This window comes from Haemaphysalis longicornis, unplaced genomic scaffold (genome assembly GCF_048455015.1).
Source record: "Haemaphysalis longicornis isolate Haplotype H1 unplaced genomic scaffold, Haemaphysalis longicornis Haplotype H1 scaffold_12, whole genome shotgun sequence".
In the NCBI taxonomy this organism is placed as follows: Eukaryota; Metazoa; Arthropoda; class Arachnida; order Ixodida; family Ixodidae; genus Haemaphysalis; species Haemaphysalis longicornis.
The window spans coordinates 82,477,242-82,620,178 of record NW_027526225.1 but is presented as its reverse complement, the minus strand read 5'-3'; the positions used below and the strand labels follow the sequence as shown (position 1 = coordinate 82,620,178).

Sequence of the window (142,937 nt, the reverse complement as noted above, 5' to 3'; positions counted from 1 at the left end):
TTGTCCTGAAGTATGGTGCGACTTCAGGACAACGCAATTTGTAATCCTAAGGCACCTGAGTATAGCTTCGGATTGGATGGAAATTGGCTTTAACAAACTTTGATCTTGGAGGCCATAATTTTGCACGTAGTCTTCAGCGGAAGTAATCTTGAAAGCCGAAACGGGTCATACGTGGCCAGTATTTTTTTATACACCACTTTTCTTTTAGGCACCAGGTGACGCTGACTTGTAAGCAACATCATCATCAGGCTTGTCCTGAACCGTTCGCGACTTTTACAGTCCTATTTGAATGAAACAAAGTTCGTTTTTGTCACTCGCGGATTTTTTTGGCTGCTGTTTTATTGGGACTATTTTTCGTTCCCCTCCAGGTCCGAAAATCGGTCGGCTACGCTACTACTATCGTAGCATCTGTCTACCGTTCACCGTCTGCGTGTCCCACTGATTTCGGCAAAGAACTCGAACAAGTCTTATTAAGCAAACTGAACTTTGACAGCGAAACCATCATTATTGTAGGCGACATCAACATCAATGTCGCTGACGCAACAGACGCATCATGTTCAGTGTAATCTAACTGCTTTTTTTCTCATGGATTAGAACCTTTACTACAATCACCCCTCGGTGCGTGCCACATAGCCTCCGCACGCTCATTGTTCACATCTTATCTAACTTCGTACCGCCTCAAGTTTCTGGCATTGTAGACTTTAGTATTACCGGCCAACACACTATTTTTACTTTTTTTTAACATTGTCGCCTAAATAAACCGTAGCCCTAAAGAAGACACTCGTCCTGACTGCAATAAGTTGGCCGCAACCATAGCACGTGTTGACTGGAAGCATATTAGAGTAACACGGCCCGGAAACGGCAATCAACCCATTTTTTTACTAAAATAGTGGACGCAACTTATTTGTGCACGTCAATAAATATCGTCCATAAACGATATCCCGCCCCCAGGAAACCTTTGACACAGAATAGCCTACTTCACAGCATTTGTAACAGAGACCTCCTTCACAAAAAAGACAAAGCTTGCTCATTTAATATTGCTCTTAAAATTCGCTATAAAAAAAACACACGCGAACCCCTCGACGCAACGTTGAAACACACTAAAAAATTACTACCAAAATGAAACTCTTCAAAATGAAACACCCACAAAAACTTGCAACTAATTAAAGAATTTCTTAAACTAAACGTGCAGCCATCCTCGACAACTGATATAATCGGTGGTACGCAAATTGTAAGGAGTCCTATAGCAACTGAGAACTCATTCAATACTCTCTTTTCCAAAGTTAATATATTACAGGATGGTAACGTTTTAGGCCTAGATTGCCCCATGCGTCTTACCTTACTTGATGAGGCTCATAATGTCCTTGTCAATTTAAAAAAAAAAAAAAACACTGGCCCTGGCTGAGACTTAATTCACCCGTTCAAAATAAAGGTTGTTGTTTCCCGTGAGCTGTCTGTTGTCCTTGCTTACAATATATTATTAACAGCTTTACAACCATCTTTAATAACATCTTTACTGTTTTTCAGTCTGGACTTAAACGTGGCAAACTTGTCCCGGTGTTCAAAAAGGGAGAGCGTAATCTTTTAAATAATTATCGCCCTCTAACGATCCTTCCGTTTTTAGTAAAATAATTGAGAAGCTCATCTCGTATCGTCTAATGACGTATTTTGCTTAATTTAACCTTCTAACCAAATGCCAGCTCTGTTTTCGCTTTAACCTTACGGGCGCACATCGATAGCGGCACTTGTCCATAAGAGCAACCTGCCCACAGTATCTGAAAGGAATCGAATCCTACGTCTTAAATTTTTCTATCAAATAGTTACTGGACAATGTGCTGCTGATACCTCCAATACCTCTCACTTTTCAACTGGTTACGATACAAGACGCCGACAGGCACTATCAGTCGCACCACTCAATCCACGCAACAACTGCTTCAAATACTCGTACTTCACAAGGACCATTGTCGATTGGAATTTGGAACAACCACTCTAACAAGGCGGTAACCGAAAAATCAATATCTGCTTTCGAGTCGCACCTGCTCGCACGATGCATCTCTTTCTGTTTTCTGTATATTTTGTGCATGTTTGTGTGTGTGTTTTGCCGCGGACGGCACTCATGAAAATTGCGTTTCTCCAACCCCGCTAAGATCTTGAGCAAAGATCGCCATATTAATTAATAAATAAAAAAAACCTTTTTGGGAGAATTTGCCCTCATATCATTTACCGATTCGGGTAAACGACGAATTGACAAAGGCCACTGGGCTGGAGCTGTATTAATTGATTTTACTAAAGCTTCCGATACCATTAATCTTGCTTTCAAAGCTAGAATCACTTGGAACTGTTGGACATCTTGTCACACTTCTCCGGAGCTAACTATAGCAGACCGGACCCCAGTTGTAGACGTTTCAGATTTAACTTCCCAACCATAACCCATAAATCAAGGCGTTTCACCAGGGCCAATTTTAGGTGCACTTCTCTTGTTATTATACTTAAATGACTTGCCATCATGCCTAAGTAATACCCGTTGTATTTTTTATGAAGATTGCACCACAATATCAAAAGATGAAACTAATCTGGACGTGCTAACTTCAAAGCTGAACCAGGACCTCGACAACATTGCAGCACCGTATCGCAAAAATGCACTACAAATGAACCCCGCCATAACAAAGTATGTAATATTTAACACCACTAACAAGCAGCAGCAACAGCTCAAACAATACATTTCTTTCTCTCGCACTTCCTGTTTTTTCACATTAACACCATCTATTTACAGACAAAGGATCCCGGGCCTTCAAAAATGAAAAAGAGGGCAGCAAGTACTTCGGTGTGCTAAAAAAAAAACTCTTGTTTATGCTTGTCAACTCGCATCGAGCCCGGGGGTTCAATGGGCTAGTGACGGGTAAGCGAAATTGTGCAATTTCATTGTTATTGCAAATGATAGCAATACAAACTTTACGTCATGGTCTTCAATTGAACCGCAAATCCTGCTGATCAAGGTAGCTTTCTTGTTCAAATGATATACGGGCAGCCAGTTCGCAGTGTTTCCCAGTGCCCAGTGTGTCCTAGTGTCCGTCCTAATGAACCAAATATTTTGTGACTGTATACTTGTGATGTCGGAAGTCTTTTTAAATCATAAAAATGTTTTCACAACCTTAAGCTAAAAACTAAAGTTTTGGGCATCAAAGGATGGTTACAACGTTGGTCCCCTCTTAAATTAAGAGGAGGGACAAGTGCTCCCTTTTACGTGCACATATGCACACACTTCCCGTATGTGAACTGCGTCTGCATGCAATGGCACTGAGTAATCCAGACATCCCTGCTTCCAAGCTCCTTCTTGTGCGGAGCTCCTTGGAGTTTTGCCTGCAGTGGAGAGATTTTGGCCTCCTTACCTGGGGGAGGAGTGGGACTGTGGTTCCCACTCCTCAGTTCCCCAAGTGCCCCAAAGCGCGCGAGGTTCTCCCAAAGTACGCACGTGAAGGCAGATTTTTTCTAAAGCCACGCAGATAATACACTCTGCGGTAGAAGGAAAAAATTTCACCATCTTCCCGTAGGGGAACCCTGAGTAGTATGCGAAGCAGCCTTGGGGTCGATTCAAGTTCCCATTAATTTTCAGTTCGATCGCGGCGTTGCGGGAGGAGAATGAGGGGAGCGGAGCGCGCGCGCGTGTCATTTATACCGCGGAGCTACAGTGGCGCCCCCAGCCGAGTATGCAGCGGCTACCGTTGCGCCTCTAACCCTAAGCTGCTTGGCACTATCGTGAGCGGAGCCGCAGGTGTTGCCATTCGTTGCGCAATCCCGGATAGGGGTGGAGCTTTGAAAGAGGAGAGGAGGAATGATGGAGAGGAGAGGAGCGTGGGAGATGAGAGGAGGAATGCCGGAGAGGAGAGGAGATGAGACAAGCAGAGGAGAGTATGGGGAGGAGGATGCGCATGCGCGGTGGGGGTGCGGACACAACGGCGGAGGGAACAGGCGCGACCATAAGCTGCTCCGCATCTAAAACGTGGGAGACCCTTCTGTGGATGCAGCGGGTATTTGTTTAGGCTAGTGGGATGGAACGTAAAGCGGGAGTCCGAAAATTGCGTGAGTGCATGGCATGATTGATTGTGGGGGGTGACATGTAACGAAGGAAGGCAGCATTCCCCCGCAAAATTGTGCACGCGCAAGTACGTCGCAAAATGAGTCCAACGACAGCTCATCTGACCCGTCCCGGGGTGCGCGCACTTATAAGGGTCAAAGCGCTGCGCCACAACGCGCGCAAGTGTGCGGGTTAGACTCCTGGCCGCAAAGGAAATGAAATACAAACTTCCCGCATCTGTGCTCTTTAAGGACGCTCTGTTTGCCTGAGTGTATGCCGCCTCTGCTTGGAAATGAGAAAATAAGCAGGACTTTTTTTTTTTTTTTCTCGGATAGAGTCAGCGCAGTATTTCGTCGATTTTGTTGTCTGTGTAGCGCCAGTTTTCCCGGCTCACCCGCAAAACAAGGGAATCGTGAGCCAACCAGCCCAGATTCGGCCGATTCTTCATGTGGGGTTGTGTAGGTGAACAGGTAGTAGCTATTGTACAACTCCAGCACAAAAGGCTGACGCATGGGTAGTTCGAAAATGCGTTTGGCAATATGTTCTTTTTTCTTCAAGGAGAACTTGGCCTACTGGCTTGCACAATTTGCCAAGTCTAAAATTGCAGCGTGGCGAGTATGGCGACACACGTTTATCTTAGCCATTTAAATCTTATCGAATATCGTTGTTGCTGTTGTTGTTTAATGTATCCGTTTCTTGAATACGCGAATTAATTTATTAACATACAGCACCGTTCTTCTTCCACTCAATGTCATGTATTAGTCGGTATTTTTTTTTATTTACGCCACCATTAGGTCTCCAGCCGTTGTAATCACAAATCGAAATCACAGCAGCGCGTCAAGCTTAACACCTTAACGACACACACAGCCGCGGAAGTATATTAGGGGAAAAGCCCCTTAGGGGCTGGGGCTGTTGGCGTCTCCTGTCGTTGTAGTCGTAATCGTCGTCTTACTTAGTCACAGTACTAAAACACCGGCAAACTCGTTTACGCCTCGCGCGAGAGAGTTTCGTGCTTCGAATACAAGATACTTTTGCAGCAAAGCTGTATACTTGTACCCCCCAACGGTTTCACATCCGTTGGCAAAAACGCCAAGGCGCCAAGGCTACACTTATGCACTGCATGCTTCACCCCTTTTCAGGCTTCACGTTAGTGGAGATGGCCGGGGATTTTTCGATTACTCGGTCCCCTTTGCTTTTACATCTGCGAAATTTTGTTCCTAAGTCCGACGAATTTATGGTTTGCTTTATCCGGCAGAAGCGAGTCTTCCTCCTCAAGTCAGCCTTAAATTAACAACCGCCTGTCATTCGTTGCGCGCACACACCCTTCCTTAATAGCGCCACCTGCCGCGAAGGACGCGGCTACCTATTTCCGCGAGCTAGTGATCGTTTGCGTCAAGGCCGGCGCTACAGCACAGCCACGCCTTTGTTTCGTATCAACACCGGCTTGATAGCAAGGCCCCAAAGTTCCTCAGGCGGCTGGGATACGATCGGCAGCATCACCCAAGCGGTGCTTCCCGGCGGCACTTGATCAGGATTGTGAGAAGCAGAGCAACATTGCGATGCTGTCGCAACGCTTGGTGCAGTAGAAGGCCTTAAGCACACGAGTCAAAGATGATGGCGGCGGCGTTCTCATCATCGGAGATGAGCCGCCAAGGAAAGAGAGAGAGCGAGTCAAGCCGCGGCATCCGTTGCTTGCATTGCGTCATCTGGACGCCCGTGCAAACCCGTGGGTGTGGGCGTGCGAGACGTCGCTTTCCTTGACCTCTCGCCTGACCCCCGGGCATGCTCGTCGGTCCCCTCGGTTCGGCTTCCCCGCAGAATTAGGCGATGGGCCTTGACCAGCGATGCGGGCAGTCATCGCTGCTGGAGGAAACGCGCCACACATTGCTCCGGCCGCCACCTGGGAGCGTCAAGGGCGAGGCCGTCACAAGGATGAAGCCAGGCGGCTGCTCCGGCGTTCACGCCAAAATTCCGGCCTATTCACGGCAGCCGGGTCGTCTTAACCGCCGAGATGTTGGAGCTTGAGCTCTGTCCGCGCAGATCGTTAGCAGAGAATTCCACTCGGCGAAGTGGAGAGGGGAAAAATGACATGCCAAGAAGTGTGAGGGAAGGTGGCGAGGCGGCAAGGAGCCCACAAGCAGGCGTTGGGAGTGCACGCTTTAAGAAAAAAAAAAAAAAACGCTTCGTGTGGTTGGATTCGAAGTTTGGTTCCTCGCGTTACGAAACCGGCGTCTATCCGATTGCGCTATCATTTTCTTTTCTTTATTGCACGGGGGAATACACTCAAACATGACAGTACGAGGGCACTACATAGTCAAGCAAACAAACGAATGCACCAATGTTACGAAAAGCAGAAATACTTCAAAATTCAGGCAAACACACACAAGCGTTCAAAAGAGGGAACCAGTCACGTAGTTGATCGAAAGAATTAGAAGCCCTTTGTACAAGCGCCAGTTTTTCGGAGATATGACTTGGTTGATCTTGGTGGCTCAGCATGCCTATCACATAAGCGACATCGCCACAGACTGTACAAACCAATCAAAACAAACATGTCATAGGGTGGCTCACCAGAATAGCCTAGTGGCGAAAAATGGCATTGAGAAAGGCATGATATACATGTCTTTTCTCAGTGTTCACTGCAAAATGTACCAGAAAAAGACAACATATCTGAATCTTCAAAACAGTGATCAATTGTCTTTGGTCGAGAACGGCGCCGATAATCTGTCGACGAAGCTATAAACAGACCCTGGTCTTTCGTGCGAGTTTTAAAAGGGTGCGTACCAATGTGTAACTTAAAGAAAAAATGTTTTAACACCTAGCCGAACACACATTGTACGCACTCTGTTGAGGACGTCCTGATGATGATGATGGTTCGGTTTTATTGGCGCAAGGACGACTATGGGCAAAGAGCGCCAAAAAAGAAGTTACTGAATTTTGATGAGAACCTAAACACTAAAACATGTGACTAAAAGTAAAGGCGATGCAAAACAAAAGACAGTGGAGATGGATGGTGTATAGGGCCAGGATGATTACACGTGATATGACAAGGGCTGCAGAAAGTTTACCTCAGCTAAAAACTTAAAAACACGTTGACTAGAGAACATTGGTTCGTCGGATAAAAAGTATGATAGGTGCAAAGGAATGTATCGTCTGTATAATTCAGGGAAATGTTTGTGTCGTGTTGTGTCAAGTGCCTTGCATGTGATTAGTATGTGGACTACGTCTTGGTATGGACACTGGAGGCATGGAACACGATAAAAAAGGCATGAGAAAAAGCCCAGAAACCAGGGCATCGGGAATAGACTCGCGCGAAGCATTAAATATGTACTCAATTCTTTGTAAACTTGCACGATTGCACAGGAGTTATCAAATTAGGAGAGAATGTAACAAATCTTGCTTCTCGAACAGTACACCAGACGGGTCAGTGCGTAAAAGGAAAAGATTAAGCCACGGTGTGGTTTCCGCCTGCGAGAAAGAGCGCAGCACGTCACGAACGGCAAACAGAAATCTCGCCAGAAGCTCATTACTGCGTGACCTGAGCCACGAGGAATCATTACTCACATGCATACCTCGGGTGCACCTTTAGCGAGATTGCTATGTTGACTCTTCGCTTGCGTCTTCTGTCGGTACACAGCAAACGGGCGAACGCAGCAGGTCGAAACATTCCGGAATCTTGATTAATGACGCATCCATGTAGCCTCTGGTGAGAAAACAAGCTCTTGTTTTTTTTTTCTATTTTCTTTTCTTTTTTGACGAGTAACTCGCATGTGCGAGCCCTCCTTCCGACTTTGCCATTTCCGCTGCCATCTCCTCGCGTGCGCGACACGAATCGCAGGTGCCAGCTTTAGACACGCACGCCTCGATTCAGAAAGCCTGTCGCGGTGCGAAAATGTACGCCCTATATATGGCCGTACATCATCGCACAGCACGTTGTGTTCGCACGCGCCTATAAGTCCACTATGCGGGCACCGACAGCGTCATTGGTGACAAGCCGGTTGTACGGACAACGTTACAATAAATACTACAACCTGCATGACTGGAAACAGAAGTTTGTGTTTTCATGGCGAAGCTGTTTAGCAAATCGTAATTTTTAATGTCCGCAGTCAAAAAATTCCCCGCATTTCCCCGAGGGGAAGAATGTGAAAGTGCGAATGCACGAGTTGAATTTGCGCGGTTCGGTAATGTTCGCGAAAGAGAGATCACACACACACACACACAACTACAAAGAAAGAAAGATGCATTTATTCACAGACACCTATTTGTGTTGTCGTTGTACTTGATTGCTAGAGCGGATCTCAGCTTTGAAATTTCGTGTCAGTACTCCTTTAAGCGGGTGCATTAGCCCTTCTCACGCCCGATTCCTGGCCAATCCCCCACGTGGGTATGTGCCATGTCAGCGGCCAGGCAGCGCGCGCCCATCTCCCCCCGTTGCCAAGGAAGACGAGGAGATTCCTGGCCAATCCCCCACGTGGGTATGTGATGCGGACATCGCCGGTGGACGCAGGTTCAGGGTCGCTTAAGAAGTGCATCGCACTTAAAATACCGAGAAATTGCCGAGCACGCACACGTGAGCGCTGGCCTCGCAGGGACCACCCGGCAGTTAACAAAGCGAAAAAAAAAATGCCTAGCGCTCGTGTGTGCGTGCCTCGAGACGAACGACTGCAGGTTTGTCAAGCCAAGCGTACCCACTAAGGGACATTGGGCAAGATGAAAATGCCGAGCGCTCGTGTGTGCGTGCCTCGCGGCGACCGCCCGGCATCTCCAGTGCACGTTTGTCAAGAAAAGCATATCCACTTACGGAGATTGGCAAAGATAAAAAAACAATAAAAAAAACTCCCGCGTTCGCCGTAATTGTGGCGACATTTGCTCGGAACGAGAAGTACTCCCGCGTTCGCCGTAATCGTGGCGACATTTGCTCGGAACGAGAAATACTCCCGCGTTCGCCGTAATTGTGGCGACATTTGCTCAGAGCGAGAAATACTCCCGCGTTCGCCGTAATCGTGGCGACATTTGCTCGGAACGAGAAATACTCCCGCGTTCGCCATAATCGCGGCGACATTTGCTCGGAACGAGAAATACTCCCGCGTTCGCCGTAATCGTGGCGACATTTGCTGGGAACGAGAAATACTCCCGCGTTCGCCGTAATCGTGGCGGCATTTGCTCGGAACGAGAAAGACCGTCATAGCGTGTGCTCCTCCAAGTTGATGTCCAATAATTATCACTTCCAAAAAATTAAAGAAGAAGCTCACAGCATGAAAAGGACGAAAAAAAAAAGGGGGGGGGGGTCATGAATTATTCGCCTTATAAACGGAAGCCGCAAGTGAGGCGACACAGCGACCTCCCAGGTCCACTAACGGAGGAGGAAAAGCATTTTCAAGAGGTGGCAAGCGGGCCAAAACTGTTAGGGGCTGCAGGTGACGCTGTTGGCGTCACCTGCAGTCGTCGTTGCCATCGTAATCGTCGTGGTAATCGTCGTTTCATGTAGTCACGGTACTAAAACACCGCGAAACTCGTTTACTCTTCGCGCAAAAACGTAACGCGTACTAAAAAAACACCGGGGCACTCATTTACGCCCCGCGCTGGAGCGCTTCGTCACTCGTAATAAGGAAAGACCGGGGCAGCCGTTTACGCCTCGAGCAAGAGAGCTTCGTGCTTCAAAGACACGATACTTTTATGGCAAAGCTGTATACCTCTACCTCCCAACGGTTTCACCTCCGTTGGGAAAAACGCCAAGGCACCAAGAAAATACTTATACACTACATGTTTCGCCCCTACCCAGGTTTTACGTTAGTGGCGATGGCCCGGGATTTTTTTGTTAAAAGAATCTCTCTAGCAATACATCTCTGCACAATGGCGAAGCTTACTTTACGGGGCTTGCTGTATACGGCACAACGGTGCATGCATTCGCTGAGTTGCTAAATTTTCCAGAATTTTTACAACCGTGACAGCTAGGCAGCAGTGGTCTGCAGCACACACATAGAAGCACCTTTCCCGAGCTAAAAAAAAAAAGGTGTGGATCTGAGCACCCTACAACTACGGGTGGACTTATTTTGTTGATACTGAGGTGCCCTGTACCTTTTTCTTGACCACGGCGGGGGCCCGCGGGATCGGAAAGAATGGTCATATTCACCACATGCTGCAGATTCCCCGAAGCCATGGCCTTGCAGTTTTAGAAAAGCCGTGCGGACAAAGTAGATGTACGTTTGAACACCAAACAGCAGCTACCGATCAAAATATTTCCCAGGAGCAAGCACAGGCATAGCTAATCATGAGACGGACCAGGTACGCCTAGAATTCGTCCGGAGTGAAAACCAGTTTCTTAGGGGAGAATTTGCACAGTAAAGGTTTCAAGGGGTTTCTGGCTTACATCGTCCTTGGTGGTGTCTGCTTGCGCTTCCTAATGAAAGGCTAAAAGAAACGACCACCACGCTCCTTTTTTTTTTTTTTTTTGTCTTTGGTGCTTCACTGAACCTTCTGGAAAGTTTCTCATCTCCAATGTTAGCGGGAGAATGAACAAACTCGAATGGAGCAATGGGACTGAGGAAGAGCAAGGAACGAAGTGGGAGCGGGGGGGAGCAAGTGTCCCTTTTTAGCCCTCCTGCCGACGCCCATGGCATCACAAAACTCTGTTCAGTCCTGTGCTCCGCAGAAACACCGGAAGCGCTTTCACTGCCCGTGCATCCCGACTTTATAGGTCCCGACTAGCGTCACTAAATAAACGCTTTTAGAGTATCGGCACTCTTTTCTGTCATTGTTATGCACCGCCAGAATTTTCATTGGTCGGTCCGCACCACGTTATATTTGTTTACGTATGGGCGCAGCCATTTTTTTCTGAGCGCCTCTCCTCTCGCTCTCTCTGCTGCGCGGCCGCTAGAGCGGCCGGTCACACTCTGCTCGTCACAACCAGCGGTGGTTTCATTGGGAGAGATGGCAACACTGCAAGCCAGAAACAAAATGGTCCCCAGACGCTTCCGGGTGCACCAAGTGGCGGTACTCTTAAGCGTAGCTTATTTAGTGACGCTAGTCCCGACCAAAGACCGAAAACAGCCCTCGGCCCAAGTGCTGCATCAAGCGGCCTGCGCAGATGACCAGTGTCAGTCTGGGCACCATGCACCACTCTGCGCGCACACACATGACATGCACAATGCCTTCTCTTGAGCCAAAAACTTCTCCACTGCTGATTCGTGAGTGAGTCTCGTTCGTCGTTTTCCTTTTCTAGTCTTCACTGTTTACGAGACCGCAGGGCATTTGGAACTCCGTATTGAGAGGCTACGAATGTTTATGGTGCCTCCATGGAACTAGTATGGAACACAAACGCCACGTAGAAGTAAAGTATAGCCAGAGGAAGCCATCATGATTTCAGGTTCAAAGCAAGTAAGCAGACGTAAGTTCCCAGAGGAATTTGTTTCTCATCTTGGCACTTTTTCGTTCAGATTTAAAGCACCTCCAGAGTCGCCGTATGCGTGCAGTCGACGTATAGTAGATGGATAAATTACCTTCCTGTCGCCGCCCGTAACTGAGCTTGATTAACACCCCTACGACCCCCCCCCTCCCCCTTCCCCCATTTTTTTGCTGTTAAATGATGGTGCGCGAGCTCTTAGTTTTGGGTCTTATCCGCTGCTAACATAGGGTGATTTCTTTCGCCTAATTGTTCTCGCCAGGGATTTAAACACAAACCCACAACACTCCGCCAGAAGGATTTCGACACCTCTAAAGATTGCACAACCACGAGCACGCCCCCCCCCCCCCCCCCCCCCACTCCAAAGATTTATACACCCCCAACATCCAACACCCTCCCTCTACCCCCACCAGGAGAATTTGGACATCCCCCCAAAATCGCGATTCTGGATACACCCGGCCCTGGTTCGCGCGACGCTTTCGCAGCCAAAAGGAAACCACGGTCGCACGAAGTCAGCTAAATGCATGCCTTTCAGGTTACTCCACGGTCCACAGCGCGACTGCACCTTCCACGCCCTACGGTCCATCCGCACCGAACGCGCTCCCCACGGCTGCGAGGAGTGTGGGCAGATCTAGAGCCAAGCGTTGCTTATTTAGTGGCTCTAGGCAGATCATAGCGCGCGATCGGTGAGCTGCCCATGTCTAGCATCCCTGCACGCATGTACAGCGGGACGAGTTGACGAAAGGGCACGGGGCCCCGCTCAGCCCCGCCAATCTTCGTTTTCCTCAAACAGGGAGAGGAGCAGCTCCTCCGCTTCTATAAATAACTCGGCGTCGTAATGCGGGCGGCATTCTCCAGAAAACGCAATTACGTATGCGGCAACGACGGGCACGAGAGCACGCAAACTTGGGCACGCGCGCGCGCCGCAAGGAATGCGGCCGGTTCCAGCTCACCCCACAGTTTGTACACCAGCTTTTTACCCGGTGATTTAACGGGATAAATGCGTGTGGTTGAAAAAAGGTGCCTGTTGGGTGATTTCGAACGGGGCGAGCGCACGCGTCGAGATGCAATCAGCTGATGAGGCCGACCCGTGTGCTTTGCTCTAGGCAGTGACACGCGACTGGGAAGGAAGGGTCTAGACGGTCGTGAAGCTCCTTTCGCGCTCTTCAGCACGCCCGAAAGAGGGCCTGTGAAACGGGCTCCGCTGTGTCCGCGTAAACAAATACGGGCCCGGCGCGTATTTGTTTTGGGCTCAATTTTACCTCAGGACGACGAAAGCAGGTCTTGGACAACGAGGAGAGAGCATCGGTGAGCCGACTCACCTCGGGTACCAGAAAAAAAAGATAAGAAAAGAAAGACTGGGGGGGGGGGGGGGGGGGGGGGTGTTACGCGCGGCATCAAAGGGGGCATTAAAACAGAATTCAGGTTTTGTTCATTATAAAAACCATGAAAACAACATACAGGTGTGGTTGATTATAAAGAGACCGCAACAACAAAATAAGGCGTTGGTTCATAATAAAGGGAGAATGAAAACAAAATGCAGGTTTGGATCATTATAAATGAACCATGAAAGCAAAATACAGGTTTAGTTTATTATAAAGGGACCATCAAAACAAAATACAAAGGCACCATAAACACAAAATACAGGTTTGGTTCATTACAAAGGAACCATGAAACATAACACAGGTTTGATTATTAAGAACACTGCTTTGCTCAACTTTTTTTTTTCAACTTTATTAATAGCTTTGTTTCTTGCATTTCGTCGTGTGTCACTTTTTATTCAACTTTTGTTTTCTCTATATTTGTTGGCACGGTGCACGATTCGCCAAAAGCAATGCGCTACAGCGCAGCTTGAGAAGGTATGTGCTGTGGATTCCGGTTGACCGCAGTTGGGACAGGACGTGTTCTCTGATAAACCCCAGAGAAATAATCTGTCTTTTGTAGGAAGAATTCACCAAAGTTTTTGTTGCCACTGGATGCTTTTGCCGTTCTCGGGCAGCCTGCCTGATGTCAGACGTAACCAGGGAAAAACTGCTGGATCCACACGCCTGCCCGACCTCGCAGTAACTATTTTTTCCCACAGCCTCGCCGGTTGTTCATTAAGAAAATCGAGATCAGCATCCAGTGCACGAATTTCCTTAGCTAAAGTAATGACGGCCTTGAAGAGTTTCGACTGGATAGCCTGTCGAAACCTGTCTGGAAGGGACGAGAAAGTAGAGGATAAAAGGCATGCCCTAAGCTTCTACGTCACTGAGAAGTGAAGAAACGACTCTAAGGGCCAATAACTGGCTCATGAGGTCGATTCAAGGAAGACCATAACCCCCAGAGCGGCGTGTGAGGCGCAGGGCATCTCTCGCTAAACGCTCAATGCTTCCGTCCCCAAAAAAAGAAAAAAAGAAAACAATGTCACGGGACACTTTGTGCGCAACAGGATTGGGAGGCAGCATAATCCCGCAGACAAAGAAAAATTGGCTCCAGTCTACACTGTGAAGATGGTTGGAAAGCAAAGTTTTAAACGACACCCACAACAATTGATCAAGCGACGCCACTTGAATTCACACACGTGGCTCTACAAAGAGTGAAACCAGAGATTCTGCCAGCCGTTACCTGGATTTCGCGGGGGCGGCATCCCGAACGCAGCAGCAGCGTCGGCCACGGCCGGGCTAGAGCGGCGGACGCCGCCGCTCTAGCTCGGCCACGCGTCGGCAGAAAGAAAACAGAGAAGAGCGTCTTTCGAAGGGTGAGACAGCGTAACCTAGCCATCCTGATGTGCTAGCTTGGGGCTACACCACCGCGCGACGCAAGCGCAGCCACCGAAACCATTCGGCATGTGAGCTTGGAGATTCCCATTTATACCGATTTAAACTAGTTAGTTTAGTAAGTTTGAGAATGGCGAAAAAGCTGGGGGAACTTTTATAATCGCTATTTAGCAGATCAAGTTGCTTCTTTCGCATTTTGTAATACCTCTTAAAACACAACCAAATTGGTATTCACTTAATTTAGAAAACGGACTCCCATTCGTGGCAAGCCGTGCGCAAAAGGTAGCGTTTCTCTAGCGGCCAGATGCCTGTAAGTGGTCTCTACATTTTGTTTTCCCGCCCCGCAAACCAATCCTTAACGTTTGTTTGCCGTACTACCGCACTTCATTCCGTCGGGTCCAGGTTACCCAGGAAGTGCTGTCGAAAAAGTTAATAAAGACGTACGAAGAAAGCGCGCAATGGACGCGAAGCAGCGCCAAAACAAGCCCAAAACAACTGTCGCTAAAGCAGACGACAAAGCTGTCCCGCCAACGATCCCGCCGGTGCGAGCAGTCGCCTGCGTGCGGGGAACGCTGGGTAATAGCGCCCTATCGCCGCGCTATCCACACTGTACTCCGTGAGGGAAGAGCGCCCTACCCGTCTCCAGCCGTGTTGGGAGTTTTTTGTCCCGCACACCACAAAAGAACCGTTGGCCGGTAAAGGTAGAAAGCTTTGCTTTAAAAGAATTTAGCAAGAAAAACACATTTAATCAGACACGGCTTCTCCGAAAAAGAGAAGTTGAACGACCTTGCCCGAGCAACCTTCTTTTGAATATCATCAACTAGCTCGGGCCACACGTCTTGTGGAACACCATCTTCGTAGAATTTGACGCCGAGAATATTCATGTCCCGAACTATTTTTAATGATTTGGGGCGAGCGTTGCGTTTCCCAGAGGGAGGACAGCACTTTTTTGTGACATTTAACTCGGCACCTGAAAAGCGGGCATAAGACTCGAAATCACCTATAACACAGCCGTGAGGCTATCTGTGTCCCGGATAAAAATAGTGACGTCATCTGCGTACACAGCCACTTCAGCAGAGCCTTGTCCGGGAAAGGGGAAACCTATAATTTTGGGGTTGTCGACGAGTTTTCTGATGAAGGGGTCTAGACATAAGACAAAAACAAGCGGCTACAAGGGGCATCCTTATCGGACGCCTCCATGAATTGCAGTTGCACCCTGTACCACACCATTAATGACCAGCTCACTGGATGAATTATCATACAACTCCCTCGATCCTGCCATCCGGCCAAAAGTTCACGGATTTCTTGAAGGAGACGTGTATATAGGCAAATCAGATCCAACTACTAAATCTGGTACCCCACCTCATACTGGTCAGCACTGTTGGGAAAAAAGAAAATATGCATATTTGAGGCAGAATATCAATACATTAACGGCACTGGGCAGTGTTCTTTTAATTGAAAACAGATATGGGATTTATATTTGCGATGGTAAATAAAAAGTTTACGTTGAAAGCCATAGTTTGACCCCAAAAAACAAAAAAATCTCCCTCCGGAGCTTAGCTTTCGTTACGGCATTCCTACTTCAGTAGCGGAAAGTTCCAATAGATGGCACGCCATCAGCGCGAACGCGGGAAAATTGAATTGAACTGAGCAATCCTCCACCGTGTTTATGGGGGGAGGAGCGAGACAGTAGGGGAACAGGGCGTGAGGAGGCATTTACGGGGCGGCGATCGTCTTTCGACGACATTTACAGCAAAGTGAGCAGATACACGGGCATTTTTTTTTTTTCGATTGTATGGACCGCGAATCCAAGGTTATTACGGCCTAGATTTTGATTTTCTCTGTGCGTTGGAGACACTTGGTTATTTCTTCGGAGCAGGCCTTCTACAAACGTAAATGCGCGATGATTTTGTTCTGACCTACATCGAATCGGATGCACGTGTCTCCCGTTTTGTCGTCGGCTGGTCGCCCACTCGTAGTACGAAAAGCCATCAAAATCAATGGAAGCCTGAGGCCATTCCGCATGACCTGCAACCCACTACGGTTGATTGGGCATATCGAAAAGGGCCAAAAATGGCGTGCTGCTTGCTCAAAGCGCAGCGTTTATTTCCCAAATCGTCTGTGGGGTAATGGTATACCTCTGCTTCCAAAGAAACTTGTATCAGGCCGCCGGCGGTCGCTTTAAACGTATGCAACAGCCATTTAGGCTGACGGTAAATAAAAAGACCCCCCGACATACACACATACAGAGGGAAAGAAAGAAAAGATGAAAAGGCGAGGAACGTAGACTAAAGTGTCCCTCGTCAGCGGAGACGTGATGAGGAACCCTGCCAGAGATTCATCGTAGGGCCGAAACAAGCAGACGGCGAAATATCAATTTCGGCCCTTTCTGATACCGCAATGAAGGCCTCCTTTTGTCCGAGGCTCACGATCTTCATCGTTATCCTGTTTCGGCGGGCGGGACAAGCAATTGAGATGGGGAGCCTTAGGGTCGCCGCTATTGGCAGAGTCGAATCGACGTCTAATACACAATCGGCATCGACGAACTACCCCCCAGAAGCAGCGGCAGCCGAGCGGCTCGGCTTCCAGAATTCCTTCCTCACTCGGTCGTGCCGTTCCTCACCGAGCCTCCGGTCAGCCGAGCGCGCACCTCGAAGAGATGCGCCCATTGGAAAATGCTTCTCGGATCCCGCTGGGAATGCGCGAAGAACGCCGCAGCGACCGAGAGAGGTTAAAGGGTGCGCAGGGCAGTGCTGCCTTCGAGAGGGAAGAAGCATCGAACGGTACGACGAGGCCGGTCACAGAGATGTCTGCGCCGCCGCCGCCGCGCATACGCCGACCTCCGACCCTGAGGTGGTTGGTCATTAAGCGCGCTCCTATGACGGCTGCGTAAGGGCCGCTTCTTCTTGCACGTCTTCTTCTCGTGCGTTCGGGGCCCGCAGGAAGAACGGCGCGCAGCAGCCCCTCAGCACAAATATACCTGCCGAAAAACTGAGGCTCGGCCGCTTCGGGAGGACGTGTACGGGGCCGTGCATCAAGCACGCGAAGAAGGGCATTGTGCGAGCACGAGCAGTGCCCCTTCAAATTACGGCTCTTCAAAGCGCGGCTTCGCCCCCTTCAAGAGTCGGCCTTGCGTCGTGCGCGATGGCCAATAATAACCCCGATAGCGGACGCCGCGTGCCAGCGCGGCTCAGCGCGGGCAGGCAGTTCTTCATCGCGGAGGATAGATGTCAAGAGAACCCGTGACACAGATAGGAGCGCCGACTGGCTCGAGCATCGCTGCGGAGCTCGCCCGTTCGGTGTCGGCATTCCACAAGGTGCATACCTCTCTCCGCCCATTTCATCGGCGAGGACGGCCGGGGTAGCGTCCGTACCCGCGAGCTTAGTACGGTGAGCGTTCGAGCGTTCGAGCCACGGACTTATGGACTAAGGGGTCACCCCACTGGTCTGCCTCCACACATGGAGTCGGATTGGGCTTCAATAAAGTTTATTCTCTCTCTCTCTCCCTCCCTCAAGCGCAATGGCTGTGAGTGTGGGCCCCGCGACTGCGGATTGGGCGGTTAAGTTCGAAACGACGTCACAATAAACTGTGAGACGGAGAATGCTTGTGCTGTGTGGGCAAAGCTCGCCCAGAAATATCTGTCGCAGAAGCGCGGAATTTTGTTGCTGGTACCTAACTGTTCAGCTAGGATACATCTCAGCTGCGGAATCCGTCAATCCACATCCGTTTGCCGCGCATTTTGTGGTTTTTTCAACGGTTTCCTAACGCTTCCCGATGCGGTCACAGATGTGCAGAATGACAGCAATCGGAAAAGCGGCCGCCAACGTGGTGTCGAATCTTCGTGTGTACCTTGTCTGCCGAGTAATGAAGTTGTCCGGTTATCCCACGTGATACATTTTCAGAGCGAATTTGGTAAATTCGTTCTCGCGTAGATTCTCTTCGCTTCTTTTTTTTCGAATAAAAACAAAATGTGCTCTCGTTATCTCCTTGTTCTTCGTTTCACTTAACGTCCACGTAATCTCCGAACACTTCGGAAGTGCGGTGTCGCCCGAACGACGCCGGCGTATACGGTCCTCATCAGAAACTTTCCTGCAGGGAAATCGCAGCGCAGTATCGAACCCTCGAACTCAGGTTTTGCAGCGTACCGCTTCAGTGAGTAAGTCTTCCGTGTTCGAGGGTAGGCTGAAGTTACTTCACCGGTGTACTTGAGAAAAACATAGCCGTACACGCACGAGTGCTTGGCGGTTGCCTGTGATGGATACCCTCCAGAATTAGGGGGTCGTTAGTGAAAAATGAAGCCCCCGTTAGGGCGGCCCTAATCAGGCGATCACGTGATAATGGAAGCGTGACCCGATTGTCTCGCGCGCGCGCGCCAGATAAAAATGGCGCAGGGGCTGCTGCCAGGGTGCTTCGGTAGCCCATCGTGACTTGTTACAGGCCCTCTTCGGCCTGCTTTGATGATCGATAGCGATTGCTTTCGCTCATTCTCTGCGGGCTCCCTGGCGAAGACGAAGGTATCGAGGCGTGCTCCGTCTCTCCTGCGCGCGCGCGCGCGTTCGTCGCTCCGCGAGCACAACCGAAGAAACGGAAAGTGGGCGCTCACTGGCGCCGCGCCATCCATAACGCACCAAACCCACTCTTCCCCGTAGCGCGATCGAGGTGTGCCGATCTAATGCCGCTACAAGTTGGACGTGTCGGCGGCGGCGGCTTCGTTAATCCTGTAATCGCGGCTCCCGTTCGTGTCTGCCGCTAACCGAAACGCCGCCGCTCTGGCGTCGGTGATTTCAAGTGGCGCGCAGGGAGGCAATCATCTATAGGGACGCGTCAATGCGCGGCAACCAAGTATGTATCGGTGCAATTGAAGTGCAGCTTAGCGCGTTGGTCAATCCCGGTGGGGCGTGAATGCAGTTTGTAGAACACAGCTGCTCCCGTTTCACGCCCAGGTGCGCGGGGAGCCATTTGTGGACCCGGAAACGCCTCGTGGAAAGCTGCTGCAGTCGAACATCGTTATAACGTTGTAGTATCGGGACAGTAATTTAGTTCGTTGTATCCGATATTCGTTGTAACGGTATAGCTAAAAACCTGCTTAAGCCAATCGGTAATCTGGCTCCCGCAAAGATCCGACACAAGAACGCATTATCTTAATATTAAACTTCGAACCTACTACGAACAAGCTAACCCTTGTCGTTCTCCTTGTGGCATTTCAAGCTCAGTGAACCAGAACATGGAACGGAAAATTACAACAGAACAAAGTTTTTCATTTGACAAAACAGGCCAGCGTTCTTATTTTTTTTTTTTTTTTTGAGGAAGGATGTCATCTTTGTCTGGTGGCTATTCACAGCACTGAGCGGGATGGAGTTTTCCAGTGTCCACGAACAAAGGGGCTTTTTCTACTTGTGCAGTTTCGGACGACGGGAGTTTTTCTAAGTAGCTTCTCAGCCTACTGCTCACATATTTCTTCGTTATATCCGATAGTGCGCGCGGCTCTCGGAGTGTACCTTTCATTATAAAGGAGTAAGTGTCAATGAAATGAAGCGTGACCAACCAAAGTTCGTGTTTAGTTCACTGTAGCCGGTAATTCGCTATATCAATGTTAGTTATAACAGGGTTCAAAGGAGCTTTGAACAGGGGTTTGAGCGCCTGATGAATATACGTTACGGCAAGAATTCGAAAGAGCGTGCTCTACCACAACCCCACGTGCAACGTGGAATGAAAGAGAACGGCAACGAAAAAGCGCACCGTCCGTGGCTCCATCTGAGAAGAAAATTGGCTATAGGAAAGTTGGGTGGCTCCCACCACAGACAATTCCCCGTGCTGCCTCTTTTGACGTGCATATTTCATAATGCTTTGCTCCTTTTAGGGCCGAGGCCTTTGGTGGCCGTCTCTGGGCTGAGCCGCGTTGTCGGCGTAGCCGAGTGAACGATGGCAAGACCGACGAGTAAAAGAAAAAGCGAACGATATAAGAAAGCAAAGGAGGAGAGCGTCGCGAAATTGGGAGGGGAGGGCGGTTCGCCGTGGCGGCGCGAGCCAGCGCTCTCCGAAAGTGTGCGGTGGGGGAGGGGAGGGGCAGTATGCTGTGCCCGCACGAGTTGCTCGACGGCGCGACCCTTGCCGAAAACGGGAGGGGGGCTTGCGTGTGACTATGATGTGCGTTCGCTTAAGACGCACTCCGCGGTCCCTTCCTGAGACGCACTTCGCGCCGCCGACGGAGAGGCTAATCATCGCTGCCGTCGAGAGAACCCACGAGTGAGGGCCGCCTCATCGCACTGTTGCTGCGCCCAGATTTCCGATTAGGGAGTATCGTAATCGTCGGCTAATTTTTTTCTTTTATTTGTTGTATATGATAACGCCCCCCGCGTGTTTAAAGTCGTCCCTTTGTCAATAAAGCTCAGTTGGAAGTTAGCGCTTATGTCCGTACGTCTTTATGTGCCCGTCCTTTTTTTTTTTTTTGCGCAACTTAAAGACATGGACCAATAGTTACAGCCCTTTTTTCTAACCATACTCTTCGCTTGCATGACCATGTATTGGCAACAGATGGTAATTTGTAACGCTTACAACATCGCGGTGAACTAACTACTAATGAGAAGCATATGTAACTCGTAATTATAACAAAGGAGCAGTCGTCTTAAGGGCCGATTGTCGTAGAATTTTTGATGGGAAAGTTCTGAAAAAGCGAGAGTTACAGCCGCTTTCCGCCAAGAATTCACGGTAAAGTTGCCTCTGCTCCAAGGCGCTCCTGCGGCCTTAGATTTATTGAGCACGAAAAAGCCACGAATCTTTAGCCACAAACATCTTCGCTGCAAAACAGGCAAAATATGATAATCGATTCCACAGTGTAAATGCGTATGACAAGCGAAGCTACACTTGAACCTCGTTATAACGAACACTGATATAGCGAATTAGCGGCTATAGCGAACTAAATACAAATTTGGTTGTTCACGCTCCATTTCAGTGACACTTATTTTTTTTATGACGAAAATGAAACTGCGAGAGCCGCGTGCACTATCGGTCATAACGAAGAAATATTTGACCAGTAGGCTGAGAAACTACTTGGAAAAACTCCCGGCATCCGAGACTGCAGAAGTAGAAAAGACCCCTTTGTTCGTAGACACTGTGAAAAACATCCTGCTCAGTGCTGTGAATAACCACCAGACAAAGATCACATCCTTACTTGAAAAATAACAGCGCAGGCCTGTTTTGTCACATGAAAAACTTTGTTCTGTTGGAATTTCCCGTTTCATGTTCTGGAATTCATTGAGCTTGAAGTGCCACAAGGAGAAAGATAAGGGTTACCTTGTTTATAGTGGGTTCGAAGATTAAAACAATGCATCAAGGATTCTCGCGGGAGCCAGATTACCGATTAGTCTGAATGGATTTTTAGCTCCGCTGTTGCAACGAATATCGGATATAACGAACTAAATTACTGCCCTGAAACTACTCCGTTGTAACAAGGTTCGACTGTATTATCTAGTGTACTCGCGATACGTATATCCAAGGGATAAAACGTACAAGCTTGAAAGCCAAATCATGTTTAGAACGTGTGGGCCTGTGGTGATAACTCCCCCGCCGTCGTCCCCCTTAAGTTCAATAAGTGTTCGTTACTACTACAAGTACGCAATTAACCTATGCATCTTAAAGTGTTTCCGTGCATCATTACTACCAGGCCGCCATATCCCTAGCAAATTGGACATCTTACGCGGCACCGGGTCAGTGATATACACGCTTAGTACATAACCCTCTCCATTGCTTGTACTAGAGTTTTTTAGACATTTAATGAAACTCCTGCGATCTGGCTCTGACTGACGCCATGCGGGGTTTCTTAGTTTTCACGAGATTTTTTTTCTTTTGAGATTGAGTCTTAGCTTGCATCTAACCGTCCTACGATATAGCTGCTCCTAACCTTACTTAGCACCACGACGTCTTGCAGGATACTTGGGTTGTGACTTAAAATGAACTCAATTTTGTTTTTTTGTTGTACCATCGGGTCTTTTCTATGTCCATTTACCATTATTTCGTTTGTAAAAGAATGTGTTCATCAACCTCAAGTTATTTCTATAACTACCTCGGACAGATGGTTCGCGCTGGCCCCAACGACGAGGGAGAAATCCGGCGAGTAATAGGTATGGGTTGTGCAGCAATCAGCAAGCACTCCCAAATAATCAAAAGTAAGCTACCTCTGTCCCTCAAAAGAAAAAAATCTGCAACAAATTCCGGTTCCTGTCCGCGTTCCCTTCTCCCAAAACGAAACAAGAAAAAAGTGGGGAACACCCGCACCAGCAATTAACCATGCCAGGTTTACAGCCAATTAGATATGAAGGAAGAAGGGCAAATGCCCAAAATGTAAATTTAAGAAGAAAAAAACAATTTGCCCGTGATGACATGCGGAGCTGAAACTTTGTGCCTTACTAAGCAACTTGAAAGCAAACTTAGGTCGGCTCAATGGGCCATGGAACGAATCATGTTAGGAATAACACTCGGGGACAAGAAACGAGCTACCTTGATCAGGGATCAAAACTAGAGTAGTAGATATCATAGTTCAAATAAACAAAAAGAAATGGACATGGGCTGGGCATGTAGTGAGACGAACCGACAGCCGGTGAACAATTTGGGTAACAGAGTGGATACCAAGAGATGGGTCTAGAAGAAGGTGGAGGCCATTAACCCGATGGAGGGATGAAGTACGGAGTTTCAGGGGTAAACTGTGAACCCGAGTAGCGCAGGACAGGAGCGGGTGGAGATCAATGGGAGAGGCCTTCGGCCTGCAGTGGACCTAGTAAGCCGTTAATGATGATGCTGATGAATCAAACTCCACGTTTCAGTGTTCGCCTGCTCATCACCTATAGTATGGTCGACATTGTTCGCAAATTAAAACTCAGTGGCGCAGTTAGTACTTTCAGGAAAGTGGGCGAACAATAAACGCTCTTCGAGTAACGTCTGTAGCGAGGACGCGAGTAGGCTGATGTTTTTTTTCTGAAATGCCTGATTAAGGCCCACGTGGTATACATGAACAGCCATGAACAGGAGGTAGCCTTTATTGTGGCAGGAAGACTGTACGTCAAGTGGGGGAAGTGGGAATAGAAGGTGGGCTGTTTGCAGATTGGGCCACCTTAAATGCGGACAGTTAGACCCAAAACAGCTGGGCTGCTTGAGAAGGCTGGAGAGGCCGCGTGGGTTGAGGACAGGCTCACGACTTTAAACTGCTCGCGCTAGACTGCTTTTTAGAGAAAAATGCGCAATTAAAGCCAGCATGGAGGGTTCCAGTGTACGAGGGTCGATGTAAAGAGAGGTCGTATTTGGAGGAGGCTTGAATGTTCTGTAGCGCGCGAACTTCGGACAGTGTGAAATTAGGTGCTGGAGATTGGCGCGCGTGGGGGACGCGCAGAAGGGACATCGAGGCGTATGAAAGACGGGGTGTGACATTGACGGAAGGTCTCTGGGGTAATGCTAGCATTGGCAAAAAATTTGTTTATGAAAATTTCGGCTGACCTTGGGAGCGGGGGCACAGCGGATAAAAAGCCGGTTAGAGTGAGGGCCTTGAGGCGGTCTTTTTTTTTAATACCGTAGAATCTGTATGGCTCGCGGTAATGACTCCGGAGGGGGAGGAGCCAAGTCGGGTAGCAGCGGAGGACTGCAGGTTACGCACTCCCGTGCAGCCCAGTGGGCTGCCTGGTTCCCCGGTGATGACTCCTGGTGTCCAGGTGACCAGTCTATGCGGAAATGAATGCCGCTAGAGTTTAGGATGGAGATCTGATGAAGGATTTTGTTGGCGAGGATATTGGTCGACGTGGAACAATTGTTAAAGAGGCCATGAAGACAAAATATGAGCCATGGTTCATTAAAAGACTGCTTTGTCACGACAACATTGATACCAATTTTATCCCACACCTCGAACAAATAATGGAGATATTAAAGAAAGCGTATGAAGAAATGGAGGCTTCCTGGTCACTTTCCGGCGATTTCTCTATGACGTCACGGAATATTGTTTGCGCGATTGGCTGCCACCGGCCTTACCCACCTCCAAGAAACAAGAGTGGGCAAATGTAGTGGGGCCTATAGCTCCTTTTGATCGTACCACTAGGATGATAACGTACAGTTAACACACTGGTCACTGTGTTTTTAGTGCTGGCCCTTATGACGTCACTCCTGCCAATATTACGTCACCATGGTGCGAAATTTAAAAGTTTATCAATATTAATGGCCTTTTTTTATCGCAAAAGCGTCTTTCGTGGCTGGAACAGAGATGAGTGAGTTGCCAAAGCGTAGTTTTCAAATTAAAAACGTTGTATTTTACCTTCATGGCCGGTCCCCTTAAGCGTTCCCTAAACACAAACCCTGAAACGCCCCACATTACCTCTCAAATTTAAACTTTAGGCACATCATTCTGTTTTCACAGAGCGCCATGCACATACAATTCGTTGGAGCACTCGAATTAGAATTTTCTCGAAGACCAGTCATTAACTCACGCACTTGGCGTTTTTTTCGACATGTCGCTCTTAACATGCCGAACATTCTTCGCAAATTCAAATTGTGTGCCGCGCCCATTTCTCTCAGTGCAGCGGGAAAACATTGTTCGCCCTTCATATGACGCCTCGAAACAAGCGGAAAACGAAGAACTCCTCGCTATTCACGCTCCATGGTTGGCTTTGTGGCTAGGGCGTTATGGGTTGCTGAGCGAAAAACGGGTGGAAGCGAAAAACGAAAATGCAGGTCTGTCGAGATTTCGGGGCACGTTAAATATCCTTGTGTGGTCAGAAATATTCCGTATACGGCGAGCCTAGGCTAGCTCCTACCCCAACCCGTACGTTTTAACAATATTTACCACTAGCTATACAGTAAAACCTGGTTATTTCAGATCTAAAGGGGGTGAAAAAATGTCCGAATTATACGAATGTCGAATTACCGAATGAATAACAAAAAAGCACATTTTCAATATTTTATTACATACCTTTACTTTGACAAGAAATCCGCGATGCTTGTTTTTTTTTTTTTTTTTTTTTTTTTTTTTGCGGACAGCTTAGCGGAAAGGACTAGTTTGCGGGCATGCAACAGTCCCTCTAGCGCAAGCGTATTGCCTGGAATATCGTAGCAAAACTCACCTAGAACAGCGAGAGCGTCCGCGGCTTCTTTTGCGATACGACGCACCGGGCGTAGCACATCGCACGGGTCTTCTTCGTCAGACGCCTCCTCCGCAACACCTAGGGCGGTGCTGATGATACCCGCCGCGGTGGCTCAGTGGCTAAGGCGTTGTACGGCTGAGCACAAGGTCGCGGATTCGATTCCCGGCCGTGGCGGCCGCTTTTCTGATGGAGGCGAAAAGCAAAAACAACCGTGTGTACGAGATTTAGGCGCACGTTAAAGATCCCCAGGTGGTCAAAATCAATCCGGGGCCCTCCACTCCGGCGCGCCTCATCACCTGCGCTGCGTCAGCGCGTTATGCCCATCAATCAATCAATCAATCAATCAATCAATCAATCAATCAATCAATCAATCAATCAATCAATCAATCAATCAATCAATCAATCAATCAATCAATCAATCAATCAATAAAGCAATCAATCAAGCGTTGATGATCTCGTCATCGGTCAACTGGCCGGCAACAACATCGCCGTCATTAGCGAGTTTTAGCTGACCGTTTTTGACGGTCCGCTCTGCTCCGACAGCAGGTGGGAGCACCATTGCGCATGCGTGGCGCGCTTGGCCGCGAACGGCATCATGTGGCTCCGGTTTGCCTGACCGGGCCGCTGATACCGGAGCGGATCGTCGCATATACTGTCAGCTAAAACTATCTATTGGCTCCGGTTGCGCTGAGCGAGCCGCCGGTACGGGAGCGGACCGTCGAAAATGGTCAGCTAAAACTCTCTGTTCATTGCAACGTGGTCGGCCAGCTGAACTTCGGAGGGAAACAGGGGCCAAAAGATGTCAAATTGTCGTCCTCCCCTTCTGGCACTGCGGACTCCGGCCTGCGTTCCGAGCTTTCAGAAGCCTCGGACCGCACTTGCCTTCTGTCCGAATTAACTGTTCTGCGTGCGATTTTGCGTTGAATTAGCGAATGTTTGTTGCATAGGGCAATGTACATTTTTGGAGGGAGGGTGTGGACTTGACGAATTATCCGAATTTTCAATTAACAGGGGACTAATTAATTGAGATTCTACTGCACTTACCTACATGTTTTTTTTTATATTTAAGGAAAGAGCCACATGTGCGTTGGTGCACCAACACTGATCTTGTGGCGTAGCACGCAGGCACCACCAACAAGCGCTTCATTAATTAAAGGTGATCTGGAATGGGAGGCCGCGCTCCGAAAGGCCGTCAGGAGAACGCCCAGCTTGCCTTGGTCAAGCTGCCAGGAGACGCCGCCCAACTGCGCGGATTAAACAGGAACCCCGCAAAGACAGCGACAACAGCACTGCACCGCTATTCCAATTTCGCCTCGGGCGTTTTCGGGGATTCCCAGATATCTGGCCGTCGTTTAGGTAAAGCGGGGGACCGCAATTTCCAACTAAACTGGGCAAATAAAGTTTATTCACTCACTCATAGCCCAGGTGTAGTTCGGCGCTTAATACGACCCCCACCCCCGCCTTCTTCCCGCTTATGACCATTAGCTCCAACGAGTAATTAGATTCAACGAGTCAAGACATCCACTAGGTCCCGTGATGCCCGAGTCAGAAGATCCAACGAGACAAGAGACCCATACGAGTCACTAGATCCTACGCGTCAATAAATCCTACGAGCCCAGAGATTCACCCGAGTCACTCGATACGAGTTATTAGGTGCGAAGAGTCGGGACATTCACTAGGTCACATGGTTGCCGAGTCAGAAGATTCAACGCGTCAAGAGATCCATCCTAGTCACTAGGGGCATTTTTTTACGTGAACTGGTGCAGATTAGTGCAGTGTCGTGCAAACCTAGCTGTGCAGAATGCTACTGGGGATATCTTTTAGTAAAAAAAAATGAACATATGCTGCACTGCTTGCACCAGTGCAGCCAGTTCAGGTAAAAAAAAATGCCCCTACAAGATCCTACGCGTCAATAGATCCAGCGAGTCAAAATATTCATCCTACTCACTAGATCCAACGAACTTATGGTCACTAGATCCAACGAGTCAATCGATCCAACAAGTCAGGACATCCCCTAGGTCACGTGATGCCCGAGTCAGAAGATCCAACGAGTCAAGAGATCCTCCTACCCCCAACGCTGTGTAATATTTGCCAAAGGAAAACTCTCGAACTCTCACCGCACATCCCCCTGACATGCCCTGCATTCCCCCCAAAATCAGGCTGAGTGCACGGGTGCGACAGGTCTGCCGGTCGACGCGGCCCTGTCGAGGGGGAGTGCTGCCGTACACACCGAGACGGGAGTGGAACTTCACGCGGCAGTTTCCAAACGCGCGCATCGCTCGCCCAGACTCGGTCGTGTCGATCTGGAATGGAGATAGCACTCCAAGCTCGATGAAGAGTAGCGGGGAGATGACCGCGCCCTGGGGGCTCCCGTGTCCGCACGGCGGCTGCCTTGGTCCCCTCCTAAAGGACTCGCCGCAGAGGTGTGGTCCCGCCAAGTGACCCACATCGGCTCTTCTTCTTTTCGCGAGCCAGAATGAATGGGGGAATCGAGACCACGAGATGATGCCGCTTGCTGCGCTGGTCATCCCAGGATCGCGCGTTCATATGTGTGGGCAGCACGACGAGCTGTTGTCGCAAAATAGTTTGTTTTTGTTCCTCGTATACGGGGTATACTGACATGCTGTTTACATGCTGTTTACAAGTAAACAGTATCAAAACGTTAATACTGCTAACTTGCTTGCCTTCTGGAAAGTCCATTCAATTGGAGGCCCAAGTTTTAGTCTCACTAGCACGGTGCATCTGCATAATGAGGCTAATATCCATAAACGGGATAATTATTAGCTTACCGGTTTTTTTTTTTTTAAATCATCTATCAACGTATTGGCTTTAATTTAAACTCTACTTTTTGGGTGATTACCCCTGTTTATTTATTTTTGTGGGTGCCCTAACAGCACCACGTGTCGTTGATTGAATGCTCTATATATTTACATATACAGGGTGTTTTACCTTACTTTAACCAGAGTTTAAAAATACGCCGATGCACTCTAAAACGACGCGACCCACTGCATGTTGCTCAGTTTTCTATGCAGTGTCCCCCGCCATTTTTTGTATTTTAATTAATTAGATAATTAGCATTTTAATTAGCTAACTTCCGAACCAACGAAACTAGTGACAAAATCCCGTTCGTCACATGGCGTTTTGTCATGGGCCGATTTGTATTAGGGTATTTGGTCACACATGATCATTCTCATAGCACACTTCGTCATAGGGGCGCGAAAACAAATTTGGTTTTTATTTCCTGTTTATTTTGTTTTTTTTAGTTTTCAGAGACTAGAATATACAATGTGACGTCGTTCATGCTGGTTTGCACTGTACTGGCATGTACTATTGCGGCGGAAAATACTTTGTATTAATAACTGCTGCTGTGGTTTTGTTAATTTTTATGAATACCTTTCATAATTGAAGACGTAATGGCTAAGAATTGCGCTTCAAAAAGTATTCAATAATCAAAATTTTAACTTTCGTCCTGCGAACTTCCCTTTGCCAGCAAGCTCAATGCAGCGTCTGTTCGTTAACCTTGATACGAATGTGGGAATAACGGTTGTGCAGAAGTATAGGACTATCTCTGTTGGTGGTTATTAAATCAAAGTCAAAATCAAGAGCAAAATTAAGCACTACGAAATGAGGGAATTAAGCTCACACTAACGCGTAAGACTCTAAGGTAGCGAAGCTGTACGCATCCTTCACGACCATCACGAAGGTCCACGATTGCAGCCGATTTGCTTCTTCTTCCCTCCGTCTTTGTAGCTACAAGTGTTAGCGTCCTTCATTTTTTTGGAAGTAATAATCATTGGAAATCACCTTGGAGGGGCGTACGCTACGACGTGTCTTTCCAGTTCCGAGCAAACGTTGCCACAATTACGGCGAACGCTGGAGTTTTTTTTTTTTTTTTTTTTTGGACAATCTTGGCCAATCATAAGTGGGTATGCTTGACTTGACAAATGTGCGCATGCGACGCTGGGTGGTCGTCGCCAGGCACGCACAAATGAGCGCTAGGCATTTTCTTTAACTGCAGGGTGGTCGCCGCGAAGTCCGCGCCCACGGGCACGCGCTCGGCAATTTCTTGGTAGTTTTAACTGCGGACACGAAAAATTACGATTTGCTAAACAGCTTCGCTGTTAAAATGACATCTGTTTTATACAACGCTGCCCTTTGCCTTGCAAAGTCAGAATTCTATGAAATGAACATGTAAATCAGCCGGCCCAAACAGAAGGGCAGGGGGATTAATTCTTACCGCTATTTCAGCAGTTCACTCTTCGATACCAGCACCTGCAACATCACCAGCCCCGTTTCCCACGTAGCTCTCGTGCTGGATCTTACTTCAGCCCCCCCCCCCCCACCCCCCCCACCCCTTCACACCCATAAAGTTCCACCCATACTAATACATACTAATATATACACCCATACTAATATATACAAAAGGGAAATCTGGCGCCACTACCTAAACGAGCCGCGCTTCAGCGAGCGTTTGGTCATGTATACCGGGCAGGCACGTTCAACTTGTCCTTGGCATGGCTCATGAACATGCTGAAAAGTTGGCTCTGGCTGCAGAAAAGGTACAATATTACTGTAGACGATTATTTACATTTGTTTTATTATTATAAAGTTGAAGTTCCGAAAAGATTTACTCGTCAAAGATTATTTAGAAGCTTAAAAAGAAAAAAAATGTTACCTTTATTTGGTTAATTTTGGCTTCGAGACAAAAAAGAAGCCATGTGGCTATCCAATCCAAGCTAGCGAGGTACGTCGCTAGCTGCAATGGCGGCGCCCACGACGGCCCGAGTTTGCAGCGCCAGATTTCCCTCCAGTATATATTAGTATGAAACTATGTTCGCACCAACCAGACATGTACACATTACCCCGAAAAAGTAAGTAAATACCGTTACTCGCTCAAAAAGTAACTTAATACGTTACTCGTTACCGATTCTCAAAAGAAACGCGTAAGTTACTCGAAAGTAACCAGTTTCTTTTCACGTTCCTTTGAAGACCAACCGCAGAACTGTTTTGTTTCATGGTTCATTGTTTTATTTTTAGTAGCCGTTGCACTTAAGCAGTGGCTGCCTCTCGGAGTTTTCATCGGTTATGTTTTCCCGTTTTATCGGCCGTTACCCACGGCCCATGATGAATGTATCGGTTCCTTCCTGCCTTTTGTATTATCAGTAATTTGACTGGTCGGCTTCAATATCAACGACTAACGTCTTCTCAACTGCGCAACCTAAACTATTCGTCTGTCTCTGCCTTTGTTATCATGACGTTACCCACATGCCTTCTTTGGGTTGGTGCCCGTGCTCGACTCGTGATAGCCCCGGCTGTTGTATCTCGGGAAGTGCGCCGACACTTGCGTAAAGTGAATGCTACAAGAGGCCCTGATGAGCGAGCGAGAGAGAGAGAAATAAACGTTTAATGAAAACGAGCAAGTTTGGAGCTAGGTGGCAGGGGCACCAGCCCTGTGGGGGGCGACCTTAGTCCGGGATTCCCTGGTCCTGACTGGCTGCCCGGGCTCTAGCGACGACTTCTTGTTGCGCCGCAAGGTCCGAGCTGGTCAGCCGGTCCACCCACTGCTGATGAGCGAGGCATCCTTCACTATAGAAATGACGCCCCGAACCACCAGAATGTAGACAACGGCACTGCTGCGTTCAAGGCAAACATCAGCGCAATGTGCCTATAGAAGAATGCACAAGTTAGAATAAAAACAAGGTCGTTTAAGCGGTGGTGTACACGCTACTCCTCAGAAGTAACAAGATATCTTTACTCTTTACTTGGCCTTAAAAGGAACTAAATATTTTACCCGTTCCTTCTTAAAATAACTAACTAAATAAGTTACTAGTTACTGAAAATAGTAACTAGGTAGAAGTAACTCGTTCCATGTAACGCATTACGTACATGTCCGACACCAACAGGCCTATGCCAAAACGTCACGTTAGGACCGGGCCGCCTCCCGGCTAGGGCGGCTTGCAAGAAATAATAATAATAATAATAAAAATAATAACAAAGGATAAATAGAAGGGAACATGCCTATGTGGGCGAACTCATTAACCGCGATAATTTGCCCCAAAATGCCTTGCACGCTTCAAGCTGCCTTGGGGCCATTTTGTCGCGGTTTCCACTTGGGACCATATTGTCTTAGAGGATATTGTCCGGATCCCATTTTCCACCGAAGAAAAGCTTTTTTAGCACTCAGTAAACACCCGGTGCATGAACGTGGCTCTCACTTGTGCCGTCAGCTGACGAGCACGCTCTGGACGGGGTCAGCTGCTACTCCTCATGGACGCTTTAAAAGCAAAACAACCATGGAAAGGGGCGTGAACCAAGAAGACAGGGGCTGTCCGGAGATGCCAGTCGTGATCTTGCTCTCGCGTCTGCTTCCCACCGCGGAGAGTCTTGGCGTGCAATGTTGGCCGGCCCTGTGTACTCGGCAGTTCCCGCGTGGTCCTTGCATCGACATTCAGGTCAAGGTGAAGGAGTCGTCAAGGTCAACGGGGGAGTGATACAGCGCGGACAGGGCGAGAGTACCGTTGCAGACGTGCTTCTTCAAACGTACTTGATTGGGGTAGTGCAGGGTTGCTTCGAAGGTTCAGAGGCGTAGTGCCTATGGTCGGGTGCAACATAGAGTTTCATAGCACCATATACTAGAGGAAAATCTGGCGCCACTGTCTAGGGGAGCCGCGCTTTAGCGAGCGTTCCGTCATGTACCGGCCAGGCAAGTTCCACTTGTCCTTGGCATGACTAATAGAAATGACGTCCCGAACCACCAGAATGTAGACAACGGCACTGCTGCTTTCAAGGCAAATATCAGCGCAATGTGCCTATAGAAGAATAGGTTGTTAATGTAAACGTGCAGAGTACCAAATGTCAGCCGAAGGCCAGAAACGCTCTTCTCTTCCTTTGTCTTTTCCCCAAAGGCGAAGCAATTAACGGCACCTACAGGGCGCTGCACTGTAGTAATGTCCCTACAATTGTTCAGTTGCAGTAAAGTCGCCCTGGTTGGGGATTCGAACCCGCGAACACCACCTGTCAAGAGACTTGCGTACCAACTGAGCTAACTAGGTGGCTAACGCTCTCTGGCGAATCAGTCCTGAACTGGAAACGAGTGACAAGTGTTAGGCAACTAGCTTCAGGGGAAGCCTCGCAGGCGGAGTAGATTTTTGAAAATTGAAAGTTTGGCATCTTACCCGGAGAGAGAGAGAGAGAGAGAGAGAGAGAGAGAGAGAGAGAGAGAGAGAGAGAGAGAGAGAGAGAGAGAGAGAGAGAGAGAGAGAGAGAGAGAGAGAGAGAACAATCTTTAATGAAGTCTGGCGATGTTAGCAGGGCTAAAATGCCTAACTTGCTACGCCAGTTGATTGCGTGATGAAGATGATGGCGATGATGTTGAAGAACTTGAGAACTTGAAGCGCACAGAAACGTTGAGTTATTTAAAGAGACTGATCTGGACCTGTGTGTGGCAGGTACTCTATCAGAGCTTTCGTAGCCCGTAAAGCACGTTTGGGACATGCCCACGGTTCTAAAACGCCCTTTACGATATATGCAGCCACCTGGCTGCATAGGAAAGTAACGCAGGCTTTTCAGAAAGCTCTTAACCTTTCCTGTGTAGCCGCATGGCTGCGTTTCAAGAGGACGTCAAATTTTCCCTTCGAAACATTCCGTTAGATAGTTCGTGTAAACGTGCAGAGTACCAAATGTCAGCCGTAGGCGAGAAACTCTCTTCTCTTCCTCTGTCTTTTCCCCAAAGGCGACGCAATTAACGGCACCTACTGAACCCAATCGAGCGCGCTTTTTTTATTCCCCCGAAAAGCTTTGTCCGGCCTTTTTCCTTCAGCCCGCGGCCGCTATCGCCCGCCGGTGCAGGGGTGTCAAGCGTCTACTATATACGTCTCCATTCCACGGGCGGGTACGAAACACTCACTCTCCCGGCGTCTCCTGTTCAACTCCGCCCAGCACTCGATCGAAGACAGATTGTCGCAGGCTGTGTGCTAGTTTCACTTATAAAGACCCGCGGAACGCGGAGGACACGGCGACGTCCACGCCTTTATTTTTCCCTGCCGTAATCATTTTCCCCTTCTGCTTTCGATTCAATCACTCGCTGCGCGCCGGCTGCCGATCCGGCAATCTCAACGTCTAAACTCGGTGACACTTCCATCATGCGCACAATTAACGCTTCGGACTAGCGATAAGGCGAGAGAGCTAGAGTCTCTTTTCCTGCTTATAAAGGGACAAAAATTGCCGCTAGGGTGGGGCTGGAAAATGCTATACTTTAGCATGTATTGTACATACGCATGAGATACGAGCAAGTCGAATTCAGTTATGACCCTTAAAATACATGTCTTGACAATACAACTCGATCCGACGAAAGCCCTTAGTATCTCCACCTCCACCACATCTTACTGGAACGAGATTCGAGCTGGTACAGATAGCGCGTCCTCACGAACAGGCCCTCGTCAGAGGAAGAACACAGACAGAGCGGTTTGCACGAAGGCCAACGGTCCTAGTTATTTGAGGAACTGGACCCGGTATAATGGCTCTCTGCTCCTTTGATTTGATCTCTTCCTTCTCTAAAGTTCGCAATGTCGTGGACGCGACGTCTACAGAGCTCTCAGAGAACCAATCAGCCGTTATACTTGTTAATTTTAACTGCTCTCTAACCTCAGTGTCTAGACTAGACCCTCTGGCGCTTCCTTGATGCCGATAGCTTCTGGGCGCCACATGTGCGACGGATCCACCGCGTCTTCGAGACCATGTGGCGAGGGTTCTGGGAGAGTGAGGAACGTTCAGCAGGTGTGGCTACCATGATCAATATCGGTACCCTGGACGATCCAGCCGAAGATTGTTTCGGCTGCAGTTAAGCGCGATACTCCTCCGACTACACCTTCCAGTAAAAGGTAAAGCCAATAAGGAAGCCGACTCGTTTCTTCACATGCCGGTCGGCAACCCGAACGTCAGCACCAACCGATCACGTCCTGTCATATCACTCAGAACGTTGGCGTTACAAGAGGACGTGTCACTACGCAATTTTCAGGGGGACCTCCAAAGCCTTGGTAGCAATGCGCCTCTCCCCACATTGACTGCTTAAGGTGATTGAGACGCGATGGCATCGCACCGACGATTTGGGAAAGGTCACCCCGAAAGTGATGAGGGACAAGCCCGCGACACCTCGAACTGGACAACGCAGACTCAGAGACAAGACCCGCTGAATAAACATGCGCTGACGGGCAGAATCCATGATTGGGTAGACTTCCAGATTGTGGCTGGCTCCAATCGTCCACGCTCGACCTGTCCGCAAGGAGATACGCGCGGACCCACTGTCCCCTTCAGTTGATCGGACCTGACAACACGCGTTGCCTCGACGTAATTCGACGTGGTTCGTCGGGTTGACACGACACCTTCTGGCAGTTAAAAACCACTTCCTCTGCTCGAACGTGCCTCCAGCAGATGTACTACGTCGGGAAGAACTGTGAGGTGTCCCCAGGAGCAAACACATATGAGAGCGTATGTTCTTAGTTGAGTGTTTGTCGTACTTTATTTTTCCTCGAACATGCGCGTATTTTTGCTCTCAAGTTACGTCTGTCGGACACGACGCTATTTAGAATAGCCGACTTCGAGTAGTGCGTAGAAGGAACCAGCGTGTATCGAGAATTCACGCTCGTACTTTTATTTATGCCTGCACGACCGTTCGCCGTACACACACACCAAGAAGGAGAGACAGGACCCCCAGCGGCGCACGTGTGAGGAACTAGAAAGCGGTTGCGTGTATCCCTGGCGAAGAAGGGACGGACAACAGCGGCCACGCAACGCGAAGAAGAAGAAAACGGCGACATCCATAATAAGACAAAGGAGGTCGCTGTTGCACGAGACGCCGTTATACGCGGCGCGGGTCGCGCTGTCCCCGATAGAGTCCGTGTGGACGTAATTACCTCGCCGGCCGCTCTCCGGAATGAGGGTAACGAAGTCTCCCAGTGAGGGGCTTGGCTTGGCTCGTCTCGGCTTGGCTGCTGGACACGGCCCCGCCACGCGGCTACTCTCTTTTCGCAACCCCTCGCTCGGCCGCCCGGGATTTCGGCCGTTCCTCCGCTTACTCTTTCCCCATTATTTATGACGGCCCCCCTCGCACCCCTTTCCTCGCTTTCTAGCTTTCCAGGAAAAGAACGGCCGCCCAGAAAATAGCCCTCCCCGTCCGCGAGATCGCGGCATCAGGCGGCGGCGATAACATCGCGCGAGGACACATGATTGCGACGCCCGAGTAATGAGCCCGGCTACAGCGCCGAAGAATGCGTAACGTAAGCGACTCTAATAACACGAGCGGAGGGGTGTTACGGTTTAGCGCAACAGCTGGGCATTATACGGCGCTGGCCTAATTTACACCCTTCAGCGCACACGGATGTTTGGTTTCGGCGTCCTTGCGTGAATCTCGCGAGGTCTTTGCGATTTCTCCTTCGAGTTGAATTAAATTCCAGGTGAGCTGCATCCCTGAGGTGTTCGAACTCGCATGCGTACGCTTTATGTACAGGCATGAGCAAAAGTTTACGGACCAGGAAAGTGACAATTTTAGGTTATTTCTCTTCCAGTAGCAGCCCGACAAACTGCCGTGTTCATCTGAGATGTCGTATAGTTACTGAAGTAATGAAAAAATACAGCCCACAGTATCCCAGGCGTCCAGGCGGCAGAGAAATAACCCAAAATTGCTGCTTTCGTGGTCCGTAAACTTTTATTCTAGGGTGTACTTTCGATATCGCAACAACTACAAGGCTGTACACACGGCCTTTCTTACCGCATATATCAGACACCCACCGCGGTGGCTCAGTGGCTAAGGCGTTGTGCTGCTGCGCCCAAGGACCAAAAGGCAGGTTAGACCCGGCCGCGATGGCTTCTTTTCAAACGGAGGAGAAAAGCGCAAACGCCCGTGTGCGAGATTCTGGACCATAGTAAGATTCCAAGCTTAGGCACGTTCTCACATCCTCATCTAAACAGGGCATGAATTGAAGAAAGTATTTTTTGAATTCATCAACTTTCGGTACAGCGTACTTAAACAGCTGCTGGTAATGTTCCACAAATGCTTTTTCGATTCGCTCTTTATCCCGAGTAAGCTCCCCCCGCCACAGTATTTTCTCGGGTGCGTTTTCGATTCGCTCTTTATCCCGAGTAAGCTCCCCCCGCCACAGTATTTTCTCGGTTGCGTTGCTTTTTGCATAGCTTGCCTCGTCACTTAGCGACCTTTTCGTGGGGGCTTCCCCGGCCGAAAACTTCTCAGCCCTTGCCCGAATGGTTGCCCCCCGATATCTCTGTTTTTTTATCGCCTCTAACTTATTTTTTATTGCTCTTATACCATCGCGGAACAGGCCTGGGCTTTCGCACTCAAGCTTCAGTAACTGCCGTAAATTGCCTTTTAGCTTGTTTTCCCTTTCCCTCTCTAGCCGCTTGATTGCAGTTTCTCTTTCTATTGCGCACAGTTTCCATTCTTGTTTACATAGTTCCCATTTGGCTCCCCAGTTCATGTGTTCTGCGTTTTGGTATTTGCGGAATACATCTTCCACTGTTTTAATGAAGGCGTTGTCGGCCAATAAATTGTGAGTTCAGTTTCCATAATTCCCAACTGAACTTTTTGGAATTTTCCGTTTTCTTTCTCAACAAAAACAAAACCAAACAGCGATCGCTAAATGAGACATTATCAACGCAGTAGCTTCCGCACAGTGACGCTATTTCAAAAGAAACATAAACCCTATCAAGCCGCGCATAACTCGCGCCTTGAAAGTTCGTGAACCTTAGTGCGCTACTGTTTGCCGCGCAATATGCGCTACATCTGCAAGATCGTTATCTTCAAGCAAGGCGCTAAGAACCTGTGCACTCTGATCGCTTGCTCGATGTGGCCCATTTCTATCGCTTGACTCCAAACACAGTTAAAACCCCCGAGTAAAAAAAAATGCTTCCTTCGTATTTTAACCATGTAGAAATGCTTTCGAAGAATAACACTCTTTCCCTAACCACATTTGGGGCGTATATACAAAGCACACGAAATTCAAAACCGCAGTAGCTATAATCACAAAGCACCAACCTGCCCATTTCACACGAAACAATGTTTTTTACATCAATCCCAATACCATTCCTAACAAAAAGGCAGCACCCCCCCCCCCCCCCCCAACGTTCCCACGGCTTGACTACACATACGCTAAAGCCGCTATTGAAGGTTCGTACCATGGTCTCGGTGCAGTCATTTTCAATTCGTTTCTTGGATGCCCAAGTTATATATTTCTTTTTCATCAACCAATCTTTTAAGCTGACACTGCTTTCTCCGAGCCCCCAGACCCCGTACGTTTAAGGTGGCAAAGTGTAGCGGTCTTTCAAGTACTGCCATTATTTAGAAGACTGCGCCGCGAGCAATGTAACAAAAAGGGTGAACGAACCGATGGTTGCAGATGCAGAAACGATGAACCAGGAAGGTCTGCTGGGCATAGCTTGCTGAGGTAGGTTGCAGCTCGCACTTTAAAGCTTCTTTGCAGTGCACTGCAACGCCGTTCCCGTCCCATCATCACTCTGTAGTCGCACTAAGACACTGGGGGTTGAACCTTGCCTCTGTCAGGAGGGATGCTGGACTTTGGTATTTGCGTTGACCGTCGACCTTGGGGAGCGGCTTTCGCGGCGCCTCCCTTGCACGCTTCGCGCTGACGTTGAAGGAACCCGCTTCCACGGTTTCCATCTCGTCCGCCTCAGCGTGGCTAGGTGAGACGTCCACCTCACTGCCGCGTTGGGCCGCGGAAGCGTTGTCGGTAGACTCCGGGTCTCCCTGGGTCACTAATTTCCTTGGGTGTAGTGTCTACCGGAACTACGGCGGGAGCCGGCACGGGGGGCGTGTCTTTCAACACCTCTTCGTCCTCCCCCTTTGCCGCGTCCTCAGCCTCTTCAGCGTCCATGATGCATTCGGCTGTCCTATCTTCTGTTTGCCGTTCGGCGACGTTTGCATAGGTGCACACACACTGGCTCTCGTCGTGGCTGAAGCGACGACAGAGAGCACACCGCGGCACCCGGCACTCACGTCGAATGTGGCCGCTCCGGTGACAACACAGGCAAAGCGGCTCGCGTCCTGGCACCACGATAAGCGCGTTCTCGCCAGCTTCTCGTACTTGGTGCGGGATGTCGTCTACGCTTAAGCCTGCCTTGAGCAGAAGGGTGACCAGACGCGTTGTCGAGGCTTGCACGGTGCAGCCCGGCACGCGCCAGCAGTCTCTGGCTACTTCTGTGACTTTTCCGTAGGGCCCCAGGGCGCGTCGCCCTTCGTCATCGGGGACGTGGTGGAGAACCCAGTGGAGCTTAATGCGGACGTGCTGGTTGCCCGGGTCGATGATGAAGCACCGCCTACCTTTGACCTGAAGTTTGGAGGCAGCAACCAATTTCTTAGCTCCACTGGGGTCCTTGAAGGTCACCGCCCATATATGGTTCATCTGGTATGCCCCCAAAGCGCAAAGCGATAACTTCGGGGAGCAGGTCCAGTCGAACCAACGTGTCGCGAAGGTCCTCGACTTTGTACGACCTGCCTTTCACGTCGGCGTGCAGAAATATAGTGTTCAAGGCAGATGGTCCAGACGGCAGATGGGGCAAAATAACTTGATATTCTTGGCTTGTACTGTTATCAAACGTTGATCTGTTACCGCGGGCCGAGGGGCCCGCCAAAGCCGCTCCTTGGACGGAGCTCGCCGTCCTGCGTCCGCACTGCGCAGAATCCGAAAGCAGAATCGCTACATTTCGACATGGCCGAAGCGGTTTGAAAACTCTGACTACAACCAAAGAGTCCGTCACGAGAGAACTTCGCGTTCAACCATCGTCATCTTTAGACGGAGGGGTGCATGATTTTTGGCGGCGAAGCGCCTTATGGGCTGAGGCTGTTGGCGTCTCCTGTCGCCGTCGTCGTAATCGTCGTCTCATGTAGTCACAGTACTAAAACACCGGGAAACTCGTTTACGCCTCGCGCTGGAGCGCTTCGTAACGCGTACTAAAAAAAAAAACCGGGACACTCGTTTACGCCTCGTGCAAGAGACCTCGTGCACATCAAAGACAAGAGACCTTTACAGCAAAGCTGTATACCTCTGCCCCCAAACGGTTTCATCTCCGTTGGCAAAAAGGTGAAGGCGCCAAGAATACACTTGTACACCACATGCTTCGCCCCTTCCCAGGTTTCACGTGAGTGAAGGTGGCCCGGGATTTTAGATGCGACTGCATCTTATTCACTCGCCTTGTCCCTCCATACGGCGTTGTTGTCCGTCCACACCCCTCCCTCATTCTCCTCGCCGCGCGAGCTGCGCTCTCCGCCGCTCACCCCCTCTCCTCTCCGATAGCGGACACTCTCTCGCGAGGGGCATTGGAATGGATTCGATTGGGTGTGCTTAGCTTGGATTGGATTTGGATTGGATTTGATTAGAGTGTATTGTGTTGGATTGTGTTGCGTCATAGCCGCGGTCGTTCCAGCACCGGCGTTCCGATTTCGGGCACGTGCAGAGACTTGATCTTCGCTGCAAACTGCACGGTGGTCCCGTTACTTCACCATCCACTATCCGAACACTTCAGCGACCACAAGGCCGTCATCGTTAACGTTACGCCGCGTGTTAAATAAAGAATACATCATACGTGTTCCTCACACATTTCATGCAATTAGAGAATCAACCCAACGGAAACACCAAGTGAACCCCCAAGATGAGTCGCATCTCCACAGGGTTCCCCTCGCGGGAAGGTGTGGTAATTTGTTTTTCTTCTTTCTATGCGAAGCAACTTCACGAAACAAGCCCCCTTCTTTTTTTCTCTACGCCACGCTGAAAGTGCTTTCTTTTTGTCAAGCTTTATCGGTGCTCATAGGGGTTTACCATGCGAAACATGTCAACCAAATGATAAGATGTTTACTTGGATTCATTACACTGTAAAACAGCCCCGGTTCATGGCATTCATTGTGATCGGTAATTACAGTCATACTTTTGATCACGCCTGGCGTGACACCGCCGCTTAAAGCAGTTAAGGCACCTTTGTGTTGTTGCTTAACCACGGCGGCGGGAAGGTGATGTCGCTGCTCTGAATCGTCGACAGCCCCGCGGATGTCGGTTGCTCAGCTCAGGCACGAAACGGCTCAAGGTCACGGCGGACGCTGCACCCGTGTTCTGAATGCTCTCCTGCACGCAAAGTACAGCTCGTGTCTATTAGCAGAATAGACGGCAGGACATTTTAGCCCCTGTTCATCTTAGTGTTCCGACAGCGAATGGCGCGGAAATGGGAGAATATTGATTTTAACCCACGGGTAAAAATCGAACCCCTGACATTGACAATTAGATATCAAAGTGTAATAAAACATATTGAAAGAAAAAAAAACACTAAACAAAATGGGGTCACGAAAGCTATATTAGAGGGCAGTAATCCGACACGTATTTTTTAAAACTCGTTAACGTTTATAACAAGCATTAGAACTCGTGGTAGGCGATTCCCCTCCGATGAATTCTTAGTGCAAAGGAAAGTTTGACATCCACCTGAATGCAGCCCTACGGCTATAAAGGAAAGCTATAGTAGTAGTAGTATGAAACTTTAATGAGCCTTATAAAGTAGGAGTGGTTCCCTAGTCCGGGAATCCAAGTGACGACCGGGCGACCGACGCCCTAGATGGCAGTAGTTGCTGGACGTCCAGGTGGTCGCTGCGGTGATCAGGTTCTCCCACAGCTCATGGAGGGGGAGGGGGGAAGGAAAGGGCGGGAGGTCAGGGTTATGCGTGCACTCTAATAAAATGTGGACGAGTGTGCCAGGCTTAGAGCAAAAAGTGCATTGGGCGGGAAATTGAGTGGGAAGCATGTGGTGTAAGCGAATTGGATGGATGAATACAGGTTCCTCAGAAACTTCGCAGTTGAAGAAAAATTCGTCCTGGTCCAGGATTCGAACCCGGGACCGCGGCTTAACCGGAGCAGTCGCTCTTCCAACTGAGCTAACCAGGAGGGTAGCCGTTTGTAGCACGAGAGCGAATTGATCAACAACTCGAAGTGAAAGACTAGCGCGAGATCGAATTGATCAACAACTCGAAGTAAAGGACTGTCCTTCACTCGAGTTATTGATCAATTCGCTCTCGCGCTACAAACGCCTAGCCTCCTGGTTAGCTCAGTTGGTAGAGCGACTGCTCCGGTTAAGCGGTTGTCCCGGGTCCGAATCCTGGACCAGGAAGAATTTTCCTTCAACTGCGAAGTTTCTCCTTCACTTCGAGTTGTTGATCAATTCACTCTCGCGCTACAAACGGCTAGCCTCCTGGTTAGCTCAGTTGGTAGAGCAACTGCTCCGATTAAGCGGTGGTCCCGGGTTCGAATCCTGTACCAGGACGAATTTTTCTTCAACTTCGAAGTTCCTGAGGAAGCTGTATAGCTTTCCTTTGTAGCCTTACGGCTTCATTCAGGTGGATGTCAAACTTTCCTTTGCAGTAACTTACTCCACCTTGGGGATTTCCTCTAAATCACGTCGATGAATTCTCAGTAAAAAGCGAATTTAAATACGTTACAGTCCGGCATTTAGGGATACCAACTCGGCAGGAATGATCTAAAAAACTATCGGGTTTAACGCGCCGACGTCACACGGGCGATGAGGCGCGCCATAGTGGAGGGCTCCGGATTAAATTTGACCACCTAGGGATCTTTACGTACTCCGAAATCTCGACACAATCAATCAATCAATCAATCAGGAAACGTACACACCTCTTCCGCACTCAAAGCCACATTGGGGTGTGTTAGGACACAGACCTAGCTTTAGAGTTACCATTACATATCCAAAACACGGGCCGTTAGTAGCTGCCGTACGAGAATTCAACATCGCCCCTCGCTTCGCCAAGAAGTCCCATCTGTCCGGCGGGTCCCGACGAAACCGTTGGCACAGTTTCGAAGATTGGAACTCGCTTCGGGGCGAGAACGATCATTTGCCGAGAACACGCGCACTCCACATTGCCGCCTCGCTCCGTCGTGCGTGGAAGTGAATTTCGATCGGATCAACACGGTAGCGATGGTCCGGCGTTGGGCGACCGGCTAAGGTAAAAATAATGTCGTCGCATTATGGCTGCGCGCACAGCGATGATAGCCTCCCCCTTGCAGTCAGGGGCGCCTCAGCTGCGCTTCATCTATTTATTTTTGGGGGTGGTTTTTGCTTGCACGACGTACCGAACAATGGACTTCTTCGTTTTTGCCGCCTCTGGGTTAATCCAGAATTCGTGCGTGTCTGAGTGAAGTACGATGAGCCGTATCGGGGTCGACATCCGTGCCGCCGGCCGCACAGCTACCGAGCAAAAACTGACCGGCATCGCGCCGCCGCCGTCGGAAGGCTCTCCTCCGTATTGTTTCTCAGCGCCACGCGCACCCCAGCGTTCCTTTCTTGGCTGCAGCCACCGGAGGGGGCCACACAAAATGGCTGCTCATCGTCAAGGCGTATATACCGTATTCGAGAACAGCTTAGTCGCTCAGTGCGTGTCGTGCCACCTGACTTTGTCGCCGCGTTATTCTTTGTGGCTCACCCACATTACAATAGCACGCACGCATCCGAAAGGGGTGTCCGAGCGAGCGTGCATGCATCGTGCCCTGAATGACAACGGAACGTCCCTCTCTGCCACATCCGAGCAAACGACGCCACCGCGAGCCGCGGTGATCATCACTCGCGTGTAACCCGTATACAAGTCCCGAATCGATCGCCTTCGAGCGACGCCGAAGTGACAACTGTATGCGCGTTTCGGCGTCTCCGGGTCGCACGCGCATTCCGTACAGCGTATACGATCGCCTGAGAGGGCGGCAAGGAAGGTTGCGACGCTGAATCGGTGCGCACAAACCTATACAGCAGCAGGAAATAGTCGGCGGTGTTCATTTTCCTCCTCCGTTGTTGGAACTGCACACGTCTGAATCGGATAGCGGGTGCCAGACGCCATTCCGCTGCATACCCTGCCATTTTAACTCGGCGAGCGGAGGATGTGGACGTGTATATAGGACGTGCTGAAGTTCGTTCCATTGGCGATGTGGAAGCCCTGGTCGCCTCCTGCCACCCGGCGCTTTGCTTATGGACCAGGGAACCTCAAGGAAGAAAAGAAAACATACATTCAGCCAGCAGGCGTAATATTAGCAGTTCCGCGTGTCGACCACCGGAGCGTGACAGACGAGCCGAGCGCACACAGAATGCATTCCCCGTGCACCCGCGCAAGAAAGTGGGGAGGATGTTGTATACCTCGCCCGCCCGATTTGAATCTTCGAGAGAGCGAAGTGTGGGCGTGATTAACTCGCACGTGTACGCACGCGAAGTGTTCGTGTGCCGCCTACCACAGGTGACCGCGGGTCGCTCTTAATGCGGTTTCGCTGGACGCGCCCCGGCCTGGTTCTCACGAGGCGCGCACACAAACAACAGCGACTCTGAAAAGTCAATGAGCGAGGCACCTGAACGAAAATAACCCGCAATCAAATGTGCGCGGCGCATTTTGCTGCCTGTTCGAATGCTCACATTCCTTTCTACCACAAACGTGCCGTGATCGGGTCCACCGGCCTGCCTGTCTCATTTGTCGTTACTGCTCAACCTGGACGCTCTTGGGAGGCACTTGAAAATTTCATGTTTATTTTTTTCTTTTTTCTTTGGTGTGTGTTCGTATTGGTGTTAATTCACTTCTGCGAAGGAAAGTTTGACATACACCTGAATGCAGCCATACCGCTACAAAGCAAAGCTATACAGCGTCCTCAGGAACTTCGCAGTTGAAAAAAAATTCTTCCTGGTTTAGGACGAACTTACTCCACATGGGGATTTCCGCTAAATCTGGTCGATTTGCACCTGTTAATTCACTTGTATTACTGTAGTTTTATGCCGATTTTTCATGTAACACAGCGTTTTGAGTGTGCTGCTTAGGTTGTTTGTCATTATAGTATTGTTGCTCGGTACCTCTTGGTTTCTTTTCTTGTTTTCTTTGATGATTTTGTAAGCAATGTGGTTTGTATGTAATTCTTTGCGTTTAGTATGTATGCACTAAATTTGGCTGAGTTGTCGTGTGCATGATCGATCGTATTCGTTACTTTTCGTCTAAAACCTACGCCCCTCTACCATGCTGCGTGCCCTGAGGGTAAAATAAATAAATAAATAAATAAATAAATAAATAAATAAATAAATAAATAAATAAATAAATAAATAAATAAATAAATAAATAAATAAATAAATAAATAAATAAATAAATAAATAAATAAATAAATAAATAAATAAATAAATAAATAAATAAATAAATAAATAAATAAATAAATAAATAAATAAATAAATAAATAAATAAATAAATAAATAAATAAATAAATAAATAAATAAATAAATAAATAAATAAATAAATAAATAAATCTCCGTCGTATTCGCTTTTACCTTTCCGTATTTGCGAACTTGTCGAAAGGAGTGCGGCGCTCATGCGAACCACGCAACATGAATGAGGAGTTCCAGGTTCTTTCTTCTCCCAGCGCAAATGCGCAAACGTAATCTAAAGGTTCAAATCAGTGGTTTTCAATCATGAGTTTGCCGGGTATACCCTTTAGAATTTGCAGAAAGTGATCGGGGACCCCACGATTGATCCTGGGAAAAGTGGAGGGTGTCCTTTCTTACAATGCCCTGTAACGGTACTTTTTGGTACGATAAACTATGTTGATCCGCGTCATACGCTGTCGTATGTGTGCTCGGCTTTTCCGCATAGCTGGTGTGTTGTGCAAAAAGCGAACGTTAAATTTTGTACTACGTCGAGAAATTAAACGTAGAAGTCATGCAGCGAAGCCACCCTTTTGCATTGCCAGCAGGTAGAACAGATGAAGTTAATTTCAAGGCTGTCGAGGGGACTAAAAGATTAGAATGCTGGTGGACGAAAAGCAGAGAGGGAAATATTGCCTAGGACAATTACCACCTGTAACAGGAAAAAAAAAAGTATTTTGTGCCCAAAAAAGTTTTTTGTACCTGCCCTAAGCAGTTCTAGTATTAAACCAAGAGTATAAAACACAGGTATATTAGTCCATTTTAGTAAGATGACACGTCATCACCTTGCTACAAAGGGGAAACCAATAGCAATCATCAATCATAATCAGCAGCAACGTTTGGCTTGGAGCGGAGGATGGGAGTTTTTAGGAGGTTTTTGCCGAGCCCTTGTGGTCCGCAGACCCTCACTAGAGAACCACTGGTCTAAATCCTTCCGATACGAAGACGCTCCTCATGCATCTGTGCTGTTCCGACTTGTTCAGCGCAACTTTTTTGTCACAAGAAATTTTCTTTTCTTCGCTGAGACGAATTCCCGAACGTCTTCTTGGCCACTGCATCTATGACAGTGGCAGTGCCCGCAAGTAATTTCGTCCTTTGAAGCGGGCATTTCAGCGCGGGCCCGGGCGGCAGCAGGAGAACCGGTGGGTCGACCTACACCGCTGTCAAGGCGTATTTCTGGCGCGCGATTTTTTTCTTTCTGTACGACCTAAAACACCGCAAGACTTCCATTCTTTCAAAACTGGGCTGTCAGCTGAAATGCCACCGTTGTGGTCGCGTTTCTGCGTGAACGACAGCCCACCCAAGCGAGCAAACAAGCGAAATACTGACGTGGCGTGACAAGTGTTCGGAATACAAGTTGCACACCACGAAATATGCACTTTGGCTTTAATTTTTAACAGCGGAGCTGCTTTACAAGCCGCAAGTTTGCCGTTGCAGGAAAAAATACCGAGAAATGCCGAGCTCTCGTGAGCGCGTGCCCCGCGGCGACCGCCGGGCGTTACCGGCACGCGCAGTGGCTTTAGAACAATCGTGATTGATTCCCCTGTCATAAGAATCGGTAAAACACGAAAGTGAAAAAATGTACGGTGAAATCTGCAGCTAAGCATGATTTGCGGGTCGGCGGCTGTCTTGTGGGTGTGCTAGGCGAAAGACGTCCTGCTGGCGGGTCGCTTCGAAAAAGGTGTACTGCCGTCATTTCCGTGACGGATGTGACGTCAGTGAAATCTTGGTGTATCCCGGCGTAAATCACTTTCGTGTTAAAATATAAAACCCGAATATAACAACCCTGAGAATAACGTACTCTTTGGTTATAAAGGTTGCTTCCCCGCAAGAAGAACACATGTGCAGGGGTGCACCCTTTACAGGCCGCTTGCTTCGTTGTACTGGCGTCACTTCCGTGACGGATATGACGTCCCTCGAATGTTTGTGTATACAAGAATAAAACACTTTTGTGTTAAAAAAACCAGCAAAAACGCCAGTGTTCGCCGTAATCAAGGCAACACTTGCTCGGAAGGAGAAAGACACGTTATAGCTTACGGCCGCCATTCGTTCGTCTTCGTGTCGCCATGCGCATGCGCTCACACCCTGCTTGGGAAAGGTCAGCGCGCCCACCTCATTCTCTAGAAGCCATTAAGTATTAAGAAGCGTGGCTAAGGCGTTGTGCTGCTGAGCACTAGGACGCGGGTTCGTTTCGCAGCCACGGCGGCCGCTTTTCTGATGGAGGCGAAAAGCGAAAATGCCCGTGTGTACGAGATTTCGGCGCACGTTGAAGATCCCCAGGGGGTCAAAATTAATCCGGAGTCCTCCACTACGGCGCGCCTCATCGCCTGCGTTGCGTCTGCGCGTTAAACCCTACAATCAATCAAGGATTAAAAAGCCATCAGATCGAAGACGTCGTCGTCTTCTTCGTGTATGACAACGAGTACAAGCACGACATTGTGTCGATAGCATCATATTTAAACTAACTATGTGTCCGTGAATGCACACCTGCAACAGCTTCGCCATTCAAGCCTTGCGCGTGAGTGCGAGCTTCCTCGGATTTTTTAAAGCCTGGCTTAGTGTTGTCTGCAGTGCCGGGGTTAGCCCTAAGCCAACGGGGAACGCCGGAGCGCTGTGGTTTGTCTACTTCCTTTCTGTGTCAGTGTCGTTACTTAACTGTATCGTTACTGTGTCGGAGCTTACCCAGTCAATTTTCTCCCTCGATGCACCCTGGAGCTAGCTGTTCAAAGTTAGCCCGCTATAGAACCTTCACCATTCTCTCAATGCCCTCTCATCATACAGCAGCCGACATACTCAGCCTTCCTCCCCCCCCCCCCTTCCCTTGACGCCCCCCCTCCCTTCGATTACCAGTTTGAAACAAATACCCATTCTAACGCGTTAGAGTTAAGGAGCTCGTGATACCTTCTGAAATAAACTGAGTATATTACTAGACATGGTTCATTAAAGGTTCTCTCTCTCTCTCTCTCTCTCTCTCTCTCTCTCTCTCTCTCTCTCTCTCTCTCTCTCTCTCTCTCTCTCTCTCTCTCTCTCACACACACACGCACACACACACACACTTACTGCATCTGTAAGTTCAACCCGAAAAAACCCGAATTTGGAAATGGTTTTACAAAAAAAAACCCGTTTTCTCCCCGCTTAATAATTTGAAAAATAGCACCCGATTTTTACCCCCCCCCCTATCTTAAAAATATGTAAAACCCGAAAACGGACAACCCTACCCATTGTCCGTGATAACATGCGGACCCCGCGTAAAGCGAGGCAGCTCTGACCACTGACCCTAAGCACTCCTGGAAGCTGCTGACTTTGACCGCTATGTATGAATGCACAGCGTCATCGTTCTATCGTTCTATCATCCTGGCTCAACATCATCATCAGAGACGGATTTTGCCCCTCGCCCATGTCAAGTTATAGAAAAGAATCAGAGAAGAGTGCTTCGAAAAATTAGGACAATACGTTTCTTAAAGAGCAAACCAGTGAAAAAACGTTACACGACGAGGAGAAACAACCGTCTTTGAATGTCCTTCTGCCCATGTTTCTCCACGTCGTGTAGCGCCTTTTCATCGGTTTGTTCTTTAATCTGACATGAGCCGACAAGCCCCGACTTCCACAATATCTTTCCCACGGATGAACAGGACTCCGAGCGACGTATCTCTTTCTACTCTCCGCACCATGCAAATTCTGCCCACCTCCTGCACCCTATACCATGTGGTATAAGAGTGCTCTCACACTTCCAATTTTCCACCCCTTCCGACCCCTGTACAAGAGCAGCGGAAGGGACACCCGGAGTATCAACGTCAGCCGACCTCTCGGGCGCGGCCGGCTGCATGCACGTGCCGAGGACATCCCGCACTGAAGACGCTTTTTAAAAGCATAGCATTTTAGAGGCTCCTCTTGTCGTCGTAGCTCGCTCGCTGGACCCAAGTAGAGCCACATGGCGTTCCGTCGTCGCGGCGTAACCCAGAGGCTTCGAAAGCCAAGCGGTTTACATAGTCATAAGCGTTCGAAACTCGTGAACCGCGGGCACTTGTCATACATCTCTCTGTTGTTTAGCGCGAGGAAAACTGCAGGTACATTTGAGGCAAAGTATACGTAATTAACCGGCAGCGCCCGCTTTCATTTAGTTAGGAACGCTCGGTGGGTTGGTTTTTACGATAGTGAGCGAAAAAAAAAAAAAAGCGGCAGTGCAACACCGGCACGTGCGAAAGGAAAAGCAAGCACATAAAGAACAGAACTCCCGCTGGCGCTGTTTCAGGCAGGGAGCGCGCGAGCACTGCGGAGGCGGGAAATTCGAATTACATTGGGTGGCAGCAGTGAGCGGATAACGGCGCTACAGGCCATTATGGCAAACCACTGCTCTGCACTTCCGAGTAAAACAGCTCTACCTTTAAAAAAAAAAATAAACTTTGTCAACCATATGCTACCGAACACGGTAGCTGTGCGCGACATGCTATAGTCGTGTGGTTGCACATGGTCACGTGTGCCCAGAACCTTCGTGCACTTTTTCTCACGTTCGTCTGCCACCCCGGCGGGCAAGGAAGGTCGACGCACCGAGTGGTATCAATAAGCAGCGATTCGATACACGCTTTTGCCCGGCGTCGTGCGCGCATCCGTTTTCCTTTTACGCCGTAGTTGCTGCAGGAGAAGGGCGCATCATCGGCGCGCGAGCACAGCGAATCTCATTGACCCCCCCGCCAGCACGTTTTGGGCCCAGTGTGGCAACGTGTGTCCGATGTTGCGCCTAAAACAGACCCCCGCCTACATGTGCTGGAAAGCCTCCCATAGGAACCTTCCGCGCTCCCACCTCCTCTTCCTTTCTCGATATATCCGCATACCTGCACTCATTCAAACATTACCGGCCACGAATTGCTCTGTTCGGTCGCCCATTACGGCACCGCGACGTAGTTCCGAGGCTTTGTCATCTTGGATGCGTCGACATAACTCTCCGCTGCGCTGCCACTTCTGCAGTTTCTTGACGCTCCGTCCAACGAGCGTTTTCGCGCGGCCTGTCCCATTTATTTTCCTCCCCGTCAGAGCACCTGCGCCCCCCAAGAGGAAATAAATGAAATACGGAAGGGGCTTAGGGCCGCGAGAGAGGAGGATGGAGTCAACACCAATCCGCGGTGATCTGGCTGTAAATTCCGCGAAATGTAACAAGGTATACAGACTCGCGCTAGTTGATACCTAACCAATGCTGAAGGATACGCGCTAAGTCTTATCGCCAGTTTCCCATTGGTTTTTAATTGTAAGGCTAAAACAATCGCGCAGCGATCGCTGGCCTATTGAAACCTAGTGCATATCAAAGACGTTGAATCCTCTTGCTCCGTGCTCTTGCTTTGCCGTCAAATCCACTGAGAGAAAGAAGCTGTCGTCAGCGCTGAGGAATCTGGGCTCCCGGCGGCCATTTTCGGAAAAGACGATACTGTGTCACTAGCCTTCTCTGTCAACCGCTCAGAAGGAGACTATTAAACACCTGACTATAGCCTGAAAGCCTCCAGTGAAAATTACTGAACTTTAGCGTCCAGTGCTTTAGCGCTGGGCATACCTATCTACTCCAGCTTTGCTTCATTCTTTCCTTTCTCTTTTTTGCCTATTTTCCATTTCTCACATGCAGGATAGCAAACTAGGCTCTAACCAGGCTAACTTTCCTTCCTTCCTGTCTTTCTTCTTTACTTCCTTTCTTTCTTCGACGAACTGCGTTCGCACTGGCTCTCGACTTCGTGGCAGGTAGCCACTGCATTCTGCTCCCACGCGAGGCGCTTAACGGCTCCCGAGCAGGCCTTCTGGCCTCAGGGTGACGCCCCGCGCCCCTTGCCTTACCTTGGCCTTACCGCTGGTCATGAAGCCTACTTGCAGTCTCAAAAGGTGTGACGCTGGCGATTCTTCTCCGTGCAATGGGGGTAAGGTCAGACAAAGGTGCAACTGTTTAGCTACCGTGCTGCAACCGGAACTCCGGGGGCCTTCTGAAAGGGCTACTAAGGGCTAAATGGCTTTAGGGGCGAAACCCCTAGGGGCTGGGGCTGTTGGCGTCTCCTGCTGTCGTCGTAATCGTCGTCTCATGTAGTAACGGTACTAAAACACCGGAAAACTCACTCACGCCTCGCGGTAGAGTGTAACGCGTACTAAAAGAACACCGGGACACTCGTTTAGGCCTCGCGCTGGAGAGCTTCGTGCTTCAAAGACGAGAGACTTTTACAGCAAAGCTGTCTACCTCTACCCCCCAACGGTTTCATCTCCGTTGGCCAAAACGCCAAGAATACACTTATACAGTGCATGCTTCGCCCCTCCCCAGGTTTTACGTTAGTGGAGATGGCTTGGGATTTATTATGTTAGTTGTAAGATCACACTTATCTAATGTCTGTGGTGTTTGATCGAAGCCAAATTATGCCATGTTTAAATTAAAGCTTCCATCCCTTTTTCTGTAATGCACAGGAGCCTTTCGCACAGCATAGCCTAAGTCAGTCAAGCAAGAACAGTGCTGTTACAGTAGAACAAAGTGCTGAAAACACCCGCACGATTCTTGAGTATGGTGGTCTGAAGTAACGCTGACAGCCAAAGTGGCGGTCTCGCCAGAGATAAAAATGGACAGTATCTCTTTCCCTACCTCGCGCAAACCTTTTGAATAACGTGTGCGGCAACGAATAACATTTGAACGAAAGTGAAGCTGAAACACATCTTGCCACTAGCTCTGGTGATTGAACATTTGCTTAAAAACGTAGGTTTAAGCCATCAAACAATTTTCACAGCAGAAGTTTGCTTGTGATCGGCGCCAGTCGTTGCCGCGGGTGGCCAAAAAACCCTCAAGCCGTCGGAGAACGGCTTTTACACTGGTCACCTCCCACTTTTGTGAAGACCAATGAATAAATAAATAAAGAAAGAAAATAAAATAAAAGAAAGTGAATACATACATTTATCTTATACATGTGTCTGTCTGTTTCACAAAAAAGGAATGGCTATGCTTCGCCAATCCCGTTTTACCATCCGCGATTCGTGACGTCACAAGTCTTGCGAAAAAATGTATAAGGAAGCAGTACCACTTTCCACACTTTTAGTATTTTCTCCATTATTAAGCAACAACTACAGCCTAATTTATATTCACGGCATTGTGATTTACCGATACAAGGTATGCGTAACTGTTTGCTTGCTTAATTGTTTCTTGAAAGGCTGGCCATGCAGGGAAGGATATATGCGCTTCAGACGCCTCAGCAAGCCGAAAACCCCATTCAGTTGACTCTACAACCCATTTTTTTTGTGATTTCGCCCACGAATCAATACTACACAGTTTTCTCAGACAAAAAAAAAAGCGTTATTTATCCAGTGTGTCGCGCCTCTAACAAAACAGGCTCGGCCTATTGGCGTGTGCAGCTTGTTTTACGCTTGACGAGTAGCCGCCCGGCCGGAGAAGTTTCTGCAGCCTTTCGTTGCTCTTAACAGCCCGGCACAGTTCTTTGACGACACCGCCGTTCACTCACGATTCCTGCAGGCTGAGCGACTCGACAGCGCAGTTCTGGGAGAGGACGCCATCTAGTTGTCCCGCACCTGCGCCATCAATGCTGCTGTCCTTCAGTTCCAGTGTTTCCAGGGAATAGTGCTTGGACAGGAATTGCGCCAGGGCTTCCCCAAGTGCGCGCCTAAAGGTTGCCGACTCCTGCGTCAAGTGGCGGAGGGACCAGTTGCCTTGCAGAGCCCCAAACAACTGCGTCAGGTACTGAAGGCAAATGAAGCGTGGAGCCGCGTGCCCCTCAGACCACCAGTGCCTGCACGCGGTTACAGCCCTCCAAAGGCCCACCATGGTGACCTTCCGGATCACCCGGGTGCTCTGGAAGACCTCCGCCAGGGCGTCGCAAGCCGAAGACCACTCTCCATCCTCCAGGATCAGTTCCGTAAGCCCACCACAAGCAACACCGAGAAGCAGCGTGTTGGCTGATTCCAACACCAGGTAGTTTCCCGCGAGCTTCACCGTGGCCAAAGTGACCATGGCCAGACCGTCAACCATGGCCAAAGTGACCGTGGCGAGACTGTTTACCGTGGCCAGACCGTTTACCATGACCAAAATTACTGTGGCCAGACCGTAGACCGTGGCCAAAGTGACCGTGCCCAGAGCATCGGCCCTCAGCACAGCTGCCAACTTGGCGGCGAGGGAGTCGCCGATCTCCATGTTGGACACCACGTCCCGCAGGCATCCAAAGGTCGGTACTGGGACTGGAGGCTGTACTGGTGCCGAACCATGATGCTCCGCCGGTTGGGTGCGGCCCCACCGATGAAGGACGCCGCATGGCAAAGTCCCTTGACGTGGACATCGGCGATCCCTTCCACCTCGATGATACATTTGTGCTGCCGCGGCAGCCGTGCCATCAGGAATGAGCCGTCATTTTCATTTCCTCCATTGGGGAAGTCTGGGCCCAAGTTGTAGGAAGTGACGCAAATCTTCCCGGGTTCCACCTCTTTCAGCACCAGAGCCAGCATTCCGTAGAAGCTCCAGCTAGGAACTGGCGCTTCGCGTCTAGACCACGCAGAAGTCGAGAGAGAGAGAGAGAGAGAGAGAGAGAGAGAGAGAGAGAGAGAGAGAGAGAGAGAGAGAGAGAGAGAGAGAGAGAGAGAGAGAGAGAGAGAGAGAGAGAGAGAGAGAGAGAGAGAGAGAGAGAGAGAACTTTTATTGCCGCAAGGGCTAATTCTGGGGAGGGGTGGTGACCGAGGGAGGAAGGTCCCCGGTGACTTTGGCAGCCCGGGCGACAATGGCATCTTGCACCGCCGAATCCGAGCTGCCCAACGCCCTCGCCCAGTGCTCACCATCTCGATATGGGGGGAATGGGTTGTGGGGGCATTGCCAGAGGAGGTGATCCATGGTTTGGACCACCCCACAAGCGGGGCAGTGGGGGTGAGGAGTACAGAGTGGGGTACATGCGGTGCAGGCGGGAGAGGCAAGGAAGAGGGTACGTTTGCACGGCGTTCTTCGGTGTGAGAGAGTGCCGGGTGTGCAGGGGGCAGTAGACGGCGGGAGAGGCGGTAATGAGACGTGATCTCATGAAAGGAAAGGAGCCGATCTCGTTCAAGGCTAGGACCCGCTCGGAAGGTGAGCTCTCGAGCGGCTCTGTGTGCTGCCTCGTTCCCTCCCACGCCCGTGTGGGCTGGGGTCCATACCAGCTCGGTGGGGGAGTCAGGGGGATTTCGAAGAAGGATTTTGAGTGCCAGGACAGAAATGCGGCCCCGGGCGAAATTTCGAATGGCCGTCTTAGAATCGGAGATTATGATCGCAGGGGATGGCCGCAGTGTTAATGCAAGAGCAATAGCCGCCTCTTCAGCAGTCGCGGGGAAGAAGTGCGAAGGGTGAGGGTGGTAAGAGGGGGACTGTTGGGAGCGTTGATGATTGCGACCGCGTAGGCGTCATGGTGCCTGTAGCTAGCCGCGTCAACATAAACAGTTGCCGGATGCACTAGGTATCGCTTCGTAAGGGCCCGTGCACGCTGCTCCCTGCGGGCTCGATTGTGCGTCGGGTGCATGTTACGGGGAATGGGCCGAATGATGAATAGGTCATGGATAGTGCTAGGAATGGCAAGAGAGGATTCTGTAGCGAAAGGCAAGTTGATTGGAAGTCGCCGGAGGAGAGATTGACCTGTTGAGGTTGTTGCAAGGCGGGCGTACTGGCTCACAAGGTAAGCTTCGAGGAGCTCAGATGCGGTGTTGTAGACACCAAGCGATTCTACACGAGCGGTGGCAGCGCTCTGCGGAATCCTGAGCGCCATCTTGTACACTTTTCGAATTAGGCAATCCACCTTTTTGAGTTCCTTAGAGGACGGTGCTTAGATTCCTTATCTATAAATTAAGAAGAAATGAGTGTGGGCAGGGTATGTAATGCGAAGGCAAGATAACCGTTGGTCATTGAGGGTAACAGAGTGGATCCCTAGACAACGCAAGCGTGGCAGGGGGCAGAAGAAAGTTAGGTGGGCAAATGAGACCAAGACGTTTGCGGCCACAAATTGGTCGCAGTTAGCCCAGGACTGGGATAATTGGAGAAATATGGGAGAAGCCTTTTCCCTGCAGTATGCAGAGAAATGATGATGATGATGATATCCGTGGTGTGCTTGGCTCATAACTACAAAAGGGATTGGCCTGTTCAAAATGCTGACTGCGCTCAAGCTGGAGTTCATAGGATATTTTATTTGAAGAAAAGAAAAAAAAAACAGGCGGGGAAGTGAAAGCCCGCTGTGATAAAAACCAGGGTTAACCAACAATAGTCGCTTCCCCAGCAATTCAAGCGACCTGTAGCAGAAAGAGAACCTCCAATACAATTTCAAATCTCCCTTTTCCAGAACTCAAATTTGTTCCCACAAAGGATAAAATAGTCGGAATGGAAGGCGCAAGCCTCATACGGTGAATGGACCGCGGTACACAACTTTTCTCATTTTTGGGGTAATGGCGCATCGCCATGGAAGTGCATTTCCAGGGCTCTAGAATGGGCCATTTAGTACTCGTGTAGTAGGGGTGCGCAGAAAAAAAAAACGGCGAAGACGACGAATGGCGTTTTATTACCTCGTCGTCGTTGCTCATGTTGCGCTTGCTGAATTGTCGCATACCCGCGAGGACGATTAATAAAATGAAGGCCGTGTCTAGAGTGCCGTCCGACGGTATTATAATCACTCCACTATATCGACGTCCACCGGCGTTTTGTGACAAAATTGGCGCGTCTGGCACTACATCGCTCTAGATAACGTAAAGCCAGGATGCCTAACCTAAACATAACATAAGATAACCTAACGCACACAAAGAAATAATTTAAAACACCAAAAGTAACCTAAGGCATAAATATTATAGTTCAATTTTAAGATGAAAAGTTATAGAAACTGAAAATTATAATTATAAATTGCCTTCGCAGAAACCTATCCCCTTTCGGGTTTCCCAAAAACTGGTCGATTCAAAATTATAATGCGGTGCGGACAAGGACGGTGCGGACTACGACGGGACAACGCGGGTGACATCGTGAGTTACTGAAATGCTCTGCATTTAAAAAAATCAAGGCGACAGCCGGTCTTGACCCACCGTCCTTGGGATCAAGAAGCTAAGACGGCTCCTCTGCACTACAACGACAGACGTTTCCGCCGTTGCTCGGCTAGCCTTAAATATTCGAATGTCGTCGGACGGCACTCTAGCCATGCCTGAAACGATCACCTAGAGTGCCGTCGGACGGCACTCTAGACACTGCGTAAAAAGAAATAGCATAATGGCGACGTATGCACACAGCCAACTGACCTAACTAAACCAACAACTAACTAAACGCACCTTCAAGCTTTCATTTTACCCAACAATCAACTGAACCAAATTATTGTAAGTGTTCTAAATTTTCTTTACATGCACTTTTCTTGTCATTTTCATAGTCCGTTCCGAAATAGTACTTTTGTACAGTTGTTTACACTGACAGACTCCCAAGCTGCATGCCACAATTTCCTGAAGCGACGAATATCCCTAGGAGCATTATTATGCTGAAACTAATTAAACAACTTCCAGAACTACAGGTTGCTTCAAAGGAACGCCTCAAAGGAAATGCCTCACGAATCCCTCAAAGGAAATGAGTCGGCACACGCCGCTTCCCGCGCCCATACACACCGGGTCATTTCCCAAGAGGGAGGTAACCTACAAGCTGACGACATCCTCAAACCAACGCCCCTGCGAAAATACGCCGACATACTCGCCCACCACTGGTGCGGACACCAACAATACCCAGCACCCCACCTACACCTATCCGGAACCGAAGCTCATTCCGACGACTACAAACAAACTCTTGGCTCCCCCCAATACCCTAGTCCATGCAATGTACCCCACCCTCTACTCCGCACCTTGCAAATACTGCCTCCACCCTGGCACCCTATACCATCTTGCATGGGGGTGTAAACAAACCTCGGCCCTTACTCCTGATCACAAGCCTACATACGAGCAGTGGGTGACACGGCTGACCAGCTCCGACCTCTCCTCCCCGCGTAGCGTGGTAAAGAGGGCCCAGGTGGCCAGCTCAGGCCAGGGTATTCCGGACTAGAGGAAACCCCCACCTGGCGGGTCCAGGGACATCCGCACGTAAGACTCGCCTAAATAGAGTTTATTCCTCCTCCCCCTCCGCGGATAGTTTTTCGTCCCTTGTTGTTGTATAAAGAATAATTTGAGCCGATAAAAATAACATAAAATAAAGGTGGGTGACTTCCTCCTAGCCCAGCAAGCCGCGAGAGACCGCTGCTTCCGGCAGATCAGCCCAAATTTTTTCTGCCCACCTTCTACCTTCTCTCCTTTTTAACGGCCAAGCTCACGAGAAAATCGTTTGTGCATGGTGTCCGCAGTTTAAAATACCAAGAAAATGCCGAGCGCACGAAGAATCCTGCCTCGAGTGCACGTTCGTCACGCTAAGCATACCCACTTCGGGAGATGGGCCAACATTGGCCACACAAAAAAAGAACTCCCGCGTTTGACGTATCGGGGCAACATTTGCTCGTAACGAGAAAGACACGTCATAGGGCACGCCCCCCGTTCGTTCGTCCGTCCTCGTGTCGTCATCTGCATGTACCGTAGAAGAGCCACGACTTCAATGTCGAAACTGCTGTAGGTCATCATTGACTCCACATGGCCCGGCCTATGCGGATACTTGCAACGGCCGAGGGAGGAGAGGCCGCTCTGCTCCGAGGGGCTCGGCGTACAAAGCGTCCGCTAAAGACGATAAGTCGCGCTTGCAGACTGGCGTACGAAAACGTCGACCAACTCTGGCCTTCCTAAACATAAGGTCACAAAAATGCCATGCCGCCGACGCGTCCATCAATGATCACCCGCAACAGCTTCGCCATTCAAGTCTTGCGCGTGAGGGCAAGCTTCCCTGAATATTTTTTTTACCCTTCATCGTGGAATGATATCCCGTCTTGGCCAATTCCCCTGAGTAGTCGCGCGCCATTGCTTTTACAGCAGCACCAACCAATCATCTTTCCCGCCCCCATTCGGTGCCAGCGTTCACAGCTCCGAAGCTGCCCTGCATTCGGCCTCTTCCTCCGCGACACATCGTCCGTCCAAAGCGACGAACGTACCGGGCTCGCCATGCCTCGGAAACAAGAGGTATGTGGGCGAAATTGGGCATCCTCGATTTACTAGTCCTGGCCGAAACGCGGGCAGTCTGAGGACTGCCTTCGTACCGGGAGTCCCATAAGAATACGTGGGAAAATCGAGGGCCGTATCGCATCTCGGGCAATCTGCGGACGTTCCCGGTCTGATAATCGAGGAGGGCCATTATTCCCATCTCGTCACGCTGCGCGGACAGTCTCATGAGCGACAGCTCTATACTCGGTGACAACTTAAGAACGGCACCGGAAGTTGCCGCTGTGCCTTATCACCGTAGCCGGATGTTTCTCCGCGCGGCGCAAGTAGGGCGTTACTGGAAATATTGTGGACATGGCGTGAGCCGTTCCCGTGATTTTTGGGGCTTAATATGCCTATAAACGACTCCAGTGACGACAAACAAACTGCGTGAGACAAGTCAGATGATATCACGCATTCATAGCAAACCCCTTTCAAAACGCGCGCGCACTGACGTCACGGGTCCCGCGCTTTGGCGGAGTGATACACTACATGAGGTGGTGCCGTTCTTGAGTTGTAACCGAGTATAGTGTGGATGCCATAAAACCCTTGCTTTTGGAAACCCCATCTTCAACACCCCCCCCCCCTTTAAAAAAAAAACACGGGGGGAGGAGGAAAAAAAATAGGCGTCTGCTTGCCTCTCATGTGTCACCAGCCAATCAGAGGAAGAGATGGCAAACGTTTTGTTGAGCCGAACTAAATTACAACAAAATAAAGGTGGGTGGCATCCACAGTTCTAGAAGGCGGGCGCTTCTGCAGCCCGGGTGGCCCGGTTGATCAAGCACCGCTGGCGCCCCGAGAGCACGTACGCTGGTCAGAGCGCACTCCCACCGGTCAAGGGTCAGGGATGAGACAAGATCCGCATGTAACGGGAAGAACCTTGCGGTATGGGCTGTTGCGGTAAACATGCGGGAGTGGCAGGGACAGGCGAAGGTGGCGGAGGACTTGTACCAGAGTAGAGTTGGAAAATGTGCCGCAGTCTGTAACTTACGCCATGTTCGGACCTCGGCAGTAGTGAGGGACAAATGTGAACAGGGTAGTGGAAGCGGCTGTGGCCACAGTCAGTATATCTGAAGGGGCGACGGGTGTGGATGCCGGGTCGGCTGTACTCGGACGGGTAGGGCGGAAGTTGAGTTCGGGGGCAGCGGTGTTTGCCACCTTGTTCCCTGTGAGGGAGGCGCACCCGTGTGTCCACACCACGGAGCAAGGTTTCTCTTCCTCTGGGGTCCATAGTCTCTCGGGATGTCTACGTGGATGGTGAGGTGATCCGCACTTGGCAGGGATATATAGTAGACGCCAAGGCTACGGCGGCTGCCTCTGCCCTCGCGGATGTGGCGTTCTGTAAAGTAGCCAAGGTGGGTATGGTAACAAGGGCGAGGAGAACTGCTCGTACAGTAGATGTCACGGCCAAGCGGGGCAGTTTGTGTACTTTCTCGGCTTGCAGAAGTTAAGGGTGTTTTTGACACCTTAATGGACTAGCCTTTGGGTGGGGACGAAGGCAGGAAGACCAAGGACGATTTTATATGCTCTGTGGATGAGTTCTTCGATCTTTGAAGAGTCTTTGAATGCAAGTCCATAATTACTATTGCCGCCATTAAGTACGATTGGTTAAAACACTATATCATAAGCAGCCTAAAACAGGGAAATGAAGAGTTGATATATCCAGGCAACATTTATTACGGGGGCATTACTGCCAACAGCACGGTTTTTTATGTTTGCGCTATAGTTTACGGTGAACAATGCTTCTAAACTGTGCAAAGCGAATTAAACTACTGCGTTTTGTTTTCTTCTCATTCTTATCAGGAAAGAAAACGAAAATCCTCTAAAGTAAGTGATTTTTCCCATTTTCATGTCATTGTCGAGCCTTTTCAAGCTGCATGCGGGCGGATCTAGGCTTGCGGTAGCTTGCGGTAGCTCGACCAAGCTTGCCCGGGAGGAAAATTACTGAGTTGGCAGGTACTGTATAAATTATGAAATAAAAATGCGCAATGCGCACTGTGCCTAATAGCAGTTTAAATGACTCCAGATAACTGAGAGGGAGCGGATCATTTTGCTGGTGAATATTCAAGACTATTTAGCAGAGAGAACGCAAGGCACTACTCACCTCCGTCTTGCTGCACGATATACACACTTGCTGAGAGTGCGTTCTTGGTGGCTCTCGCCTAACTGAAATGACATTTACATCCATGGTGTGACGGGAGTAACGCATGGCCAAACAAGGCATTACCAAGCTTTACGTGGCGCCCCGGCCATGTAAAGCTTCTTCCTCTCTCCGTATCCTCCCGCTCTTCACTCTCCCTTCCTTCGATTCCTCTCTTTAGCTCTTTCCTTCTATTGAGATACGGGTGGTTAGCCGTATCTCAATACCACCGCCTCTTCTCTTCTCCGATTCTCGCCTTCCTCCTCCAATACCCTCCTTTTCACCTGCCCTGTTTCCTTCCTCCTCTCTCTCTCCGTCAACCCTCTCTCCTACCCCTACCTTACCTCTCTTCACCTCCACATTGCCACCCCCTCACGTCCTCCTGATAGCATTCCTTTCTCCCTCGTGCCCCACTCCTTGTCACCTCACCTTGTCTTTGCTTCCTCTGTCCTAGTTTGGTCCGTCCTGGCTCCATCCAAGAATGTACCCCTCCCTTCCTCTAATATCCCCTCCCCCTTTCCCCTCATATTTTCCATGCCTCCTCCTCCACTTGCCATTTCCCTCTCACTTCTCGCCTCCCCGACCTCTTCAGCTACGCCATCTACCTTCTGTGGCGGAGGAACAAGTTCACCTGCAGCCGCTCGCGGCCGTGTAACGGTGGTGCGGTCGACATCAATGCTGGTCGGTTTTAGCTCTTGAGACACCGACTAAGTTCCACACACGAGCCCGGCTACGTATCGGCACTTGTGGATAGATTTCGAGTGAATCTATGGGGAACTGGGGTCTGTCTTGGGATTCAGGGTTTGTCTCGCACTCTGGACATGCGCACAGAACTGATGTTGCCTTTCCTTCCATGCAAACGTCTCCTCCCCCTATTTCGTGGGAGCAGAGACCGACCAGCACTAGCGCGGACATGGCCCTGGAGTTTATTCCCGAAGTTCTGTATTGAGAGCGCGTTGTGGACTTTGTCTTGTCTCCTCGTGACTTGGGCTCCGGGCTCTAAAACGAGATTTGGCTTTGCCCTTTGCTTACGTGAGTCACTGAATCAAAACTAGTCCGTAAACCCCCCCCCCCCCCCCAAAAAAAAAAAAAGAAAATGTTGCGGCATTTTGTGAAATCCTGGAGAGTGACAATAGAATTGATGTTTAATGACCTTCACCAAAGTGACCAGCGCCCACCGCACGCTGAGCGTATTCAATCCCTTTGTTCTCGCCCGTAAATAATATCCGATGATTAGTGACGACGGACCGTTGCTCGTGAAGGCATCAAGGACGAGGTTATGAGCAGCAGCGGAGTGGCGACTGTGGCGACACGAAACATTTCCTTCACGAGCAGTGGCGATCTCTTTACGCAGGGGTCCCCCGGAGGCCAACCGCCGGAAAACATGTGCGCGTCTCCCGAGGCCTCGATTGTCCAGCCAGCCGCTACAGAGTCCACGTCGCCTACTCAAATGAGTCGCGCCTCCCGCCAAGACACGGGGACAGCGGGGAAAATGATTTCCCCGGATTCCCAAGGAACGGACCGGAGTAGGACTTTCCGCAGGGAAAAAAGGTCCCGGGCGAGGAGAGCCTTTCACTCGGGCAGGCCAAGTCCGCTCAGCTCCACTGAGGTATGCTACGGGCATGCGGAGTGATAGACGTTGCCTTGTTGTCTTGCTTGCTGCCCATAGATAATTGTACGTCTACACCCACACACAGAAAGACTTCCACTTCACAGAAAGAGTGTATACCTCTGCCTCCAACGGTTTCATCGCCGTGGGCAAAAACGACATTCATGTGCAAAAACGCCAAGGCGCCGAGGCCGAAGAAAACAAGCATCGAAACCGCATTATGGATGATAAGGCGCCCGTGAACAATGGTGCCCTCCCACCATGTGTTTCTCGTAAAGATTCTTTGCAGATAATCTGTGAAGGCTAGGCAGTACCAGTGTCACTAAATGCCCAAGACGCCGAGCGCATGAGCCAGGCTAGGCAGGAACCAATATTTGCCGCCAGAGAAGCCTAGCGTAGTGTCAGTAGATAAGCTATTAGAGCATCGCCACTGAGGCACGCAAGGCAGCAACGGCGGCCATTTTGGCATGCACCAGTGTTGCGAGATTGCCGCAGAAATTGCCGTATCTTCGGTCTCGCCGTTAACTTTGACCGTGCGGTTTGGTAACAACAGTACCGAAGATGCAGCAAAACGGCATCTATGGACACAGTCCTGCTGCTGAAATGATTGATTGATTGATTGATTGATTGATTGATTGATTGATTGATTGATTGATTGATTGATTGATTGATTGATTGATTGATTGATTGATTGATTGATTGATTGATTGTAGGGTTTAACGCGCCGACGCAACGCAGGCGATGAAGCGCGCTGTCGTGGAGGGCTCGGGATTAATTTTGACCAGCTGGGGATCTTTAACGTGCGCCGAAATCTCGTACACACCGGCGTTTTTGCTTTTCGCCTCCATCAGAAAAGCGGCCGCCGCGACCGGGAATCTAACCCGCGACCTCGTGCTCAGCAGCGCAGCGCTGCTGAAATGCTGTTACACGCGTTATCTTTGATTCACATTCGGAACTACAGCAGTCGCGCGCAGATGCTTTGCCGGGAGGACAAGCTAAGCCTACCAGAGTTGACTGACTGATAGTGGTGGTGAAAACGTTTTATTGAGCTGGAACAGAGTTGGTTGAGCCGTTCCTCTCTTGCGGGGGGCGTCCTCAGTCCAGGAGGCCCTGGGCACGTTTATTGGAGCGAACTCGTGCTCCCTAACAACTCAACAAATACACGGGCGGCGAAACAGCAGTCAACAAAGTGACGTGCGGAGGCGAGTGTCGGCGGAAAGAATGCCGCGGCGTCCACTCTGCGAAACTTTTTCCCGAGTGTTTCTCGGGTGTTTCTTGAACCATCGAATTACATAGAGAACACTGTAGATAAAAGAAGACTATTCTATGCTAGTGGCGTAACGGCGAACCATTCTCCCTATCAAATGAGATAATCCGTGTGGTATAAGAAAGAAAGAATGGAACATGCGCTTCACTGGGGAGACAAATAACACAGCCCGGCGCAGCCGGGCGGTAAAATCAAGAATACAAATAAACGAAGTCAATGCATGGTTCGCGGAAATGCCCTTCTACATCATTATTTGCAATTCATTTCCACTCCAGTCCAGTCCACTACCATTTGCAGCTTTGCCAGACCTCCACTTTCGCAGGCCGGGATGGCAACCAATTTTTTTTTTTTTGCTATATTTGTTCTTTTTTTCTACCTATGTTTTAGGAATGTATCCAGTGTGCGTGTTTGTAGCCCCTCTTTTATATAGCCACCTTTCTCTACTCCCGCCTTTCTTGGTTTCTTCATTTCTATTTTTTTCTTTAACATCATGGCTGTGTTGGCTTCATTATGTTTCCGTGTTACTTGCGCAGAGCTTGTTGTATACCCTTCTTTATACGTGTCTGTCCTAGGTTTTTTTGTTTGTATTTGACGGTGTTACACTTTAAATATGCCCTCTCTCTCTCCTTTGTCTCCTGTCTATCGTTCTGTCATCCCCTTCCCATTTCTCCACACCAGCAAGCGTTCCGGTGTCCGCCCTTAGGTGCGACAAATTGCTTCTGCTGTGGACATCATTATTCATTCATTCAAGAAGACCATGGGTGACGCAATATTCCGGTGCTAAAGAGAGTTCCTTATAGCGCGCTTCAGCACGAAAATAGACTTATATTTAAACAGGTTGAAGAGACGCAATCGGCGAATCCGATGACGCGACGGTTTGTTGCGAGGAGAAACTCGCCCATTCAGCAACCGCCTTTGCTCTGAGAGACACGATAGGATATCAATGAGCAACCTGACGCACAAAAACTGTTTCCTCAGAGGTCGGGCCGAACGTGGCATCGAATGGAATGAAGCTCACGCTATGGCTATTAATATTTGTGATTACAGCAATAGTAATAAGAGCATGACGGCAATAAAAAAAAACTAGTGTTCGGCAAGTTCAGAGATAATTGCAGAAGAATGCCATTCCACAAGTTGTAATGACGGCACCAGATATTCTATTTGGAGATAGGTGAGCTTATTTCTAGGCAATCATTCCAGGCATACATATGAAATAAAGGGTCCAGAAAACCACCAAAACAAAAGTGTCGAACGGCCCCCTTTGGCTGTTCGAAAGTAATTTGATTTGTCTTGGCTGTAAACTAAGTGCATGAAAATTGTAGGGCCACTCCGTTTACTAGCGCCCTGAGAGACCCTTAGTATTTAAATGGCCGTATTCTGTCCTACCCTCTATGTGTTTCCGCGATTTGTCTGAGCGGAGGATGCAGCAAGGCCTCTGCATTCGCAAATTGCTTTCAAGGATCTCCTTTATTGGAGGCTCGAGTGCAGGAGGGATTCAGAATACGTGGGAGAGCTTAGCCGGAACGGCGTTACTCCTATATGTATTGTCTCCTCGCCACTTTCGTATTATGCAGAGCGCTTGCGTCGTCGCCGATGCCTTAATTAAAGGAGCCATGAAGAGAAAACACAACTTTGGTTCATTCAAAAGATTGTCTCATCATAATCATACTGACGACACTATTAACGTAAACTTCGCTCAAATAAGCTACATGATTAGGTACAAAATTTTATGGCCATGCGAGCCACTCGCTCATTTCTCGCGACAGAACCTATGATGTCATACGAGCCACCTCTCCGATTGGCGGAGGGCGGCAAAAGCAAATGCAAACTATAGGCAGAGCTTATAAGCTTGCCGAACGAGCTATTTGCGCATAAATTTAGGCCACATTCTTTTTCAAGCAGTAAGAATGGGGGGACCGACAGTGGAAGTTACGAAAGTACACGTAAACATAGAAGTACCGATGCGTACTGCTGTTGGTACTGCGTGCACTATGCTTAGCTTAGCTGCCCATTACTGCGGGGCTTTGGGGTTGTCTCAGACGACACTTGCCGATTGACGCAAGCAACGGTGTCTTACGTGACCATATTTGTCGAGCGAGCCCTATGTTTCACGAAACGATTATTTTCTCTCTGAACAAAAACAAGCCAGGTTTATACACGGTCAAAAAAAAATCAAAGGCAGAAAATGGCTTGCCACGGTATGGTGGCGCCATCGAGGTTCAGTAACACCCATTGGGCTGCAGAGCGTCGGTTCCCGTGATGTCATTGCACCCCACGAAAACAGACGATATAGCGGGAAAATCAAAACTTTAACTTGAATTAAATAATTTCTCGATGAATAAATCATCGTTTGCATTCGTACAAGCGCTGGGGGCCCTATAAAACACGAAATCTTTCGAATACCACAAACTTGTATTTTGTCTTCATGGCTCCTTTAACTACGTTAAAAGTATTTGTCTTCATGAACAAATCTTGATCTTTAGGCATTTCTCTCTGGTCTCTCTTAGGCGTCGGGGCGCGTCACGCCTGCACTTGGCGAGGCTTCAGGGGTTCCACGTGGCACGGACGCCAACGTGGCTTCGACCACCACCCAGCCTGCCAGGCGCAAAGGAGCAGAATCTACTAGAGCACACAGCATGCCGTCACCTTCAATGACTTCGATTCCAGGACACCGGCAGCAACCCTCAGCAACACAAATATCGGGACAACCATCTCCCGTCAAGACAAAGTCGCAGACTTCTCTCATTGCTAGTGAGAAACCTGTCAGCCATGCCACATCGCCTGAAGATTTTTTCGACGCATCTTCTCCCCGAAAGTTCTTAGCTCGAGCGAGAAGCGACTTGTCAGTTACACACGAGCCGCAGTTCCCTTCCATGGCGGCTTTTACAGAAGAGCATGGGCCTTCGAAGAATGCGACTACCAGCGAAGATAAACGCGCGACGTCTCCCAAGGAAACCTCGCCAACGCCACTTAAACCAAGAAAGGAACACGCTTCGCGTTCAAAAGAAAGCTTACCGTCAAGAAAATCTTCCCCGCCTGCTCTGGGCAGGACGTCAGTTCCGTCACTCACACCAGAAACTCCCCGCACGCCCTCAGTTAGAAAGAAGGCGTCCTCATTGGGTAAGCCGGACACACGTGGGTCGCCTATTGCTGATATGGCCTCCCACACTCCCGAACGGCGCCTGTCTTCTCGGTTCCCACAGGCATCTTCCGTGAGGCAACAACGGCTGTCTTCCACGGCGGGCAGCACTGTGCCTGAGTGCAGGAAACATTTCCCAAGCGGCTCACTACTCGCTTTTTCGGGCAGTATAGGTGCCTACTATACTCCGACGTCAAGCTCAATCACGGAAACGTCTGTTGAGAAGCGCTCGCGAGATGTGCTCAAGGAGCGTCGATCTCGGGGAAGAAGCCGCGAAGGCTCCAGGAGCAGACTCACGACAGACCGCCCTCGCTACTCAACGTTCCAGCTCTGCTTGTCATTCTTCTTCGTTGCGGCCTTCTTTCTTGTCGTCGCTGTTCTCCTGGTGCTCATGAAGCGCAGAGACAGCCCCGTCGTGTGCCACTCAGCGGCCTGCTCTGAGCTCAACGACTTGCTAACTGCGAGCATCAACGCAACGGTAAAACCGTGCGACAATTTCTACCGACACGTCTGCGGTGGCTCGCCAACAGGCAGGCCGGCGTCGGTGTACTGGAAGCACCTGGACCGATTCGGCCGCGACCTCATTTCGGTCAACAACGAGGCTCTCATTCCTCAAAGTGGCCAGACGCCGGCTCAGAAGGCGGCGCTCTTTCTACGGACATGCCTGCTGGCCGTCAGGTTCGAGGTGAACAGCCAGGTGGCCATGTTCCGGGGCAAGTTCACGTCATTGGGCGTCTCGTGGCCCCACGTCTCCAACGTGCCGAACGTCTTGGCAACCGCAACCAAGGTCTACGCTACGTTCGGGATCGCCCCCTTACTCGAGGTGGCGAGAAGTCGAGTCGGTGACGGGGACAAACCATACCTCAGTGTCGGGCCCGGTGGGGTTTTACCCGCGTGGAAAGACAAGAGGGATCGCCTGATTGAATCTGGTTCGTACGAACAGTTCTACAAGGAAACGGCGAAGCTCTACACTAGCAGCAGCGTCACGGCTGAAGGAATTGATTTCAAGCGGTTTCAGCTTTTAGGGGGCTGTGTGCTTGAAAAGCTCGTTTACGCCGAAAGGAACCACGCAGCTGTGGCTGCTCTAAGTACTGTTAGACATCTACAGAATATCACGACAAATGTTGACCCCCAGGCGTGGCGGACTCTGGTAACCAGTGAGTTGGGACTTGAGGAGTCGACCCCGGTCAAGGTGCGCAACCGGGACTACCTGCTGCGCTTCAACGACGTGATTGGCCAGGTAGGGGAGGCGGATTTGCACTTCTACCTCGGCTGGTGCGTGGTGCAGGCCGCGGCGCGACTGATGAGCCGCTCCCTGTCAGACCTCTGGTACAACGAGACAAGGCCCGTGCTGGATGACAGGGCTGACCTCTCCTTCAGCTCTCCCAGCACGGCTGACTGTCTGCAGCTGACAGAGTTTGCCGTGGGCTGGGCGCTCTTCCACCCGCTGATGCGGACGCGAGCCGATACGCCCGTCCGGGACAGCATCACCACGATGGCCGGCAACATCGGCATGAACCTCGTCAAGCGTATCGAGGCTGCGCAGTGGCTCAACCAGAACTCTTCGAGCCCAGTCACCAAGCTTGACTTTGAAGAGGTACTTTACCACAGCTCTCGGTTCATGGATGAGAACACCTTGGACAAGCTGTTCGCCAATGTGAGCGACATGCACGACATGCTCTTCACCAACTGGGCGAACGCCGTGCGCTCCACATCGCAGATGCCGAAATCGGTTTGGGACCAGGTGAGTCTTCTGTGCGCTATTCTACTCTTTTGAATTCACAGATAGGCGCGCCTTCAGCCGGAACCATTGAGGACCACGCTCTACACCACTTACGTTACGGATAACAAGCATGACACAACGAAATTTTAAAGAACGAAAGAAGATTGGGTGGACATTCTGTGAGGCCTCTCACGACATGCAAAGCAACTTGGGATGTTCGTACACTTTGATTGCCTCAGGTTCTCTACGAACCCCGTGTGTGTGTCGGGTCTAGGGTGTCCCTTCTATTGAGAATTTTAGAACGCATAAGGTTAGTGTCATCTCGTCTGGCAAATCAGCTCATCAGGCCCAAATTCCACCTGTTAGAAGTTCTCTTACTGAAATTGGTGGTACCCGTTGAGGAATCGCCCAATATGAGAAAGCCGAGGTGAGGCGGTCGGGTGGCCATAATATCAACGTCGCTCACGAAATATGACCAAGCCGAATAATGTAGCTCACAAAATGAATGTAAAGGAGGCATGTTAAAAAGTACAGCTTCTCATGCGTTTTTGTCTTTTACAGCATGCAAGAGCCGTGATCCCCAATAACCTACACTTTTCCAGCATATAGGTGCCTACCGTCACATCGCGTATGATTTTCATTGCAGAATCACACCTTCCCTTATAGCCCATCATATTACGTACCATAACACAACAGACGAAATTAAAACGTCACGCGAGCAACAGCCCAGCCTTCAAGACCACGTTTCGCTGCAAGGCCGGCACGCCCATGAATCCCAAGAAGAAATGCGTCATGCGGGATTCCCATCCGCATTCAAAACCATTCGCAGGTTTCGTCCACCTACCTAACCAATGTCAGGACCAAGCCTTACTTCGCCGCTTTCGACGCCCGAAGCCAGTCCATACGAGTGCCCCCTTACCTCTTGACCATGCCCGTCTTTGATAAGGACCTCACGGACGGCGCCAAGTACGGCTTGCTGGGAACGCTTATCGGAGCCGCGTCTATCCGCCTTCTCTTGGCCAGGCTATCGCGCAACGATTCCAGAGCTTCAGAGCTCGCCGAAGCGAGGAAGAGAATGGATTGCTACGCGGGGTCCCAGACCAACGCAGTTCAACGGGAGCGCCTCCACATGGCCGCGTCGGTGCCCGTCGTGTGGGAGGCATTTCTGACGGCCAAACTCTTCGGCAGGGGTGACCGCCGGGGCCTGAGGGACTTCCCGAGCGAGAAGCTGTTCTTCGTCACCATGTGCTACCTGCTCTGCGACGACCGATATTTGCCCGAAGGTGCAGAGCTTACGTGCAACACGGCGGCGAGCAACAGCCCAGCCTTCAAGACCACGTTTCGCTGCAAGGCCGGCACGCCCATGAATCCCAAGAAGAAATGCCTCATGTTTTGAAAAGTTTGATCTGCTGGTGACGTTTCGCAGCGTAATGGCCCGAGGTCGCGATACTTCACGCTTTCGCCGTTTGTTAACTTATTTCAGAAATGATGCAATATGATCGGCCTTTCGGTGGATAATCGGTCTAAACAGTCGTCTTTCTGTCTTCAGGGTCCGTGCAATATAATTCCGTCATAATTAGCGCTTTCAGGATGCCTTATTTCGCGAACGAGGCCCACAATAGTAGCAACACTGAAAACGTTCCTGAAATTCTCGGAGAAACTTGGACCGGAGCAGTCTGGACGACGAGTTTCAGTCGTCTGTATGCCAAGCATCGTTTGAGAACAGCTTGGCACCCTTTCATCGTCTAGGAGAGTTCCCGGTAACTCCGCCATGTGCCGCGGTGCTCGGACGCGAGACGTGATTGCATTATCAGAATTTGGGTTCGGCTGGTATCAGGGTCGGGTGTTTCATGTTGGGTGTGGTGTCTGCCTGCTGAAAGCTGTCGCCTACAAGGTACGGGTTCTTTGCATTAGAGCCACTAGATAAACTCTCCAGTTTGCATCGATAACGGGGACAGTCGTAGTATGACTGGCGTAGCGGGCACTCGGCCTGCGCGAACCGCGTGAACGCCTATGCAGCCTGCTTGCGCGGGGGTGCAACGCAGCCAGCATTGTCTGTCCTGCCTGCAATAGTTGAAGGCTTTCAACGCCGGAGCTGTTGTAGCTCGAGCCTTTTCGTCAGTCTGCTGAAGGTTGTGCGTCATGCAGGGGCAATAGCAGGTTCCCAGACCCGCCGCCGGCCTCGAAGAAACCGGTTCCCAGAACCACCTACAGAGGGCGCAGTGGTCTCGCAGGGGCGGGTTTCTCACCTTCCCACTGGAGGAGGGGAAGGGAGGGAGGCTCTACCTATACTTGAAAAGCGTGGACACGCAGTGGTTAAGGAAGACTAACGTTGAAATACAGAAAGAACACTGGAGAATCTAAAACAGCCAAGGTAACCAAAAAAAAAAAAAAGGCAAGGCAGACGGAAACGAATAAATGGAGAGAAAAAATGGAAGCTAAAACGTCGTTAGAGATGTACAGGGCCAAGAAATTGAACATCAGAAAGGAAAATTTCTACGATAATTCCCAGGGCAGTGCTTTGCTTTTTGAGGCTAGAGCAGGTTAACCTGCTCTTCCCCACACTTCCCCACAAAGCGCTTAGTTCGGAAGCAATTACTCCCGAACTAAGAGCTTTGTGGGGAAGTGTGCAGAAAATGATGGGGCATGCGTGGTCTGTGGAAAAGAAACAAACTATGCGACACAGTGTTAGAATGTGAAGGTATCCATCCAAATCTATATGAGGGAAATATTCGGCTTCCACAAGCCCTAGGATTTAAGGGTAGCACAGAGGAAGTTACCTTAAAGGCTGTCAAGGCGACAAAAAGATTAGAATGCTGGTGGACCAAAAGCAGGGAGGGTAATATTGTGTAGGACAGTTACCACCTGTACCAGAAAAAAAGTATTTTGTGCCTGCCCTAAGCAGCGCCAGTATTAAACCAAGAGCGTAAAACATGGGTATATTAGTCCTTTTTGGCGAAGACGATATGTCATCACCCCGCTACAAAGGGGAAACCAATAGCAATCATCATCACCGCCGCTTACGTTCAGCCGCTGATTCTTTTAGTGAACCGTAGGATTTGCGCGCCTGTTGTCGTTCGAGCAGACACAAGAGAACCTCAGCTCCGCTGTTCCGGGAGCCGGCACATTGCCCACGTGCGGGGCCCTGACACCTGCGGAATTCCCACCTGAACGTCTTCCAGGCCCACCAGAACCACATTTTCGGCAGCCCGGACATGGGCCGCTTTAAATAAAGTTTGATCTCTCTCTCTCTTTCACACTGGGTGGAACTGGGTTTGGATTTTTTTCGACGGAAAAACTTAAAGGAGAAGGGGGGTGCGTGCCTGACTGCTTTTTTTAGTTCGCCGTGGCTGCCGCAAGGAGGACCGGTTAGTGGCGCGGGTAAATATACCAGTGCTGCCAACTCAAGGGAAATTTCCCTATATCTAGGCCCCCCGATTTGTGTCGATCGTCTTCATGGAAAAAGGGAAATTTGTCAACATTTGGGGAATTTTTTGCTACGTGGTCTTATGCCTTCAATCGTGTAATGGTGCCTTCGATTAATCTTAGTAGTTATTATCTTTATATACATATGCATTTGAGTTTCAGTAAAGCGCACATACCTATCTATTTCACATAATTCCAAAGTTCTGAAAAACACCCTTTCTGTTTCTGTTAATATCCTGTATCACATTTTCAGACAATCATTAGCAACAGGCCAGCTTCCCATTGACTGGAAGATTGGTAAGGTAGTCCCCGTGTTTAAAGCCGGCGATAAACATTCACCCGAAAGTTATCGCCCCATCTCTCTAACGTGCATCTGCTGCAAACTTCTGGAACATTTAATCGCTTCTCATGTTTTCCGGCACTTAGAATCTAACCACTTCTTTTTTGTCAACCAACACGTATTTAGAAAAGGTTTTTCGTGCGAAACACAGCTGCTGGAATTTACGTCAGAACTACATTGCAACATGAACAATAACCTTCAGACTGACTGCATTTTTCTCGATTTTTCAAAAGCATTTGATCGTGTACCCCACTGTCGTCTGATTTCTAAATTATCTCCACTTCGATTAGACTCGCTCACTTTATCTTGGCTTCGAAACTTTCTTTCGCTCCGCCAGCAGTTCCCGGTAATAAACAATATCCAATCCCCTCTTTCCCACGTAACCTCAGGTGTACCGCAGGGGTGCGTCCTCGGCCCCCTACTATTCTTAATTTATATTAACGATTTGCGAATCAGCACCTCATCTCGCATGCGAATTTTCGCCGATGATTGCATTATATATCGCTCAATAACCTGTGCTGACGACCACCTAACACTGCAAAATGACCTCAACAAGATTAATGACTGGTGCAAAAAATGGCTGATGTCGCTAAACAAGCAGAAGTGCAAAATTATGTCTTTCACACGCAAGCAAAATATTTCCAGTTGTTCGTACATCATTGATGATTACCCTCTGTCGCACGCATCCTCCTACAAGTACCTAGGTATTCATTTCACACCAAATCTTTCTTGGTCACACCATATCACCACCATTTGTGCAAAAGCTTCAAAATCATTGGGATACTTACGCCGAAACTTGCATAGCTGCCCATCCCATGTTCGTAAACTAGCTTATCAGACCTTCGTTCGCCCACAACTTGAATTCGCCGCATCCATCTGGTCCCCTTACCAAAATTACTTAATCAACATGCTTGAAGCGATTCAAAATAGGGCAGCCCGTTTTATCTCGAGAAATTACGACGACCATAGCAGCATAACGGAAATTAAGCTCTGCCTTCAATTGCTGAGTACTCGGCGGGATATTTCTCTTCTATGCCTCTTCCATAAGTATGTTTACAGTAATAAACCATTCCCATTTCAACTCGATATACCTTCCGTTACATCTCGCAGGTTGCATAATAACTTAAGTTTCACGCGATTATATGGGTCAACCGACGCCTTTAACTCATCGGCTCTTCCTCACGCCATTCGCTTGTGGAATGATCTCTCGAATGACATCGCATATCAATCAGACCCCGAAAAATTCAGACAACTTCTCCACTCTTTCTTTCAGTGATAAAAACTTCGACTGGTTCTTTTTACAAGTATCTGTGCCACCTCCTGTATCGCTCCAGTGTAATTATATCCATTCGTTTTTACTCCGGTTCCTCCCGCTTACAGATTAAGGCCTTGTGTTCGGTAAAACAGCATCGCGCTCTTCTTTTCTTTCTTTCATATTTTCTTACCGCTTAACACTTTGTGACCGCTGCATTTTTGTAGTTTATAATGTCCTTATACACACAAGTAAAACTCTGTTATCGCCCTTTATTATCCTGTGTTTTCGAAACAAGAACAAGTTGCTTTCTGCGCTTTGTTATAGAATATTTTTAACTACGTGTGTAGTAGGTGTTTTTTACTAAGTTGTATTGCGCATATTTGCATTCCTTCCCACCTGCAATGTTCCCATGTATGTGTCACTTCAAATTACTTTTTTTGTACATTCTCTTCTTTTTCTCTTTAGTGACATATATCCTGTTATTTGCTGTTCCGTTCTTTCAAAGTTCATTCCAAGTTTGATGTTCCCTTACAGTTCTGTCGACACTCACCCTTTGTTACCCCCCTTACACAATGCCCTGCAACAAGGGCCTGTAAGGTATTTTTAAATAAAAAATAAAAACGTGCATCCAGCTAAGTCGCTCCTTCGTTTGACATTGTTGGTGTAAATTTGAAAAGAACACGACTGATGAGTTTTATGAACTTGCTCACTCGAATATATAATGTACTGCGCATCGTCTGTGCTTGTTTCTATTATGTGCACTCTTTCGTAGTAAAGATTTTTGTCTCAAGTGTTGTGTAGTGCAAGATTTCCCGTTTTTGTGACAAATACACACATAAAAAACCTTGCATCCGTGTGTACTTGACAATCGTATGGGGCACTGTGCGGCAATATTGGGATCGCGTTTCGCCGTCGCTCGCGCGGTCTCATGCGGATTCCTGCCGCATCGTTCGTCGCGTTGCTCACAGAAATCGCTCCGTGGGGTTTATTTCTAAACACAGTATCTGATAGCGTCCTCGATAAACACACGCCGGGGTTGCCCCCCAAACCGGCGCGGTGCACGATGGAGCGCACCGGCACGGGGGGTTGATCGAGGACAAACTGAGCGGTTCTACCCTAGCGCCATCTCTTAATCCAATAACACTCCGAACATACGCTGTTGCTTTTCAAGTCATCCAGACAGCAAAGCAAAGCCACTGTTAAACGGGCGACAGCCCCATGTTGGCCTGCTATGACCGTCGTTCTCAGCCGTGAGTGTGCCGGCACCGAGCCCGAAACGGCATGGGAGGGTACGGTGCACTGTATGTTGATGGCCGTGTCGTAATGTCAATTTTCACTTGCAGCCAAAGTGGCCCACGTCCTTATTCAATGCCCGCCTTTTGGGTCTCACTTTTATTATGACGCGTGTCATACTGTCAAGCCATTCGCTCTTGCAGCTAAAACGTCACCCAAGCACCTATGTGTCTGGCTTTTCCGCATAGCTGGCGTGTTTGGCAAAAAGCCAACGGTAAAACCTGTCCTACGTTGAAATTGAAGAAATTAAACGTACAAGTCAGGCAGCGAAACCACCTATTTCCATTATCAGCGAGGCTTGACAAAAAAGTAGAAATTAATGTCGGAGGAGGCAGCGTTACAGGGATGAGGGAGGATTTTCGGGGAAGGCTTCGCGGCCCCTGATATGCCCTCGCGAACTTCCGCCCTGGGTTCCGTGGACGCCCATTTGAGAATTACCGCGCTATGCCATAACTGTAGTCCTCGCAAGTTTTATTAAGCTAATTAACTGAGATGTAGACACTCATATGAAACTGAATGAGATGAATAGCCGAGACGTCATCCGCAAAATGCACAGACCAACGCCGTGCTGCGCCGGTCTCGTTATGGTATACCAAAGTCGTCAGGAAACTACAGAACTTCTGCCTGTACTAAGGGAATGGTACGTTCTGCAGACTGGATTTTTTCTTTCCTTACCTTCCGACAAACTGTAGCATTCTTCCCTCCGTGTGTACGTTCCAGACCATGGGATCAAAAAAATCAAAAACTGAAACTAGCATTAACACACCGCACAGCACTCTCGTCTTCTGTGAATAAAATGTGAAATAAAAGGTGAAATTCTACGGGCAAATGACTTAACTGATTTGGAGCAGTTTATAACTATATTAGTTAATACTTAAACATAGTTATGGAAACAATATGAGGTCCCTCCGATTTGGTGCACTCGCTGAACACCAGTCAGGCAGTTCAGCACTCGCCTTCTCGATTTTCGAGTGCAGGTTGAGTTTCACGTCTTTCCCTGCACTCCCAAGAAGGGACGCGCAGAAGCAGACGAATAAAGTGCACTGCCAGTTCTTCACTCGCCGCACCTGCGCTGTACAGAAAGTCGCACTCGCGGAGAAACGAAACTCAATGAGTGCAAGTCATGGAGGGGTGAAAAGCCAACCGAATCCAACGCAAGCCGACAGCTTCAATCCCCGTTGCCACGGGAACGACGGTCGCAGTAGCGGAGAAGGATCAACGTCGACGTGCTGCAGAGCCGTCATCGCAAAAGAGAAAACAAAAACAAAAAAACAAAAGCTATAAATCTACCGCCAGCAGAACCAGTATTGCCAGTAGCTTTGCCGTCATGATTTGCAGTGGCCCGTCCGGTCCGTGATCCTTGCCCAAACCTGGACGTCCACCATGCCCACGACGACGTGAAGGTGCGTCCGCGCGTGCACTTCACGCCCAAAACTACACTGTAGTCCCGTGCAGATCTGTACGTGACGTCATGATCCATCTGCACTTGTCTTCTGTTTTCGCCGCCCGTACACTACGATCTCGGTGAAAGTGATCAGCGAACTCAGACTTCCGATCTCTGTTTCTCTTGGCACTCGCATCAGATATGCTTCCGTACGCTCCGCATGACGATCGTCCGGATTGTTAGTCATCGCTACAGGTCTCCCGCTTTATTTAGTATTAGCCCTCTCCAGTTGTGTAAATCAGCGTGAAATTAAGCACCGTGATTGTGAACCTCAGATCGAAACTAAACGCTTCGTTTGGTTAGTAGCTGTACGATCGAGGTTGACATTTCCACCAGGGAAACAAGCTTGTACGCCAGCGCCAGCGGAGCGCCACTAACTGCTCCAACAACAGTCCCCCGGGTAGCAGTTATCTTGATAGACAAGGAGGAATGAAGATGTTCGATCTAGATGGTGTTTTATAATTGGGTAGGATTGCGTCGCCTGTCCCATTTGCATCGGCACCCTCCAAGTGCACGTTTTGATGCCCATTGCGGTAACTGCACCAACGACCATCCTGTGTCCACCTCTTTATCGTTAATCGTCGCGAAGTGAATTATGTGCCGAGTGGTTGAGCAAGGTGAATGAATGAAACCACGTTTATTCCACATTATAATGTGCCGAGGGCACTGCGGTGGAAAGGACTACGGTGTTATAGAAGAGGGAAAGGGTTGGGCTGCCTCTGTTTTTTTAACGGAAGAAGCAAATGAGGAAGATAGTCTCCCAGAAGCGTTGGTTACAATGGAGGATGCTTCACGTTCTTACGGGGGTCGGCAACGCAAATGTAAATGTAAAGACCAAAGTGCAAGAAGACAAAATGAGCTGATTATCCGCTTTCAATGCCAGTCAGATTGTTTCAGTTTCTTGCCCGCTTGGCCTGTTGTGTTGTAAATAATTTCTTAGCTGGCTCTCTGCCGCATTACACCAATTCACGTAACAAGCTTCCTTTGGCCTTTTTTCTCTCTAAGGCCCTTTTCGTTCCTTCTGTGTTTTTTTTTTAATAGAGAAAGCGTGGTCACAAATGTTGACAAGAATTTCTCAATTCTGTAAACGTTTTTTTTTCTCTCTCTCTCTGGTAGTACATGCTTGCTGATTTTATCACCACGTGAAGAGTGCAACGTGCCACTTGCTGCAGCTGATGGAATTGATAGATAACGCTTGATTTCAATTCGTATTTCTTAAAATGAACCTTCTTTCATGTTTCACGTGAATTACAAGCTGCAAAATGTATCCTGCTCTTCGACTATGAATTGTGTGCGAAATTTCGACCACTCGTGGAAGAAAATGCGTTTACCCACGCATATGCAGTAGCTGACCGATTTGTCGGACCCGGAGGGGAACGAAAAATAGTGCAAATAAAAGAGCGGTGGGAAAAATACGTAATTACTCTTTGGGACAACTGGCGGTTCCTCGGGAAAGTCCGGAATATTCAGCAAGTCCAATTTTTTGGAGTCCGTAAGAAACGACGCTTGGCTGCTGTATTTGTTTACGTTTTCTTCTTTTCTCTCTTTTGATTTCAGGTACTCATTCCACGGCCCTGTAGCTGTCTCCCCTTCAGAGCTTCAATGAATTTGTGACATCTGAAGAATCAACAAAATGGGAAAAACTGGAGATATGGTGAGGTGTTCTTGTGCCTGCAATGTGGATTGAAGGCGGGCCAGTCGGTACATAACTGAGTTACGAACAGCGTGGGAGACAAGACGACAAAAACGGCACGCCGCGTTGTTCAGTGCCGTGTCTGCGTGCCCTTCTTGTTGTCTTGTTTCGCACAGTGTTTGTAACTCCGTTCTTGTGCCTGGCCTTACAGAGGTCTGACCCATGTCTTTTTCTCTCCCAGGCAAGGTCAGCAAAATCGGAATCGGTGAAGGTTGTCGTCAGGTGCCGACCAATGAGCGAACAAGAGGTGGCCGGTGGTCATGAACGGTAACCTCGAGCCCAGCCTGCCTTTTTCTTCTTTCCTTGTCCGTTGCTTTCCCCTCCCTTTGGTGCGGTTTTGAAGAGCCATTTGTAGGCATTAATACTGCTTTGTTGTAAAGTGAAGTTTAGTGCAAAGATTGGTTGCGGTAAAGAGCAAAGTTTTTACCTTACAAGGAACTAGGATTTTCAATCAAGTCGTCATGTTGTCTCGCACACTTGACAAGTTTCTTATTTTGTATTTTTTGCTTTGAAAAATTTTTTCAAAGTTTTTTCAAAAAGTAAAGTTCTCAAAAAATTTCGTCGATAGAATTTATTGGTTTGTCCTTGTTCCAAATGTTTTGAGTTGAATTTGGCAGGCAATTTGGGGCATGTAAACTTAGCCTTGCTGAAAATCTGCAAGTTCCTTATAATCTTAGTTGGTACTAAAGCTGTTTGTTCAAAGAAATCTTTAAAATGTGCAGAATATAAAATCAGCATGTTCCAAAAAGTTTTATCCGTAGGTATGTCATTGAAAGCTGAGCGAAATACAAATACGTGAGGTAAGATACAGTCCTATAACTGTGCTTTTGCTTGCAGAATTGTCGACCTGTATCCGGACACCGGCATCGTGACGATACGAAATCCGAAAGCAGGAGACGTTGATTCTTTGAAGCAATACACTTTTGATGCCGTCTATGATTGCAAGTAAGTTCAGTGCGTGAAAGCATTTTTACATTGACTGCATGAAAAATTAATGCATTTAAGCAGTTCTCCAGAGATACCAAAAGAAACTCCAGATCATTGACGGCAATGTTCTAACAAATATTTGATGTTTCACTATTACGATATAAATGTGACTAACGTACTTTAAAAAAAGAAAAAAGAAGGTGATCCTCAATTTTAAGTTGCTCCAATCGTTGCTGTGCTGGCTGCTGCTACTAAAAAAGTATAATCTCGGCAGGCGCAACAGCAGTGTTGCCAAACAGCTAAACTTTTGGCTTGGAAATTTTGCTTTATTTCACTTTATTTTGCCCTAACAACTTCTAGGAACCTTTGTTCTCTCGCAAACAGGCATTGCAGTGAAAAAAAAAAGAAGTGAACATTTAACGAGTGTTCAAAATAATGAGAGAGTGTAGCAATTTGGCATCACCTCAATTCTGACGAGAAGAACGAATGAGGAACTTTTGCAATTCCATTGTTGTTTATGAAACGGTACTTCGAGCTAAGTCACTTCAGGAGTCCTTGCTCTGGATGTCTCTGTTGTACTAGTAGAACAGAGACATCGGCTCGATTGCTGTCTCCTTTTAGTTGCCGAAGCGACTCTCTGACCTCTGGGTTTTATCGGAGCTTGAGCACCGTAACTGCCATCACAGCCGATTACAAGCAACATCTCCTGATTTCAGAGGGGTGTGGCATCCCAAGTTTGCTTTGTACGAATCACGAGACAAATGCAGACGTGGCTACGTGATTTCAACTCAAATCGTTTCTGTGTGGGTGACAGAGTTGGACATACAGTAGACAGTCCTTTCTGGGTAGCTCTAACAACTTCACTGGACAGTAGTTACTTCACCTCAAGGAAACAAGTTTGTGCGAAAAATAAGCTTGCCACCTTTTTAGGCAAGCAGTAAAGTGTTCCTTCCCTCTGCCCTTCCCACAGCTCGAAGCAGATGGATCTGTACGACGAAACATTCAGGCCCTTAGTCGACTCGGTGCTCATGGGATTCAACGGCACCATATTTGCCTACGGCCAGACGGGCACTGGCAAAACGTACACCATGGAAGGTAGTGTGCTCTGTTTCCTGTATTTCCTCCTTGTGTGATATGCGGGCTCGTTCTCATGCTGCACTATAGAAAAGTTAAGTTTTAACTTTTCTATAGCGCAGTTTTCTATAAGTTCTTGCAGTTTTTGCAGCTTCCTGTAAGTTTTCTAAGAAAACTAGGTACTCTTAATGAACTTGTGGTACAACTGATTTTTCTCCGGCATTTTACTCTAGATGGGAAGATTTTTTACTCGTAAATCAAAAGTGGCAAAGCCTTTGCGTTGTGCCAACACTAAAGAACACAAATGTGGGCACATACGATTCTGTCTGTTGTGGGAGCTCATTTCCTATTCCAAACATTTGGCTAGCCAGCTGTTAAGAGGATGTTACGGTAGGTGGGCTATGATTCTTAAAAGCGAGAAATGGCTGCCAGAAAGAGGTTGTACTGCTGTTGCTGTAAAGTTGTTCTCGTTCAGAGGATCATCATAGGGAACACTGTCGCCCCCACCCTCCCTCCCCGCTGCCCGTGCAGGCGTGTTCAACCAGCCCGAGTGCCGTGGCGTGATCCCCAACTCCTTCGAGCACATCTTCAGCCACATTGCCCGCTCCCATAACCAGCAGTACCTCGTCAGGGCCTCGTACCTCGAGATTTACCAGGTGAACAGCAGAGGGTGGCAAAAAGCAATTGAGCCGGCCGTTAGCCACTCAGTACGGTGGAACAGTTGTGGCTGTGCACCATTGCTTGAGTTATGGTTCAGCACAGAGAAAAAAATCTCTATCAGTGCTGACAGAAGAGCAGTCAGGAGATCATTATAGAGACGTAACCTCGAGCTGAACCCTTTCTTGTCGCACCCTTCATTCACGCTTTAAGTGCAAGTGGTTATTAGGCGCTCACAAAGATGCAGCCCAGCATAGACAGTGAAAAAGAAATTGTAGCAAACCATGAAAACACAATGTTGAATTGAGAGTCCACACTCGGTTTCGTCCTAAAAAAAATAAAAAATCCCGGGCCATCTCCACTAACGTGAAATCTGGGGAGGGGCAAAGCAGGCAGTGTATAAGTGTATTCTTGACGCCTTGGCGTTTTTGCCAACAGAGGTAAAAACCGTTGGGGGTAGAGGTATACAGCTTGGCTGTAAAAGTCTCTTGTCTTTGAGGCACGGAGCTCTCTAGCGCGAGGCGTAAACAAGTGTCTCGGTGTTTTTTTAGTACGCGTTACGTTCTAGCGCGAGGCATAAACGAGTTTTCCGGCGTTTTAGTACCATGACTACATTCGACAACGATTACGACGACGACGCGAGACGCCAACGGCCCCAGCCCCTAAGGGGTTTCGCCCCTAAAACCAGCAGAGTGTGCCTTGTCCAGAATGACGGCACAGGGTTACAAGCTGTGCATTCTGCCTCTCACTGCCTGCCTCATGTTCCCAGACTGGGACTTTATCCCAGTACAATGGCCATTCTCCTATTTCACTGAGGCTATTGTTAATTGAGCTGTGTAAGTCAGAAAAGTGCGCTGCACTGGTCATCTTTGCAGACGGCAACGCACCGAATTGCTTGAGGTGTGCATTCCCAGAATTAGTTGCAAAAATGGTTTCTTTACAGCTGAAAAGGGAGTGTGTACCGTTTATTGCACTACCCGTTGGCCTGACATCTGAAGATAAATTTTTGCGCACCTCAAAACAGCCAAAACATTCCTCTTAAAAATGCTGGCCTCTCGTTTACTGTTGCATCCAATGTTTTGTGTATAGGGTGCAGTTCTGAGATATCTGGGGAAAATGGGAAAAAAATCTGGATAAAATATCTGGGGAAATGTGTCGAGTGGGTCTAGGATATCTGGGAAAAACACTTCCTACTCATAAAAAACCAGCGTGGAGTAGGAACATGTTCTTTTTTTTTTTTTTTCCCCTGCAAGAAATGCAAAAAATGCAGCCAGATTTCTCCGCTGTCAAGGTTTCCGTTTCCCCCTAGCAGCTGGTTCTCGCTGATGCGTGCAGGAGGAGATCAGGGACCTGATTTCGAAAGACCAGACCAAGCGACTGGAGCTGAAGGAGAGACCGGACACTGGAATTTATGTTAAGGTGAGGAACACCGGCCGCACTCACACGGGGCATTTATAGTGCTCACAGTGCTGTGCTCTGCTTTGCAGGACTTGTCTTCATTCGTATGCAAGAGCATTAAGGAGATTGAGCACGTCATGACGGTTGGAAACCAGAATCGATCTGTAGGGTACGTGCTCTCGGGAATCGCCTCTTTGGTGCACGACTACAAAATCAGTGGTGTCCGGTGGAACAATCCTCCTAGGTTTTCGAGGAGGTTTGAATCACCTCCAGCTCATCTGGCGTTCATTTTTGGTCCCTCTAAAGTGTTGTGTTCACCGCATTCAGAGTTAGGCATACTAGCCCTATCATTTTCATTCTCGTTGCAGCAAAGGTGTGAGCTGGGCAAGTTAGTACAATTGCTTATTGCAGAGTGGTGGAAAAAAGTAGCAACAACAAAAAATTAAAGCCGTTCCACTCAATGTGAAGGCTGTCGGAAGTGCAGAGCAGTGTTTCCCCTAATGGGCTTTAGCGCGGTTATCCGCTCACTGCTACCACCCAATGCAATTCAAATTTCCCACCTTCGCAGTGCTCACGCGCCCCCTGCCTGAAACTGCGCCAGCGGGAGTTCTGTTCTTTTTGTGCTTGCTTTTCCTCCTGCACATGCCGGTGTTGCACTGCCACTTTTTTTCACTTACTATCGTAAAAACCAACCCAACGAGCGTTCCTAACTAAATGAATGGAGGTTGTGCCGGCCAATTACGTATATTTTGCCTCAAATGTACCTGCAGTTTTCTTTGCACTAAACAATGGGGAGATCTATGACAAGCGCCAGCGGTTCACAAGTTTCGAATGCTTATGACTATATAAACCGCTTAACTTTCGAAGCCTCTGGGTTACGCTGCGACGACAGCCGCTATGACGGAACGCCGTGGGGCCTTACTTTGGTCCAGCAAGCGAGCTACGATGATAAAGCGAGCCCTTAAAGTGCTCTGCACTTAAAAAACAGGATGGACGCAAGGGTAATTCAAGGAAAGGGGCACCAAATAGCATGCCTGACAAACTGTCCGTCTTTACACTGCTTCGTTCATAGTGTAGCTTCGACTCGATTGCAGTGTTCAGTTTCACGGCCTCGTTAACCTATCCTGCCCTTTCCTTGCAGGGCTACAAATATGAACTTGCACAGTTCAAGGTCACACGCTATATTCATCGTCACAGTGGAGCACAGCGATGTAAGTGGTCTAGCAGGAAACCGAGTGGTCTGTTCACATTCCTCTTCCTCTTATAATGCACCACTTCATAACACTTGTGTAAGCATCGTCACACTTGCATGACGGTTCTGTCACCATGTCGCACATGTTTATTATAGTCTTGTAGAAAAACTAAACAAAGATGTTCTGCAGCTCGGACCGGATGGCAAGCACCACATCCGTGTGGGGAAGCTCAACCTCGTCGACTTGGCTGGCAGCGAGCGGCAAGCCAAGACAGGGACATCTGTAAGCCTGTGCTTTGGCTTATCTATGCCCACCTTTGTCCTCTCACGTCGAAAGCATGCGTTGTCCAATTTGGTGCCATACAGGTTGGAATATAGGTCTCGATTTGTTCTTTAAAAATTTGCTGAAAAGTCATCTCTCGACCCAGGAGTGTAGTGCGGAGTGGGGGGGATCAGAACACCCCCTGAAATTTTCTGAGCATTGCATTCCCCCTCTGTTCCCCCTTATTTCGCCTTTTTTTTTTTTGTACATGCTGTTCACACCCCACATCGGCATATTATTATGTACAAAAAGCAAAAATAAAATTAGATAAGAAAGTGAAAATGAAATGATTGCGCACAAGTATTTTCCCTTTTTTCTTTTTTTTGCTGGCTGTGTATGACGCCCCCAAAAGATATTTCTGGCTACTGCCTGGCAGCATATAATGCCACTACCTTGACCAATGTACCGGTCACTGGCATAATGTTGGTTGTCATTTGGAAACCAGACAGCCCATCAATCCCATCTCAAATACAAAAGCACCATAGCCACTGCCATCAATTGGACGTGCCACAAGATGAACTCAGAAATAACGGGCGCAAGAAAACTGGCAGAAACTAGTGAAGGCGAACAAAAACTCTTGAGGCTAGGATGCCCGGGCAGTCGTATACACCCAGGAGCATCCCCCCGTTACAAAAGGGCAGCCGCTATCTTGTTTTATATTTTTTTTGTTACTGAAAGTGAACACGTGCATGCTATTTCTTCTTATGCAAAATCAGTACTGGCACTTTGTGCCAGTTCACCACTGCACTTAAAAGAAACATTACTGAGCATGCCAAAGCCATTGGCAAGATGCTTGCCCAGTGCCAGTTTGGTGGCGCTGAAGAAAGCGTCCGGTACTAGTGTAAACAGAGAGGTCAGCTTCCCAGCGTGCAGCACTCAGGAGACCCCGTTTTTTGGGTGCTGTGCTGTGCACCTTCATACAACAGAAGGGTTTTGCTCTTTGCTAAAGAACATCAATAAAATCGACAGTTGGGCTAGTTGGTGTTGATACATCGGTAAGTATCGCTTGAAACAGGATGAAAGCAGAGAAGGCACACACGATGGCGCTAACTCGCAACTGTTTTTATTATGCATAAACACAAATATATACTCGAAATGAACACTTGCCAAGGTCAACCCCTCGATAGTGCGGTTTGATAAACACAAGATTAACTTAGGTGTTTTGTAGGTTGCTTGTTGTATGTGAACATTGTAATCTTGTGTTTATCGAACTGCAATCCTGTAACCTTTGTTATTTTGTGTTTATTAAACCGCACTATCAAAGGGTTGACCTTGGCGCGTGTTCATTCTGAGTATAGATTTATATTTATGCGTAATAAGAACAGTTGCGAGTTGTGTGTGTCTTCTCTGCTTTCGTCCTGTTTCAAGCGCTACTTAACGATGTAAAGAACATCAGTTTGTGAAAAGCTTTCAGAACGGTACGACGAGACGCTGGCCAACTTTAATGCTTTGTGATCTAGCAACAACATCATTATACGCGAGTCCAGATTGGCAACGTGGACGAAATGCTGTTGCTTTTTAACATGTTGTCGTCCATAACGGCGTGCAAGCACAGGTTGAAAAAAGTAGAGATACTTTTAACTGGGCTGATGGCAGACAGCCGCCACCTTTGTTATCGGAAAAGGAAGACAATGGGTCTTTGCGGTTATTTTGAGGGGTGTGACCTCCACCCTGAAACTGCTAAATGAGCTGCTCAATGAACCCTTCTAAGATTACGTACGGGAGCAGTACAATGAATGGATGGCTGGAGACGACCCCAGTACTTCTGGTGACTGCCTGTGCAGACTGCCTGCTGTGACAGTCTGCGCATTCGATTCCCAACCGCGGCAGCCGCTTTTCTGATGGAGGCAAAAAGCAAAAACGCCCGTGTGTACGAGATTTCGTCACACGTTAAAGATCCCCAGGTGGTCAAAATTAATCCGGAGCCCTCCACTACCGCGCGCCTCATCGCCTGCGTTGCGCCGATGCGTTAAACCCTACAATCAATCAATCAATCAATCAACAGTCTGCCCATAGGTGTCCCATGCTTGATGCTTGCAGCCTGACAACACAGTCTTGTGAGCATTCAAGGAAAGCGGCATTAGTGAATAGCACTGAGTGCGACATGCTGTGTGAGATGAGCAGCCAGAAGCAGTCAGCATTGGACAAGTGTTCAGCTGGCTTGGACGAGTGGGGACCAAATATAAGTGTTGACCTCAACAGAACGATGTTGTGTGCTTTTTTTTTTATGTTTATAAGACATGAGGCACGGGTGTCGATCTGTATTCCAGCTTGACCCGTATTCCGACTTATGCAGAAGTTTCTGGTGAAGGTTTCAGTTTCACTCTACAGTTTTTTTAAAATTGCAAATCACCAACCACTGCAAACAGAGTGTAACGGTGTCATTGCGATGTCCGCACTGCCTTCAGGGTGACAGACAGAAGGAAGCCATCAAGATCAACCTCTCACTATCTGCACTGGGCAACGTCATATCAGCGCTGGTCGATGGCAAAAGCTCCCACGTTCCTTACAGGGACTCCAAACTTACACGGCTACTACAAGGTTAGTGGTGGACACTTGTTTTTCGTGAAGTTGTAGCTTGAAAAATGTTGTCGCAAAAACCGTCCTAACCCGTTGCGGATCCTTGCGACGCTGTGAGCAGTCCAGGCCTCCGCATTTTGTGATCCTTGATGTTCTCCATCACAGACTCCCTGGGGGGCAATGCAAAAACTATCATGGTTGCCAACATTGGCCCAGCGAGCTACAACTATGAGGAGACGCTGACCACGTTAAGGTAACTAACTGCCCCGCGACGTACCCTGTGGTGTCAGGCCCCTGAGTGTGTGTCTCTGTCTATGCAACAGGTACGCCAACCGTGCTAAGAACATCAGGAACAGACCTCGGGTCAATGAAGACCCCAAAGATGCCCTGCTCAGAGAATTCCAACAAGAGATATCGAGGTGAGCCGTGATTGGTTGGTGCAAATTTGTCTTTGAAAAATTAAGCAAAGCAGACAGGCTCGAGGACACTGGTCACCCCCGAGAAACGTAGTGCGAGTACGGACAATACCAGTGTAGGTGAGCGAACGCTCGCAAAAGCCATACAGGGCTGCCATAGACAGTGGCTAGTCAAATTATGACGTTGTGAAAGTTGTGCCACTCGCAAGATTGGTAAGGACTTCATTCCGAAACTTTGCTCAGAATACCTATGACAATTTAGAGTGTAGCCACTCCTGTGTTCAGAATGTTCAGATCGAGCATGTTTAGTTCCAAACATCAACTGATCTGCGATTGATATGCCTTGATTCAGATCGAAGTCTACAAAAACTTTGTGGTTGCGCAATTGCCGTCAAGCGTATTACGTTATTACTTTGTTTATGTTTGGTTGACAACACCTAGCCACACATAACTGTCTAATCCTGCGCTAAAAGTGAAGCGTGCTGTTTTTCATGCATCAGCTGTTTCATTTAGCTGTCATATTGTTTGATAGGGCAAGAGTGTAACGTGTTCATCACTCACCTCGGCACTCCTGGTGTTATAGACGATCTGTCAATCTGTACGGACAGTCTTAATAGTGCGACAGATACATGCAGCCAAAACAGCACTGCACTCAATTTGCCGATTCAGCAACGTCTGCTCTTCTGGTAGCTTTTTTTGGAGCTCAAGTTTGGTGCAATCAACTTTGTTCAGGGCATAAACGTTGTGTCGCAGCTAATTGCGCGACAGTGTGCAATGGTGCGTGCGGCTATGTATGCCACAGGCTGAAAGCCCAGCTGGCTGCCCGGGACACGAAAAAGAAAAAGAAGCGGCCCTCGTCGAAGGAGGCGGGGGCAGATGAGTTGGCTGACGGAGAAGACCGCGCCTCGTCCCCGTCATCACTGCAGCTGACACTGGACGAGGAGAGGGTGGCCATCATGAACGACCACAGCCTCATAGCTGAGGCAAGTCAAGTCAAGTCGGTTCAAGCCACCTGTTGAGGCTATTGCCCGGTATGCAGTGTGGTACGGCGCTACCACACACATGACAACACCGTTGGCCCGCGTGACAACCCGTGCACACCGGGCTAGGCCTCGCAACGTGTGCAGATGTTCACGTGGGCTAAAAAGGTCTCCACAACATTTATCAGTTTCTCTCTCCTCTAGTCTCAGTGTATGCCAGAGGTTGTATCGTGAGTAGTTCCAAATCTGTAATTTTGTGTGACCTTGGCTGCGGTGTTCCTATCTGTTCACGTCGTTTTGGTGTTGAAGAAACAGGGATGGGGATCGCAGGATATGAATGAATCTTTAAAGGAGCCATGAAGACAAAATACAAGTTGGGTTTATTAGAAAGACTGCTTAATCTCGATAACAATGATACCAACATCATCGCAATCTTCGAACAAATAACGGAGATATTGAAGAAAACGTGTGAAGCCGTGGTGACCCCCTAGCCAATTTCCCGAAACTTTTGTATGACGTCACGGAACCTTGTTTGTGTGATTAGCGGCTGCCTAACTGACCTGTCGTGACGACACATGACTGGACGTCTGTAATGGGGCCTCTAGTTCCATTTGACCGCATCACTTGAATGCTAACGTGCAGTTAACGCACTGAAAAGTATGTTTTGTTGTTGGCCCGTATGACGTCATTCATGCTCATAACACGTCACTGTGGCGCAGAGTTTGAAAGTTTTTAAATAATTCTTGCTTTTTTTTTTTTTTTTAAAAACATCTTTTGTGGCTGTAATGGAGCTGAGTGAGATACTGAATCCTAGTTATTTCAAATAAACGAAGTTGTATTTTCTCTTCATGGCTCCTTTAAGGGGACACACTGCTCTTAAAACAACTTTCTTTAATTGTGAAGTAAACTCTGTGAAACTTGTCACTCTTGCTGCTTTTTTTCCCACTGATTTCAAATACACCATTATTTTTTTACTCAGTCAATTAGTTACCAAGATAATTAGAGATAATTAGTCACTTTATGGAGGAACAATAGACAAAACAGTGCTTGTCATAAAACTGTAATCTTTATATTTTCCGATACTATGAACCCTGGTGAGGGCAACAAGAGAACCGATTTTTTGATGCACCGCTTGGAACTAACTTTACAGCTCATTAAACTTTGGTGTTTAAAATAGGCATTCGAAATGGTTCAGTGCCACTGGTGCCACCAAGGTTTAATGAGCTGTAAAATTAGTTCCAAACGGTGCATCAAAAAACCGAACGGCAGATGGAACTGCTCCAATGATGGTGATGCTAGGAAGCAACTCTTAGTAGCCACCTCTTCTTCCTTTCTAATATTTTCAACAGGTGCCAAGCTCCTTTCCACCAGATAGCTTCTGGGAAGGCATTTAGCTAAAGTCTGGCATCATCTCCACCACAAGACTGGTTGCTTCTGAGATGTTGGAATCAATCAGCCAAGTATGGGAATGAATTGCAATGTTGACAGAATTTGTGAATATGCACACTGTTTGGGCAGTTGGCAGTCGTTCTCTGCTGCTATGTCCTGTTGTTTCCATGTACTGAAATTGATATTGTGGTATCAGTGCTGCATACTAAAGGGAAAGACATGCCTGTAAGCACTGCAGGGGCTTTGAGATGAACCTCTGAATCTATCGATAATGCTGTGCCGATGCTCAGTGGGAAGGGTGAGTGAAGAGTTAACGAAGCAAACATTACAATGCAGCCTACACACAGTCTTTACAAAATATACAAAAAATACGCATGCCATTACACTCTGTGTCTAATAAACGATGTTCACCTTATCTCTTTGATAGCTTTTGCTGATGGTTTTTGAGTCATTAATGGAGCAAAGAGAATTTCATAATTGTCGAGCTTGTATGGTTCAACTTGATGTAGAAGCCACACTGGCCAGATAAAATTATCTCGGGACCAGTAAGCATTATAACTTGTTTACTATCGATAGAAACAGCGGAAGTCTGCAGTCGAAGGCTATAGCTGATTCCGATGGTTGTGTGGCGGGCAACGATTTTCCTCAGTTTTACGAAGCTACCCTTTTCTTTTGAGAGAATCAGCCATGCCCGATAGCTTTAAGGGGGGACATTTTAATAATAAAACAGCTTCCTTCAGTTGTTAAGTAAACTCTGTGAAACTTGTCAGTCTTGCTGCTTTTTTTCCCACTGATTTTAAGTATGGCGTTATTTTTTGAGTCAGTCAATTAGTTACCAAGATAATTTAGAGAATAGCCATTTCTGGAGGAACAATAGACAAAACAGTGCTTGTCATAAAACTGTAATCTTTATATTTTCCAATACTATGAACCCTGGTAAGTGCAGTGAGAGAATTGGTTTTTGGATGAACCGCTTGGAACTAATTTTACAGCTTATTAAACTTTGGTGGCACCAGTGGTAAGGAACCATTTTGAGTGCCCATTTCAAATACTACAGTTCAATGAGCTGTAAAATTAGTTCTAAGCAGTGCATCAAAAGACCGATTCTCTTATTGCATCCACCAGGGTTCATAGCCTCGGAAAATATAAAGATTACAGTTTTATGACTACTACTGTTTTGTCTATTGTTGTTCCCCGAGAAATGACTAAATATCTCTAATTATCTAGGTAACTAATTGACTGACTCAAAAAATAATGCCATATTTGAAATAAGTGGTGGGAAAAAGCAGCAAGACTGACAAGTTTTAGAGTTTACTGAACAATGAAAAGAAATTGTTTCTAAGAGCCATGTCCCCCCTTAAACAAGTGTTATCCCTTCTCCCCCGATAACAGGAGCGCGAGCGGCTGCTGGCAGAGGTGCAGCGGCGGCAGGAGCAGCTGGTGCGGGAGCAGGAGGCGGCCGACCGGCTGTCTCTCAAGGTGCGCGCGATGGAGAGCAAGCTCCTCTCCGGCGGAAAAAACATCGTCGACCACACCAACGAGCAGCAGCGGGCACTTGAGCAGCGCCGACACGAGATTGCTGAACAGAAGGCACGTTGAGCACCTCTTCCTCATGTTTTGCCACCAGGACTCGCTGTTAAGGGGGCATATGGGTCTTTGGGACTAAAAATTGCCCGGAAAAGTATTTTTTGAGGTTATCACTTTTCTCTTTATTTGGACAGCTTTTCCTCTGGAAATTCCGTACTTGGAACAGTACCAGGTACTTCTAAAAGCCATACAGGCCCGATTTCAACAAAAAAATGACAATTTTCCCATAATTCCCCACTTTTTCGCCATGAGTGGTATCACAGTGATACGGCATTCTCGAGAGGTGCATCCCAGCATGTAGTGCAGTGAGGAAGATCATTTCTTTTGAACTGTGAAGCTGAATGTTTAAACCATCTGATAAGGGAAGCAGGTTTTGCATTTTGCGTTTCAGTAGTTCTTTAATTAGCGCTATTTTTAATTGGTTAGCAGGGGTACTTCAAACATAGAATTTTTTATGTAAACTTGTATGTGATTTCAAAACAAAAAAACTGCTTCCCGCATTTCATTCTCCACAACTTCTGGTATCTATTTATGCCTTGCTGGTAATTTTTTGTTGAATAGTTTTTTTTTTCCTGTTCGCAAGAACAATGAATAAAGATTTTAATTGAACTCGGAAACTAATTACCTCACATCGAAACTAACTGAATATTTGAAATCAGCTAGAAAAAACTAAACAAGCAAATGAAGTTTCATCAAAATTGGTTGGAAAACAAAAAAAATGTTTCAAAGACCAGTGAAGTGTAGTAAAGGCTGATTGCAGTGCCGCGAATACAAATCTACAACTCACAGGAGTGGCAGTTCGGCTAATCAGGGCAGAGAGCGATAAAAAGCTCAAGATGAAAAGATTAAGCAGATGCCACCACCCTAACCATTTTATTGGGCACTCCAATGTCACATTGCAAATTGTGAACAGTAAAATACAACTGGCTGAGCGTGTGTAAGCACTTCTCTAAAATAAAACTGCAAAGTGAGGAAGTAAAGTCAATGAATCTGGTAACTCTAGTTGTTCCCCAAAAAGATGCAAACTTCAGCTTATAAACGCTACCAAACAGGCTGCATCGCTGCCACGGGCAGTAAGCTGCGTTTCAGTGGCGATGTCACTGAAACACCGTTCCTTGGAGTACTAGTCCAGTCAAAACATTTACACAGTTGAACACAACAGCTGTGCTCCCACCTTACTGTCGGTGTACGCACACAGGAACCCAGCGGCAAAGGTGAGACATTATCAGAAGCAGCGAGGCAACCAAAGCTCCACTGCCTGTACACGCTACACCCTCGCCTAGGTCACACCGCCACATACACTGTGTTGCCTTTTCCTGGCACCATTCGTCACTATGTCACAGATTGTTCGGCTCTCGGCTCTCCTCATTGCGTCACGTTGTGTTGTTAAAATAATCTGGAGGGAAACAGGAGAGAGGAACGACAGCTGGAGTTATTGCTTATTTCTAAACAAGCATGGTGTTGTTCATCATTGAACGATCACCAGAAAATGGTATCAGTGGTATCAGCAGTGACTGCTGTCAAAATAGCAATGGCTTGAAAAATGTGGGCATACTGGTGGAAGACAACTACCGTAATTACCCGATTCTAACGCGCCCCCGATTCTAATGCGCACCCGATTTTCCAGGCAAAAAACAGAAAAAACTTTCACCTCCGTTTGTAACGCCGCGCAAGGAACTTTGTGAGCAAGAAAAACGAATGCGAGAGAAACGGGCGATTTACCGTATTTACTCGCATAATCCTCGCACTTTTTTTTCGGAAAAGTCAATGCGAAGTTACGGGTGCGAGAATTATACGGGGAAAAAAATACGGTGCACAGTGTTGTCAATGTGCCTTTTGCCAATCCCGCTAAATGTAGCGGTCGTTTATTGTATATGTAAGCTCAGTGTTGCCAACAGCAGCTATTTCTTTTTATTTTATAATTTACAATGTAAACAGTATCCCGTCGATCAGCGATCATGAAATTGCCGCCTTTGCTTTCTGGCGCGCGCCCTATCTCGTCGTCGTCATGTGCGTGCCCTACTTGTGAAGCTCGACAGTAACGCACGTTGAAGTCGGTGACGCTGAAGTGCCTGCCTGCGGCGCCGTGTTCGATCGCGTTCTCTATCGCTTTCAATTTGAAAGCGGCAGTGTAGCTGCCGAAGCGGCACCAAGCACAAAACAAAGAGATCAAACAGATCTCAAAATGGCAGCGAGCTATCCACCACCGACGCGAGTGACTCACTGACTGCTGCTGCTCAACGACGGGACCACGACGGCGACACGACGACACGACAGCGGGCTGCGCGAATGCAGTCTAACTGCGCGCACGCGAAACCGGCTCAAGTACAGTGCGAGTAGCGTGTTAGGGCGCCTGTTAGGAAGTAGCCATGCAGGTTGTTTAGGGCGCCTGGATGGCCTTGGATACACAGCCCGGCGAACGGAGAGGCGGCGAGGGAGGGCGCGCGTTGGAGAGCGCGCGCACCATGCGGGTTTCGCGAGCAGGCAACTTTCGCCGCTGCAAAGTTGGGGGGGCGAGGAACCAAAAAATCCAAGTTTTGGTGGCTCACATTAGGGGTGCGAGGATTACACGAGTGCGAGGATTACGCGAGTAAATACGGTATTCCCCGGAGTAATCTCACTCATCGTCGCTCTCCGAGGGCTCCTTGTCGCCTTCCGCTGACCGCAACATCTCGTCATTGGTGCCGTCAAGCGCGTTCGCGATGCCACACTTCTGAACGTACGTTCAACCATGTTCGATGGGATCGTGGCCCATGGCTCGCATGCCCATCCCGCGAGCTTCTCCAGAGGCATACGTTTCAGCCAACCGCTCGTTGAGAATGCGTGGGAGCTGCTCGTAAGCCGCGGAAGCGGCGCACCTTCGTTGTCGCTGCTGCCAATTACTGTTATCGAGCACGCAACTGGAATAATTTGACGATTTGTGTGAACGCCGAAACAAAAGCCTAGGCACCTAGATCCGAAAAATGGTTGCTAAAAGCTTTTGCGCCATCTTGAGATGGCGATGGCGATGGGTGGAACGAAATTTCAGCTGTTTCGGCAGTTTCGGTTTCGTATCCGATTCTAACACGCATGCGATTTTTCAAGCTATTTTTGCGGAAAAAAGGTGCGCGTTAGAATCGGGTAAGTACGGTACAGGTTTTCCCACTCAATTTAACCCAATCACCATCCAATTTAATCCAGGTTCCAGCCAATTTAATCCAAGCGCCAAGCAATTTAATCCCATCGCCAATCAAATTAATCCAGCTGTCAGAGGGTTGTTCAGCTTGGGAATTCCTTGGTTTTGTTAACTTCTGTGCGGTCACCGCAAAGCCCACGCTCACATGCGCGCGCTCGGCAATTTCTTGGTATTTTTAACTGCGGACAAAAAAAATTACAGTTTGCTAAACAGCGTCACTGTTAAAATCGAACAGCTCTGGTCAAATACTGCGTATTGTGGTGCCACAGTGTGGTAAAAAATGGAAGCTCTTAACCAAAAATAAGACAGCTATAACTTGCCAGTCTTGCTGCTTTTTTTCCCACTGATTTCAAATATGTCATTATTTTTTGAGTCAGTCAATTAGTTCCCAAGATAATTTGAGATAATTAGTCACTTTTCGAAGAACAATAGACAAAACAGTGTTAGTCATAGAACTGCAATCCTTATATTTTCTGATACTATGAACCCTGGTCAATGCAATAAGAGAATCGGTTTTTTGATACACCGCTTGGAACTAATTTTACAGCTCATTGAACTTTGGTGTTTGGAATGGGCATTCGAAAGGATTCCTTGCCACTGGTGCCACCAAAGTTTCATGAGACGTAAAAATAGTTCCAAGCAGTGCAGCAATAAACTAATTCTCTTATTGCACTCACCAGGGTTCATAGTATTGAAAACTAAAGATTACACTTCTTTGGCTAACACAAGATGTTTTGTTTATTGTTCCTCCAAAAATGACCAATTATCCCTAATTACCTTGAGAACTAATTGACCAGCTGAAAAAATAATGGCATATTTGAAATCAGTGGGAAGAAAGCAGCAAGACTGGTAAGTTTCACAGAGTTTACTTACAAATTAAAAGGAGCTGTTTGAAGTGCAGTGTCCCCCCAGCAGCGAGTGCTTAGTTTTTACCCTGTGGTTGTCGCAGCGGCGCGAGCGTGAGATGCAGCAGCAGCTGGAGATGCAGGAGGAGGGCACCTCGGAGATCAAGGAGACCTACACATCGCTGCAGCAAGAAGTTGACATCAAGACCAAGAAGCTCCGAAAGGTCAGAGGGGATCCTGCCCTGCTGGCACTGCCCGTGGCGATTGCAGAATGCCTCTTTAAAATAGGGCTGTCTGGAGATCAGGGGCGGTATTCTCGTGTTTTGTCCGTTTTGTGTTTGTTTCAAAAGTGTTCATTTTGAGCACACCCTTATTGGCTAAAAGCAAACAACCGGATGTGACGCCATGCAAGCACGGCAGAGCTACTGTGTTGAGCCACAGCTTCTCGGAGCAGACGATTTTTCGTCGCCTTGTTGTTGGTTCGCTGGCGAAACAATAAACACATAAAAGATAGTTTAAAACAGGTTCAGTCGTTTAAAATGTGTTTACAAGAATAGTTTCACAAAAGTCAACCCAAAGCCCGCCTACAACTGGAAGTACGTCGCAATGAAACAGGCACAAAACGGATGTTTTCAAAATGAACAAACACGAGAATTGGCAATACTAGAAGTGCAATACGAGAAGTGCAATACTAGGTGAATGTTCAGCGGACACCCATTAAGACTAACTCGGTTAAGACGAACACTATGGTTAAGATGAAGAACATTTTTGCTCTCGTGTAATGTCCACAATGCAAAAAACCTCGGCTTAATTAAGACGAATTTCTAGTAATACGAACAAATTTTCGCAGTCCCTTCAAATTCGTTTTAACGGTAGTCTACTGTACTAGTATTTGTGGAGTGCTGTCTTCTGATTTTGTTGCCGTGGTTTTCATCTCGGCCTAAGAGCTCTTCCACCCTTGGCACAAGTTGAAAGGCTTCATTCAAGCTTTCCATACGTGATGACAGTTCTCTGAGGGGCCAGAAGGCAGCCTAGTACGTAGAACTTCAACCTTGAAGGCGAATTTATGGCCCACTGCTGTTCCTGAGGATCGCGGGGTGGGGTTTGTACAAAGGCTCGCTTTACTCGCCTAACATAACAAAAGAAATTAGCCCACCTTCAACCATTCATTGTGATGAAATAGCTGATAATGCTGAAAAATAAAAAAAGAAAAAAAGATGGCTCACGTGTGCACCAATGGCGACGCATTAATTTCAGTCACCCCTGCAATGCAAGCCTGTCAGTCTTGCTGTAAAGGGGCTCATGAACAGCAGTACCGCACATTGCAACTTTGCCACTCCGGTGATCGGTCAGGGACTCTAGTCTTTTTTTTTTCTGTGAATATATCGTATTTTTGCGCGTATAACCCGCCCTTGCATATAATCCGCACCCCCACTTTCAGCCCACCGGAAAAGAAAAAAAAAATCCTCGTGTATTGCCGCACATTTGATACAGGAAAAGCTGCACCAAAGCTACTGCTCAAGCAACACATCGCGTACTATATAGACAGAAAAAGCGTATGTTTAGCAAGCAGAATACGCTGACTGCAAGGCAAAAGTTACAATTCACTCAGTGCCACTGCTCTCGCTAGAGCTGTCACTTGAGCCGCAGTCCTCACTGTTGTACACGAAGTCATCTTTACGGCACAATGCGCATGGTCGTGAAGCTGCACTAAAGGAAAGACCCAGCGTATTATCCGAACCCCTACTTTGCCGCTGAAATTTTCGCATTTTTGGTTCGGGTTATACGTGCGAAAATATGGTACACTACATGCCAGCAGATGGTCAGTGGGCCATAGAATGGAGTGCTGCTTTTGCTTTAAATGACTGTGCTGTTGGTGTCCTGAGTTTGATTGGGTGCCGGTGGTGCCGGTAGCCCCCAGATGCAGAGGTCGGCGGACTCACTCATGAGTCCACTCACTCAGACTCATTTGGACTCAAACTCGCACGTGAGTTTGAGTTTGAGTGAGCGTGAGGCTAGTGTAGCATGGTGAGTTTGAGCTTGAGTGAGTTTAAGCCCTACTGAGTTTGAGTACGCCTGAGACCGAGTGAGTTCTGTCCATTTGGAGTTTTGAGTACATTTTGAGTACTGAGTACATTTGAGTACTGAGTACATTTTGAGTTTGAGTACATCTTGAGTTCTGGGTATGTTTTGAGTTTTGAGTCCGAGTGAGTTCTGTGTTTGGTGCTCAATGTGAGCTTGAGTTTGAGTGAGCGCAGATGTGCTGCTCAGCATTGAGTCTGAGTTTGAGTGAGTGGTGATTCGAAAAAAAATTGTGAGTGAGTTTGAGTGAGCCACGCCAACTTTGCTGAGGTATGCCCAGAAGTTCAGCGAATGCTGAGCAGAGGTGGCACTAACTGTGGCCCGCCTGTGTTCCACCAGCTGTTTGCCAAGCTGCAGTCGGTGAAGACCGAGATCCAAGACCTCCAGGAGGAACACTCCAAGGAGCGGCGGGACCTGGAGCAGACCCAGAACGAGCTCACCAAGGAACTCAAGCTCAAGTGAGGGTGGACCCCCCCACACCACGAGGATTGACCAAACGTTGCACGCTACCCAGTGCAAAGATGCACCCTTTTATAGTAGTAAGAGGGCTGCCCAAACGCTCTGGACCGTCACACGCCAAGTTGTGTACTTTCAATTTACCTTTTCACCGAATGACCGAGTTTGAGGGAGCCCCTTGAGTGATAAAAAGTAAAAAATGCACCTATGAGATGGCGTGACTTGCTGTTATATTTTATGTGTTCTTTAACTCTTTTGCGACCGCGGAAAAATGGCCGATTTTGACTGCTTCCGGAAAGCTTTTTTTTTTCTCTTGAGCTACTGGACACATTTAGCATTGCTATGCATAAAATTGTAGCTTATAGATTTCTCTTTCCGACACGTAAGAGCAGTTTTGCGATAGATGTAATTATTGAGAGTTTATTGGTCAATGAAACAAAAAAACTGTGCAAAAAAAGGCATACACAAAACACAAATAGGCGATTTTACTAAGCCTAGAATTAAGATACACGAAATGTTTCTACGTTCCTAAGCTATGATTCAGTGTATACATCAATGCTGTACACCAAGTTCTGGACTTTTGTGGGCCCACCAACCTAACGGCCCTGACAGCTGTGCCACTCCGCGAAGACACTCGAGATTCAGTCGTTCTTTTTAAAATATGCATTCAAGCATGCTTGTTTGTGTTCTCACACCAAATCCTTATCACTGTAGCGGTAAAAGCAAAAAAAAAAAAATTTAGCTCTCTTGAGAAGCAGCGTGCGTCGCTCTGCAGTGCTAATTTTACACGAGTGCCAGGCCATCTTGAAGGTGATAATGCGATACAGCGCAGTGCGTTTGGCAAAATATCCCCGCCGCATGTTGTCCAGACCCTACACATGAAAGTAATACTGCAGTCGTCAGATATTGGCACGTTTTGATTATAAATACAGCGCGAAGTAAAAACGAACCTTCCCTGGCAGCACTTGCCGAAGACTGAGGCTGTTGAGAGGGGGAGTCTTCATCAGAGCTAAAATCTGGAGAATCCACATCGTTGCTGGAGTCATTACTGCTGCTGGGGTAAAAAAAAAATCAGCAGCAGCAGTGGCCGAAGGCCCTGAAACCGCTGTCCACCTTTGCAGAGCGCGCAGTGAAACACGGCGCCATTTTCGCTGAACTCACTGCTACCTTGGGTTCACATTTCAGTCGTGACACCGTCTACCCACGTGAAATGTAAACAAATGGCAGCGAAACTGGAAGAGGGGTTTACTTAATAAACACGCAGTATGGCGTCAGTTGTCGGAATAGTGCTGTTTTTAGTTTTTGCGGGAGGTTTGAAAATCATCATTCACCCGTGAATGATAGCCTATGGCGCGGTCGCGAAAGAGTTAAAAATGTGTAATTGCATCACATAACAAATGTGAGGGCATGAGAAATGCATGTCAGGGCCATGTTATTGAAAACTCCAAACGGAGAGTTTCAGATCGACCTTTTAACTTTGCTCTTCGCTTGATGTTGGCAAACGCGATTTTGAATTTTTCAAGTACATACTTTGGGAACAGACCCCTGTGCTCTCCCATCGCAGATATCTCATCATAGAGAACTTCATCCCTCCCGAGGAAAAAGTGAAGATCTTGTCGCGGGTTGTCTACGACGAAGATGAAGACCAGTGGTCCTTGCTTCCGCTGTCCGAAGTTCCAGGGTGCGTTGGCAATCTACCCTTCTTGCTACTGAACGAGAACGTTTTCATTTCCAAACCGTCTACCTTAAAGGAGTAGTGGAACGAAATTTTTTCACCGAATTTCTCGCATGCTATCAGCAATAGCCGCAACGGATGGCTCAACAATCATAGAATGGCACGTTACATGGCCGATGACAGCAGAAATGATATTCACAGCTTTGCGTATAACAAATGTGGCTGCGATCTCGACGACACCCTCACGACACCAGTATTCTAGTCAGCGGAAACCCTGAAGCAACAGAGGCAGCTCAAGCTGCTTCCCATTGGCAGTTGACAGAATGGAAGTGTTGGCTCAAACGAAGTTACATGTGCAGGAAAATAGCTGATAATGTGGGCGGAAATTGCGCCATGAATCTTTATTCTTGCCACTACATTATTGAAAGCAGCCACCATATATCCGCCACATTGATAAGCGCAAACCTCTCTAGGTGAAGAGACGTGGCTGCTCTGAATGCCTAAAAACCGCCACCATAAACGCTGCCCTCCTTATTGATGCAGGTTGTTAGGCCCAGCATTGGCACACCGCTCAAAGCCTGACTTCAACAGTTCCTTCATCAGATCATGTGGATGTCTATGTCAAAGAAAGCTCTCTTTTCAGCTCTCGTGTGCACGCAAAGATAAAAACTGATTTCAAGCACGTTACACAAAATGGTTACTGTTGAAGCTAATTGGGAGATATTTCCACATTCACGGAAAGCTGTCCGCATAGTTATCTGGGCTTGTCAATTTCGTGTCAGTAGTCTTTTTAAGAGGCAGTCGTGCAAGTCACACGCAAGTCACACGTAAATAACTTATTCGGCGTGCTACTGTCGAACTTCTTTTTTATCCAAAAAGCAATGTGCGGATGAATATGCCTCTTGTAACCACACCGCTTGGTATACAGGAAAATTTCTGTTATGATACCACTCATTCATTTTAGTGCACACATAGCGGGTAGCTGCTTTAGTGCCATGAAAGCACCTCATTCATTTAGTTCCATAATGTTGCTGACGAGATTACTGCAATGTTAAAAAAAAGTCTCAAATATTCATTCCGTGACAGAATGCTGCATCAGTAACACAGAGCCTGCCTGCCCTACTCAGATCTGAAGTTTCCAGTTTTTTGTTGTTATTATAAGATGAAGCTTACGATGCAAGTTTAAAGAGACGAGGGTTCCTCAATCAAGACTGCAACGAGACTTTCAGTTAGTTATTAGGCATGAAAAGGGAATGTGGTGCATCTGTGATGAAAGATATCTTTACATATTGTAGAGTGGCAATATGTACAATGAAAGTTTGCAAAATGATGCAAACAAGAAAGCAACCCTATTGCAAAATTACTGTGGCAAACTCAAGAAGGAAAAAAAAAAGTGAAATAACACTAGAAAACGCTACGTGGGCAACTGTAAATTAGGTACACAAATATCTATTGATCATATTGCGTATAAGATAATGGCTGATCTGTGTGCATGTAAAGCTGGCCTATTAGCTGGACACTGCAATTAATGGCTGTCTGGGATTGTCAACTCTGACTTGTTGCTGTGATTGAAACCTCCAACCTGATAGAAAGACGTTGATGCTGCCTTCACTTTTTCAGGGCAATGGAACCACTGAGACCACCTTCAGCCAAGTCAAGCCTCAAGTCCAAGGTAAGGACTTTCCTTGAAAATGGTTTTATGCAGCTTGCCATGAAGCGCAGTCACCAGCTCTTGAGAGGGGACAAAAAAATGCCTCTTAGGAGCACCGACAAGTGGGCAAGTTGGTATGGAGACATTCTAAATAAAAGCGCAGAAAAATGCGGGACAAAGAGAAGAACTACACTGGACGAGCGCTTACTAACAACTGAGTTTAAAGGAGTACTGACACGAAATTTCAAAGCTGTGATAACTATGTAAAACGCTTCCTTTTTATCAGGAGATATCTCCCAGCAAGTTTCAACAGCAACAGTTCAGTGAAACATATTTAAAATCCATTTTAATCTTCGCCCGCACGAGAAAGCCCAGAGCGGGCCGACATGACATCATGTGCTACTTGCCCCAAACTGCCGACGTCGGGGCTCCCGTGACAAAGCCGACGCGCTGGCTGTGGTTGGCGCGCGCTGCTCGGGCGTGTGTACACGTCATGGTTTTGGGACTGACGTCATGCTGCCCGGGCCTGTGGGGATGGCGAAGACCTCGGCTGGTCTGGGCGCGCGCGTGCGCTCGCTCGCGCTCGCTTCCAGAGAGGCAGCGATGCGGCAAGAATGGTGACGTCATGTGATACATCCTGTTATGGCGGCCGCTCGGCGTTTTTCAGTCAAAACCGAAACTGGCACGAATAAACGACGCCGTAAAGGAATGTTTACGCTGCGCTCGACCGTCTAATCTGTCATTCTATGATTAGTTGGCTGGTAGGCACGCATAGCAGCGAAAAAACGTAACACGAAAATTTCTTGTCAGTACTCCTTTAATGAAACCAAAAACGACAAATCTCGACACAGCGCACCCTTGTGGCACATCATACACACAAAACTGACGTAATTCAACAGCAATCGGGAAGAAATCAGCAATCCCATGTGCCGCAACAAATTGCCCGCTTTTCTGGCCCCAATGCTTCCTGCCTGTAAATTAAAAGGGGCGGCAGTTTTGGAGAGGAAGCAAAGTAAACGTTCATGCCAGCCCTGCCCGTTTTAAGCCACTGGTCGTGCTAGAATTGTGCTGCGCATTTCTCTCAGAAATGGCGGTCAGTCTGAAACTTCACACAGATACACTTTCCCTTTACCACCTGCGCTAAAGGATTGCCTAAACTAAGGGGGAAACACTGGTCTTAAAATAACCTTGTTTAATTCTCAAGTAAACTTTGTGAAACTTGTCAGTCTTGCTGCTTTTTTCCCTTGTGATTTCGAATATGCCATTATTTTTCCGGCTGATCAATTAAGTCCCAAGATATAATTAGAAATAACGAGCCATTTGTGGTCAAACAACAGACAAAGCAGTGTTAGTCATAAAACTGTAATCTTTATATTGTCCAGCGCTATGAATGTAATAATGAAGCAGTTTTTTGATGCATCGCTTGGAACTAATTTTACAGCTCAGGTGTTTGAAATGGTGTTTGAAATGGGCACTCAATGAAACGGGCAGGTGTTTGAAATGGGCACTCAAAATGGTTCCTTGCCACTGATGCCACCAAAGTTTAACGAGCTGTGTAAAATTAGTTCCAAGTGGTGCATCAAAAAACCGATTCTTTTATTGCATTCACCAGGGTTCATGGTATTGGACAATATAAAGATTACAGTTTTATGAGCAACACTGTTTTGTCTATTGTTTGACCGAAAATGGCTCATTATCTCTAATTATATCTTGGGAACTAATTGTCCAGCCGGAAGAAATAATGGCATATTCGAAATCAGTGGAGGGAAAAAAGCAGCACGACTGACAAGTTTCACAAAGTTTGCTTGAAAATTAAAAGAAGTTGTTTTAAGACCAATGTCCCCCCTTAACGAACTGTTGCACCTCGTGTCTTCTAATTGACACAACCGCACGTGCACATTTTGTGGATCACCCCAATAAGGACCTATCTCGGTTGTATCTGACTTGAACTTTTGTCTGTCCCGCAAGCAGTGGATGCTTTAACCTCACCCATCAGGATGCCTGTACAAGCTGAGCAGCTCTTTCCTGTGTCGCGCAGGGTGAGCACATCCTACAGGTTGAGCTGGACATGCCGGTGCGGACAACGCGAGACTACAACGCCCCGGCCATGTCGCCACACCTCAAGGCCGTGCTCGACGACGCGCTCAAGGAAGAGGGCGACCTGGACATCGACGCCAGGTCAGTACTGGAGCCCCAGGGGAAGACCTGACCTCAGCCGCTCGGTAGCCACCCTTTGGATAAGTCACATCAACACTCACCAAGAAACTGCCCCCAAGCTTTCACCTAATCGTGCTGTAGTTTTGTGACATCCTGCCACATCTGTGGGGTTTAAGGAGGCACGCTGGTCTTAAACCAAAAATGTTTATTTTTACAATTTTTTTTGCAATCAATGCTATGATTCCGAAAGATTTTAAGGGGGCGCATGGGTCTTTGATCAAAAACTTTATTTTTATAGCTATGATGATAAAAATTGGAGGACATATGTAGTTTTTTATTCTGATTGTAGATATAAAATTTGTTTTTGTGTAAAACGACTGCACATTCAAATTTATTTGGATTGTTATATTTGATTTTTTTGGTGGATTTTGTAAAAAAAACTGCTGGAGTGATGCAGCTGAACAAGGTACCAGTGAATGTGCACAAATCAAGGAGTGCAACAAGACTAACAGTATCATTCTATCTGGTCCGTAGCATAAGTTACGACTGCTTGAAGTTTGGGCTTGGAAGGCAAAACCGGTTTTTCTGGCTCCCACCTTCCAATTTCAAACTTCAAACGGTTGTAACTTCTGCTCCAGACCAGATAGAATGATACTGTTCATCTTATTGCACTCCTTTATTTGTGCACAGTTCACCTTTACCTTGTTCAGCTGCATCACTCCAGCAGTTCTGTTGCAAAAGCTGTCAAAAAATCAAATATAAAACTTTAAATAAATTTGAATGTAGTCACTTTACACAAAAACAAATTTTATATCTGCAATCAAAATGAAAAACTACCTAGGTCATCCAATTTTTAGCGTGATAAGTGTAAAAATAAGTTTTTGATCAGAGACCCACGTGCCCTCTTAAAATCTTTTAGAATCGTAGCGTCGATTGGAGCCCTTGGTTAGGTGCCTTACTTTCAGCAAGGAACTTCCCTGCTTTATTAGCCTTCAGAGTGGGCTCCTTTCCTTGAGCGTTGCAGATGATCCCTCAGAAGGCACCTAGCAACACACGTTTTCTGACTCCAGTGGTTGTAGCAGTGAATCTTCACTTATTGGTGGGGTAACCAAGTATTTGGGCAAGAGCTGGAGGCAGCACCAGAATCTTCTCACCATAAAGTCTGCAGTCACCCCAAGAATGCCTGAAAAATTGGCTTCACAAATCATCAGCCTGTCTACGCCCACTGCAGGGCAAAGGCCTCTCCCATAGATCTCCAATTATCCCGGTCCTGTGCTAACTGCGGCCAATTTATCCCCTCAAACTTTTTGATCTCCTCTGCCCATCTAACTTTCTGCCGCCCCCTGCCGCGCTTGCCTTCTCTAGGGATCCACTCTGTTACCCTTACCAACGGTTAGCTTGCCTTCGCATTACGTGCCCTGACCTCGCCCATTTGTTCTTCTTAATTTCTATGAATATACAAATAATCCCCCGCAAAAACCCCTTTGTGACTGTGTGCAGTGTGACCAACCAAGGCATGTCCTCCTTTGGTCCATGGTGCAGTATCCCCTTTCATAAAATTGGTATTGCTCAGCATTTGCGTAGATTTAGTTCAGATGCAAATTGTCTTGAAATAACCCACTCACGCGACAAAAAACTGCAAAGTATATCTGCAATTGTTGTGTGATTTTCTTGGGCATCATGTCTAGCCCAAATTTTCGCATGCTCTTATAATTCACAACATTGTAAAACGTTGTTGAAAATTAGGGGTGCTCAAGTACGATGACTGCAAGGTGACTTTAGTTTACAATGAACATATCTTGGCAGCATTGATCTACATTACAACTTTATTGAGTAATCAAGCACAATTAGTGTTTGCTTTCGTGCGTTGCACTTCAAGACCTCAAGACTGGTCCTTGGAAGAAGTAATGCAAAGACAGCTGGTGCCCCCCCCCCCCTTTTTTGTTTCTTTTTTACACCTGCTTCCCACTACACCAATAGGTTGTCCATTAAAAAAGAACCTTGCACCTTCGATAGCATTTTCAAATTTCAGGGGAAAATGATAAAAATTTCAGTGTTTCAGCAGCAACAATCTTAAATTCTAATGTTGTGGCAGTGGTGATTCTGATAAGAAAAAAAAGAATGAAGGAAGCTCGCATCGCACTGACACGTGAGATTTGAAGGGAGCAAAGCTGTACGCAACCTTCACGACCATCACAAAGGTTTAAGTCAACGATTGCAGCCGATTTGCTTCTTTCTCGCTGCCGCAACAACCTTTACTCCATCATTATTGCTATAAGTATGAGCGTCTTTCACTTTTTTGAAAGTGATAATCATTGGACATCACTCTGGAGGGGCGTACATTACGTGTCTTTCTCGCTCCGAGCAACTGTTGCCGTGACGACGGCGAACGTTGGAGTCTTTCCGTTCCGAGCAAGTGTTGCCGGGATTACGGCTAACGCTGGAGTTTTTTTTTTTTTTTTTTTTTTTTTCTCTCTTTTTTTTCTTTTGCCAATTTTTGCCAACCTTCCTAAGTGGGTATGCTTGGCTTGACAAACGTGCACAGGGGACGCTGGGCGGTCACCGCGAGGCTTGCACGTGGCAATTTCTTGGAATTTTTAACTGCAGGCACAAAAAATTGTGATTTGCTAAAGAGCTTCGCTCTGAGTGTGTGGAGGAATGTGTGGGTGTTCACAGAGGGGCCCTTTCATTCTCTCTGCAGTCTAAGCATCTTCCAACTGCCCGGCGAACTGAAGCAGTGCCGGAAAGACAAAAGTCACCGCTCTAGGTGCAACCTCTCTCTCTTTCTCCCTCTTCTGCACTCAGCACAGTAGATGCACCGTCACGCTCCGCTGATCTGAAATTATTTCGTAGCAAACCTTTGCACCTCATTCTTAACATCCCTTAACTGCAGCGCTGTTTCATGGACTGTAATTCAGCAAGTGGAGCTTACAGTTCAAAGCATTTCAGCCCAACTTTAAAGGGGCCATACAGACAAAATACAAGTGTGTTTTATTCAAAAGATTTAGTGTTTTATAGTGCCCCTAGCGCTTGCCCAGCAGCAAACGGTTCTTTATTTACCGAGAAATATTAAACATTTTAAGTTTAAATTTTGATTCTCCCGCCAAATTGCGTGTTTTCTGACGTCTGCCATGACGTCACAAGGACAAGTCTTCAAGTGACTAAGTGCGCTGTTTATTCTGCGGTGGACTGCGGAGCCTTGTTTACCGTCAGTCCTTCTAGATGGTGCCACCATACTGCGCCGTACCGCTGTCCGCCTTTGCTTTCTTATTGACCGTATTTGCACCTGGCTTGTTTTTGTTACAGTAGGTAGTAGTAATCGTTTCTTGAAACATGGGGTATGCTCGACAAACAGGGACAATGTAAGACAATGTCGCTTAGGCCAGTCAGCCAGGGTCGTGTGAGACAACCACAAAGCACCGCACTGCTGTGCAGCTGCAACAAGCATAGTGTGTGCAGTACCAACAGTAGTACACACTGGTACTTCTGTGTTTATGTGTACTTTTGTAACTTCCATTGTTTACCCCACCAATCTTACTACCATAAAATGAATACGCATTACACTTGAGCGAAAATAGCTTGTTCTGCAAGCTTATAAGCCCTGCCTAGTTGCGTTTGCTTTCACAGGCAAATAAAGATGTTGTCCCCCCCCCCCCCTTTCGCCAGCCTCAGTCAATCAAATAGCTGTGCATATGACATCATGTGCTCTAGTGCGGGGAATGAGCTAGTGGTTCGCATGGCCATTCCCTTTTTCCCTAATTATAAAGCTTATTTGGGCGAAGTTTACATCAAAAGTGGTGCGAGTATGATTCTAACTAGGCAGTCTTTCAAATGAACCAAACTTGTGTTTTGTCTGAATGGCCCCTTTAAGCTTCGATCTGTGATGCCTTGAAATTTAGTTAAGGGCATTCGCAGATGCCTGAAAGACTTCACAAGTTGCAACCCGTCTAGTATTGCCACAATTTTAATGGGGTTTTCTACAAGTTTGTTGGGTTTATACATAGAAAAAGCACAGGTGCAGCCATGTTTCTTGAGTTTCCCTAGGTAACAGACTGAGTCACAGGTAAAAAGAGGCATTTACAGAGCCAGTAAATAATGCCTGGAATTAATCTTGCAGTTGCATGCCCAATTAAAGCTTCTGAAGTTGCAGAAAGAACACATAGGTGTTCGCCTGTTGTATGCACTTTGGTTCCTGTGCTTTGCGGTGCTGCACCTGTAATATTTTAGATATTATTAGTGCCAACAGTTGCACAGACAGCATGTATACTTTACAATGGTGATGAAGGCTTGGGAGAGTTGGTGCGTAATTACAAAGAGGGGAACAGCGCAACACAGCACTCATTGTTGTCACTTTTTTCATGTGTTTCGTTTGTGTTCCGCTGTTCCCCTTTTTTGAGTGCTAGCCAAAATTGCCAAAGGCTGCTTGCGCTGCTGCGATGGCCTGCAACAGGCATACTTACCTCCTTGGCAGTTCGCTCGAGTGAAGTTTCACTATACTTTAAAAAATGCTTTGTCTCACAAAAGTCCTTGTCAATAGGCAAGCCTAACTGAACAGCAATACTGTAACAGGTGGTGCAAAGGTATGTCACCTGGGATCAGCTTGAGGCAAGGAAAGCTTGGCTGGGAGCAAATCAACATCCCCCCAGGGGCTGTGTGTGCTTGCAAGCTTAGATCCGCAGGCGCACTTATTATGCTGCACACCTTGAAAGTTTTCCACTAATTAGTTCAGACCGGCGCAAGAACCGTAACCCTGTTTCACAGCCCCCTCCCACTAAGCTACGCATCGCCCCTACGTGGCCCGAGGTAACTGCCCCTGTCGTAGGGTAACTGCCCCCGTCATAACTGCCTCTGTTATGGGGTAACTGTTCCTGTCATGGGGTAACTGCCTCTGTTGTAGTAACTGCCTCTGTTGTAGGGTAACTGTCCCTGTCATAGGGTAACTGCCTCTGTTGTAGGGTAACTGCCCCTGTCATAGGGTAACTGCCTCTGTTGTAACTGCCTCTTCATCTTGAAAATGGGCGCGGAAAGATGTTGACTGAGAAAAGAAATACACAGGACGACGCTGTTGTAGGGTAACTGCCTCTGTCATTGTGACTGCCTCTGTCGTGGCATGGTGGTGGCATGCTGGGACCAGCTCACACGGCTGCTCACGCAGGTCCAAGTCTGCACGTCACCGCCAGGACCTGCCTGAGGCCACGGCCGAGGCGACCGGCGACCGCCGCTACCCCGAGTCCCGAGGACTGGTGCCCAAGTGAAGGTCAGAGCCCCTACAGGATCCACAGAGGACGGCAACTGCGCTGCTGCTAGTGCAACTGCTGCTTTTTGTCGCTGCTTGCATCGAGTGCTCGCTCAGGGCTGCCTGAGCGGGCGGGAGAGCAGTGCTCTCGCCTTCTTCTCTTTTTTGTCCTCTCACGAGGAAGTTGCTGCCTTTGAAACAAAGAGAGTTGATGTGTGTGACGACAGAGTTCGAAAAGAAAGGTAGCACGTTTGTGACATGTGTGACGAAATGAAACGTCCCGCCCGTCTGTACATTCATAGCAAAAATTTGACTCCACAAGCTGTACGCAAGCGCAGAAGCACAGAACGGGCTGCTTTTTTGGGTGACAGAAATGCTGAGATGTAGATGCTACGAGAGCAGCGGGCTGATGCTGTGTTTCCACGGCATTCTGCTATAAATATAATCAGTTTTGCGATGTGTCAGCCTGCAAGAGGTCACAAACTAGTAGGGGCACATGAAAGCCTACACAAGACAACGGCATTGCTTCCCACTTGGAAATGACACCTGGTACTTGATTCTACTTTTCATTAGAGCATGTGCTGAGGAAAAGAAAAGGTGTGTATTTGTAGGTGGTCTCCCGCCTCAACTGTCAGCGAATCAACAATTCTGTGGACAGGTTCGGGTCATGAGTTTTTCCCGACATTTCCGTCTCTCATGTGCTCGCATGTAATGTCTCAAAAGCTTGTGAATGCAAGGTGTGACTGATAGGAGCCTTCAACATTTTCTTTTAATTTACCTCACCAGCAAATGGGCCCTTGCGTCTGCTGGTGGAAAAGGTCACGACGGCCACAAATAATGTGGGGCCAGTCCAACAGTTAGCTGGTTTACAGAAAGGCCCTGTTGTTGGCTGTTCCCCCTGAACAATGTGATCCATGCTGGCAAACATTCCAGAGACTACCCATGCTACCATTGTATAGTCACTAAGAAAGCAGTCGCTTTACAAAATAACTGCACTCAAGAGATGGTGGTGTACGGGAGTTCAACACTGTAATGTGCATTTTCTTTGTGAAGCATGAACGTGTTAATGCTGCAAGAATTACTTATCAGTTTGCGAACACTTTTGAGTCAGTAGTCTATGCCCACAGCTAGCCAATGGAGAGTATTCCGGGGCTTGGAAACATCAATGGCAAACTTAAATCAGTTTCTTTAATTTCTTTTTATTTGAACGGTGTATTTGTGAAGTCAATGTCACGAAACAGAAGTAGCTGTGCTCACTCCTCTTTAGACTCCTTGAAGGAATCGCAACCACTATTATGCAATGCACACCGTATCTGCTAACCAACCTCCCATCACTTAATAGTCGCCTCCATCCAGTATCACAAAAGTGTGACATTTTATCAACTTTCGTCTTCGTATTCCACAGTAACGTTGATCAAAGCTTCTGATGCTGTAGGAAACGCGTTTTGCGAGCGTTTCCACAAGTGCCGTGCTTTGCAAGTTTCCCCACAATGGTCAAAGAGCTCTCCGCTGTAAATGTGTAGTGTAAAAAAGTAGTTCGAAGTATGCAACCAGTGAAAGCATCGCTATTACATCTCCCCTCCAGCCTCCTCTCCTCGATCTCCTTGTTTAATTATGCTGGCGACATGCTAGGGGGCATGCTAGTTGCTCCTACAAAGTGAGAGAAAATATATGAAATAAGCGATAACAGCAGCAGCAGCATTGTGCCTCAATACTAATGCTTGCATCTGCAAGCTTTCGCGGCATTATTGGATAACATATCTTTAATCCTGCTCATATCATTTTGCTGCCGGAATTTGGCTGCATTTGTGATAAACAGCAGCTTAAGGCAAGAGATGCATATTTACGTGGCTAACTCGCAATTGCTACAAGTTCTGTGTGCGTATAATTTTTACCAGTGCGGTGGTCGCAATGTCGTCCTTACAATGAGCTGTGAACCATACTCACAGACAACTTCATGTGGCAATGCAGCCAAGGTTGTGCAGCAGGACGAATTAAATTGCATGAGAAATAGTACCCAATAATACAACCAATTCCAGGTGTCAATTGAACAAGAAATGTCAGGTGCAGTTGTCTTAGGGTTATCCTGCCCGCATTTCGTATTCAAGGAGAGAAGAAAAAAAATGCTCCTTCAATTTCCTGTTCGCAATGAATGTGAATGTTAAGGGGCATGCTACTCATTGTAGCAGTATACCCGCAGAAGCTCCACCGTGCAGCCTTGCTTGCATTGCCACATAGAAAGTTGTCCTCGAGTGCAACAACACGATTCCCCAAACATAAGGGAAACACGAATTGGGCACTGTGCACTAGCTGAGAACTGGGAGTAAGGGGTGGTGTCCAAAGTAAGGAAGTTAGGGTAACTGTAACACAAATTGCCACCATGGATTCCGTGAGCATGCATTCCAGTTTCCTGTGGCCACTGTAACCCCGCCGCTAAAAAGACGCAGAGTCCTCCGCTGTTTTATGACCACGTGTGCAGACTTACACAAGAAAACAAATCAGCAAAACCAAAAACATGACAATTTATGCTGCTATTTAGCAAGCTTTGCAAACTTTGAACATTTGCCTGCGCTCTTTACCGTGAAAGAAATACTCTGCTATCACACTCACAAAGAAAATGAATGAATATAATTTAACTTTGTATGACATGTTGTAATCAACGACGCCAACAGCGGGAGTTTAAAAAAAACAAAACGTGCAGCTCATTTGAGATTTATATTCAGTGCAATCTGGTTTGCGTGCAAGTTCTGAAGCCTTTATGAACCTTTGTACACTTGATTTTTTTTCCCCCATAAGGCAACACTGTTTTTGCCTTGTATCCTATCTTGCTGTCTTTTTTAAACAAAGTTGGTGACATTTCTACTCGCACCACCGCGTTAAAATAACAGCAGCTGGACTGTTGGACATTTTCTTTCGAGTCGGAGAACAAGTGTTGGTTTTGACACGCAAGTATTTGTTTCTAGTCGGTTGGCAGCACGTGATATTTTTGTATACAACACCGTTTACTAATGGGTATTTATTAACACCGGCTGACTGCGCATGCTTCTTCAGCCTGGTACCAATCCTTTTTTTTGGGGGTGTACCTTTTGTTTGGAATGCGCGAAGTTGTGTACGCTTGCTGTTTCGGATGGGTTGACAAATAAATACCAAGGGCCACAGTGCCACAAAGAGGAAGATTTTCGCTCTCTGTTCTTTTCTCTCACGGCCTACAAGAGGGTCAGATAAGTAGGTCTGCCCCAGCTCTTGTTCTGTTCAAGGGTAACATTGCACTGCCTTCCAAGTTTTCACAACCGCAAGGACGTGTCTGACTACCACTGGAACTAAAGCTTGTTCCTCGTTCCTTCCAAATTTTGAAACGAGTTCCCATTACAAGTTCCTTTAATGCAAAAAGAATTTGTTCCAGTTATACATTGAACACTGGAACGTGTCGTAACATTGACGTTACGTTTGATTTTTTAGATTACAATATAGTGTCGGATAATCCTGAGGCGAAGTAAATTAAGCAATTTAACACTCACATTGAACTATAAATATGATTGAGCACAGTGAGCAGCAGATTACCTGGAGATAAAAAGAATCCAAAGAAATGCTCCAAGACGAATTTTTTTCAGGGTGCACCGGACACTCTCCAGACATGTCTAAGTGCAACTTCAATGGTCGTCTACTGCAAGTGCAATACATAAGGCACTTCCCACTTCAGTCTGTAAAGGCACAGTCAAGATACTGCTGCACTTCAGGTGTGCAAATAAAAGTTACTCACATGCACGAACAAAAGAACAATACATAGGCGTTTAATGAATGCTGATTCAATATTACAGCACGAGTGGGAAAAGAAAATGTCCAGAATACATTATCTCAACTTAGTAGAGTCCCCTGTTTGAACTCGGCAAGAGTTGCATTTCGATGTTATAGTCAGACAGCAAACCCGTTTTTTTTTTTTTCATCAACACTTCGTTGGCAATGTTGAAGAGTCGTTCCACCGAAGCGCTCAAGGGTACTTCTGCCCCTCAAACTTCATCTGCGACAAGGGTACCAAGGGTACCAAGTACCAAAGGTACCGTGACAGCTCATCCTGTTCATCGGCTGGAGGAGTTCGGTGCCCAAACAAGAAACCTTCAGGCGCGGACGAGGTGGCAAAATCTTTGCCGGCCGATTCGGTCACCGCTACCAGATCTGTCTTTATGTTAATGGTCACCTGGTCTCGCATAGAATTGTCTGGGATCCATGATAGCTTAAACATTGGGATTAAGCAACTGTAGGCAGCAGCTCACGCGTTCTTTTGAGGTGTTCCCTGAAATCCCGAACAATTCACTAAAAAAGCGGCATATCCAATCCCAGATGCTGACATCGCTTACCTCTTTTCAATCCCAGCAAGAACTGCAACTGCCACAAGGCCACAATACGTCAGCCCCTTCATGACCTCAAAGTTAATTAGTTTATCCAAGACAGTAAGGGTCGGAAGCAGGTAAACAACGAATGTGTGTTCCTGTCGCTGAAATACGCGAGGGATAGTTGCTGTTGCGCGCAAGATCTAGTGCTTGCCTCTTGTTGGGCCGCAGCGGTCATATTTCAAGCATCCTAATCTGGGAACTTGTCGCCTCGTTTTTACACGCAGTTAGCGCAACACTGGCGACCCAGGTGTCCATTGACAGACAGCAGAGCAGTCTTGTGTGGCACCTTTTGCGGACTCGGCTGTCTGTAGAGAACACGTGTGCAAGGTGCTTGCATGTTCCACGGAAGGGTGGTGCAAATTGGGCAGATTATAGGAAGGAAAACGCAGTAGTGGCCTATGGCCTTTTGTACTAGCTTGAGTGACCTGGCATCAAAAACAGCCAAATCCTAGTGATGCAATGTTTACAGAAGGAACGCCGTTCCCTCTGCCATTCCTTCATTAACTCAAAGAGTTACATTACAGTTCCACCGACCCATTATGGAATGGCGGCATTCCTCCCACAAGGAAGTAGTAGTTCCAGGAACGTCGTTCCTTGGAACAACACTACTCAAAACTCAAACTTTTTCGCTTAAGAAAGGATGAAGTCTTGGGAGAACTACTTCGAAAAATAGTCAGAGAAGAATGCACAACTTCTGGAATGATTAGCAAGTTGTTTTGCTTGTTTTGCATGTGAAAGCTGGTCCTCAAGACGAACACCATTTTCGTATGTCTTGGCACCAATTGCCACTTACAACCTCAGGGCATGGCTTCAAGCCCTCCACATAGCCAGGGCTCTCTTCCATGAGGGAACATCTCAACCCACCGGTGAGATATGAAATGAAGCAAGTCTGTTTCTGAACAAAATGTTTAACGCAGGCTGGTGCACGATGGTAGAGAGAGAACAAGCTGAACAGACAGGCATAAACTAGCCTTCCCATTGCATGCAGCCCACATGAACCAATATCTAAACACTGAACTTGAAAGGCTGTGCTGCTGGAACTTGTGAAAGGGACACAAGTTGACAATGGGGCCATCCATGGAAAGCTGCACCATCTTGCTTACAGGAAAGGACACAACTGCTTTCGTAAAATTTTGCGCAAGGTGTTGCGACCCATGAATGTCCGTCTCAAATACCTTGTGGTCAGTTCACAATCGTTCCAACACTAGACCAACGTCAACCTTTGGGGGGTTTTTTATGCAGTCCAGTCTGACATGAACCTGCAGTTTTTTGTTTTGCAGGTTTTGTCAAAAAGGTCAGCAAAAATTGTCAGACTTTCTCCGTCATGTCCAAGTAAGGCTCCTCGCGACATCGCAAAATGGAAAAAATCTTTCTAGGAAAGCTAAGAAATTAATCTACTGAAGGTGGAGTAGTGTGAAAACTTTCGTCCACAAAATCTCTGCTTCAATGAGTCATGTTTTCTGCAGTCCTCGTGACGAGTCGCATTCCGAAAGGTGTTTTTTTCACGCTAACAAGTAGTTTCCATCAGGTTTGCCACTCACAGAAAAACTCGACAGAACAGGAACACTCGCCCGCCGTCGCCGCCTAGTATCGTTGCTTTACACTTTTCTGACAGCACTTGGAAGACAGACCCCCATCGTTGCAATGCCCACCATCTTCTGTCATACGGTGCATTTCGCTCAATAAGGGTGCCAGTGACATTTGTGAAGTTTTGGTAACGCAGGATGAAACCCGCATTTTCATCCTCGCATCTTGGAAAAATAAAAACGTAGGTGTGGCACACAATGCAGACGGTCACTTCAAAACCGAAACTTGCCGGCATTGCCTTTCACTCAACACACTCCTATCGTTGATACTCAGCAGTAAAATCAGCGTGACATGAAAATACATCGTTCATTGCTTTAAGAGTACAAAGACCCCGCAATTTTCAAGGATTACGAGTAGCTCACTGGTATTCAAGGAGTTCCGAAGAGCCACTGAATTTGCATAAAATCAAGGATAGTCAAAGGGCTGTGCAAACCTTGTAATAACAAAATTGCAGAGATCCCTCACACCCAGGCACAAAGTGCATCACAACACATGCTTCATTTGTGGCCAAACAGTGGGTGCCTAAAGAACGTCCACTTTTTTTATTGTGCAAGTATGCCCTTCCGCATTTCGACTAAATGAAATCGAGCAGTCCTGTCGCGTGTTTGAGCAACCAGCAATGGAACACCCTTGCTACACTTTCTGCCCCAAAACTCCACAGTCCCAGAGCGATACGACATGGTTTCAGAGCTACAATCTCATACAGCGAGCATTCACAAGCCTTCGGTATGCAGCCTTCCTCACATTTTGCAAATATTTCCTCACTTGTCTGAGCTTGCAATATTTCTGCTGCCAGTGATGCTATTACATAAAACACTGCCCGAAAGACATACTGGGCGTACACATTTTTAAATCTATTACATGTTCTCAAAGTTTAAACCCAGCCTTTTGTCTATAGCCCTAAAGAACATGCCACCCATTGAGAGGCGCAGAGGAAACAACTGAAGGACCTTCACCTCACCCAGTGTGAACGGAAGTACATTTGCCAGGAACAGACACTTCCCCTCCCTTGTAGTCCAAACCGTGTGTGCGACACCTATCCCAATGAGAAGCATATCTACTGTTCACGCCAGGCGATCTCTCCACTTTCGACATCAGCAACCTTTAGCATCCCACATTCCATTCACCTAGGAGGTCTGAGCCTCCTCTTCACTGGACATTCACATAGACCTCTGGTCTGCCTTGCCCTGCACGTTGTCCACAAGTGCGGCTTGGAATACAGTAATCCTCGTTACGAGACACTCAAGGGACCCGGGAAACTGGCCTCTTGTAACCAAGGTCTATTATGAGAAGCTGCTAACATGGCGATCATTGAAAAACCGAAGTTTTCATTCGAATGTCTCTTGTAACCAATTGTCTCTTGCAACAGTGTCTCTTGTAAAGACGTTTTACTGTACTGCAAAACCCGGTTTCGGTACTTTCCAGGCACACCAAACCCCTTTCCTTCCGCAAACCGAACTTCAAATAAGTTTTTCTCTCTCGAGGTTCAAACGGGTGAACTTCTCTCTAAGCTAACTCGAACCACTATATTCCAAGTAAATGAGCGAGTCTAGCTTGTTTCAGAACAAAAAGCCAGAATTCCAGGAAGCTGGGCCAATACGCAACCCCATTCGCACCAGTTCCCTTCTGGCAAGATGCGAGAAAAAACAAAGCACTGCTAATCAGACAGCGCCGAAAGGGAAAGGAACTGATGCTCATGCTACGCAGTACTCTCTGCCACACCTTAGCTTGCAGTGTTCGCATCTTACCATATGAATGGATCAGAAAATCCTTGGAAGTGTCGTAACTAAATCGGAGAGGGTGGCTGTACAGGTGCACTAAAATGACCCATCTGTTTCCCAGGAGGTGGAAGTGGCAGATGTATCGTGCTTTTAATTCGGCAAACCCAAAAGCCCGAACGGAGGAGAATAGCTTTTCTGGAAAGGAGGAGAAGGCCAACGCGTGGTTGTGTGCAAATGTCGTTACTCTCGTTACATGCAAAAAGTGGCCTTCCAGTTTCCTCATGGCGAAATGCACAGAGCCGCGGCCCAGCAAGCGCATTGCATCAATCGGAATTCACCGCGGCTTCTTTACCAGCCATTTCGTAAGCGGTGGAGGCACAACAGACAAAACTAGGGGTGTGGCATGTTTATTTGTGGACGCCAAGCAAGCTCGGGTTATCCTGCCAGCCTCCGATGCCACAATCTGAAAGGAAACAAGCAAAACGTTGCTCAGCCCACCAGCACAACAAGCAGAACCAGACTCTGGCTGTCTACCAGCAGTGACTAAGAACACCATATTCAGAGGTCACTAAATGCTGCAAAACCCTTTTTTTAGCTATCCTGTAACTCTCACATTTTGTTTTACAACCTCAGATGCCTTGTCGGCTGAGGAATAGCTCTAGCTGCATTTCAGTCTCACATTCTTTGACGTGATCACCACATCACCAAGCACCCAGAGCAAGGCAGGGTCTGACTTCAACCCACCATCTTCACCTTCCTGAAAGCCCGTTCTCATTGGCCTCCACTTTTGATGCAGAGATTGGAAGCCATCAGAAAGGGTCTTCTAACACCCCACAAAGAAACTTCTAAGTAAGCACTGCCACCTGGGAGGTGTAAATTACAAACACACACACTGGCCAGCAATGAAGCTGAAGTCAATGAAGTTTTGGGCCAGCATGCCCCAGTAGCACAGCTGATCTTGCTAATAATCAACTTCTACTGCTGGCTGTTGTATATGGATACAAAAACCACTAGGCAAAATTTAAATTGAAACAAAGCCCACTGCCTGTACTGAGGCCTCCTATTTTACAAAGTTTTCTACAGTTTTCAAAGCTCTGCAACGACACATGCCCTGCAAAAGTTCTTGCATACAATTTTTTTATGTCCGTGCCTCAGTGCTTAGTTTTTTTCCGGGACAGCGTATGGGACGTTGGTACCTACTGTTACGCTTTTGCCATTTTCGGTGTTTATAAGCAACTGCTGCTGCCGCAACTGGCCCATTTGTATTCGCGACACTCTGGTCTACCAATAAGGCCAACTTGCCTTTACACTTACGTACCTTGCAAAGTAAAAATGAAAATTTTTAAGAAGCTTCATGCGCCCTGCAAGTAAAAATGACAACATTTAGGAAGCTTTCAACCGTTCCATTTTTCATTTTTTGTGGTGAAAACAAATGAACTACTCCGTAGTCCCAACCATATTTAAAGGGAAGCTGAAGCGCTTTCCAAAAAATTTGAGTTAGATGAACAGTTCGATAGTTTCTTGCGCGCTGATTCCGAATATCACATTGAAATTTATCGTACATGAGTCCAAGTGGCATTAATCTTGCAAAAAGCGCGGCCCCGTTTGAAAGACGCGCGCTTTTCGTCTTTTGACGACCCTGATTGGTTGCGCCCGTCATGACGTCAAAGGAGGACACCCTTCGGCCGCGCGAGTTGTCGGAAGCATTGCGAACGATCACACGGTTGCCTTTGCGCCAATTTAGCTTGCAGTTTAATTTTCGCACATGACTGGAAGTTTGTTTTATATATTTCCCGTGCTGTTGGTTCAATTATCTTGGAGCTTAAATTTGCTTTACACGACAGAGAACCCCAAAGCAGTGACTGTAACGTCGACTAGTGGGTTCCATCAATATTTTTGAATTAGGCAACCAGCATAGGGGGATTTTATCCCTTATGTTAATATTAGGTACTGCCTTAACTGTTTCTTATTATACACAAAACCATTTATGCCGAAGATTAATGGGCGTTTTATAAACAATCTACCAGCGAAAAGCACGTACGTGCACTGCGCGAAAAAATAGCGTTCATGCGTTGTAAACGTATATGCGAGACACATCTTGCCGGTACGTGCATAAACCAACAAGCAGACTCTGCTTCCGCATTTCCTTTGTTCGTTGTCGCCCACCCCAGCCCCGTTACTCATCCCCGTACACTCTCACACGCGCGCGCCATTTCGGCAGCGGCGCTACGGCGCCTCCGCGATTGCTAGCTGCACTTCGATGAGTGGCGTCTTACTGCTTCACATGCATTTATTCTGAAAACACTGCAGCATACTAGTGCCTGCTCAGCATTATTGGCTGTAGTAGGGCTTGATTTTCGCTTGTGCGTTGCGCATTCTGCTACAATATTACGGCCACCTCGTTATAATTAACAGACCAGTTTAACAAGGCAGTTACGTTGTAGTTACGTTACTTTAGGTAACAAGCACCGAACGTTTGTGATAAGGAATCGTTGGCCTGTTTCAGCATTTCTAGATTTAAGCATTTACCGCGCTAGTCGGACAGAGGCCATATATTTACTCTTCGCTCCTAATTTTTTTAGTATCATCATTATATATATCACCGACTATCACTGGAAGACACTTGAGGTTCAGTGACAACAACTGCTTGCCAGGTTATAATATGCAGCCACACGGAATCTTGGGCAAAAAATTAGGCCCCCGCAGTCAACACAAATTATGGCACGGTGGTGGTTCGGAGTGGTGTTTTTTTAATTCCAGACAAACATCACCTTATCGTGACATGTATACTTGCAAAATAAGTAATCTGGTTGTCTTGGTTCTTTTACTTTGTAGGAATACTGTTAACCTCTTAGCCGGGAGAGGACTTCTATCAGGATTGGCCCCTTGTTTTAGTTTCGCCAGAAATTGGGTTTTTGAACACTGTTATAAGCCCATAGGGAAAAAAACCGACGTGTTTAACGAAACAAGTATTTCCTGAACAAATGTGACTTTGTTTCTGGAACGGAACGAAACACCCCCGGTCAAAGTACAGCAGTATTCCACATCCTTCCTAAATGTAGAATCTAATGTGAACATTCACGTCTGTCGCATCAAAAAAAAAAGAAAAAAGAAAAACGCATTGGAGCGTTTTACAAAGTATCTAACGTAGTGTAGTATATTATCTGTCATCAAGCACCGCCACCTCGGCTGTCGCTTCCGTATGTTATCAAGCATCCCGGCGTGGCATTATTCTGCTTAGGAATACGGCATGATAACGTATGCCTCGTTTGGCGTTCGTGAATACTTTTTGAACACGAAAATTGTACAAATGAGTGCTATCAACCCCAACAACGACAAGTATCATTCACAAGGAAACACGGCGAAAAGAGCATGGCCGAGGCGGCCGATCCGGCCAGAAGTCCAGGTATGACGTTTTTCAGCCGGTTTTCGCCCGCGCTCTTCGGTCTTCCGGCATCGCGCGGCGAGATGGGGGCGGGGCATCGGGCCATTTTTGTTTGCTCATTGCGCCGCTTCTATTGCATGTATTGCGAAAATATTTCGTACACGGGAACTATTCAATGTGTACTTGCTTCTAGTCAACTTTTCTTTTAATTCTAAAACCGCTTCACCTTCCCTTTAAGCAATAATCCTTAGATGGCCTGCGATCTTCTCTTTCTCGAGTTCCTGCACCCGATTTTATTGTGGCTTCAGTAGCAATGATCGAGTCGCATTCACGATACATTATTCCGGCAATGAAAAGAAAATAAATTGGCCGAACAACTCGCAGCCAAATTTTATGCGCTGGTCTGCCCCCAAAGAGGTTCCTCTCGCCCGTGTGAGTGGCCTCAAACCTAAAAGTGGCTTCACTAACTAGAGCACCACAGGGAAAAAATGCAGAATTCTTTTTTTCTAGAAAGCACCTCTGGAAGCGTCCATGTGCAAAAAGTACATTCAGGAATTTTTTTCACCATCATTCCTTTTAGAATATAAAAGGTCCCTCAAATTTTCGACTGAGCATTAGAATTACTTGCACGCACCTCAGCTATTCATAGGCATAAGCTTTCAGAGAACTTTTACAAATGTTTCATGCGGTGCAAGATGACAGAGTCAATGTTTCACGGTTCGTATCATGTGCCCGAAGTGGAACCAAAAAACACCAAAAATCATAGGCAAACTCTGCCTGGCACATTCCTAGGGGTTCACCCAAAGTGAAGAAAAAAAAAAGCTGCCCGCCCCAGCATACAATCAAGGCTTGACAGATTGAGAGTCATCTGGCATAAAAAAGGAAGACAATTTCCACTAATGGTGTGTTTCCACGAGCGGGATGGGCAAAAAATAAATACCTTCACAAAGCCCGCTATGCCGGGCCATCCGCAAGCTTGCGCCCAGCTGAACTCTCAATTTCAATTTAACCGCATCACCCAATCGATATGCATAGGCAGGTGACATCAATCTGTGAGTGCAGAAAATGCCTTGAGGCATCTGTATTGTAGCTTTAGTTCACCCATCATCCAGCCAAATCAAACGAAGCTGGTGTTTAGACCGCGCATATTTGTTCTGCCACGACAATGGGGCAGAATGATATAGAACGGGACCTTTCAGGGGCCCCAGTAAAGCAGCAGCAGCAGCTTACATCATCTTAACCTCCTGGCCTCCCTCTCAGACTCGAGCAGGGTGAGGATGTCGCCCTCACGGACGGGGCCCTTGACGTTCCGGATGATGGAGCGGTTGGACTCGTCCAGGAACTCCACGCGCACCTGCACACACACAAGACAGCGTTGCTCTGTTTATGAACAGTCGGGAAACTGAAGGACATGTGCACTGCCCCCAGCGAAGGCCGCTCCGGTTTCACTGCGTTGCGCATACTGGCAAAACAAAAAGCACCCAAGCACGTCCTATGGGTGGTGAGTGCAGAAGCATGAACGTCCAAATGTCACGGGGTGCATTCCTTCCCCCTCACATTTTGCAACCTTGCCGATTTGCCCTGCTATCTGCCTGAGCGTGTTCACCACCACATAATGGTGAATTTCCCTGCTTGCCTGCACTCTTCCACAGACGGCTCCCTCCGGCTACAGCCGAGCTTAAAGGAGCCGTGAAGAAAAAACAAAAGTTTGGTTCATTCAAAAGGCATCCTCGTTGGAATCATGCTGACACCACTTTTAACGTAAACTTCGCTCAAATAAGCTGTATAATTAGTAAAAACTGGAAAGGCCATGCGAACCACTTGCTCATTTCCCGCAAAAGAACCTATGATGTCATACCAGCCAGCTCTGCGATTGGCGGAGGCCGGCAAAAGCAAACGCAAATTGGGCAGAGCTTATAAGCTTGCCGAACTGGCTATTTGCGCTTAAATTCAGGGCACATTCTTTTTAAAGCAGTAAGAATGGTGGGACCAACAGTGGAAGTTACGAAAGCAAACATGAATATAGAAGTACCGATGCGCACTGCTGTTGGTACTGCGCGAACTATGCTTGGTTTAGTTGCACAGGACTGCGGGGCTTTGGGGTAGTTATAGACGATACTTGCCGACTGATGCAAGCAAGGGTGTATTACGTGACCGTATTTGTCGAGCGAGCACTCTGTTTCACGAAACGATTACTTTCTCCTTGAACAAAAACAAGCCAGGTTCAAATACGGTTAAAAACAAACCTGAGGCAGAAAACGGCTGGCCATGGTACAGTAATTGATTGATTGTGGGGTTTAACGTGCCGACGCAACGCAGGCGATGAGGCGCGCCGTAGTGGAGGGCTCCGGATTAATTTCGACCACCTGGGGATCTTTAACGTGCGCCGAAATCTCGTACACACGGGCGTTTTTGCTTTTCGCCTCCATCAGAAAAGCTGCCGCCGCGGCCGGGAATCGAACCCGCGACCTGCCATGGTACAGTAGCACCATCTAGGCCCACTAACGGTAAACAAGGCTTCGGAATCGGCTGCACAGTGGTCGGTTCCTGTGATGTCACTGCAGACCACGACAACACGTTTTAGCGGGAGAACCGAACTGATCAATTTCTCAGTGAATACACCATTGTTTGCTGCCACGAAATCTTTCGAATAAAAACTTGTATTCTGTCTTTGTTGCTCCTTTAAGATCGTGCCGAGAGACCTAACGGCACCCTCTCTCTCCCTACCACCATTTCTGCTTGCGGGCATTTCTAGGCTTGGGCACCCCCACGTCAATGCATCACTAGTAGCACAGAATGCCACCGCCATGTTAGCCCAAGTGGGTAGGCCAGGAGTCTGAATGTGCAGTGAGAGAAGTAATAGACTACAGTGTACCTGGTGGGCACATCCGTCTGCTGAAATATGTTGCACACAAGAACAAAGTTCCGAGAAAGAAAATTACCCAAGGCGCACATGGACAAGGACAAAAGCAGCTCAGGGAAAGTACAACAGCCTCTTTAAAGGCCAACTGCACTCAAATTTCACCTCGACCAAATTTGTTTCCCCCAAATCAGCTGGGACACAAGTGGTAGCCCCGTGAAACGCCTCGTTAATCAGTCAGAAGCGTTTAAAGCTCCGCTGCAGACCACGCTGCACCTGCCGGCAGAGCGTGCAAACAGCTATGACGCGCCTGTGACGTTCCAGCCGACGGGGGCTTCTTCCTCTGGCCAGCCACGCCGCTGGAGAACCAATCGAGCTCTGCTGCCCACGCTTCACCCATGCGCGCGTAGAGCTTGTGCGCAGACTTTCTCCCGCTCACTGGATGGCTGCAACATCACTACAATGGCCGCACTCTCGTCGGTTTCGGTTTCAAAATCGCTGATTTTTGCCTGCCGCTTGCGGCGTCCACGAGCATATTTCAGCTGTTGTATTTTGCATGATGCTTTTTTTTTTTTTAAGCAGACTACGAAAATAGGGTTTTCAAGAGGTCGAAATTTCGAGTGCAGTTGGCCTTTTAACCGTTGGCGGCCCACTGTCAAGCCCTGCCCAAGAGCACAACATGGCCGTACCGGTCCGTTGTCGGAATGGGTGTTCAAGGTTACATTTCGCTGTTTTTCTCACTGCGACATGCCCGCAGTCTTTGCATGCATGATGCACCACTGCTCAAGAGATAAGTAAACTTTTTTTAAGTTTTTTTTTTTTTTTTTTTTGCACAAGAGTGCAGGGCTTTCTGTACTCCAGAGCGCTGCCGCGTGCGCGTTGTTCGCCGAGAACCATGGCCACTTTCTTATCGCGTGCGTTCTACAGTGGTGCACTTAGCGAAAGCGATGATGACGGCAGACTGGAACAGCCGGAAAGTGGGTAAAGGTTTGGACTGCAAAGGGATTGACCTTTTTCCAGTAGTGATCTGCGCATGCACAGACTGCCGGTCGGCCATTCTTGGCAGTCCCCTACAGTGAAATACACAGGGGGCCCCCTCAGCTTGCTGCTTGGGGAGTGGCTATGCCTCCTAGGGCTGCACGTTTTTATTTTCTCTGATCGAGCAGTTCGCAGTGCGTTTGTACGTGCACACAAGAAAGACTTGCAAAGGAAAAGGGCAAAGATGTTTGAGGCTGACCACACTGCCAGCACTTGGCTACCAGAGAGGGAGCAACGAAGAAAAAGGGGTGCTTCGGCCACTGCAGATTAGTCACGCGAGTGTGCGCCTGCTACCGTGACATTATTGTGAAAGGTAAGGGTTGTCAAGTGGGCGCGGGAGGGACTGCAGGACAAGGATATTTCTTGCACGGGCTCCCAAAAAATTACATTTTTGGGGGCGTGTTTGACTGCCAGTTAACGTTCGCCGTGTCGGCCGCCAGGAGGAGCGCTACTGGAAAAAAAGTCCATAACCGCAGGAGGCGGAACCGTCAGGTGCCTTCGATTTTCGAGTGCAGCGCCCAGCGCCTGCACTTTTCTCTTCGATTTACTGACGGTGCAGAGAGTGCAGGACGAGTTCACAGCTTTCCCTGCACTTCCCTGAGAGGCGGTGCAGAAGCAGACAAAAGTGCAGGACCGGTTCTGCAGTGGCGGCGCCTGCGCTGAACTCATCCTGAACTCATGCAGAAAGTGCAGGCCAAATCGAACACACCTGGCCCACAATGCAGTTCCTTACCACGGCACAGGCAGCCGTAGTGCGAACGGCGTCGAACTCGTCGTCACTGCCCAAGTCCTGTATTTCCATAACCGCAGTTGCGTACAGGGCCATAATTTTTCCTCACACAGATTACTTAGCGTGCACTAAACGCCGAACTTACCACGTCAGGGCCGCCCGCTTTGCAGAGGGAGCCTGCAGCTGAATAATCCTTTATATCTTCTACATAACAAAGACATGTGTCCCGCTGTGCATCAAACAGCCCACAGCTGAACGCATGCAGTGCTTGCGGGGGAACTTAAAAGGTCCGTAACCACCGTCCTCTACTCGGTTTTAAGTGGCTATAACATTAACAAAACCGTTCTTCACTCTTAAAAAAGATCTTACAAGCTTCACTCACTTGCCTGCAACCCACAGCGAAGCGCAAAGCACAAAAAAGGTGCCCAACATACGCCAAGCTTTTGTAAGCCGAGGTCTGCGAGCCCGTATTGACAAAAAACCAAAAAGCACAGCCCTTCCCAAAAGGCCGAAGGTACGAAAACGTGCAGCACATTGTAGCAGGCAACTCGACTTGGAGGCAACGCTGCAGCCGCGCGAATGAGCGCCAGTTCACTCGGCGTCAACGACTCACCTGGGTACACTGTCCCTGGGATCCCGTACGGCCCAAGACCTTGGTCACCTGTCGAGCGGCGAAAAGAAAAGCACATTGATGAGCACGCGGGCCCACAACACGCACGCCGGCTCACAGTGGCAGTCACCTAGGCCTAACAGCAAACTCGGAAAAGCAGGCTGCGGAATAACAAGTTCGCAATAACAATGCGCGCCAAAGATGGCTTAACTTGCTTATCTAACAAGCTGCGTCTAGTTTATTCGTACTGCGGTCCAGGGCAAACGATATCAAACACATTTCAACTTACACGTGCCAACTTGACTTTCTCCATGTCGGCGGCTGGCAAGCAAAAGGAAAGAAGGAGCCTCAGCCGAAGACGCGTCCAGGGACGCAGTCAACAGACGGCGCTTTTTTGTCGAAAAAAATCCTACCAATTTTGGTCACTAACTGTAAATTATAAATACGGCAGCATTTAGTTTTAAACGTGAGACATTTTTTTCTGGTTTTTTATTTCTTACCGTTGGTGCTAGAATTTACGTACATCCAAGCTGGGATTATTTGTCAGCCAAGTCAATCCAGCCTGAGCGAGAAAAATCCTTCACATTGTGGGAAAAGGTTACGAACTAGCGGGCCAAGGATGCCGCCGGTACACCGAGATGTATCGCCAGTTATGCGCATGATTCGTGCTTTCCTGCTCGGAGTAAGGCCGAAAACCGATCTCATTGCCTCACGTATTTTTTAATGCGTAGAAACTGATTGCTTGCGCCTGGTTTCAGTCTCGAACACAAAGTGCAACTAGAAGCTTGATCGCCCCGAAGTCTGCTGAATTTTCATTTGTGGCTTCTATCATTTTTGTTTCAGAGGCAGCCGAACGGCCAGGTTAGGTTCGCGGATGAACTGTCCTCAAGGTACGAGACGCTTGTGCCTCCCCCTACCCTGCTCGGCAGTGTAGGCGGCTGATTTCGTTTTGTGTCAGGCAATCTAGATACTCTACAGCATAGAGTTTGACTCTATGCTCTATAGCACCTACCTCGAATTCGGAAGGAGGCGCGGTGGAGTCCTGTGCCTCGCTCCATTTTTCCTGGCAAGCATCCATTCACTGAAATGTTAAATAAAATATCTGTTCACGTTGAAGCTCTCCCAACTCGCTGCTGTTGTCCCATCTGAACAGCCTTCTATTACTGTCAAGACGAGGCACTTAGTTTCAGATTGGGGAAAATGTGCTATAAACAATGTGCTCCGCGTATATAGGAAACACCAATTTGCTAGGTATGCTTGGTTGAGTATGACAGCCGTGCATTTAGCCTTGTATCTCATTACAGGAGGATAGCATAAAGCTTAACAAGACTTTCTGTTAGGCAATTACGTACTAAGACGACAGTGGAATAGCACGGGATTAAGCACTCGAAGCAAAGCAACATATCTATAGGAGACAACCGTATGTGTAGAGGAAACTAAAAAGTAATCATTCCAATGAAATATTAAAACGTGTTGCTGGCATGTGGGATTATACAAAGTGGTTGGGTTCCAAGTACCTGTGTCGCAGCTGTCAAAAAAGCGGTAAAATTTTTGTATGGGGTTTAAGTGGTATGGCGTGAAAAAACGTTCTTGTTTGTTTTTGTAGGTCCCCACCCCCGCCCAACCTCCCACCGGGGCCAGCGTGCAAGTTGGCTGACAACTACTACTACACCAGGGATGGAAGGAGAGAAATCGGCCTCGCAAAGCTCATTGTGGACGGCACGTCTCCACAGAAGCAGATTGCGGCCGCTGGCAAAGGGTAACTCGCATGCAGAGGGCTCAGGTGGCCAGATTGCTCAGAAGGGAGTCGGGAATCTATCTTCGAGATTTTCACGCAGTGTTTCTGATGACAGTCCGTCATCTGTGCCCGAACAAGTGTCTCACAAAATGTGTCGGCACTGTGAAAACATGAGGCTGCTTTCCTCTCGCAGTGCGAAATGACGGTTCTGCGCATGAGACTGGAAGCTTGTTCTTAATGACGTTTCACCCCTTTTCACAGTAGACTCCTGGCATGGACTCTACTTTTGAGTGCAGAGCACTTTAGGGGCTCGCCTTGTCGTCGTAGCTCACTCACTGGACCCAAGTAGAGCCACACGGCGTTCCGTCGTAGCGGCATCCCACAGAGGCTTTGAAAGCCAAGCGGCTTATGTAGTCTTGACCATTCGAAACTCGTGAACTGCTAACGCTTGTCATTCAGCTCCCTGTTGTTTAGTGCAGAGAAAACTGCAGGTACATTTGAGGCGAAATATATGTAATTAACCGACAGCACCCTTGTTCATTTAGACAGGAACGCTCGTTTGGGTTGGTTTTTGCGATAGTAAGCGAAAAAAAGTGGCAGTGGAACGCCGGCACGTGCGGGAGGAAAAGCAAGCTCAAAATGAACAGAACTCCTGCTGGCACAGTTTCAGGCAGGGGGCGCACGAGCACTGCGAAGGCGGGAAATTCGAATTGCATTGGACGTTTAAACGTCTGCTCAATTCATCAAGAGAGGAGTGATGCGGGCAAGCAAAGAGCATGATGGGTGGTAGCAGTGAGCGGATAACGGCACCACAGCCCATTATGGTGAATCACTGCTCTGCTCTTCTGGCGGCTTTCACATTGAGTGGAACGGCTTTAATTTTTTTTCAAATTAATGTCATGGTGGCAACTGGTGCGAAGCCTTGTTGCCATAACAGCAGTTACTGCCAGACATACCACTTCTCTCCACGCTGAGCTTGTACTATTGCACTCACTATGACCCACAACGCTCATTAGCATTCACCGCTTTATGCAACCTTCATTTGGTTCCCGGGGTTAAATATCAAGTGCTCATTAGAAGCGGGACGTCCTGTTTAATCAAAGCGTATACTAAAATTTATGCCAAGGGTCATTGTTCTGACGATATAATCACCTGAATACTAACGAGCGACGTAAGTCATAGTGAGCGTGATAGTACATTGCTGCTTTAGCGCAAATTGTGGTGCTTGTACTGAAGGCCTTGGATGTTTTTTCTGACTTGCATGTGTAAGAAATCCAAGTGCATGATAACATCCAGAGATTTCACGAGCTAATACAGGGTGATTCATACTTACATTTCAGGGATTGAACACGAGGTACAGGGAAGGTGTGTTTGTCTTAACTTCAAGCTTTGACAACCTGAGAAAAAACAGTTGTTGCCAGGGGAACGTGCACAATACCAATGAGGACAGCCATATCTGTAGTGCTGTCGTGACAGTGTAGGAGAAACAAGGCATGGCATGTCTGCACACTAATGAGCCAGGCTAACCAAAATGGGGTGCCTCGTTTATTTCCACGCACGCAATTAGCAGCGCTTGGAAAAGTCAGTGTTGTAGCATGACCACTTGCAGAAGCAGACGAGGCTGCCGTCAAGGAAATGGCGGGGTGAAACAGACAATCTTTGCACTGCGAGGGTGCACTGAGGTGTTGTTGACGGTCGAATTTAGGAGGTGCTGTGTGAAGAGAGGTCAGTTTTGATGAAAACAGGCTTGGGGCAGCTTGGTCCAATCTAAAGACGTCGTCAGGGAAGTAAAATCATTGAGCAATGACCGGTATGGTGAAGGTAGGGTGTGACGAATTGTCAAGGTGAATGGGTAGATGGTAAATGATGGGCCGGTCACATAAAAGGCAGTGGTAGCATCCATGATTCTTTTCCTGGCCATGTCGGCTAGGAGGAAAGCAGATTGGCTCCCAGCATGGCGTGACTCATGTTGGCAAGGGAACAGTCCAGCAGATTGTGTGGAATAGGACAACATTTACCATCAGGAATTTCATTCTGCTGGACTTGTCGACAGCTTGGAGATAGCGCAGAGGTGGCTGGACAATACCTTTGTTGGATGCCTTGATACATGGCTGTTTTATTGGTTCAAGAATAATGGCAGGAACAGTAGGACGCTTTTCGTGGAAGACAAAAGCTATAATATAAAGGCATAAAACAGTCTACCACTGGGCATTGTTGCCGTATACATATATAAAAATGATTATTGTTTCTTCTGTGGCAGAAGAAAGGCACAGATGTGCGAGAATTGAAAGTAATGCCATGCTCTCAGCTCTGCTTAAAGGGGGCATGCAGGCAAAACACAGTTTTGTTTTATTTGATAGATTTCATGTTTTATAGTGGCCCTAGTGCCTGTACGGAAGCAAACGATGCTTTATTCACTGAGAAATTAATCAATTTAAGTTAAAATTTTGATTCTCCCGCAGAATCGTGCATTTTCATGACGTCTGCAATGACATCACAAGAACAGGTCTTCAAGCTGCTGCGGAGCCTTGGTTAGCGTTAACCTTGATGGTGCCACCATACCTTGACGGGCCGTTTTCTGCCTTTGCTTTGTTTTTGACCATATTTGCACCTGGCTTGTTTTTTTTACTGTGGAAATTAATCATTTGGTGAAACATGGTGTTCAGTCAACAAATATGGTCGTGTAATACGCCGTCACTTACGCCAATCAGCCAGTGTCACCTGACACAACCCCAACTCACCGCAGTGCTGTGCAGCTAAAACAAGCATAGTACGCACAGTACCAACAGCAGTACGCATCGGTACTTCTTTGTTTATGCATACTTTTGTAATTTCTACTGTTTACTTCAGAATTCTTATTGCTGTAATAAGAATGTGTCCTAAATGTGACCGCATATAGCTCGTTTGGCAAGCTTATCACCTGCCTAATTTGCGTTTGCTTTTGCCGGCCTCAGCCAATCACAACGCTGGCACATATGACATCATAGGTTCTGTTATGGGAAATGAGCTAGTGGGTCGCATGGCCGTTCCCTCTTTTCTTAATTATATAGCTTGTCTGAGCGAAGTTTACATTAAACGTAGTGTCAGTATAATTCGCACGAGGCAATTTTTCGAATGAACCAGACTTGTGTTTTGTCTGCATAGCCCCTTTAAAAGAAGACCAGTCTGTCGTTAGGCATGCCTTGTGCATTTGATCAGGCCAAGCCATCCCAGCTGCCTCTTATCACACGCACTCCTCCTGCTCCTGTGTGCGGCTACACGTTCAAATCAGCCTGCCACACCTGTGGACGAAGAACTCTGGCTATCTTATTTCGGAAACAAGGACAACCAAGTGTCAATTTGTGTGTGGAGGCAGCTTTCTGGAATTGTGGGCAAATCTTGGAAATGCCTGTTCTCCCAGTCATTAATGAAGCGTTGCCTGTGCTGTTTTACAGGGCGTCCAGCCTTCCAACTCCCGGTGCCCGGTACATGCCCTGAAATAGCACCAAGACCGGCCGTTTGCAGTTGCATGTAGATACAGGATTGCCGAATAAACTACAGATTCTTTTTTTTTTTTTTTTTTTTCACTGCCAAGCTGAACACAAGCAATCTCTAATCTCTGCTATCTCTGTTTCCTCTTATCACTGCAGTAGAGTGTAGTGTTTTAGGGGCAAAGCCCCTTGGGGGGTGGAGCTGTGGGCATCTCCTGTCGCCGTTGTCGTAATCGTCGTCTCATGTTGTCATGGTACTAAAACACCAGAAAACTCATTTGTGCCTCGCGCTAGAATGTAACACATTTTAAAAAAACACCGAGGCACTCGTTTACGCCTCACGCTAGAGAGCTTCGTGCTTCGAAGACACGAGAATTTTGCAGCTGTATATATCTCTACCCCCCAATGGTTTCATCTCCATTGGCAAAAGCGCCGAGGCACCAAGAATACACTTATACACTGCATGCTTCGGGGGGGGGGGGGAGGCATGCAGGTATGCCCCAGGTTTCACGTTAGTGGAGATGGCCGGGGATTTTTTTGAAGCAGAGTGAGTGAAACACTTTGTTAAATTGCCCATTGAGTGCATTATTTACTGCCTCCTGGTGAAAGTATGGAAACACAAACTTTCCATCCAGTCGTGGCTCTAGCTGTAATCTTGAGAGCCACTCACTGGTGTACTACATGAACAATGCATTCATTCCTCCTTCACTTTTTAATGCGCGTAAGTATTCTAAGACTACTTTCCTCCGAAAATCGCGCATCTGTGACAGCATGTTTAGCTTATATTAGTGAACATATTCTTATAAAACCGCTTGTTTTGCCTCTGTAAAAATATCTTCGCAGCAATGCGTTTGTGTATAGTGGTGAAGCTGCAATTAAACGAAGCTTGGAGTGCGGCAATCAAGCCCAACGTGCAGTAACATAGATTTTCTTTATTTGGCTTTCCCACGTGGCTTAAGTGTACTGCAGTGAAGCCTGTTCGACGAAAAAGACTCTCTGGGCGAAAAGCTGCGCGAAAAGAGGAGATAAAAAGGGTTACAAAGTGAATGGGGAATAGCAGATTATTTGCAGTATATGCGCAAATCTAGGAGCGTAGTGTATGCTGGGATCGGAGCAGCGAGAACGCGACGCTGACAATTTCTCCGATATGCCGCTCGCGGATGTCTTAGGCCTTGCATCGTACGGCATTGTAATTAAAGCAGAATAAAGACAAAAAATAAATAATTTGTGGAAACTTCTCAATGGGAATTGTCAAATTGTGTCTAATTTCTCACGTAGTCTCGGGGAAAAAAAAGCCTAGAACAATGTGTAAGCGCAACAGATGCGGCTAGAGCGCATTCGCACTACAGTCCACTGCGTGCGCCGGCAGTTTCAACGTGTGTGCTTGTGTTGCCGCAAGCTTGCACGCATCAAACAAGCAACAGCATGAGTATACATAAGGTTACTCGCGTCAGCTGCAACAGTCGGCCGAGCTCTGCAGCTTCTCATTTCTCGTAGATTTACGACCGAAAGTTGTCCAGGAGAAACGTGCAACTTGCACGCTCACCCACGCAGGGAATTATTTTGTTTGCCGCAGTGAAATAATCTGTTGTACACTGGAAAAGACCGCTATCAATGTCATTGATAGCGATCTAAGTAGAATTGTGTCATATTGCACAATACCACAGCTCAAAAAAAATGCCGTCAGACAGCTTAATTCATTTTGGCCGAAACGCGTGAACAGAAAACTAGCCGACGTGCGGCAAGTTTTCGTGACAGTTCATATTCACAGCGCACTCGGGAAAAAATGTAAAATTAGGTCATCAAGCTGCGCCGGCGCTGGCCGATGCGCGCGGGCATCACGTGACGTCGTCCAAGATGGCCGCTCCCGGGCTGCCGGTCTGTACCGTTATCACCGTTATCATTTCTTTCCTCCATGGTTATTTTGCGCTACGAGCGTGACGCCAGCGGCAGAGCTCGGTGCCTGGAATGAATGAATGAATGAACGACTTTTTGTATAAATATTCCTGAGGCCCTGCGGGGTTACTTGGAGGTGAGAAAAGAGGAGGCGAAAGTCTCAAATTCTTCTGAAACCCATTAAACACCACGCGTTGTTTGGTGGTGTCTCGAAAAAAAAAAATGCACCCATGCATGCACCCCGTACAGATGGTTCACCAACAAAGCTGTAACTGGCTGCAGCATGGCCCTTACTAAGCCTTACAGCTCAGTTTTGCGCATTGCGTGGCCTAGCTGCTTTGTTTTGTTTTCTCTTCCTCCGTAACACATTACGTCTTGGCATGGATTTCCGCCCAGCGCGGCGCGAGTGACCTCTAGCGTATGCAAGCAGAAACAAACGAAAGTTACGAAACGCGCCAGGCGGTGTCGTAAAGCGGCCCACGTACACTCTTGCAGTGATGCCAACCCTAGGGATTTATCCCTAGATCTAGGGGTTTTTTGTCTCTTTTAGAGATTTGGCGTCTTTTTGTGAAATCTAGGGATTTTTTAGAGTCTGTTGAAATGAAACGCTATGCAGCTTAGTGACTGGTGTTGCTGAGTAACCACGCGTTTTCAACAATAAGCGACTGCAAAGAATGTAATTTTTTGCTAATTTCTATTTTTCATTTCTAACTTTCCTTCGCTATTTCTATTTCTATCACAAGAGTTTCCCCTGTTGTCAGCGTTTATGAAAACATTTTGTGCCTACCACACTCCAGCGCTGTGGTTGAACGTGTTTTCGCAAGTAAATCTGCTGAAAACAAAGCAAAGAAACAGGTTGTCAACAGACGCGTTGTGCGGCTTGCTGCACGCAAAAAGAACCTTGACGGACAGCTCCTGCTACACCTTCCAGATCACTCCATCGCATTTGAAGCGGATGAAGAAAGAAATGTATAGTGATTAAGATTTCAAACGGTTACGTGTCACGATGTCCAGCATTTTCGTCGTCCTGCAAGCCTCGGCCGGCTGCCTGGGTAATTTGCGCATACAGAGAAGAGACTGTTGCGAGAGCATTTCAAGAGGCGTTGCTGTGAAACCAGAGTCATCTGCTCGAAGAAGCGAATTCACATCACTCCACAGAAAATGTAGAAAAAAAGAGCTGCAGTTGCTGCTATAGGCTGTATCTTAACTCTAATAAGATTCAGAGCAAACGAAGCGAAGAGCAAGCTGCGTCTAGTGTTGGTGCCTGGCACAACCTGAGGTCCGCCTCAGTGTTCCGGGAATTCGAAAAAAAGCCGACTTGTCACCAGTGACCCTTCGACAGCTTTCTCTGCTGTTACTGCATGAACGGTACAACGACCGGAAACATGTGTACACGGATAGGTGAATGCCAACTTGCGAAAAAAAAATGCAATCTGGGGATTTTGTCTTCTATCTAGGGATTTTTGAGGGGTCATTCTAGGGATAAAGCGTTGCCTCAGGTTGGCATCACTGCACTCTTGTACGAGAGATGGTTTTGAACTCGGCTTCCGGACGAGAGCGCTCGTGACCTTCGGGGGCGTCCGTCTGCTGCTTTGCATATCGCCCCCGTGTACATGCACACGCCCGTCCCGCAGTGAGATAGGGCGTAAACGCCGAACGCGCCACTGTGGGTTGCCTTCCCACGTCGGAATGCGACGAACGCGGAATTCGCTCTTCTGGGTGCACGGAGTTCTTTCGCGTTGTCTTTCGCCATCCTTGCAACTGTATCTTCTCCTTTACATCGCGTAGGTTTAATGCAAGAAGCCTATCCCTGCGCCTACACCCGCATCAGCGAGGCGTTCGTTGTGCGTTAAATTATTCGGGCCCGATATAGTGTCTGCGTGAAGCAAGCGTTGCATAATTTTGTGGGGTGAAAAGGAACTGGCAACATCAACCGGACAGCGGCGTGAATTCGTAACAATAAAGGCGCTCTTACATTAATTTTGTGTCGTATTTTCACTCAATTTTTTGCATCTTATTCTCATTTTTTTACTCAACACCACAAACGAATTTAGAACGTTAACAGTTCTCGCATTTTTTTTTCGACCAACAATTAACACCGCTTTCTTCTAACTCTGACAATTGCTGATTTGTTGTTAGTGTTTTAGCACAGCAATAATAAGAATGAATGAATAAAACTTGAATAAAACAATTACTAAAATGAGAAAGAAGGGCCGGGACAGATGTTACAGGCGCACTTGCGCGCGCACTCACGCACATTCACACATTAATTCACACACTCGCGCACATACAAAAACTCTGGGGGCTTAGCCGTCTGGCTATGGCCGAGTGGTCTGAAGAAGTGGGTTGACTGTGTTGCAATTATCTAGACAGTACGAGATTACGAGCTATTGACGAGCTTGTTGCGCGTTGGCAAACAAAAAACAGAAACTTGGTTTCGTGTTTGCAATCCAGTGGCGTGCACGCGTATACCCCGTGTAGATATTGTCGCGAAGCCAAAGACGACGCAGTTGTCTTCAAGGAAAACAAGTTTATTGGAGCGAACTTGTGCTCCCCGAACTACTCAAATATACACAGGCGGCGAAGCAGCAGTCAACAAAGTGACGTGCCCAGGCGGGCGGCGCGCCGAGTCGAATACCGCGGCATCCGTTATGCGGGGCGCTTATCTTTCGGCGCGAGTACGTGTTTCTCGAACCGTCGAATTACGTCAAGAACACTGTAGATCAAAGAAGATTATTCTAGACTAGTGACGTTAGTTCCAAGAACTCTCCCTATCAAAGGCGATAACACATGCGGCATACAAGATAAAGAATGGAACACGCTCTTCACTTGGCCCACAGATAACACCGATAACACAGCCCGGCGCAGCCGGCCGGTAAAACCAAAACATAAATAAACAAACCAAATGCACGCTTCGCGGCAATGTATTTCGAATTCCATCCTCGTCTTTTCTGCACACAGGCCACGCAGTTCGGTAGTTTAGCTGTATACGACTGACATGAATGTAAAATGCGTCTGTGCTCATCCACGGCCGCATCATTCGCCTGGCCACTCGATCGACATCGTGAACTTGCCAAGCTAGCAACTTGGAGGTGAAAGACAGGTATCTTTCGTTTTCTTCATTTTGTTACCGCGACGTCGGCCGAATAACGTAAAGAAAAACTGGTGACTGCAATCTCCACGCGAGCAGGCGGAAGAAGGGGGGGGGGGGGGGGGGGCGTGAAAACATGAGCATTGAGACGGCTTATTGTCCAATTAAGACAAGTGAAAATTATTGTTCGTTCGCAAGTGACAACTCAACAAACTTGCGCGAATTTCATGCTTCTACTCTGTACATGGTCAGCCATTTTGCGATGTCGTTACGAATAACAATATTTTTTTCCGCAGTCGCGTATGATGTACCCCCAATTATTGCAGAAGTTTTTTATTAGTTCTCAGTTGTCTCTTGCGTTCTTTTTTGTTACTTCTTTATTATTTTAATTTTTTAGTGTTTAAAAAAATGATTATAAATAATTTTTTTAATTATGAATTTGGGGGGGGGGGGGGGGGGTTCCGGCCCCCTTCAACCCGCCGCGGTGGCTCAATGGCTAAGGCGTTGCGCTGCTGAGCGCGAGGTCACGGGTTCGATTCCCGGTTGCGGCGGCCGCTTTTCTGATGGAGGCGAAAAGCAAAAACGCCCGTGTGTACGAGATTTCGGCGCACTTTACAGATCCCCAGGTGGTCAAAATTTATCCGTAGCCCTCAACTACGGTGCGCCTCATCGCCTGTGTTGCGACGGCGCGTTAAACCCTGCAATCAATCATCAATCCGACCCCCTCCGAAACGAAATCCTGCGTACGCCATTGATATATTAGAAGGTATCGTAGGTGCTGCAGAGGGCGTCTTTTGCTTTCAAGTCTTGAGACGTTAGTGGCGTTCTCTAGAGCAGCACGGGGCTCTGGCCCATAACGCCACCGTGCAGCAGCCGAAAATAGCTCCCCTTTCCCAGCGTGCCTCGCGCGAGAGAGTGGCGCGCTTTATTTGTCGCCGCGTTGGGCGCTTCTAAATGAGCCGGTTGCCGAACTCCGGCGCAAACTGTGTCCGCGCGGCCGCCGTTTGCGACCGGTTGCGATACGTGCGTCGGTGTTTAATGAAGCGACCGCGTGGCGAGAGGGATCGTGAATCTCGGCCTAATCTTAGAACGCCCGCCGCGGTGCGGGCCTCTTTGTCACGCTGTTTCTGCTGTCGCTAGGAGTTACCTGCAAGAATATTACACGCTTTCTCGCCACAGACAGAGACGCGTGATGTGGCCGCGGCGGAACTAGGAGACGGTTTCCGTGTTTCGTGACATGTATGAGACTGGCCCCAGTCACGGCGCAAGAATAAGATAGGAGGCGAAACTAGGCTTCCTAGCGCGGCCAGATAATGTCACAAGCGCTCTTTATGGGTTAGGTTAAGCTAGCGGCATCTGCCGCGGGTAAAAAAACTGCGCGGCCGCCGCAATCGGCATTTCACTGCTCAGCCCCGGAATAAGTGCGGCCGCTATCACTTCGTCCATCAGATGCCGCTATCCTCTCCTTCGCCGTCGGAGTATACGAATAAGCTTTGCAGTCCGCCTTGGTTTTCATTGTGACATTATCGACATTATCTGGTGGCTCGCCCGCGCTGGCCTTCCATATATTCTTGCTCCGTGGCCACTAGTATATACGCTTGCGCTGCTGAACAGACAGTCCACACTTCAGTCCATCCGAGCAGCACAGCTTTCTATTGTAGCACGCTGGGTGAAAAGAGCTCGGCAGTTCAAATTTGCCACGCCGAAGGCGCAGTCGTCGGGCCGTTCTCGCACGGGTTGCACTCGATCTCTTGTTCAGGTGTATATATATATGTCTCTTGCGGATTAACCGTTGCCCTGAATTGTAGGCAGGTGATGTCGCGCTTGCGATGAATCAGAGGGTGATGAAACGTCAGGAAGGGGTGCCCTGAATTCCAGGGCACCCTTTCGCTGTAACGTACGATAGCTGTTACTAACAGTACGCAGCGGCCAGCTACCGATATGGAGAAGCTTTATCGGGGGGCCTTATCTTTGAAATATTAAATCACGAACGACTGATCAGGGGCGCCAGCTTGACACAATAACGCGAAACGCACGGGTGCCTCGCCACGGGTGCATGACATATCAGGACAGCGCGAGAGAAAAACAAACGCGCCTGCAGATTAGTAAAGCTTTCATGACACGCGCGGGGACGGGAAGACAAAAAATAGACGGTGAGAGTTAGCTATATTATCGGGCTAAAACCAGCGCTCACTGTTGTCTCCTTGGACGTACGCGACGGACATATTGTACAATACGCGGCAAATGAAGCGCGAACACAAAAATATGTATCACCGCTTTTCTGATGGAGGCGTAAAGCAAGAACGCCCGTGTGTACGAGATTGCAGCGCACGTTAAAGATCCCCAGGTGGTCATAATTAATCCGGAGCCCTCCACTACGACGCGCCTCATCGCCTGCGTTGCGTCGGCGCGTTAAGCCCTACAATCAATCAATGAAAATATGAATCAGGACACGCAAATAGCGCGATTTCTTTCTATACAAGTAAAAATGACACGTGGCTTGTTTACAAAAACCAAGTCCGGAAATGTGGCTTTCCGCATATACCAATAGCGTGCCATTATTAGACCTCAACGAACAGCTATTTTTCAATTTTGCGTGTTATGAATCATATTTTCGTGTTCGCGTTTCATTTGCCGCGTATTGTACATTACCGGTTAATTCTGTCGCCCTTCAGTCGAAGCACTTTAGCACCAGACTATGTAGTTAACGGTACAGGTAGCTTTGTTCCGTTCGCATCCGCGCGAATGAAATAAAAACGCAGGGCCGCCCCCACATGTTGCATGTTTTCTGGGGAACTTGTGATAAAAGAGTCAAGGCATGCTTCTGACGGGGGCCAGAGCTTTATACGCTAAAGCTTTCAGGAAAACCGAAGTTCTATACCAAGCGCGGTGAAAATCCCTGCTGTAACATTTAAATCTTAACAGTGGTATATCTATCTGTATATCAGTTCGGTATACTGGGATTCAACTACTGCTTTGTGTTGTCTTGCACAAACGCGCCGAGCCAGCCGGACGTCGACGTATATGCTTGTTGCGTGTCGGTACGTCCACATCGAGCGTGCCTAACGCAGCTTGATGCCGTATTTTCGCGCGTATAACCCGCCCTTGCATATAATCCACACCCCCATTTTTTCAGGCCGCCGAAAAAGAAAAAAATTCACAGCATATCCACGGGGTGAATGATGATGAGTGGGCGAAGCTCCTGTGCGCTCGTCCTTGTTTTTTTCTTTCTTGTCCTTGTATTTTTTGCGCAGTGGCTGCCATGGAAGGCTTAGTCAGTGTTACTGTGTAGGAGCTTCATGGCACAACGCGCATTGCCGTGAAGCTGCACTAAAGGAAAAACCCCGCGTATTATCCGCACCCCCTACTTTGCCACTGAAATTTTCGCATTTTTGGTGCGGGTTATACCCGCGAAAATACGGTGCTCACGCGGCTGTTAGACGTCACCGAGACCTGCTAAGTCTGCAGCAGCGCTGAGCTGGTGACGTCACGGGGCAAGAGCGCTTGGTTTCAACACTTGTTGGCAGAACGAGAGGCAAGACAACCCTCTCCACCCTCTCCCGAAAAAAAAAAAAGGCGCAAAATGTGAACGGAGGTTGAGAGCGCCAGTGTTTCCAAAAGCAGAGCGCGAACCGTAGCCCGAAACCCCTTGGCCCAACTTCAAATAGCAACCGCGCGTGGACTCCCGTAGGAAAGAGAAACGGGAGTGGAGCTGGTTTCTTCTTTTTCCTTCGCTTACCGCGCTTTATTTTCTGGCCCCGCAACTGACGGCTCCCGTCGCAAAGCTGGCCGTTACACACCACGCGGCCACCCGCCAAGGGGTGTTGCCGTTTCCCTCGGCGTCCTCGAAGCCACACGTGGCCTTCACCTGGGGTGCGTTCAAGGAACTATGGCTTCACCGCGGTCACCAAGAGAAATTCGGCCACACCGCTGCCCTCGGACTAGCGTTGCAAGCTACCGCTGGCTTGTCTTGATAACGCCTTTTCGGAGAAAATATGCCACGGGGCGCGCTCCTCAAAGAGTGTAATGCCACGATTAAGTGGCTCGTACGAAATGGCTTCCTTGATGTACCAGTCGTGAATAGTCACGGGCGGCCCAGGGACCGGATCGGGACTGGAGGTCTCAAGACGAATACAATGTCTAAAAAAGTCATGTTCTGTAGACATCTTGGAGGTCTTGCCAAGATGTCGTATAGAAGTGTGGTAGCTGTCTAAATGTGCAGATCAAGATGTCTTGGACAGCTACGCAAGATAATTTTTAGACTTCCACAAGATGTGCTTGCGTTCACTGGGGTCGCGTCCAGGGCAATCGGGACACGAAGAAGTTTGCATATGGACGTGTCCAAAGGCCAGCCATTGGCTGTGAGGCACGTCGTCGTCGGCGCATACTTGAGACACAGATTTCTAGCTGCAGCACAGGGCGAGCTGGCGCCAAGCCACCTGGAGCTCCGAAGGTATCCGGCGGCGAGAATCCAGCGCCCCCCTCTCCCTCGGGTCATCATTCATCACTCGCGCAGCGGACAGCTATGCGGCAGAAGCCCCCCGCCCACTTCCCCGATCTTTATGATGCACGACCACTGGAGCTCGAGTTTACGAGAACCGCAACAAACAGACCTGCTCTTCGTAGCAGCCCCCTATGATAAGAAGGCAACGCGTTGACGCCGTCTCAGCCGGTGCCTTCCTTTCGAGCGGACGTCTTCCTCGGGCGTCTATCAGTGACGTTCCCCGAGCTCGGCCAAACAGAAGAGCGCGCTTACGCCACGGCAGCTTCTCACGCACTATGTGGGTCACTCTCGGTTCGCAAACCTCTCCTCCTCGTAGCAACGGGTTTCTATCTTTGCGTCCGCGCTTCGAAGCTGAATCACCCGGACTCTTCCCCCCTCCGACCTCTTTCCCGTTCGCCTCTCTCGCTGCAGGGAGGCGCTACAGATCAACCTAAATGCGACCGACGACGAGCGCTTTATGTTGCGTTCGGAATTGACGCCACGGGAAGCGAAAAGGGAAAGAAGAGCGCTCTCGTCGAGTGAGAACCGCGGCCGAGACGAGCTCCGAGTGACGGTTCTAACCGGGTCTCCGTGCCCTTGACAGCGCGGAGCGGCAGCCTGACCCGAGTCTGTCTGCTACTTCTTTCGCGGACTAAAGCGGAACTCTCAGTTTTGACCAATTCCTGTCAGTTTCAAAGTGACCAGCTTGAGCGAGCCCTGATTGGCTCAGAGCAGACGATCCGGGTATGTGTGACCCAACTCAAGAAAGGCGAGGTGTCAGTTTCTGTGCGCTTTATTGGTAGGAGGCCTCAAAAGTGTAATCACGTTACGACAAAAACAACGCAAAATGGGCACTTCTAAAAAAAACTGGTTGATTCATCTGTCATAGGGATCGGTAAAATACGACAGTGTAATGTGCAGCGAAATCTGCAGCTGAGCATGATTTGCGGGTCGGCGGCTGTCTTGTGGGTGTGCTTGGCGAGCGACGTCCTGCTGGCGGGTCGCTTCGGCAAAGGTGTACTGGCGTCATTTCCGTGACGGATATGACGTCAGTGAAATGTTGGTGTATCCCGGCATAAAACACTTTCGTGTTAAAATATAAAACCAGAAAACGAACCCTAAGTATAACGTACTCATTAGTACTAAAGGTTGCTTCTCCGGAAGAAGACCCTGTGTGCAGGGGTGCACCCTTTACAGGCCGCTTGCTTCGTTGTACTGGGGTTATTTCCGCGACGGATATGACGTAAGCGAAATCCCGGAACAAAACACTTTCGTGTTAAAAAAAACAACTGTGAATTCCGCCCCTGGTGTGTGTGCGTACACGAAAACGAACAGCGTACTCGCTAAATTGACCGCGCGCCATTTATTTCTTTCCGAGCGCGAATCGACAGGACTGAAACCACCGCACGTGTTCGTCGTGCCGTAATTCGTACATGTGAAATTACGAACTCGGATTGCCTGACGAAGAAACAAAGCTTTCTCTATTTGCCTGAGATACAAGTAGGGAAATCTGTGAAGAAAAAAAGTGAGCGATTGATAATTAACATAGAACTGTTTCAGGCGTCATTCGAGCCAGTTCTATAGTGGAGACCAATCGCCTTTTGTCACTTGTGCTAAGGAGCGATAACTTTGGACCATTTCTTAAAAGCAACATGATTATTTCGCATGTCCTTCCACGACTGGCTGCATGGTGTAACCGTGTTGTGACTTAAGTGACTTAACAGGCCAGCACGCTTTCCTCGCTGCCCTGGTTTAAAAATCCTGACCATTCATCCCTCCCTCTTCGGCCAAAAAAATGAAGCGGTTATTTTTCTTTCTGAACTTCTACATTTTTTGCGGAGTCATGCTTCATGTCTTGTAAATCCCGTTAGCTTGCAGCCGTAAAAGTGTTTGTAGACAGCACACGTGGTATGACCACATCATTTCATACACAGAGCACTTGCGAAAACAAAGAAAGAAATGGTCGATTCGGACGGAGAACCTAATGGCTTCCTCGACTGGCCAAGAAAGTCGCTCAAAAACATAAAACCTGGAAAGCTCGGACGCTTAATCGTGAATAGTTGAGACCACAATTTTGGTGTCGATCGTACAGCAGTAGTTAAAATTGCCTTTAAAAAAAGAACGACGGCCAATACGTTTCATACCAAGTTATACTATACCACGAACACTTGTGAGATTCGTCGCATTGCATGTATACTATTGGCTCCTTTGAAGCCGCAATATCAGCGGCGCTGCCGGCGCTTAGACTGACGGAAGCTTTAAGATGGGATCCTTTGTGACCTCTTCATATTTGACCGGCAAGCCTTTAGCAATAATAACGCTGTTCCTATTAAAGGAATTAGCTAAAAAATACTGAATAATAATATAATGCAGCAGCAGGCGATTCTACGTGCAATTTTACGTTGTTTAATTTAAACCTAGGTCAGCTGGAACATGTAAGTGCGAGCTAATAACACGCGCACCATTGTGATGAACAGAGAAAGAGGCCGTCTGGATCCTTTGATGAAAACCCCGCTATAACCCGAATACGTTGAATTGCTTATACTTTATTTTTAACGAAAAACTGAGTCCTTTCTTGCTTGCTCGCTTCTTGTCCGAGCAAAAAAGAAGGAAAAAGAAAAGTGTGTAGTACTCGCAATGTACAGGAAACTGCAATGACCACGTGGCGTATACGACTGGGTTGAGCTGGGAGATTAAATGGCAAAGATTCCGGGTTTAAAGGGAAACGTACTCGGCACATGGGGGGAGCACTTAAAGAACCTAGCAGAATCGTCTTAATCGGTCGATATTTTGCGAGCATCCTTTAGCTTAAAAAGTGACTTAGCAGGAGAACCTTGTGGAGATATCTCTACAACTTATGTGAAATTAGTGGTCAAAAGCTGCTGCTACTCCTTTTGGCTTCCATTCCCCGAGATAACGGCGTGTTCAACGCGAGACACAGCCTTGTAACAATGTCCTACCTAATTCAATGCTAAGGGAATGGTGCAGAGCATTTAGAGGCTATTGCAGCAACGCGATGTCCCAACTTTCTAGGCATTGAATTAATGCTTACAGCGCGAACAGTTAGACGAAGGACGAAAGATAGTGGCTACACAGACGAGCGCTGACTTCCCACTGATTATTTACTTCAGAAAACACAAATATACACGTATTCACACATAATCCAGGTTGCGCGAAATACATGGGGACCAGACAGGCACTTTGTGAACACCTAATGTTCAGAGTGCTTACACCGGACACTTGAGTGCCCATTGCAAGGATTGTGGCCGTAATTCACTGTGCCCCTCTGCACAATGAATGTTGGAGAGAGAGAGAGAGAGAGAGAGAGAGAGAGAGAGAGAGAGAGAGAGAGAGAGAGAGAGAGAGAGAGAGAGAGAGAGAGAGAGAGAGAGAGAGAGAGAGAGAGAGACACGTTTGTTTGAGCTTTCTGAAATGGGAGTGGGTCTAGCTCGGGAATCCATGAGGTGAGCAGAGAGCCTTCGCTCTGGATGCCAGGAGTTGCTGTACATCCAGATGGCCGCTGGTCACCAGGTTCTCCCACAGCTCAGGGGTCGGAAGAAGGGATCGGAGAGGTGATCATTTTTAGGAGCAACAATCAATTAACGAGAGATGTAGTAGAAGCCACCCAAATGGCACGTCTTGGCGACACATGCATCAGTATGCCGTCCCTCAGTCTTTCAGGGAAAGAATTGGGTTATCTGTTCTCCGCGGCGGTGCTCCCCACGCGCTAAATCACGCCTTTTTGTTTGCCATTTTTGTATAGATACGGTGGAGTTATCTTTGTTATGTGCAGTTCCTGTCTGATTCCCATGTTTTTAGCGCAACCAGTATTATGTGTGAATACTTGTATATTTGTGTTACCCGAAATAAATCATCAGTTGGAAAGTCAGCGCTTGTCCTTGTAGCCACTCTCTTTCGTACTTCGTCTAATTGTTCGCGCTGTAAGCATTAATTCAATGGAGTACCAACTCGCCCGAACTCTCGCGTTAATTAGTTACATTTCTAGGCATGCTAAGGAGAACTCACCTAATCAACCAATGCAGCATGCATTCTCAGGGGGGAGGTTGTGGGCATGTAAACGAGGGAAAACTGGAAGAAAAAGCGGGGCTTGTTGGCTACTGAAGCTGAAGATGACCACCCCCTCCTATATATTGTTGCTTCGCGGTTTAAAAACGTGTGTTACCCCCACACTTGCACATATACGCCCCCCAGGGCTGCTCCAGCGCACTCGGGCACACGCTTTCCGCGCACGTTATCCGTGTGCACAGTCCACTGAGTTGACCTCAGTTGATCAGTCGCTTGATTTTAGTTGAAAAAGAAATAGATTCGGAAATTTTGGGTTTCTGAAAATAAAAACGAAAGAAAGCAGTCAACCCTGGTCATTCCGTCCATCTCCACTAACGTGAAACCTGAGGAGCGAAGCATGCAGCGTATAAGCGTATTCTTGGCGCCTTGGCGTGTTTGCCAACGGAGATGAAACCGTTGAGGGCAGAGGTATACAGCTTTGCTGTAAAAGTCTCGTGTCTTTGAAGCACGAAGATCTCTAGCGCGAGGTGTTGGAAAACGAGTGTCCCGGCGTTATTTTAGCACGCGTTACGAAGCGTTCCAGCGCAAGGCGTAAACGAGTGTCGGGATTTTTTTTTAGTACGCGTTACGTTTTAGCGCGAGGCGTAAACGAGTGTCTCGGTGTTTTAGTGCCGTGTCTATATGAGATGATGGCGATGCCAGGAGACGCCAACAGCCCGGCTTCGCCCCTAAAATGAAAGAAAGCGGTCAACCCCGGTCATTCCATCCTTTTTTTTTTTCGCTATGAAAATATAACATCATTACCAAGGCGTTTGTTGTTGCACTCTATTTCATGTCAGCTGAGCAATGTCCCTCATTTCTCACTACGAGCTACGGGTCGCGCCAAAATGTCGATCCCGCAGGACCTGGTGCACGCTCCGATGGGTCTGCATTATGCGCGGGACCCATAGCGTGCAACGCAGTTGGTGTTCGTCCCTCTCCGTCCGTGTCTCGCCACTTCGTTTTTCTTTCAGTAGCAGGACGCACGGAAGACCGCAAAGGTAATTAGTAGAGCCCACATATCCCGCGAATTCCCGCAGCAGACGACAACTCCTGTCGCCTGCTGCCGCGACAAAGAGCGCCCTTTAAAAACTTGATGCAAGATGCGCAGTTGCACGACGG

General features: G+C 48.0%; 4 protein-coding genes across 8 annotated transcripts; 3 read left to right on the top strand and 1 right to left on the bottom strand.

Moving 5' to 3' along the window:
• The first annotated feature begins 66,228 nt into the window (after positions 1–66,228).
• LOC144161703 (endothelin-converting enzyme 1-like) lies at positions 66,229–69,844 on the top strand. Its single transcript, XM_077692324.1, has 2 exons — positions 66,229–67,581; positions 68,390–69,844. Exons 1-2 carry the CDS (start codon positions 66,229–66,231, stop codon positions 68,954–68,956), a joined length of 1,920 nt encoding a protein of 639 aa, XP_077548450.1. The 3' UTR covers positions 68,957–69,844.
• A 5,212-nt stretch (positions 69,845–75,056) lies between these two features.
• Klp68d (kinesin-like protein 68D) lies at positions 75,057–109,963 on the top strand. Of its 4 annotated transcripts, none has more exons than XM_077693585.1 (22): positions 75,057–75,277; positions 76,876–76,972; positions 77,193–77,278; positions 77,849–77,956; positions 78,909–79,033; positions 79,544–79,668; positions 81,005–81,088; positions 81,157–81,236; positions 82,209–82,278; positions 82,450–82,542; positions 84,990–85,122; positions 85,267–85,354; positions 85,425–85,520; positions 86,320–86,500; positions 89,279–89,476; positions 93,598–93,717; positions 95,915–96,033; positions 97,596–97,712; positions 99,327–99,378; positions 101,396–101,535; positions 104,216–104,281; positions 106,670–109,963. In XM_077693585.1, the coding sequence occupies exons 2-22, from the start codon at positions 76,952–76,954 to the stop codon at positions 106,767–106,769; spliced, it is 2,202 nt and encodes a 733-aa protein (XP_077549711.1). In that variant the 5' UTR covers positions 75,057–75,277; positions 76,876–76,951; the 3' UTR covers positions 106,770–109,963. The 4 variants fall into 4 exon arrangements, with proteins under 4 accessions (XP_077549711.1, XP_077549714.1, XP_077549712.1 ...); XM_077693586.1 differs by lacking the exon at positions 75,057–75,277 and adding an exon at positions 75,356–75,513; XM_077693587.1 differs by lacking the exon at positions 75,057–75,277 and adding an exon at positions 75,583–75,935.
• Positions 109,964–114,840: 4,877 nt separating this feature from the next.
• On the bottom strand, positions 114,841–123,469 carry LOC144162880 (small ribosomal subunit protein eS28). 2 transcript variants are annotated; one of them, XM_077693596.1, is made up of 4 exons: positions 123,362–123,469; positions 123,076–123,123; positions 119,065–119,188; positions 114,841–115,810 (listed from the first exon to the last, which is right to left on the bottom strand). In XM_077693596.1, exons 1-3 carry the CDS (start codon positions 123,383–123,385, stop codon positions 119,066–119,068), a joined length of 195 nt encoding a protein of 64 aa, XP_077549722.1. In that variant the 5' UTR covers positions 123,386–123,469; the 3' UTR covers positions 114,841–115,810; position 119,065. The 2 variants fall into 2 exon arrangements, with proteins under 2 accessions (XP_077549722.1, XP_077549721.1); XM_077693595.1 differs by having other exon boundaries at positions 114,841–114,912.
• Positions 123,470–123,599: 130 nt separating this feature from the next.
• LOC144162879 (NADH dehydrogenase [ubiquinone] 1 alpha subcomplex subunit 7-like) lies at positions 123,600–128,361 on the top strand. Its single transcript, XM_077693594.1, has 4 exons — positions 123,600–123,754; positions 123,916–123,962; positions 124,679–124,831; positions 128,245–128,361. Exons 1-4 carry the CDS (start codon positions 123,692–123,694, stop codon positions 128,285–128,287), a joined length of 306 nt encoding a protein of 101 aa, XP_077549720.1. The 5' UTR covers positions 123,600–123,691; the 3' UTR covers positions 128,288–128,361.
• Positions 128,362–142,937: the final 14,576 nt, after the last annotated feature.

Bases quoted from the DNA above. Each gene is read 5' to 3' on its own strand.
- LOC144161703 (XM_077692324.1), top strand. From the start codon at position 66,229: ATGAAGCGCAGAGACAGCCCCGTCGTGTGCCACTCAGCGGCCTGCTCT. The intron at 67,582-68,389 runs GTGAGTCTTCTG...AACCATTCGCAG, and splicing joins CGAAATCGGTTTGGGACCAG to GTTTCGTCCACCTACCTAAC.
- Klp68d (XM_077693585.1), top strand. From the start codon at position 76,952: ATGGGAAAAACTGGAGATATG. The intron at 77,279-77,848 runs GTAACCTCGAGC...TTTTGCTTGCAG, and splicing joins GTGGCCGGTGGTCATGAACG to AATTGTCGACCTGTATCCGG. The intron at 79,669-81,004 runs GTGAACAGCAGA...TGATGCGTGCAG, and splicing joins CGTACCTCGAGATTTACCAG to GAGGAGATCAGGGACCTGAT.
- LOC144162880 (XM_077693596.1), bottom strand. From the start codon at position 123,385: ATGGAGAAAGTCAAGTTGGCACGT. The intron at 123,124-123,361 runs GTAAGTTGAAAT...GCCGCTCGACAG, and splicing joins AGAAAGTCAAGTTGGCACGT to GTGACCAAGGTCTTGGGCCG. The intron at 119,189-123,075 runs GTGAGTCGTTGA...GTGTGTGTGCAG, and splicing joins CCCAGGGACAGTGTACCCAG to GTGCGCGTGGAGTTCCTGGA.
- LOC144162879 (XM_077693594.1), top strand. From the start codon at position 123,692: ATGCCGCCGGTACACCGAGATGTATCGCCAGTTATGCGCATGATTCGT. The intron at 123,963-124,678 runs GTACGAGACGCT...TTGTTTTTGTAG, and splicing joins GCGGATGAACTGTCCTCAAG to GTCCCCACCCCCGCCCAACC. The intron at 124,832-128,244 runs GTAACTCGCATG...GCTGTTTTACAG, and splicing joins ATTGCGGCCGCTGGCAAAGG to GGCGTCCAGCCTTCCAACTC.